The sequence below is a fragment of the Anguilla anguilla genome, chromosome 13, assembly GCF_013347855.1.
Source record: "Anguilla anguilla isolate fAngAng1 chromosome 13, fAngAng1.pri, whole genome shotgun sequence".
NCBI classification, from domain to species: Eukaryota; Metazoa; Chordata; class Actinopteri; order Anguilliformes; family Anguillidae; genus Anguilla; species Anguilla anguilla.
In genome coordinates this window covers 24,271,529-24,388,532 of record NC_049213.1, presented here as the reverse complement: position 1 = coordinate 24,388,532, position 117,004 = coordinate 24,271,529, and the positions used below count along the sequence as shown (strand labels likewise).

The 117,004-nt window shown below is 41.1% G+C and overlaps 7 protein-coding genes across 18 annotated transcripts; 3 read left to right on the top strand and 4 right to left on the bottom strand.

Annotated features, from left to right (window-relative positions):
• Positions 1-24,871: 24,871 nt before the first annotated feature.
• On the bottom strand, positions 24,872-45,061 carry gata2a (GATA binding protein 2a). 4 transcript variants are annotated; one of them, XM_035389634.1, is made up of 6 exons: positions 44,942-45,061; positions 37,875-38,317; positions 35,914-36,489; positions 30,296-30,441; positions 26,691-26,816; positions 24,872-26,019 (listed from the first exon to the last, which is right to left on the bottom strand). In XM_035389634.1, exons 2-6 carry the CDS (start codon positions 38,098-38,100, stop codon positions 25,723-25,725), a joined length of 1,371 nt encoding a protein of 456 aa, XP_035245525.1. In that variant the 5' UTR covers positions 38,101-38,317; positions 44,942-45,061; the 3' UTR covers positions 24,872-25,722. The 4 variants fall into 4 exon arrangements, with proteins under 4 accessions (XP_035245525.1, XP_035245524.1, XP_035245523.1 ...); XM_035389633.1 differs by having other exon boundaries at positions 44,798-45,055; XM_035389632.1 differs by lacking the exon at positions 44,942-45,061 and adding an exon at positions 38,583-38,847.
• Positions 45,062-57,187: 12,126 nt separating this feature from the next.
• On the bottom strand, positions 57,188-63,960 carry rpn1 (ribophorin I). Its single transcript, XM_035389176.1, has 10 exons — positions 63,577-63,960; positions 62,383-62,447; positions 61,755-62,061; positions 60,434-60,643; positions 60,109-60,301; positions 59,877-59,976; positions 59,626-59,764; positions 59,299-59,418; positions 58,663-58,908; positions 57,188-58,315 (listed from the first exon to the last, which is right to left on the bottom strand). The coding sequence occupies exons 1-10, from the start codon at positions 63,805-63,807 to the stop codon at positions 58,133-58,135; spliced, it is 1,794 nt and encodes a 597-aa protein (XP_035245067.1). The 5' UTR covers positions 63,808-63,960; the 3' UTR covers positions 57,188-58,132.
• A 1,003-nt stretch (positions 63,961-64,963) lies between these two features.
• rab7a (RAB7a, member RAS oncogene family) lies at positions 64,964-77,042 on the top strand. Of its 3 annotated transcripts, none has more exons than XM_035388127.1 (6): positions 64,966-65,359; positions 69,592-69,654; positions 71,320-71,446; positions 72,911-73,129; positions 74,684-74,812; positions 75,475-77,042. In XM_035388127.1, the coding sequence occupies exons 2-6, from the start codon at positions 69,602-69,604 to the stop codon at positions 75,568-75,570; spliced, it is 624 nt and encodes a 207-aa protein (XP_035244018.1). In that variant the 5' UTR covers positions 64,966-65,359; positions 69,592-69,601; the 3' UTR covers positions 75,571-77,042. The 3 variants fall into 3 exon arrangements, with proteins under 3 accessions (XP_035244021.1, XP_035244018.1, XP_035244020.1); XM_035388129.1 differs by lacking the exon at positions 64,966-65,359 and adding an exon at positions 65,486-65,507; XM_035388130.1 differs by lacking the exon at positions 75,475-77,042 and having other exon boundaries at positions 64,964-65,359; positions 74,684-74,895.
• Positions 77,043-79,443: 2,401 nt separating this feature from the next.
• LOC118211181 (histone H1.10) lies at positions 79,444-80,788 on the top strand. Its single transcript, XM_035388125.1, has one exon. The coding sequence runs from the start codon at positions 79,546-79,548 to the stop codon at positions 80,227-80,229; it is 684 nt and encodes a 227-aa protein (XP_035244016.1). The 5' UTR covers positions 79,444-79,545; the 3' UTR covers positions 80,230-80,788.
• A 1,086-nt stretch (positions 80,789-81,874) lies between these two features.
• hmces (5-hydroxymethylcytosine binding, ES cell specific) lies at positions 81,875-86,893 on the bottom strand. Of its 2 annotated transcripts, none has more exons than XM_035388122.1 (7): positions 86,590-86,893; positions 85,655-85,860; positions 85,287-85,430; positions 83,509-83,718; positions 83,239-83,387; positions 82,887-83,079; positions 81,875-82,262 (listed from the first exon to the last, which is right to left on the bottom strand). In XM_035388122.1, the coding sequence occupies exons 2-7, from the start codon at positions 85,841-85,843 to the stop codon at positions 82,059-82,061; spliced, it is 1,089 nt and encodes a 362-aa protein (XP_035244013.1). In that variant the 5' UTR covers positions 85,844-85,860; positions 86,590-86,893; the 3' UTR covers positions 81,875-82,058. The 2 variants fall into 2 exon arrangements, with proteins under 2 accessions (XP_035244013.1, XP_035244015.1); XM_035388124.1 differs by lacking the exon at positions 86,590-86,893 and adding an exon at positions 86,406-86,520.
• Positions 86,894-86,977: 84 nt separating this feature from the next.
• On the top strand, positions 86,978-91,216 carry LOC118211182 (actin-related protein 2/3 complex subunit 4-like). Its single transcript, XM_035388126.1, has 6 exons — positions 86,978-87,154; positions 88,599-88,717; positions 88,888-88,999; positions 89,458-89,553; positions 90,210-90,380; positions 90,651-91,216. The coding sequence occupies exons 1-6, from the start codon at positions 86,993-86,995 to the stop codon at positions 90,654-90,656; spliced, it is 666 nt and encodes a 221-aa protein (XP_035244017.1). The 5' UTR covers positions 86,978-86,992; the 3' UTR covers positions 90,657-91,216.
• Positions 91,217-93,780: 2,564 nt separating this feature from the next.
• pfkfb4a (6-phosphofructo-2-kinase/fructose-2,6-biphosphatase 4a) lies at positions 93,781-115,374 on the bottom strand. 6 transcript variants are annotated; one of them, XR_004761970.1, is made up of 15 exons: positions 107,989-108,237; positions 105,323-105,439; positions 104,848-104,944; positions 104,560-104,626; positions 104,382-104,456; positions 104,225-104,281; positions 103,779-103,900; positions 103,042-103,249; positions 102,602-102,748; positions 102,412-102,516; positions 101,427-101,556; positions 99,688-99,750; positions 98,565-98,629; positions 97,440-97,585; positions 93,781-94,718 (listed from the first exon to the last, which is right to left on the bottom strand). XR_004761970.1 is itself a non-coding variant. In XM_035388118.1 (15 exons), exons 2-15 carry the CDS (start codon positions 108,119-108,121, stop codon positions 97,526-97,528), a joined length of 1,446 nt encoding a protein of 481 aa, XP_035244009.1. In that variant the 5' UTR covers positions 108,122-108,152; positions 115,219-115,345; the 3' UTR covers positions 93,781-97,525. The 6 variants fall into 6 exon arrangements, 5 of the variants coding, with proteins under 5 accessions (XP_035244009.1, XP_035244010.1, XP_035244011.1 ...); XM_035388118.1 differs by adding an exon at positions 115,219-115,345 and having other exon boundaries at positions 93,781-97,585; positions 107,989-108,152; XM_035388119.1 differs by adding an exon at positions 108,257-108,349 and having other exon boundaries at positions 93,781-97,585; positions 107,989-108,152.
• Positions 115,375-117,004: the final 1,630 nt, after the last annotated feature.

The following is a 117,004-nucleotide window of genomic DNA, read 5'->3' as shown; positions in this document are numbered from 1 at the left end:
TTTAAACTGAAAATGATCTGATTGCAGGAGTTTATTAGCAAATGGAGAGGGCAGAAAGGTTCCCCATGTCTCTCACAACCACCCCAGCCATCCTTGTCTTTGTTTCCCTCATTCTCTCTCCGTTAACTTATTTCTTGTTCACTTTTTTCTTGTTCAAGTACCATTACTTTGTTAATGTCACACTGCTGTATTTACTTTCTACATGTGTCCTGCTGAAATCTGGGAATAGAATAAAATGTCAGGCATTACATACACAATGCAGTCTGTATTGTTGCAGTTTATAGTTACATTTTAGTTTTGGCTAGACAATTGCTGTGAGTTACAGGTCTGGCTTCCCATTGTGGTGAGGCCTTTTTTTGTTCTGTCCAGGCTAACTGTGTCCTAATGTTGAACTGTAAGTGTGGTGTTAATCTATAGTCATAACTCCTGTTCATGGAATTACCAGTGATGGTTGTGTGCCAGTGTGTGCTATTGAATGATCATAGTAACAGTGTTGCTGAAATTAAGCCGAATCAAAGATATGAAGTGATTCTAGCTTTTCCATATTTTGCAGTTGTCAATATTGTGTGTATGCTATTTATAGAACAGTTATTGCATAGAGACTCCTGTAAAATGGTAATTATGAAACAAGAAAACATATTATAGGTCATTAAAAAAAATAATTTCCATCGAAAAAAAGTTTAACCATCACACTCCAAGGTGGTTTTGGCATTACAAAATATGAAGTTATTTCAGCAAGACAGCCTCATGTCATATGTTATATTTGCAGAACATTAAGCTGTTTCTGCACTGAATCACTCGTTCACAGTTTGTTTTGGTTTCAGCATTGCTTGTGTAGGCCACTCTCATGGTAAAAAACATGCTGCCTCTAAATTGCAGTCAAGGCATACCAAAGAAGAATTGATATCATAACATTTAAAAAATAATTTCACCATGCAGGCACAGGTGTATTGCTATTTTTATGTAGTAAAATGTCTTAATTCAGTCTTGAGTAATCTCAGTATGCCAAGAACGAGACACATAATATCCTGACTAACCTGTCTAGACCTATACAAATATTGCCTTCACATAATATGTAGTGTTACCCAGTATATAGAAATACTGAGCTGTTTCTTTTGAAGGTGTTGAATTAAATGCAGAACAGGCTGGTCCGTGTCCTTTGGTGTGAGCGGTATTCCTCCCCATAGGTAGGGGAAGATCTTTGTATTGACATCCTTCTCATTGTCTTACACCACCCGTTCCCACCTCCAGACTGATGAAAGCTCACCTCATGGTTCACATTGAAAATAAGTGAATAGACACATGAATAGACACAATGGGGCATTTTGGTGCCTGGCCCTGTGGGAATGGTCTCTGCAGCGTTCCTCCCACAGTTCCCACATCAATGGTAATCCGGTATTTTTGCCCGTATAACATGCCCGTGTCTTCATGTGAAAGCAAAACCTGGCTCAGCTGAACTTGTCATATCCAAGCCAGTGTGTGTGTGTGTGTGTGTGTGTGTGCATGCTCATGCACTATGTGTGTGTGTGTGTGTGTGTGTGTGTATGCAACTGTACTAGTGCCTGTGTGAGGGTGTGCACCTGTATCTATGCCCCGTGTGTGTGTTTCTGTCTGTCTGTATCTGTCCCATGTGTGTCTGTCTGAGTGTATGTGTTTATGCATATTTGCATGGTTTTTATGTGCGTGTCTTTTGTCCAGATGAGATAATGTGTCTTTAATGTGACAGTTTCTGAACAAAAACTAGAAAATGAGTGGGTTTGAATTATTAATAATCAAGTCAGTATATCAGAACAAAAAATAAGAGACTTCTGCTTTTACACATTTTAACCATTTCATCAAAAAGAGACGGAGATAAAGCAAGAGATCTGAATGAAGGATGACCTGTAGGGTTTCCTCCAACCCTGTGTATGTGCTGCCGAGTCTTACTTGCTGTCCCTCATACCACAACCCCCCACCCCCCCCCCCCCCCCGCCCCCACCTCCATCCCCATCCCACTCCTCCCCCTATCCCCGGCGCCCCTTCGATCTTATCACCTTTCTCATTCCATTTGGGAGTCGCCAGCTAATCAAAAGTCAACATCATGGTGGTTTCCATGGTAACCATCCGATCAAATAAGCACAGGGCCTGAGGATAACAATGCGGCGAGGGGGGGGGTTAGGGTGAGCCTTGGAAAGGGAGTGGGGGGGGGCATGTGGATGAAAGTGGGGAAAAACGGATATGTTTGGCACGTGTCTCCAGAGAGGAGATGGACAGAGAGCCAGTTAATGGACAGAGTTGCAGCCAGTTTGCCTAGTCCACACAGATACATGCAGATCATAGACTGGCAGCACTAACCCCCCAGTCCTTCCCTGGTACCCTTCCCAAACCCACACACCCACGGTGTAGGGGATTATGGGGTGGGTGGCTGTGGGAAGGGTGGATTATGAGGGTGTGGAGCTGCTTTTCCTTTTGGCTGACGTCATACCTGAAAGCAGCAACTGTGAAATGGTGAAATGGAAAGAATAAAAAAATAAAACATCCTTTAAATACACACACGAACGCACACGCACACGCACACACACACATACACACACACACACACACTCACGTATGCATACACACAGGTGCATTGGTTGGATCTCTGTGTTTAGAATATGTACATAGGCTGCTGCTGGGGTTTGAAGGGAATGAGGGCTAAGGAAGATGAACTGAATTCCCCCTGGTAAATGCACAAACTGCATTTTTTGCACCAAACATTTGCACCAAAAGCATGTGTTTAAAATACAGCTGTTAGCCCATTATGAAGCTAAACTGACAGGTTTAATGGATGATGTAGCCTGTGAGCTAAAAAGCAAGATTCCGCCCCCAGGTCCACCCCTCGGCTGAATGTTTGGTGCTTCCGATGCAGATTAGGCCAATGTAAACTGCATGAGCGGCATGAAGAAATGTGCATGATGGATGGATGGATTGGCCAATGTAGAGACGGCAATCCACTTCTGTCCCCTGGGCTTTATTAAAACCAATTCATCTGATCTGTTTGGCCAACACAGACAGCAACCTGCATCTTTGGCCCACCTAGAAACAGGTCAACACCTAATTAACTATTCTAGGCAATGGGGCAAATCACCCAGGACTTAGACAATATCAGTTACCTGAAAAATGTCTGCTCTGTGGGTCCATTCTCTTACTCCTTTTCTGATTATTTATGACTGTAATGCCAGCAGTTTTTTTAATCCAAGCAGTTTTTTTGTTTGGATTCTTGATAGACATTCATGAGTATTGCTTATTTTATTGCAACCAATGTACATATATGTCCTTATGTGAAACATGATCCGTGACACTGTACATTTCACACATTATAGGGGAAAAGCCTTGCATTCTGGTATTGTTCTGTTGATATTCAGTTGAAACAGAGAGCCACCATTTTGTGTAACTACTCTGAAATGAGATTTGATGTTTTGTATGCATTAGGCTCTGCTGTGTGCTGTGTACTGTTATCTTTCCCATCACCTATATTTCCCATCATCCCTCACTCCAAGCCCAGAGCCAGAGTAATTAACTTCTCCCTCTCTCTCTCTCTCTCTCTCTCTCACTCTCTACAACAAAATGTCACTGTTGATGTTAGCTGTCCTGTGTAGCTAACCCTGTAGAAATGGCATTCATACAATTAAAATAATCATGAATTATCATTGTATGAAAAAGGGAGGTAGACAACGAGCAAGATAGAAAGAAAGAGAAAAAGAAGGTGTTAGATCAAGTCTAAATTAAGGATGACCTGTGTATGTGTTGTCCAGTCCTACTGACTTACTCTCAAGCTATAAAACTGCAAGTCAATTTAATTTCTGGAATGTGTAACCTCAAAGATGTTATTAGATACATAATTCCATTTGGTGTCCCTATGCTTTTATGTCTGTGTGCATGTCAGATTATGAAATCTCTGTAGAAGTGTGTGGTTACGAGCTCATGAGTGAATCTCTTTGAGAGTGTGTGGGATATCTGTGTGGATGTGAATATCTGGGCGTATGGGTGTATCTGCAGAAGTGTGCGATTATGTGTTTGTGTGGTGTGCGGGCTTCTCTGTGGGTGTGCTTTATCCAAGGTAGCTCTGAAGCCAATAATTGAGGGTCATTTTTTTGCCTTGATATTTAGTATTACCACCCTGTGACTGTGCCAACATAAAGATGATGGGAAGGGGAAAGGGGACATTGACTAACATTATGCAAAAAAGGCTTCTCTATAGAAATGCCTGTGAAAGGAAGAACCAAAAAGCTGTTATATCCAAGTCTGTTCAAATCCTCAGTGTCTTTATAGAAGTAAATCTTTTAATGGCAATAAATGGGGCCATCATTTATGTATGAGGGCACAGTGAAGGTTTGATCTTTCATGCTGATCTCTCTTATAATTACTGTCAAATGATAATGGAAACAAATCTCGAAAGTCCCTTTATTAAATGTCGGGAGGAGTATGGTGAGGATATTTCATTGTTATCTATCCTCTTTCTCACTCTGCCTTTCTTGTTCTTTTACTTTCCCTGCCTGTGATTCCTGACCATGTGTGTGACTGTCTGAGGTCAGTTTCAGGGTTAAATACACACTGAGGTCTGGATTTTAAAGACTTTGTACGTGTGATCTACATCAGAGCTTCAAGCAGAGCCATGAAAACACTCCTCCAGTCCATTCACTTTTATTGTCTATTTATCTGTCCACTTTTAGCTCATCTTGAGTCAATCTGGCCTTGATAAAAGTGTAATTAAAGAATTTTAATCAACTGTTCATGGGCTAACCTCAATGTGACTTTTCCCGACTTCACAAAAAAAGAAAAAAAAATCTTAGTGTTAAACATTCCCTGCCCCTTGGGCGTATTTAGGAGGACAAGCTTATGAGTAACTGCATGTGATGTCTCAGTACCTTCAATGGTTTGGTCTTCATGGTTGACTAACATATAGTTTTCAACTCCAGCCCTTATTTACCCAGCAAGCATTGTATGTAGCATTCATCAAACATTGTGAGCAAACTAGACCTTATAGCCCTTCAGGAATTTGTAGTAATTATCAATTCAGGTAAAGTGATTTGCCCACGGGGACAATGGCAACTGCACCTGTGTTTTGAACCCAGAGCCTCTGTGGTACAAGCCCATACTATACCGTAATGGTATACAACTTCCATTATGGTTTTGGCCTTTAAGTAGAGAAGAAAGAGAAAATGGAATGGGCATCTTGTTCTTAAACCCCTGTTAGACAACCTCTTAAACCCCCCTGGTCAGATGAGACTTCTAATTTGTTTATGGGCTGATGTTGGCATTCAATGATGGTTTAAGGGCAAAAGCTGAGACACATTGCATAGCTTTTCCAAATATAGGACAACTCCTGTGACTTGACTCGTTTTTGACCTGAAGGACTATCTGACTTTTACTGCTCCTGCCTGTTCGTGTATGGCAAAAAGGCCACAAAAGGGGTGGCTGCCACTATATTCTGTGATATAGGGGTTTGTGCTGAAAAAATCATGGTGGATTTTTTTTCTGAAATATGCTTCATTACATGACGTAATCGTTCAAATCAAAAGTGTATATAGCAGTCCCTTTACTGTTTTCTGGCCACGTAGTTATTGGTCTTTATGTTGTGACACAAATTTGGGCTTTTCACAGATTGGTAGAACTCTAGAGATCAAAATGAGCCAGAGCTAAGGAGTCGAAGATGACTACTGCATGCTGTTCAGTGTGCAATTAAAGAGAAACGAGAGAGAGAGAGAGAGAGAGAGAGAGAAAGGGAGCAGAATGGACACACCATGTAACCACAATGTTACCAATGATGGTGTTTGATCTGGTTGTGCCTAATTAAATATTTCAGTTAATATCCTTCCATCGTCCCCTGCTGTTTTATCACTCAGTCGATCTCTGTTCTTTCTCTTCATCGCTCATAGTGAATGCCTTTCTTCCTTTGGAGATTGCAGCCATGTGGCAATGGGAGAGACTGCATCACCCAGCCCCTCTCACTCACACCCACCACGAAGAACTCCATTTTACTGTGTGCACTGTCCCATCTGATGAAATTACATTCAGTTCAGTTCAGTTACACTCTAGTATGGTAATAACAGTGACATTTATTGCAATGGAAATTGCACAGTGAAAACTGTTCATCCACATAACTGTAAATAATACAACAATATCCTTCTTTCAGCAAAAGGAAAGTCATCACATACTAATAATAATAATAATGTTTGACAAGAAAAGGCCATGTTGACTTAGTATTTTTAACACTAAAATTAATTCACTACTGTGTTAAACCTGGTCTTGAAAAACAGCATAATTCCCTGCATCTACTATGAGGCTGGGTAAGCTCTTCCAAACATAAAAACTACTTGTTCCAAAAAAATTTTTAGAGTGTAACTATTAGGATCTCTTGTAGGATTGTATGTTGGGTTGTTTGTAGGGGTTTGCGCTTATATGTGCTGGGTTTTGTTACATTATGTCTATTTTGTTTTATTTCTATTTTATTTGATAGGGACAGATACAAATGCACCCTGGCACATTGAATTCAGAGTTCATAGATCATAGTGTTTCCAGCTTGTGCAAATTTACAACATCTGTCCTGATACAATAATTGTGTTTGAGGATTGTGTATTAAGAGCATTTTTGTGACTCTTTTTTGATTATGCTTTTTTAGGATTACGTATTGTGTGTTTTATGTGGGTATGAGTTATATTATGTATGTGAGTCATACATTGTTTGATTCCGTCGGCTCTTGTCATTGGTGTGTTTGAATGAGCGCATGAATCCACATGCAATGCAGCTCTGCCCTGGACAGATGTCAGAGCACCGTTACTGGTGAGGGCAGGGGAGAGGGGGATGGGATAGGAGGGAAGAGAGAGAAGCAGGACAGAGGGGCGGAAAGGCAGTCAGAACGAATGGAAGACTCAGCTTACCTCCAATCCAGGAATCTGCACATAACCAGGCCTAACATGTGTACACCAATGTGGAAAGGATAGATCACTTGTGCCAAGCAAGGTCTCATCTATTTTCTGGATAAATAGTCTCATAAACCCTGTCACTCCTGAGTGATGCTTCTAGAAAGAGACTGTCATTGAAAAGGGCGTAAGGATGGGGAGAGTTGTGGAGGATAGCAAAGGGACAGGGAGCAATTAGAGAATGCCATCAGGGCAGAGAACCAGCTCCCCTCTTCACTAAAGGACAGAGCCAGGCATACAGATAACCTTGGAGCCTATTGGTCCTCCTTCAGTGAAAGCACAGCCATAATTCAATATACCCTCAAACATCCAAACATCTAATCTCCCCTCGATAAATGCTACTCTTAATTAAGAGCGCAATTAAATCTCTAGCGGTCAAGTTCTGGGCTAATAGGAACTCAGTGGGAATCAGTGTGTGCATGCAATATCCCCCCAAAACCAGGCATTACCTGTGGAATCTTAGACACTGGTGAGGCAAATATGGAGACAGCTGTGATTGATGTGGGTAGATAAAGATAGTCAAAGAATTTTGGGTGTATTTGATGGTATGGGCTGAGAACGAGGAGGTGGAGAGTCTCCCTAGAAAGCAAAGCCTCTGGGGAAATGTTTTGGCTTTTTTGGGAGAAGGAATTGTAAAAGCTTGGCTTGGCTTGGCTTGGCTTTGCTTGGGGTGAAGGGGAGGGGGTGTCCCCAGGGAATGCTGGGGGATCTGATAAGGGGCTCTTCCCTGGCTTTAGCAGCATTATCAGTTTTGTGTTTGAGAATGACAGTGATGGCCTGGACATGGGTGGGGGAGGCGGGGCCAGGGGCAATTCCGACATGGGAGAATGTGGTTTGGGCAGCCATGTCCCCTCAGAGGGGTGACCCGAAACAGCCGTGATGCTCATGAATAAAGCCAATCGGCTTCTGTTGGCAGAGGAACCCAGCAGGCAGGACTGGGACAAGAAGATAGACAGAGGAAGCACACAGAGATGTGAGTCTCTCGGGTACTGGGGGAATGATAGAAAGAGTGGGAGATGCCACTGCACTCCATTCCCACGCAGTGTGCGAAGAGCAGTCTCATCATCATCATCTTCAGGAGCATTATGGGAGGCTGCGCACAGTAGCAGCCGTGTGACGCAGTCCCAGAGGAATCAGTCAGGCAGCATCGTAGCTGCCCGAGGGAGTAGAGGGGGTGGCGCCTGAGCGTGGGTCACGCATTTGCCCAACGTTTTTGCAGCCGCACGTCCGCTTGCTGCAGTGACCCCTGAGGGCTATGCACATTAAAGGGCTGCACTGTTCAGTTCTGAAAATGAAAATGCCCTTCATATATTTTTATTATTTTAATGGCGAGAAGTGATGTCACTGCACACAGTGTCTGCTTTATAGCCAGCATGCACATGACCCTTCACATTTCTCTGTGTTTTTATGAAAGAGTCTTCTCTTTGTAATGCTCACAAGACAATCTCTTACTCTCTGTTTTTCTCACTTTCTCTGTCCACATACACACACACATGCACACTCACACATTTCCTATGTTGTGCCCCACCTCCATGGCCTCCACGAAACTGCCATTCACATGGTCATACATACACACGCTAATACATGGTCATACACACACGTACACGCACACACACTTATGCATATATATAAATACATAAGCACAGAGTTTTAAACTCATGCACACTACACACAGACTGACACCAAATTGGGGGGAGACAGCCTGGCTCCCTCTTTGCCTCTCAGGCTAATTGAGTTGGGTGTGTGGCCCTGGGTGGCCGTGGAATGACCCCTCTGGAGCCCCAGCTTTGATACACTTGATATGGTTTAAGTGTGGAATGAAGACCTACGCCTGTTTGCATTTGAACTGAATTAGTGTAAGGTTAACAGTGCTGTCATGTGAGAGAGGAGAAAGTGTGAAACTGCATCACTGCTAACCGTCAAGGACCAGAATGGAAATAAGTTTATAACTTTGTGTCATCCTTGACAATGCAAGACATTGTCTTTATCAACTTCTCAAATAAAATGAACTAACTAGCTAACTAACTAACTAATCAATGTTTTTTTCTGTGTCTGTCTGTGTGTGTGTGTGTGTGTGTGTGTCTGTGTCTGAGTGTGTGTGCATACATGCACCCACACATGAGTGCCTGCTTTTGTATCCTCTCTGACCCTAATTCACTGTGCATAGTTGTTCATTATACGTATCAGTTTGCTTTTATGCATTAGTTAATTGGCTCTCGACATATTACAGTAATGGAGTGAATGTATGAAAACATGGGGGAACCTAATACCCCTCTTCCCTACCCCTGCAGTGATTTGATGTTACTAATGGTTACCTGTATACTGCAAAGCCAGAAAGTACCCAGGTTACAGGAGCATAACTGTGAGACCATGATGAGCAATGGATGGAAGGATGTGAGAGGGGAATGGAGGAGTGGAGTGGTGAAATTAATTCTACAGACGAGAAAAACAAAATAACAGGTAGCTATACTATTGAAATGGCTAATTAGTTTAGCATTTTATCCAGGTTTTAAATTATGCTTGCTAAGCATATTTGTAAGACACAGTGAGAATGTATGGAAATACATATATATATATATATATAAAAATAACAGAGTAGATTGTAGAAATTTGCTATGAAATGACAGCTAAGTCAAGTGAATTGTAGAGTCACCGTTTATATCATGGTACGCAGCTGTGTGCCCAGTTTAATTTTATTTTCCATGGTGGCAGTGAATAAGTCATGTATTGCTGGTCCTTAATAGGGTAGGTGGGATGGGCTTTCTTATTGCTTGCGTCCTGTCTTTATAATTTATGACTGTTCCCTGGAGGCTGATCATTTGGGTGTTATCTGAGTGGGGCAGGGGTCTGTCTGCATTAATTGTTGTCCCTGCAAATAGACCACAACTAGTCCTGATCGAGGAGGTGCACTGATCCCCTTGCCAAAGAATGTCATAATTTTTCTTACCTGCTTTTATTCCACAATACACCTGGTTTCATTTCATTGAGTGAGACAAAGAGATTTTGTAGATAGATCCATTAAACAGACAAACAACACCGTATGTCCAATTTGTGATACAATATTTAACATGCAACTGTCTAAGCATTAAATGGAAAAAGTAAAACAAGGTATTGAAAAACTGATATTGAAAGCAGTTTTCATATGTGTTTCATTCCATTATATGAATGTCACACTGACTACACACACTGCACCCTCCCATGTTCAGTTTTTAATTATTATACTTTATATGGTTGTATTCCTTTTAACAGTTAAAAAGTGTTGCTTACCTGAAATGTAGCTCAGAGTTTTCAATTCCTAGGGAAGACTATGGACTGTAGTCACCCCTAATGAGATAAATTACTGATTGTTCAACATTGGCAGTAACCATCAAACTTTGTCTCTATCTCTAGCCTGCCCCCCCCCCCCCCCCCCCCCTGCTTCCAGCCATGAGACCCAGGATCTGTGGGATGCAAGCTGACTCCAGCCTTACTTCCTGTGATAGAAATAGGCAGAACTGTGTCCCCTGGGTGTGTCTATAGGTGAGTGTCCATGCGTCTGGGGTTTTCTTGCTCACACAATAGGGGCCCCTGCAGGTTGACCTGGTATGACTGCAGCAGCCACAATGGAGAGCTGAACAAACACAGAGAGAAATTATGAACCCTGTGCAGGACACACAGAAATGCACACATATACATTCACAATCATGCACATTTTCACCCATATGCATTTACATGTGCATACACAGACACGCATATGTACATGTACACAGACACACACACACACACACAAACACATACATGCAAGATGAACGCTTAAATAGTTCTCTAAATGCTTGCTCTCCCCTCTGTGTTTAATTATAAAGAAGAGGTACCAGCACTACCCACAATTTTGGGTGTCCTGCCATCTCCAATATATGCTTCTGATAAATCAAATCCTGGCCGAGTGTGTGAGCCAGTGTCATTTTATTTACACAACACCCGAGTAATGGGCGGCCCCAGGGGCCCACCAGGGGCATGTGGCTGGGTGAGTCCTCACTGTGGAAATGGGGCTGACAGCATTTGTGCAGACAGGGTGCAGGACAATACAGCCAGTGTGCACAGCCAGTTGGACAACTCGCTCGGACTGGAGCGCACTGTCACCAAGCACACAGAAACATACATGCACACACGTACGCACCCACTCACACACTTTCTGTCATCCTCAAACCCAAGAGTTAACTCACCCCACACTTTTCTAAGCAGAAGCTCCGCTCTCTCTCACACACGCCTGCAGTGATTCCACAAGGAGAATCATGGTGCTTATTCCGTGGTTTATCTGAATGTAGCCCTCTGAGACTGAGCATGGCACCCATGGTATAGAAACCATTCCTCTTAATTAAACAGTAATAAAACAAACATTTCTTAACATATCTTCAGCCTGTAAAATGTGTTTAAAAGCTAAAAATTTTCATCAAGTCATCAATCACATTGCCCCATTACTCTGGTAAACAGAGGCTGGTGTATCCAGATTCAAACAAGGATTGGATTTACCAGAAATCTCCCTATGGAAACTCTAAAGTGAAAAAGAACTTCCATTCTTTGGTCGGTAACTTTGATGGACAACATCATGGGCCCAATCAGTCCCGCAGCTACACGTTTTTATTTGACCATGTTTCTAGAACAGTCGGGTATTGAGGTATTCTATTACATAAGACAGAAAACACCTCCTTCCTCTCTCTAGAGAGACAATATTGTTATGATTATGTCACTGTCATTTTTGTGACAGTTCCGGAATATAATATTTATTAATTGTTAACTCTAACGCCTGGCAGTTTGGTTTTCTGATTTGGTCTGCTTGGAATTATGTAAGTATTTTATATTTTGTGAGATGTGTGATATAGTTTTTTATTGTTTTCTCATTCTTAAGACCTTGGTGTGACAGAAACTTTAAAACAATTCTTGTTACAAATTTTGTGTTGTCTGTGTGTTAAAATTGAGTTGTTATTAGAAGAATGTTATTTGTCATGTTGAAAAATTGCAATGACACAATTCCACATTCAACAGTCAATACATTACATAGTACATAATATGACATACAATCAAGACATTTGGCATTTGGTTCTAAGAGAGGAGGAAAATGAGAGCCTGACTTTTGGCATCCTCTTAATTTAGATATTGTGATTATTTTTTGAGTTCATATTTTGCTATATTTTTACCATTGACCCGGACCAATCAAAGAGAAAGAGTGAGACAGACAGACAGAGCCCTGGAGCTCTTGTGCAGCCAGTGTGGTCTGTTACTCTAATGCCAGTGTCTGTTCATGGGGGAGCTACTTCATGCAGCCTATGGCCTCCCTCAGTCATTCAATGTGTGTGTGTGTGTGTGTATGTGTGCAGATGTACATGTGAGTGTGAGCATGTGGGCGCATGTGCGTGTATGTGTGTGTGGTATGTATATGTGTATGCCTGTGTGTGTTATGATTTCCAAGCTGTGACTGACAGCCACCCGCGATGGACTGGCTAGTTGGGAGGTGGCGTGTGGGAGTGAATTAGAGCCATATGTTTCATGGCCTCCAACAAAGAAATAGACAGACATGTGAGAGACACAGGCTGTATGAGATGCACAAAGGCCCCAACAAGTCATGAACAGGCACATAAGAACATAGGCCATCCAGCCCATCCAAAGTAGGCTCAACATTGTTGTCTACTGTCTAGAGAGTAACCTGACATTGTCTCTCTCCTGATCTTGAACAACCCAAAGGTTTCTGCTTCTACTGCATGATCTGGCAAGTTATTTCATGTATTAACAACTCCCTGTGTTGAGGGCAAATACCATCCATACCATGCTGAAGGGCAGCACACAACTGTGTACGTCAGCCACTTATGATGCATGTTCGTCTGACTCAGCAACTTTGCAGCTCAACTGGTGAACTGAGGCACTGAGGCTAGTAGGGGTATGCAGAGACAGCACTATCTGTATCTATATCTGTATCTGTTCAAATAACACAATTTTCTGTATCTGTATCTGAATCAAACAAGCTGTCGATTTCATAAGAGTACGTGGATAGTGCTGGAAGGGTACACAGAAATGGAAGTTCAAAGCAAGGTTTTTACCACACTGTGAAAGATAAGGCATCAGTGAGAGGAAATTGACTGGTGAAGAGCAGTTTTCAGATGTGAAAACTGCTTCTGACAGTCCAACTAAATTTAACCTGCCAACACTGTTAATTAATAAATGCATCTGTCATTGACTTATTTTCATTATTCCACTCACTAAGATAGACCTAGGACTCAGTTACAGAGACATGTATTTCCTCTGCAATTTTATCATAGAAAAGTGTGATTTTTTTCTTTTTATTGCTCACTTTTTGTGCAAATCACACGTTTTCCACAAAGAGAACATCTTCTGAATATCATTGGCCAAATTTTCGAAGAAAAAATATCTATTTACAAATTAGCACGCGTTTCAAATCTCCTTGATGAATGCAGAATGTCTAACTTTAAGGGTGTGTGTGTGTGTGTCTAGGTGTGAATGTGTATTTGTGCATCAAAGAGGCAAGTGGAGAAATAAAGAAGCAATAAAGGATAGAGGAAATTGGAATGTCATTCAACAAAACCGGTGATTCTATACTGTGAAATATTATTAATGGTTACATAATTGCATATTTAGAGCAAATGGTATGAATGATGTCATCTTTTTGTCAGATGGATGTTTGAGAAGAAGAGTGGCACTGTTGTGGGCTGTGGCGCTTGCTGAAGACAACTACATTTGGAGGGAATCTGAAGGAGAGAAATGGAGGAGGCTGCAACAAGAGGGCAAACAGAGAGGCCAAGGTGTTGATATAGGCGTGTAGATGTCGGCAAGACTGGTGGAGGCACTCCGGGAGCCTATGAAGAGCGAGAGAGAGAGACAGAGAGAGAGCTAGAGAGAGAGACAGAGCAAGATATGAGCAGTTGTTACTGGTTCTTATGTAGAAGCTGCGGTATTTTCTTTTTCACTCATTGCGTGTTTTGGTAGCTGTTATTGCCATGGTTTTCAGATGCCTATCTGCATAATGATTAGTCTGGCTAGATAAGGGCTACAGGATGCCAGTGTCGCAACATCTCGCAGAACAGGCAGGACTGTTTCTCATACCAGCAATATTAGTGTGATCTCTGAAAAATCTCTGTCTAAAACAGGACTGACACTGCTCAGCATCTGTAGGACTCATGCAAGCCTATTCTGTTCAGCTGGGATAGGGTAACAGGGAGGAAGTGTGTGGTGTAGGTCTTTGGGAAGGGCAAATGATTGCAGACAATGTGGCACTCAATAGGATCACCAATAAAACCCCTTTTCAGAACTCTTTTTAACACATATCTTCTTACTTTCCTCAAGTGGACAGAATGCTGCCTGTACACTGCTCAGAAAATGGACAGCAAATATCCTAATTTATTATTGTGGAAATACAAATTAAAAAGTGAAAAATACTTCGTGCTTTTTACTTTTCAATTTTGTATGTCTGATATTTGGTCTATTTTGTGCAGACAGCATTCTTTTTTCTTGAATAGTATCCAAAGCCAGCTTTGTGCACCCGTACCCATTGTTCTATGCACATCTACAGGTATAGCTTAAATACAGCAGTCTCCCACTCTTTTCTGAAGGTATATTTCTAGCCTGGCCATACTACCTTATTCATTCTCATTGGGTACTTAGTCATTCTCTTATATTGAGAAAAAGGGCTTTGAATGTGAGAAGGCATTACACATGGAGATGACAGAGCATATAGACATTTCATTTTGAAGGAAAGCATAATGATCTGGGAGACCAGGTAGTGCAGTCTGTACCCATATACCAATCCCTCCAGCGGCTTGCAGTTTGATTCCTTGCCATAGTACTTTTAGTACTGTCATTCTCTCACTATCTATTGCTGGGCTGGATTCAGTCAAAAACACTTAAACTGTATGAGGGCGTATGCAATTCAATCAAAGCCTCTGAACTAATCCAGCATTGTACTGTATCTATGCAAGGGCTACTTTGCTCACACTATCCCAAGCTCGCTGGCTCTTTGAAACAAGCTTCTGCCTTCAGCCTGGGCACCGCAGTTTTCAGGCCACATCGTCTCCTGTTTTTTGGATTTTTCTGTCTTTATCGCTAATAAAAGAAAATATTATGGTTGATTGAATCTGCAAAAAATGTATGTCTGGTTTTATTGAATTGCATATGTTTCAAACCGGCATGTGCCCTTAAAAGTGTATTTGATTGAATCAATGCTTTCAATGCTCTGCTTTTCCCCTGCCTGGATGAAGTAAAAAAAAAAAAAAGGAGTGCAGACTGTCCACTGTCCTGTAAAAATAATAAAAATAATATTAATATGTTACAGGCCTGTGAGGACAAGCCTAATTTGTGAAAATGCATGTATGATCACACTAGTTGTTGTGTAGTGTTCCTTTTAAAGAGCTGAACAGTATATGTAGCTTCCGTGCTGGTCTGTTGGATGCTGTACAGTGTTTTAGATGGTATCCTACACTGATCAATCATAAATTTTAAAATGGCATGAAATCACACTAAGTGGGTCAATTGTGCAGACACTTTATTGAAAAGAGGGTGTGGGTGTTCAGATTCCTAATTAAGACTACTGGTTTCGTCAGGGTGACACCCGACATCTGTAACCTCCTTAACCTTTCTCTGACAAACTGTACAGCTGTTCTCCGAAGGGTTGCCCATTGTAGCACTTAATCTCAAGCATGAGTTCATATGGCAGCCATTTTGGCTCCTATGTTTGTTTGTTTGCAGTTAAGAAATGCATGACACTCCTCTCTTAGCTACAACTGGAGCGCGAATGCTCCTGAAGTGGAACAGACACTGGGGAGACAGTGGAGGCCATGAGGGCAACCGGGCTCAGACACAACAAATACCAGCACAGCCTGCATACAACTGGCCCGGGGTGTCTGGGAACGCTACTGCTTGGCGACATGCTGTTCAGCTTGAGCGTCAAGCCAAAGGGAATGGTAATGAGGCCTAGCAGTCCGTCTCCTGGGCCAGGCTGACAAATCGATCACAGAGTAGCTGCAGACATGATAAGCCTTCATTGCTCTATGTCTTCAGAATTCATTCATTCCATGTTCAATGTGGGAAAACAACTACTTTGGTTTGCACAATCAGGGCATTTATTGTAAGGCTTTTCTCCCTTACACACTTTGTACCATGCCCTCTCTTTAAACTTATGGAGGCCTTCCCAGTCCATGTAGTATTTAAATGGGTACAGCAGTTCAATCACACATCTCAAATTTATCTTGATGTTTTTCACAAAGACTGTCAATCATTTTTTCACAGAGACTAGAAACAGGACTGGAAGCAGATGTAGGTTGGCAGAACAGCCTGCTATGAGAACAAATCTGGTTTTCTTATGACCTGATGCCTGCTTTCAGTTTGACTACAGTTCTGGGTGTGCTGCATTTCTGGATCTGGGGAGAAGGCAGACCATCATACTGTGCCTAGTTCAGCCAAGCTGTACAGTTGGTGCTGACTGTAGTGTAAAAGTGCTACAGAGTTTTATACGAGCCGGCCTGAGTCTGGGGTCCAGCACTATAATGTAAAGGCCATTAGGCATACATATCCAAGGCCAGTAGACATGCTGCTGGCTGGACATCTTTCCCACTGGGGTTTAATGGACCGATCCAGTGACACACACTGTAGGTGCCCGCCTCTTGGCACCTTCCTTGGCCTAGATTCACCCACTCAGGTTACCTGCCAGGGGAGAGCTGCAGACCATTGTCAGCAGCGAAACAGGATAGCAGGGCATCTCAACGCCCAGTCCCTCGAGCCCTTGAGCTCACACTGAGAGAGCGAGTCCCCTTGAGCTCACACTGAGAGAGCGAGTCCCCTTGAGCTCACACTGAGAGAGTAAGTCCCCTTGCGCTCACACTGAGAGAGTAAGTCCCCTTGCACTCACACTGAGAGAGTGAGTCCCCTTCAGCTCACACTGAGAGAGCGAGTCCCCTTCAGCTCACATTGAGAGAGTGAGTCCCCTTGAGCTCACACTGAGAGAGAGAGAGTCCCCTTGAGCTTACACTGACAGAGAGTCCCCTTGCACTCACACTGAGAGAGTAAGTCCCCTTGCACTCACACTGAGAGAGCGAGTCCCCTTGCGTTCACACTGAGAGAGCGAGTCCCCTTGCACTCACACTGAGAGAGCGAGTCCCCTTGCGTTCACACTGAGAGAGCGAGTCCCCTTCAGCTCACATTGAGAGAGTGAGTCCCCTTGAGCTCACACTGAGAGAGAGAGAGTCCCCTTGAGCTCACACTGACAGAGAGTCCCCTTGAGCTCACACTGAGAGAGTGAGTCCCCTTGCACTCACACTGAGAGAGCGAGTCCCCTTGAGCTCACACTGAACACGGCTTGTTAACTCTCACCCTACTTCATAAATAGGAGTTTTCTCTCTGCTACTGTGGATAGCATAAAAAGGGCCAGTTGGGTGGAGATGGAGGGATGAATTTGTGTGCTTCCAGCAAAAGGAAATGGAGGGCTGTACTCCATTTGAAAGTAACACCATCCTATAGTGCCTGTCTGCAATTCCTGTCCTATCACTGTGCACTTGAAAGCATTGTACACTCCTTTTTTCTTTTTGGTTTCTTCATCAAAAGCCAGTGGGTATCATTTTAAACAGCAATACTTCCTGTTTTATGTGACTGTAAACGTTCTTAAAACACAGCCTTCACATAACAACGTTACAATAAAGAACAGATCCAGAGCAGTGATAGAAGGGCACAGGCAGCAATGATAATTCATGTGTGTTCTTATATACTCAGAGCAGCATCAACACAGGTGTTTTTTTATTATTATATATATATCCCAGGCACACAGACACTAGATAAGCTGTTCTGAGGCTCTCTGGGATATAGATACTAGTTTTTGACCCTTTAGCAAAAATAGCAGTCATAAAGAAATTTCTTACTAATATGTTTCTTGATAGCTTTTTTCACCTTTTTAATTTAAGAAAGTGTCATTCCTCAGTTGTTCATTTCTTTACACTCAGTTATGTATAATACAATGGTTGTTCCTGTTGTTGTTACAGTACCTTTATGTGCATTATGACATTGGATTTAATTAAATTAATGTAACAATTACAAACGCATATGTGATCAGCTTTCATTTAAAGCCAGTTATATTCTGTTTGTTTTAGTAAAGAAAAATATTTTATGTCAGTCCCAAGCTTAACACTCCTCTACTAACGGCTGACTTAATTTAAGCTGGCAAGTTTCTGAATTGGAAAGCTGCTGTACTAGCCAGAAGAGGCTTGTAGTGTTTATGGACTAACTTGATAGTTTTTATTAATTACTTTCTGTAAGTCAACAGCTGACAGTAATGGAAACAGAGATACAATTAGACTGGAGTAGAAATCACCTGTATATGTGCTGCTGTAGTTCATTGTACTTTAGGTGCTGGGCTTTATGCTGCTGTTTTAGCAGTGCCTTGTTCTCTCCATTATGAAACCACAAAAAGAAGCAATGAATTTAGCTCTTAACCACTACCAATAATATGAAACCACCCCTTTATCTATTGCACTCTTTCTTTCTATCTTTCACTTCTCTGTGCCTTCTGAGAATATTTCACCTTAGAACTCTCTTTCTTCTATCTGCCTATCTTTTCATCACTTCCCCTTTAACATGGCCCCCCACCCCATTACTCAGAATTATTATTATTATTTATTATTTTTTTTAATTTATTTTTTTTTTGGGGGGGGGGGGGGTGGGGGGTCTCCATAAGTGTTTCCTGTAAAAGGCTTTCGCTTCCTGTTTTTTATACTTGGGAAAGTCTGGGTTCAGTGAAGCTAAAATTCAGCTGTAGTAAGGTGGAGCCTAATAGTAAGTGGGTGGCTTGTGGGATGAGACATGAAAATAGGTGTATGCTCTGGGTCAAGGGTGATCTACAGGTCAATTTGGAAAATATTTCCTTTGGTACTAACAGTGACACAGGTGTAGGGCTCTTGCCCAGAGACCCACGAGGGCATCTCCGGTACCAGTAAAGTAAACTACAGAACACTGAAACCAATCCTCTGTATAGCTGATTATTCAATTCATACTGTTTTTATGTGTTTATTGATAGATAGACAAAAACAGGTAGTGAGCAAACAAAATTGAGAAATGAATGTAATCACTTATTAGTGTGTTAGCCTAACAGCATTTTTATTTTAATTGCTCATTATTGGCCCAGATTGTTATTAGTTATTAGTATACATCTAACCAGTGGTTTAAAAGTCCATAATTTTTTTACCTAATCATGCAAAGTAATTTCTTTAGTTTTAGATTTATTTGTTTGTAATCATCTCTTGACCTATAAATATCAACAACTCTTTGTCTTGTTTCTTCTGGGAGTTCTTTGCCTTTCACAATGGTGATGGATAACACAACGTTTTTTTATTTGTTAACTATTTTTTATATCCCTGTGAAACTAGAAGCCATGGGAGGCCACAAGTTTGATATTAAGATTAAAAGGACCATGTTCATGCAGATATGTTTTGTTGCATTTTATTTAAAAGAATAAAGCGATATGAATAATTGTGACATAAATCGTAATAAATAAATAAATAAATAAATAAATAAATACTATATAATTTTCTCTTTCTTAAACACACAATACAGGTCATTGCCTACAGTATATTACAGATTCATTGCTTAGATTCTGAATTGTATGTTCAAATTATCACTAGACTGTCTCTGTTTCCTGTCAGCCTTGGTTCTTTGACATGAGTCGGGAATTTATTTGTTTCTGGATCCTTGTGCACTCAGCTGCTAGTTTTTACGAGAACTGCAACTTTCTTTTACATTAATGGGTTAGGAAATGTGTCATGCCCCTTTCCCCTGCGTTTGCATTCCTCGAAATGCTCTCCTGAAAATGCTCTACAAATGAAATTTAAAAAGTGGTTTTATAATGAGTGGCCATGGAATGAGATGACACATTGAAGGCAATGTGACCACCTGTCGCCAGAAGGACTCAGTTCATATGTTCCCACATTGTAAGTGGGTCTCTGTCATGTTCCCACACTGCTGCCCTGGCCACAGTACAGCCATTAACCAGAGGCTTGTTGGTGCAACAGCATGGCTGCAAGCTTTCTGTTTGTTTGATTGTGAATGTGTGTTGCGGTGCTTGTGGTTTGATGTGACAAATGTGTGGGCAGGCTAGACCAGGTGCTGGCAGCATATGTGTGTATGTGTGTGTGTCAGTGGTGTGCTGTGTTCTTCCCCCACCCTTCAGAACTGCTAAAACTGCACCCCTCCATTTTGATGCTGTACTCCCAAGGGACTGCATTTCTATGAATCTGGCGCCTGCTGAAAGGAGAAGTATGTCAAGACTAGCTCTACCGCTTTGACTTTGACTGTTGTTGGGGGCTCATTTCGCAAGGCATTTAAGAGCACAAGTATCCTATAGCCAGGAAGAATGGGGGCCTGCGGTTGCCATTGAACTCTGAGGAGAATCAGGCTCATTCATGACTCGAGGGGGATTGTTTATCATGAAGCTATTTTTTGAAGGTTTCGGCTTTTTTGTTGCTATTTTTGTTTTTTGTTCTTTTTCATGTTCACTGCACAACTCCAGCTAATTGAAGCAATCACCCGTAAATAACTATGCCCTTCCCTTGCTTACTCACTCCTTCACTCTGTCCATCACTCATTCACTCACTGTGCTCTCTCCCTCTTTTACAGATATATTCTCTCACTCACTAACTTGCTCACTCACTTTCTACAGCCAAATTCAGGGCTTGCAATCTTCCCTGTCATCTCAGAGTCCATAAATTGTATCCATCATCACAGGCAATCTCTGTGACTGGAGAAAATGATTCTGACCTGACATCCCCCTGCTCCTGTGAGTCGTGGCACAGTTTCGCTCTGCGGGTTGCCAGGTGTCATGTTCTCAGTCTTGCTCGTGCTGTGTAAAAGAGCATGTCAATAACATTCAAATCCCTCTGAGTAGCGTGTACCACTGTGGATTTGAGGGGCATTTCTGATTTTCTTTCCACCTCAGATGCTCAATGCCTATTTAAATGAAGCTAGTACAGCATGTGGACAGGTGACCAAATTACATGTGATCACTGAATCATCCATGGTAGATATATTACCAGTAAATAAAAAAATATGTCCTTCATTTTACAACCTTTTATATGGCTTATAAGTATAGTCAATGTTCATGTCTGCACCCCTTCTGCAAAGGATTGGGGGGGCTCATTCTGCGGAACAGTGCAGGTCTAGCCCATAAAATGGCTCCTCTCAGAGTTCTGGAGCCTGTAACCCCGCCCCCTCTCTGCCACACACATACAAACACACATACACATGCACCATCACAGAGACCTGGGGCTGAACTTCATTCTCTTTTTCTTTCATCTTTTATTATCATCTCCCCAGCTCTGCTCTGCCTGGTGAATGCTCACGTTCTGTTTGATTCCATTAATTTAATTTGCAGGAAAAACAAATGGAGAGGCGAGGAGAGGGGAGGAGAGGAGAGGAGAGGGGAGGAGGGGGGTAAGGAGGTCTGCAGGCCCTGGGCCTGTAAACCTCTCAGGAAGCTGATTAATGGGACCCCAACACAGGCTCTTTTTTAAAGATCTCACCCGTGAGTCTGCTGCTTCACCTCTCTTTATTTTCATGTGTTTTCATGATCGGAGTCTTTCTGTCCCATTGTATAAACGATACACATTGCATGCAGTCCAGTACCATGCCAATCTATGTTATGGCATGCAGCATGTGCTTCTGGGGTCACAATGGTTGGGAAGAACAGAACTCCCATAATTCTCAAGGGGTGGTGGGGGGGTGGGTTACCCATGATGTGTATGGGGTGCTTTTCTTAAACTTTTTTCTTAAAAGTGGGATCCCAAAGTTTCTACCCAGAAAGGGAACCTGTAGGGCATAGATTTATTTTGTCATCGTGACCCCAAAGTTGCATCAAGTCCCACTGGGCCCATTCTGGTCTAACTCATGACTGCATGCTGACTGAGTTTCAGCATGATGCAGGAAAGAGATTTGCATTTCATTGAGCAGAAATGATCAGTGTTTCCTGACTTCATGTGGTGGATTAAGGGAAGAAAGAAAGCAGCATGCATGAATGGTTTTATTTAGGAGCTTTCTCCTCTTTATTGTGCTCTGCAATCACTGTTGTATTGCTCTCTACTGAAGCTCCAGCCAGGGTGAAAACTCTCCAAATAAAATGTACAGAGATTAAATATATTTCATTTTTCCTCAATTTATTAATTGTTGCCCCGTAGTGTTTGAGCACGTATGTGTATGTGCTTGTTAAAATGCATTTGGTTAGGTGCCATCCTATATTCTCTTAAAATGACTAAAATTCTGTTTTAAAAATATGATTTTTAGATAACAATGAACACAGAAGCCTGCCCAGATTAACCCTCCCGTCCCCTGGGAGACACAATCGGCAGTTGGCAATTGTGCATTGCCCTATGGAGCTATGAGCCACCGTTGGCGCTGGCATGGTCTGGATTTGATCCAAGGCCATGATGCTCTTTCTTGCCCGCCAGTGTGGTTCTTTAACCGAACGAGCCATCAAGCAGTCCAAAAAAGAGATGTTTAAACGTGTTATTTTTAACATTTCAGTTAAAAGTCTTTTGGAATGTTTTGGTAATGCACAAGTGTAAGGATATACATAATAATACATGATTACTATCAACAGGAATTTGACCCTAACTAGACCACACATATACTGTCTGTATATGCTGTCTGGATATTTTATCTGATGCAGTCCAGGGTAAGCACTCCTTAAGCATACAAAAACATTGATGCATCTCCAGAAGGGATTTGAACCTGCCAGCCTCTGGTAACAGTCAACATCCCTGACTCTATCACCTCATGTAGTGAGATGCAGGTGAAGAGACACGTGTCACAGTGTAGAGATCCTCCCAGTGGCTCATGACCGGCAGACAGAGCGGCTCACACTCCTGGGGCCTTTTTTCCACACTCTCTTCCCGCCCCTATGATGTTTGTGGGGGGCTTTTTTATTTCTGTGGAAGTCTTTTTGTTCCTTGTGAAGGCTTCATTGTAGTTCGCTGCCCATTTTGTACTCTTGGGGCAAAGCCAAAAGAGCAAAAGAAAACTCCCATTGGCTCCTGTCAGCGACACGGTCGTTCCAACCTGCTAAGTCACTCTAGCCGTCTGCAGAGAGGCTGCTCCTGCCTTTTCCCTGGGCTTGTCATGCTCATACCATAATCTTCAGGGATCGACTGCAGGAAAACACTGCTCTGGTGCGGCACAGCCTGTTCTAATGGGCCCTAATGTGCTGTTCTCATTAGCTGTTGGCCCTGGCGATGATTTCCTCAGTTCCTCAATTTGTTAAACCGTTAGAAAATAAAGAGCCAAAGGCTGTTTCCTGGAGCCCTCAGCTGTGAACGCATCTGTGTGAAGCTTCCAACCTGCCCCCACACATGTTTGCTCACGGGTCGCCTGATTGCCTTTCCTTCCTGTTTCTTTCCCACTAAAGACCCAATGTCCTTCCCCTCACTCCACTTAGCATTTCTGGGCAATGGAAAGATGCATGCTGGGAAGGAGAGGGTTAAGAATGTTGAAAACAATCCAAGTACAAAAAGAGACTGTGTGTGTGTGTATCAGGTGCTTTGACTGCATCTGATACAGCCTTGGTCTAAGTCACAAGAAGGTAAACCCTGCAGTGCACCAATAATATTATGATTACAACACCAACATCACCTCAGCTGTGTCCCTGTGCCAAGAGGCAGCAGGTGTGTGAGAGAGAAGGTGACTGTGGAGGTCAGCATTGCTTCCCTCCACATATAGACACTGCTGCGAAAATCCACAAGTAAAGAAAGGACCTCACATCTGGACCCAGGTTTTAGGAGAATGGCCACCACCACAAAAGAACCCAAATTGGATGAAAGATGACTGGTAGATGAGTGGGAGGTAGTATTACCTTTTTTATGTAGCCCGACCTTAAGCCAGGGAAGCTCACACAGGTGACATTGTCTGCAGTGTTATGGATGGGTGCATGCTGCACTGCGGCACCTCTGGTTAAGTACCTCGCTTGCAGTGCAATAGCACTGTCCTGTCTTAGATTTGAAACTGCAGCCTTTTGGTCCCAAGCCCAGTTTCTTAACATGGAGCATCCCAAATTTTCTCATGTCAAACACCCCTTTGTACAGACTCCAGGAGGTTCCTGCCCCCAGTTTGGCAACCCATTTCTGTCTTAATCAAATCAAAGCTGCTACAGGGCAAATGTGCCCTTTGGAATAGACCTTTTTAAATGGCCTTTTGAGTTTGTTAATGAAGAGATTTAATGACTGGACAGATTGCAATGTAATCACAGGTACATATACAAAATGTTATGCCATGGCATAAATCCCATATCTAGTAGAGAGACATACAATGTAATGCATGGATTTTTCTCTGTGGTGAGGCAAACTGTAATTACAGACCACAGATGTGATGTGCTTGCTAAAGAAAATACACCAATTGGGCCTCTTAGCTCAAGATTTAATAATACTGAGCTATTTAATTTGCAGGCAAAATAATTGTCTCACAGACTATTTACAATCAATATAGCATGTAATGCTATTTGTATTTTGAATGAGCTTTCACCTTTGAGAGCTTTGCTGAATAGCTGTGAGTTTCAGTCCAAACAGTTTTCTGATGTATGCATATGAATGGGTTTCATGCAAATTATGTACAAGTGTACAACACAAAACCACGATATGCCGTACCACACACAGAGAACTGATTTTTAGGAAATCAGAAAGTAAAGAGGGCAGTGTATTTTAGTGCTGAGGCCACGTTTGGGTGAAGACAATGAGCTGACACCCTCCTTACAACCACACCAAAAAATCCCCATGTGGTGCGGGGAACTCTGTAATGTGTATCGAACCCTGGGAGACATCGCTGTCCCTTAAACTGCTGTGTAACCAAAAGCATCTCTGCATCGCAGTCTTTGCATTTCACAGAAACAAAATAATTCAGATTAACCTGTTTTCAAAGATTTTACAAAATCGGTCTTAAACCCAATGTCTTTATTTTATGAAAAACAAAATGACCATTCAGCTTCAGGTCATTCTTCATTCAATTCAGGAATGAAATCTTGGCCAAATCAATCAGTGTTCGATTTAATCAATAGTAATAATAAAATTAGAATAACAACACGTTTTGAGAAAGAAAATAATAAAAACTGTGAAAATAAATTATCTTAATAACAATAAGAATAATAAACATTTAAATTTAGGTTTATAAACTTTTTTGTTTCTTTTGCTTTTCATAAAGTCCTTTAAAAATATGCAATGTCCATGATCAGTAATCCAGAATATATATATATGTATATATATATATATGGACGTACTTTCCTGGTGTCAGCAATATTCACAATTTCTACAGATGTGACCCCAGCAGGTCCTGGTCCATGGAGTGAGGCAGAACACCAGTAATTTAGCAGGGACTACCACACAGAGTTCATCTTGGGCAGCAGTAGCCTCGCATCCTCCAGTTTCAGGTGATACCAATGGGGGGGGGGGGGGGTTCAGCTTCAGAACCTGATTTGCCAGAAATTATCCTTGTAGGGGGAAGGTGGGTGTAAAAAGTCCCAAATCATTTGTCTTAACACCCTCTCTGGCTTCTGTGCAAGACAGGAAAAGGGAACAGTGAAAACGGCTCTTTAGTTTCACCCTCTTCTTTGTCCACTTGATGGAGGCAGACAAGCTGCCTTTATATCTTTTTTTTAATCAAATGAGGTCAAAATAGTCCTGATGCTTTCCACATTAAAAAAGTCCGGAAAGCTAACAAATTCTGCCCACTCCCCTTCCAGCAGTTTAGAAGAGAGTGCGGAGGGAGGAGTGCGGTGGGTAGGATGTCAGTGGTGCTCTGCCCAGTGTGGTGACCTGTTTGAGTGGTGTGGGTGGGCAAACGAGGGGTGGATGGGGGTTGGGGTGGGCAACATGTGCCCAGAATGGCTGAAGGGTGGCAGGTGACCCATGTGTGGCATGTGCCCAGCCAGGGCTGCCGCACTGAAGGGTGAGGTCTTGTCATGCATGGACTTGGAAAACTCTTCAAACCCATCCCCGCCTCTCTTCATTTTCTTGGACTTGTTGGACATCTTGCGGTTGCGAGTTTGAATGCCTTCCTTTTTCATTGTCAGGGGCCGGTTCACCTGTATAGTGGACATAAGCAGAGGTTAGATGTGTCGGCAGACACACCAGCCACTTCCTCTGCCTATACAGTATTCTGTGGTACCATTAAAGCCTTTCTTTAAACTTGGGGATGGGGTCAATTTAACTGCACAGCTTTATTTATTTATTATTTTTTATTTACTTTGTTCATATCCAACTGGAATGCTTTATCTTTGGGTAAGAAAGGGAAAAGTCTCTTTTATTTTTTATCCTTAATTTATTTTGTAATTTATCTGTATTTTAAACAATCCAGTGAAAACACCATGCAAAGTAAATCTTAAATCTTTAATCCTTAAAGCAGTGAAATACAGTTAGTACTAACACTACGATGCATTTTCTGTTTATTCTTTTCTTTGGAAAAACCATTCAAACTCGAGAGTAGCCAACCAGGGGATAGAAGCCACGCTAAATGTCAAAGCGCTGCTTCCAAATAACCGTTGCTTGAATGACAGCTCCTCCCTTCAGTCTCTCTGGGGATAACGCCCCCATTGAAACAAAAAGGATGAAAGAAAAAGAAAAACGGCCACCGGGTCGTGCTTGACAGAGTAAGTAGGCTTTGCGCCCTTGACTCTCCTTCCTTGCCGTAATCAATGCAAGCTGTCCGCCCACTTGACCAAGTCAGCCACAGTTTGCCGCCAGTGGTAATACTTACGTTGTGCAGTTTGTAGTAAAGCCCGCAGGCGTTGCAGACCGGGTCGCCGTTCCCGTTGCGCCGCCAGAGAGTGGTCGTGCTTGTCTGACAGTTAGCACAGCAGGTGCCAGCCCGTCTCGCGGCAGACTGGAGAGGGAAAAAATACATTATTTGAATATATTACTGGATAAGTAATCGGCCAACTGGTAAATAACGCTGAAGATTAAGCGCCTGAACTGAACTCCACAGCACACATTCACATTAAAAACCTTGTTGTTTGAAGTGTAGACTATAGCCTATCTACATTCTTTCATTGAGCGATTCGCAAATTGGTCTTCTATGTCCACAGAACTGTTTCATTCATTTTTTTCTATTTAAGCTTCGTTTGAAATTGGCCTGAGATAGAACGATAACAAACAGGCTGTGCTCCTTCAGGCCCATGCAGAAGAAGCGAGTGTAGGCAGCATACCATCCGCCCCTTACCACCATAAAGGTATTAAACGGTACATGAATTATTTTATTTTTTTCTGCGAATGGGACCGCGAAACGCTGGTGGCGCATTTGGGATGCAGCATAGTCTCTCTGTTTCTATGTATATTTTCCAGCAGTCAGCGTATCTAATAATACCCGACTGACATGAAAGAACGCGTCTTCCTGTTGAATGCATAAATAGCTTACAGACCGAAGTCAGTGCATTGTTTTAATTAAATGTATTAGGGCCTACATTTATACAAGTTTAATTTTGCAATATGTCTCGTGTTTACAGAAACATAAGAAATACTTAACATAGCGATGTATTGTTAAAATGTTTGGTCTATTCTATACAGAGCATTGCGCCTTTATGCATTTTGCAGAGGGTGGACGCATTGAAGGTGAACTGCAGATTAAATTTTCACACTTAATAAGAAACATTAACAAGTATTCAATACAGTGTGCTAAGGCCAGATGTATTGCGTGTTGTCTCCATTTCATGACAAAAAATAATACCTATAACCCGGGCGTTAATCGTAACAAATTAAAAGCCAGCAGCATGTAGGCCTAACGCCGGTCCAATTTAAACAGAAACCAGACAAAAACACGCATTCCAATACATAAGGGCAGTACGCGCCGACCTTGACAAACAAGAGAGGCAGAACATAAATCCATTTATTTTCCAAATCCCCGAACACCTCTCACGTTCTTTCTCTACACATTACAGGGTCCCAGTGTTGTGATAATCACTTTACAGTGTATGTCAAAGTCTGGCCAACCGGGCTATAGAAAATTCAGTGCGGTTTGTTTAAGACGGAAACACGCGTGAGCCCAGTTTCCTTATCGGTCCCGGGCAGATATCCGGATAGGAAACAACTGGATGGCCTTTGAACGAGCTCTGAAAACACTTGGGCTGAAATGGTAGAATGCTGCAGCGACTGACTCCATGGAAAAACATGGACTTTTCGGAGGAATGAAGTAGGCTGGACAAAAATTGGGAAAATGGGCACATAGCCTATAATGCGTGTTTACTCCGTTTTAATGTTTTAGTTTCAAGCATTGTTTAATTGCATGGAACGGAAAATGTATTTACTTAAATATCTTTAATTAATTCATCAATTAATAATTAATCAAACAGGGTAGTGGCTATAGACTACATAGGCCTACACCTTGTGTATATGCAACGCCGAAACCACAGCGGTTTAGCAGATTAACGTTAAATTACTTTTTTGTTGTTAGTAAAGAGGCGTCATAAAGAGAAACGCATAAAATAAAAATATTGGCAAAAGGTAAGATGTAAAAACACAACAGTTTTTCGGATCTGAAGCTCTGTTAGTGTCGTACCTAAAATAATTATTAGCATTTTTGATATAAGCTTATGTCTGTCATTTGACGAAAACATTAGGCTGCCATCAGTCGATTGAACGCAACAGCTGTCAATAAGTGCATTGTCTCATTTTTACAATTGGATTGCCAGTGTTAACTCCGTGAAAATATTATATTATGTTTTTAATTTACTGAGTTCAGACACAAGGGGTTTTAGTTCGATCACATAGGCTATGGATAACCCGTTCGTGCTTTAATACAATTTTATGTATCTAAATTGACCACAATTTGGCCTTGATTTCGAAGAAGTTACCTAATATATTCATGACTTCATAATCGAGAAAATATAATTCTCCCTTTAATGGAGCCTATTAGCCTAACCTGATGTGATCATGCACTCGCAACACATTCATGCTCTCTTAGGCAATCTTATCTCCTCGTGATCTTAATCAGTGGATTTACATTGACATTAAATGAAGTTTAACAATAATAATAATAATCTCAGAATGTTCTTCTGCCATTAGTCTAAGTGCGTACAAAAGGCATGTCTTCGACTGCTCATAAAACTCTTGAAAAAGGAATACCCTAAACGTTGAGCTACTGGTGGTGCCAAAACCAATAGTATGTCAAAAAATAAAGAACTACGATTTTTAAGATTCATTCATATTACTTGTTATGTTTCGGGAACAAAGAAGAAAGTAGCTTACATGCCAAACTTTGTGCAGGTTTTTACCTGAACGTTTATGGGGCAATGTAAAAACGTAAGGGTCCATTGCAGTGGTCTATTAAAATTAATATTACACTTTTTATTTGTATAAGTGATTATTGTAAATTTTTTTAAAAAATAGTTTAATAAGTGAATGTTTTCATTCCCAAAGTGTGTAATTGATACTGTCTATAATTTAACAAAATACATGTTCTAAAATGTATTTAAAATCACTTGTACCTTTGGCTTTTAATTATACTTTGCTCTTCTAAAAAAATTGCCTGTGATATAATATAATCATTAGAGCAGGCATACAGATTTATTTTAAAACACATAACAAATTATTGATTAGGTCAGTGTTTCTCAAGAGATTGTTGACATTCTTACAGGTAGCTAGCTAATAAAACCAGTCAGATACTTTAGATCCTAAAAATTACTATACAATACTTGGACTGTAGGTCTTTAATGTATAGCACAATGACAATGAATGTACCTCTTACTTTTACTGAGCTATTTACTGATTTGTAAATTTAACGCTCTAGTCTTAAGCAGTAAGAATGAAGCAGTAGGATAACTGTGCTCATGAGATATGTCATGCAGTAGTTTGTAGCTTGCTGCAATAACAGTGTTTATTCAGCAGAAACACTGAACAACTGAAATATAATCTGTGTTTCAATCCAAGCATTTTTTTTGTTCTGCTAACAAACACCTCTGAAGTCTACAGTGTCCCTGAGGACTAAGTCATGAAGAGTTATAGAGTAATAACTGATGTATTGCTCGATGACAAAATCAGTTGTGGCCACTAAACAATTCCTGTTCACTTTTCCTTCAGTCCAGCAGTGATAATAAAACCAGTTCAATAACTCATATCAGTGACAGAATCAGAAGTAGTGGCACTACTAACCACAATATCGGCCATAACAATATCGATAGGAGCAGTATTGTAGGAGGTAGTACATGAGATCGCCGGGGATGAGGGAGGAACACAATTGCAGGAAGCTGATCGGGAAAATATCACTTTTCCTGGAATTGTGTTTACACTTGTGTTCACGTTTGTCCCTCTTCCCAAAGCCCCCCCACCCCCCAACACCCACTCCAGTATTATTTCTAGTAGCCTACTCACCAGTCTCCGTTTGGGTTTGATGAGGGGTCGGTTCTGACCGTTCATCTTGTGGTACAGGCCACAGGCATTGCAAAGGTAGTGTCCAGTCCCATCCCGTCTCCACAGTGGTGTAGACGTAGCACCACAGTTGACACACTCACGGCCCTCTGAGACATATGGGGGGGGGGGGGGCCGAGATGGTCATAAAATGAAGATGTGAACCATGCAAAGAGATACAGTGTCACACACACTAAGTATGAAGAATAGTGTGTGTTGTATAGCTATCCCTGACATCGTCATGTAATTAAACTGTTTTTGGTTGTTTTTCCTTCATTTGTTATGTTTGAGTATCGTAAATTACACCTATTTTGAAACACTTTCTAAATCATTTAAATCATTTAGACTGAGTATTCTGCACTGTCATTTGAAGAATAAAAGCATTGGCCTGGCCCACCACATGCATAAATCAGTGTAATAGAATAGGAACAGTTTTATCTTTAAATCTCTCACTACATTTGGGTTTTTAGTCTATTGAAAAGATAAACTGTGTTTTGAGTGAGCTTGTGTAGAAATGAGTGTATATAAACATGTGCGTAACTGTCTGCAAGTTCTTAGAACAGCGGTACCTAGTAGTAATCCAGGGTTTTTTTTTTCTCTTGGTTTGGGTTATGTCGCTGGGTCAGGTTCAGTGGTTTACGTGTATGTCTGTGTTTGTTTGTCCAAGAGCACTGTGTGTGTGAGACTGTGGGCAGCACACATTCTATTATATTGCTTTGACTGAGGCAGAGAGACATAGAGAGTGAGTGAGTTCTAGAAAGCTACTGACTGTGTTTGTATGATGCAGTGCCTGGTCAATAGATTCATGAGCTGACACTTCAGTCATGCAGCAGTGTGTGCTTGTATTTTCACAAGACAAGATATCAAGAAAGAGATATCATATCATATTGCAGGCCTTCCATAGCAGTACTTTTCACTAGATTTTTAAGAAATCATTTCAGTTATAGCCAATTATGAGTTCCATGTGGCCCCTTTATCAACCTGCAGCTATCCCCCTTAATGCACAATCATCCAGCCTGGTGTAATTTCTGTCAGGTTATGCACCTTCCAAAAAGGCACTTATGTTGATGAGTTCTGAATTCCAAATGGGCACACACTGGGTACAGTCTACTGTGCTCAGCTGCATTCCTTCTATAAATGTACATATTTGTGGTGTTGGCTGGGCTGGTACAGGTGGTACACATTTATGATGTTGGCTGGGGTGGTACAGGCTGTTTTGTTTGTTTAGTGGCCTGTCTCAAATCTTTGCATTCTCCCATCTTATATGTGACATTTTCTCTGGTATAGGGTTCTGCTAAAAAAACCTCTTGGTCCTCTTGGTGTGTGTGTGTGTGTGTGTGCATTGTACATTTTATTTTCCCTTGTTGTCTCCGCCATATAGTCACCCACAGCATATCTGTGCTCTTTGAAAAGGCAAAATGAGTCTTAGGAAAATGCAAATTTCTCACAAAAGATTCGCAGCATGCAATTCAGTTATTTCTGTCTCAAGCGTGTGTTCTTACTATTTCAACACCTGCCATCACCCCCCTCCCCCAAAAAAAAAAAAAATTAAAAAACCCACGTTTGTCCTTTGAACAATGAGATGGATCTTTTGAATTGTGAGCTGTTTGGAACCTGACATTTCCCTTTGTGCCACAATTCCAGGTAAATTGGTATCAATATAACCCAGCTTTCATATGCACGATTTATATTTCATTTTAGCATGCATGTATGTGCACCATAAATTTAACTCCAGTAATCCATTCATACAGCTTAATGTTTACTGAGGTTTTGAGGTTAAGTACAACCTTGGCACTGCAAACTCAGTTTAACCGCTATGCTGCACTGTCTCCCTACACAGGCCCTGGAGTTTGGTTCAAGTTTAATATTACTGGAAGCAACACTAATGTATTCATGTGCACCATAAATTAACTCCATATGTTATGCCAGTATTTTTATGAAATAACCTAAAGTGTTCATTTGACCTCAAATCTGACAGCAAAAGGAGGATGGGTGTTTTTGTTTTGTTTTCAGTCAATACCAATTTTGGGAATCCAACACCAAACTGACTGCTTTTAACTGTTATCCAGTACTTATTGTAACCACAGTGAAAGCCCGAAAATGGATATCATAGTCTGTGTAAGTAAATGTCTTTGTTTTTGTTTATATGTATTACATATTGTGTTTTACATTCCCCTTAAACTTAATTTTAAAACCTCTGTTATACTGGGCCTGTGGCCCATTGCAATTTGCTCTTAAAACCAAACAGCTGGGCCAAAAGCATTAATACTTCAGTATTAACGGTGCTGTATGTAATACTTGTATTGGTGTTCTTTTCTATCGCACTTGCAAGGAGTGTGCCCTGCTCAGTATTCCTCTCAGCTATCACCTTGCAGAAATAATTGACTCTCACTTGAACAAAGCAACTGATAAAGTTGTTAGACGACGAGCTTTGTGATGAACTGGGTGACATGCTCGCTCTCTCTCTCTCTCTCTCTCTACACACTTGCTTCCTTCTTAACACATAAATCACCTGTACCGTGAGCTTCCTGCGCTGTTATTAAGAAAAAATGTTCTTCCTTTTTAGGACTGAGTCAGATTGATAGATTAAACGCTCAACTGCATACGCTTAAATGTACTCATTAGTTTCATTATTTCCAATGAATATAACAGGCCAAATATGCTGTCCCAGTGAGCAAAAGCCAGAATCTAGACGTCTAGAGGGGTGAAAATCTAGGTTGAGAAACATTTTGACACAAAGGGAATAGGCGAACCCCAATATAGCTTGGGTTTTACCGGACATGTTGTTTACGTTCTAGTCATCTAGAAAACTTTTACTTTTCAACCACATGTAGCTGGGTTTTCACCTGAACGCGGCAATGGATTTTCACAAAAATGTTCACTTGGGTGTAGGCTACGCTATTTAAGTAACTAGGGGTGATTCGGTGTAAAATGTAATGCATCATACATGTAACAGGGTCAATAACCTTTTGTGCACTGCTGCTACAGTAGCCATTTCAAGTTTGTACATGCGCAATTCAGCCCCCTACCATGTGCTAAAAGAACGGTGCAATTCGACAACCTTCGTGGGAAATAGTTGTTTTTTTGAGTGAGGTCATTTTCAGATACAAGGCATTATTTTTATTTACAATAACTCAAATCATACATCATTTTAAGTGGCCATTTGTCCTTGAAAATTAGTGTAATTTTCTGAGTCAATTTTAGTTTGCTAGATGACCAAAAGGACATGATGTCCCCGTCTGTATAAAGATAACAGCTGTTACAATTATGCTGCCTCTGAGTTGCTATAACAAACAACATGCTTTTTTGATGTTACATGTTTACAGAATGCCATGTAAAGAGAAAACGAGAGGGTTGGTACCCAGATGATGTTGAAACCATCTACATGTACTGTCCTTCTGGGGAGACCTTATGCATTTTAAGTGGTGTTTAATATGTATTAAAGAAATTAATTCTACTCATCAACATGTTTGACTTTTTAAGATAGTTCAGTGTATAATGTTAAATGTGTTCAGCTAATTTGATTACTGCGTTGACATAGCATAATTTTCTAGATGCTCCAAATGATTAATGGAAAAGAAATAGCCACGTGGTCCCAGTCATTTATAATAAGCACACACCAGATTGGTATGTATAGTCAGCTATTTGCTTCTTAAAAATTTACTTGGGTGTTAAGAAACAAACAAAAGCAGCTTTCCTTATTGATTTGGACATTACCACTCAGCTCACTTCATCATAATTTATGAAGTTGGTTGTGCATCAATGTTTGCGCAGTCTTTTTTCACAAATGAAGCCCGTGCTTCAAAATCTGAGGTTGTGTCTGGTCTCATGTTACTATTGGAAATGTGTTTGCTTAATTAGTATGTGCAGAATAAACCTCCATACGTGCATTGTAGGGCGTTTTCATTTACTGTTACAATTATTCCGCCCCTCCGTTACAATTATACCAACTAGGTCTTATTAATGTAACATCGGACTGCTTGTACTTGGTTTAAATTCTTTCGGATGCAATTAAGTTATGGATGTGATTGAAACAGCTAATGACTATTGACAACGTCAAAGCAGTTTGAAGTAAAAATTTCATAGTGTTAGGATAAATATTTTCTGAGTAAATGAGCAAAATCCAAAAACTGTTACATTCATGCCGACCCCCCATTTGGTCGGTTTTATTTTAGGACGTTTCAAAAGTGAAAATAAGAAGAATGTAAACACAAAGCTAATCAAAATTATTTATCAAACATCCTACATATTTAGTAAAATTGTTCACATATTGGTACTAATATTAGCGATATGGTTTTCATTTTTATGAGTATGTGTAGCTGTTGTTAGTATTTGCATTACTAGCCTATTACTGTGAATATTTACAATTAAATCACAAACAGCAGGCCCCTGTCACCTACATTGGCATATCCTGCAGTTGAGGGGGGGGGGGGTGTCTAGCTCACAGGGAGGTACACAGGATATGGTATATGACGAAACTTTGTGTCTGCTGCATTATTATTAACGTGTAATGCAGTCTACATTAAAAAAGAAACAATTCAGAGCACGAAAGGGGTCACAGGCAAATAGGAGTTAGATGGAAAACGTATCATAATAACGAGTCCATACTTAGTTAAATCAGGCATTACAAAGGCAGTGAATAAGTTATGCTGAATATGTTTTGCAAGTGCAAGTGCTTATATTCCATGTAGGCTAATCCAAACTGTCGTGTGTCCGTTTAAAATTCAGACGTTTAGGCTACATAAAAACTATCCGAAAAAGTTGGATTTTAAATGTAAATGATCTGCCATATGAGAGATACATGACGCTGAGCTACTGTGGCGTGCTGTCGTTGGTTTTTTTTTTTTTTTTTTTTTTTATAGGAACGTGTTCCACTTTTTTGTTTTGGCTTTGTTTGCGTAAAACTGAGTGGCAGCTAGAATTTGACTGTGTTTACATGGGTTGACGAATTCGATAGGTTGGTGATAAGAAGCGCTGAAACAAGTTTTCTAAAATACCCATGATAAGATAACCCGGTATAGACCAGAGAACGAGCATAGCCTCCATTTTGCGTAGTTTTAAATAGCCTGATTTGTGTGTGCGCGCGCTACTGATGCAAATACTAACAACACCTACAACTACGCTTCAGTCTTACGTAAAATTAGACTATTGCCAGTTATGTTGCAAAAATATGAGCGGCGATAATGCGAACATTTAAAATCCTCTGAATTTTGAACTCCTTAAGTTTTTGTGTGTTTTTCTTACATTGTTTTGTGTTGTTCCCTTTCTCCATCGGAAAGGCAATTCACATTGTAGCAGTAGCGAACTGCATTGCTGAGCAACTTTCTACGTCAAATGTTGATATTGCCCCTAATTGAAACTAATATTTTACTGAAATCAGGAGATTTTCTGTTGAATATGAATCGGCTAGATACATTTTTATTGTATTATATATACTATCCTCTGTGCAGCCTGTATCCTTGTCTACCACACAGCTACGAGAATTAGAGCCCACTTGAATGTTGTCGTCCCTGATTAAAAAATTAAAAAACATTACCATTACTAGATATGTTTGAGGGGGGGGGGGTGGAAATGAAGCTCACCTGAGCACGACCTGGTTTTGTTTTTACACTTCGGAGTGAAGCTGGAGGACGATCCACCAAGCAGACTGCTGGGGTGAAACAGGCTGCCGCTGTAGTCGTGAGGCGCAGGGATAGAGTAGGTTGGATACGTTGGGATAGGGTGGTGAGTGGAGGGCTGGGCGCTCATTGAAGCAAGGCTGCTGCGGAGCGGACTGCAACCTTCCATCTTCATTCCGTCTGCTAGTGAAATTGGGTACTTTATGGATTCTTTTTCGTCCATTCTTGTGGAAGATGAGGACGGGGAGATGGCACCGGGGTCTGGGGACACGTCTTTGGGAGGGGTAGGCGGAAAGCTGTAGAGGTGGTGCGGACTGGAGTGGGACGATGGAGTGAGCGAAGACACAGGAGCAGTGCTGGATGTACTGCTACAGGGATAGCCTGAGCTGGCGGGGTGCAGCCCGGGCTTGCTGAAATGACTGACCGCCCATGCGTTGTGGTGGTGAGCTGCAGAGAGGGCTGCCTTCCCGCTGTCTAGCCACGGTATGCCTGGACTGTGGATAAGGTGTGGTCGACAGACCTGACTGCCAGTGAGGCGCGCTAGAAAATGACACACAAAAGAGAAAGCATTTTAAAATAAAATTCCAAATAAATATGACTCATATTTTCCACAGGCGTTGCTTCGTGACAATACTGTTACAATTCAAATGAGAATATTATTTTAATCATACCATCATTGACGAATAACAAGTAGAATGGTTTTCTCACCTGTTGATTCAGACTTTGAATAATATAACCCCGACATTGAACGGAAACGTAGTAGGCTAGTCTATATACCGAGCCGTGGAAATTCGAAATCAAATAGCGTCAAAAATAATTGCATACCAACATGCCTTTAGTTATTTCTTTTAGTTAGTTATTTTAATGTTAAAATATGTTTTTATCATCATGATAATTAATATCGACCTCTTCTGTTTTACTTGAAATTAGCGACATTATACTATGTCATTTTACAAAAACAGTCTACCCTATTTTCGTCGAGACAAAAAGATATTCAGTCGAAAAATCCCACCAGGAAAGATTCGGCCGCATGCGTAAAGACTGCAGGATTGAGGAGCATGTTGGACATTACTCCGGTTTGTTGCGCGGCTCTAGAAGAAATAGTCTAGTAACAACGCTATTCGCTTTTTTCGTTTTGATTCCATATCCGGGAAGTGTTTCTCTCTCTCACTCACTCGTTTTTTCATCTGAAAGCACCAGCCCTAAAGACAGAGGTTAAATGACTTCCTTTTCCCTGTCATTTTATTTTAGACGATTTCCCTATCCAGTAGCATTTCTTGGTGGAGGTAACCAACGGGCAAGGTTCATAATGTAATAATTTAAGTCGAGCGAAACATTACGAAAAAGAATGCCATTTAAAAAAATGAAGCAGTAGAGATTTGAAAAAAAAAAATGAAGGTATAGAAATTTCTCATTAACGTTACTCCGCGCTTGTCAGGGTGATTCCTCGAGAGTTAAGTCGAGTTTAACAAGTTTCCCTTGTGTTGCTGCATTGGGTAGCCGATGTTGTGAACTACCACGCGAGCAGTACACATGAAAATATATTTCAAAACATTTCATTTAAAACCAGGAACTTACAATACAGCCCAAACTGCCAATAGAATTTGGACATGTACGATATGGGAGATTACACCGAGCACTGACTTAACAATGTAATAGATTTTATATTAAAAATATAAAGCTGCGCTATGTATGTTCAATCTGATTCGCTGAATGTCGCGACAGTTTATTAAAATGCGCATATCTAAATAATAATACATTTAAAATTATAATAATAATAATAATAATAATAATAATAAAATTGTTTAAATACTATATTATATAATTTCCAGAGTTTCCAGACTAAATTTCAAACATATATTCGAATATGTTGGAGCAGCAGAATTGACCGTGTCAGGTTATGGGTCAATGTGTGTGTGCCTTACCGTGCGCCTGGCTGTAGGACACTCTGGCCCGGGAGTTGGGGTAATATGGATTCCCCTGCGAATCCAGGTGGTTCAAGAAAACATCAACCTCGTCCGGCGGCAGTAGCTGTGCGACGGGCTCCATGTAGTTATGTGTCAGACCAGGGTGGTGCGAATCCGGGTGCTGACCGTTCAGCACAGCGTGGTGATGTGCCATCCACCGAGACTGGTCGGCCGCCACTTCCATCTCTAAATCTTCTTAAACTTAACGCCGTGCAAAATAATTGTTCGTCCAATTAATTGTCTTGTTTCGCTGAATACTCTCCTCTTGGATGAATATAGTCACGTTTATAGTCCAGAAGTACGCTATAATTGTTAATTTATGGATTATGAAAAGCTTTTGGCGGCCCGTCACAACATAGACGTTCTCATCCAACTCTGCTTCATCGCGTCTTGGTCAGCAGCTGCAGGGAAACCATTGAAAATTAGATGTCTTATTTAAATACAAAGTTCTGGAAATGTTCTGCCTATGTTAACGATATGCTGCCCTAATATTTGCTCTTTTTGTGTGGTTTTAACTTAAGCACATAGAAGATGGAATTCATCAGAACGAGCGTCTAACTTCAAACTCAAAGCAATCAGGGCTACAGGTTAGTACAGTATATTAAAAACAGCATATTTATACTTTAAATAGCCTAACTGAATCAATTGCGCGAAGATTTGTCTTACCAGTATATAAAACAAATAAATACTCCTGGCATAGCAGCAAAATATCCTTGACTCTGTTTTGCTCTTTGTTTTTGCAAACATGGGTTTTTAGCAAAGTCCCAGTGGATGATTTTAGTCCAGTGCTGTATTTTGTTCTTCGGAGATTTTGTGTTTTTATGTGAAAAGAAATCATTCGTTATTTTCTGTGCCTGTTAAATCGCTGTACTCATAAGCGAATGTCTATTTTACCACACGCAGCTTATACTGTTAAGAGCTGGCGCCAGTAAATTCCATATCTTTCATGCAGGGGCGGGGTCCCAGGTTCGGCAATGACCTCCTGCTAGCCAATCTACACGCGCCCTTGTAGCAATTGGCTACGCCATTCTCCGATTATCCACGCTCTTCAGTTTGCACCCAAAACACTAGCTCACTGACAGGACCGCGCGTGTTCCGGCAAAAAAACTCGGGACATATTAATCAGCGAAGTAATTTATTAATATCTTTTCCAGAAGCCAGAATCTCCAGACCAATTACCCATCGGTTATAGCTTGTTTGCACACTCAGACAATGGGGAAGTGAGCATTTACTGTGAATTTGTTCGTATTCACATTTTAAAAACACTATTAGTACACCCTCTGTAGGTTACCGACGAATGCGGTAGAATTTACCCAGCCTTTTAAGTGTGCAAGACGTTTCTAGTAGTAGTAAAGTAGGCTATATCAATTATATGAAATAGCATTTACCGTTAAGAGCATCATCTGAATCTGTTTCGAACCACACAGAAACCATATAGTGTTTGGCATGCAATGAGCACAGGGGTGCATTTATCGTGTTGTTTATAGGGTTCTCTAGGCCTATATAAAATGAAATTGAGGTGACATTTCACACTGAGTAAAGATAACAAATATTTAAACAACTCTCCATTCAATGATGGTGGGAATTTTCACGGTCTCTAAAGTGAGATCTCACTGTTGTGAAGGTTTAATTGTTTTTAATTAGTGCTCACTGCATTCCTCTCCTCACAAAAGTTTTTTGTCTGTGTTTTAAAGCGTTCAAACGTCACTTTACATCTTAATAGCCCCTTTCTCTTTCTTGGCGACATAGACAGGGCGTGAGGGCTTGCCTGAAAAAGCCAGTTGGTGGCCATTAACAGGAGTTTGTTAAGTCGTGTTCACAATTATCTGGTGGAAAAATAAGTGAGATGGCTCACCCCAGGCCCAAAGACTAAGTGTCGCCAGTTGATCTGATTAGCAATCCGGTGGTGCGAGCAACTTTGCTGTGTGATGATCATTCATCATACGAAGATAATCCGAATTTGGGTTAATTAATTATAGGCATAGGTTTAACTGAAAATGGCTTCGGCGTGTTACGCGTAAGTAATTTGAGTTGCATTTGGCATATTTTCCATGCGTCTCTGTCCACAACAAACGATTTAGAATGAACTTTACAAGTTGTTGTTTCTGGACTATTTTAGTGCGTTCGATTATTCGCGAAGAGCTCCGGAACATTACATTAAGTACTCCCCAATTTTAGCGTATATAAACGGCTGTGGGACTTGGCAATGACGCCTTTTGGGTGTAAATTATTCAGTGGACCCGCTTGTCCGAATGCTACGATCTGTGGGGTTTAATGTCTGAGCAAACCGCTGTATAAACCTTCATACGCCCGATTGAGGCGTTAATTTCTGCGGAGCCACGCGGGTTAGTGGAACTCTTCGTCTACAGCCGAGCTTATTATTATTCATTTTGATTATAAAAAGGTAGGAAAAGCAACAGTGAACAAAAGTTCCAATAATCGCTGAGTTTTTCGCTGGAATTTAGGGGTTTTCACATTCGCATTATATGAATTTAATTAAAGATTATACATTTTCCACATAATTTGTGACGTTCGGACGGGCTTGCCCAGGGCAACTTAAATGGATGGCTGTAGGGTGGATAATATGTACACCCAAGATGCGAACCTGAATAGGGTACAATGCCAATTACGTAATAACCAGACTGCCTTGTCACTCAGTATCGCTAATTGTTGCCAGACTAACTAATTAGAGGAATGGTTCTCTTGACTGACACTAAAGTGAAGTACATATGATAGTAACTGTAATAATTCAGAAAAAGCAGCGAAATTTCAGGTCTTTGTCGGATTTATTTAGCTATAAGCAACTTGACCTGTACGTATGTTTGACAGTTTGGGCGGGAAACTAAAAATGATTGACAGGCAATAATTTGGGGGAGCTCAGGGCCCCGACTGGCAGCCACTCTGACGCCTTCCCTGACGTCACTGCATTTTTAGTTGGAAAAAAAAACATCAAAGACAGAACTTCTAATTATGAAAATAGGGAGAGGTGAACTTCGGGGAAGCTACAAGTAGTATATGGAGATACCTCCAATAGAAGACTTCACAGATACAATGTTAGATTCTTACAAAAAATTGTACTTTATTTGGTTTATTTTGGTTTAGGTTTAACTACTCTGCTCCAATTCTTGAATATTGGAATGTATGTCCATACATTTGACTCATTGAACTGTATTTGATTTGACCCCAAGAGAAAATGAAGAACACAGTAAACTAAAATTGGGGTAGTATGGTTTGCCAGTTGTAAAATCTGTCCTCTCTCAGGAGGAGAAACAATCTATATATTAATGTGTTATATTCTGTTCCATTCTGTCCTTTGAAATGTATGTTGGTGAAGCTCAATATCACTGAATGTCTATTAACTGAGGCAACAAACTGTCTATAAGAGTCTATATAATTAAACGTTTAACGTTGAACTTAACTCATTGTCAAAATTATTGATTAATGTCTATTTTTTATAATTGGTTGAGGAGCCTATTCAGTGATGTGCATTCTGGAGGATACAGCATAACATATGGAAATTCTACATTGCTCTCGAAGTGAAATGACAAAATCAGGCTTTGGTCTCTGTCTGAAAGCTTATAATGTATTACTGAAGTAGTCACATTAATCCACTGTGGGTGTGGGAACCCCCCTACACCCTGAGTATTCTGTTCTTGTTTGCGGATCTGGATTCAAAATGTTTTGGGTTATTTGTAGTTGTTATGTATTTATTACTGGTACTCATTTTCAAAGCGAGGCAGCCATCTTTGAGATGCATACAAAATATGACACCACAGTAATGGACATGATGTGTATAGCTGATGGGTACAGCTACCATGTGGAGCTCCATGTGGAATTTTAACCCACGCTTAACCAAGACGCACAAGATCAGCTGTCCTGGAAGATGCTACTGCATATGATATCCATATGCCTGCTTCCCTTCTGAAGAAGCATGCCTGCACAGTTGTTACGAGTTAAGCATAAAAACACCATTAAAAAGTGCTGGCTGGATTTCTCCTGTCTGACATGCCCAGCTGAGGTGTGTGCAAGGATATGAGACATGAGCAAGGTTATGACTGACTCTGGCTTAAGCATTCCTTTGCTGTGTACACTTGTTATTTTCGGGTATGGAGATATTTCACTAACAACTTCTTATGATCTTTCAGACAACCAACAAAATCCTTGCCAAGTGCTATTGAAATGTTTGCATCAGCAAAATGCAATGCAGATCGAAGCTAATTAACAAGCAGTGTGACACGGATAATCTTGTTCTGACCTGTCTACCCTACAGCACATCATCACCCCTCTCAGTCCAGGAGGAGAAGCGAGAGGAGGACCAGAGGGCTGCACGTGCAGATAAGCAAGGAAGAGGGAGAGTGACACAGACCAGCAGCAGGTATCATTGTCTTTCCCTCGTGGATAATTAGATTGTGTCTGAGCAAAGAGGACCGAAAGCAGCAGCGAACAGATACAAGTACCGTTGTCAGGGAGTAGGAATCATAGGAAGGAATGGCTCCAGGCCTTATCCTTCTCTTTTCTCTGAGCAATATTACATTCGTTCAAAGATGCACCATAGGTAAAGTGATCTGTCTGATTCACCCTGTGCTCAGGGACATATGTATACTGTTGATATTTAGCATGCTCCTTTGTGATAATGCAACTTGTTGATGATGAACTATACAGAGACTGGCTAGAATCTGGATCATACATCAGAACTGCACAGTAAATACTCGTTAGCAATGAATGGTAGGTCATTAATACTATATACTTTTCTACATAGGCAAATATAACAAATTAAACAAGAAATGTTAACAGTGCAAAGTTTCCTTGATGAGGGGAAAAAACTAGAGAATGAGCTACGTTACTCTGGCTGCCCAGATATTGTCTAGGATGAAAACAATCCAAACTGGCACTTTTAATTAGCTGTGGACCTGTGTTCTGATGTCACACAGGAGAAATAAAGTCTACTGCCTGGTTCATATTTTCCATTGCACCGGCGTAATGATTTCAATTAATTTGGTATTCGAAAAAAGAATAAAACAAGACATCCGATTAGGTATGCATGTGGAAGTATCAAATAAGAGATAAGCGATGTGGTTAATTATAATAGCCGTGTTTTGATATTCCAAGGTGAATCAAATTAATGTATGGAAGTCAACCATAACTACTTTAAACAATTACGTAAAATGTTCCTTTTCCTGCACGCTTTGTCAACCAACGGACAATAAAGGCAAAAAATGTCGGAAATGCAGTATCCAATGGGCTTTGCGTTATACGTCATGGGTTGTCTGTCTTAATTAATGTGAGAGGTTTTCGTGAGAGACTCGTTGCTGTTGTGCCAGAAACGGGAATTCCAGCGCACGACTGACCCCTTCCAGAATAAATCAGCATTCCCTCTCAGGCCTTGAATAAGCCATAAGGATGAAGAAAGTGACAACAATAACAAATAAGCGACTCTGATCCTTTCTTTTTTTCTGAGGCAGCAAGTGTGTTTTTTATTTGATGACGGATAAGGAACTTTGCCTTACAGCAGAAAGCATGCCTTTTTGAGATTATTTCGAGAGCGGGCAACATGCAAACATTTGCATTTGCAGAAAAGCTAAACATTTCAAACAAATTTCAATATTCGTTACGGGAACACCCCTGTATTCTTCTGTCATGAAGTTCAACAAAATATAATGCGATTGATTTAATTTGAAGAAAATGAGATTTTCCAGGAAATTTCCACGGATTTATATATCTAAAAAAAAGATCGAGCGGCCCCGCAGTTGACAAAGGCACAGAGTAGGGATGCAGCCGCCTTCTATTATCCATCATACGCTTGGTTTGCTGGTCAGTGAATAGAGCCTTTCCCGAGTGTGCGTTTATTAGACTGCCTACTCAAGCAGAAAAACAAAATTTTGGAATTTAAGATAAGAAAATACAGAAGTAGTCCAACAGCAATATAAAAACGTAGTTACTTATCATTTCGATTAACATTAACAGCACCAACTACGAAAATACAATAGAAAGGAGAATATCCGCGTATCCATGTAATTAAAAACCCTTAACAAATAAATGCTATAATTATAAAACATATATATGTACATTTTGCAAGCAATTATACACTCACACGGCATTGTTTTTCACCATTTAAAAGTCCAGGTTCAGATATAGACCTACATATATATATATATATAGTTTAAACTAATCACTATCACATGACTATCACGGCTTCACTGAGGCGGCCGGGCAATTAGCAATTATACCAGTCTTGGCTTGATCTTGGCTAGTGCAATTTGTGGGTGCCGTGCTTGGTAGGGTTTAGCTTGGTCCTTGCGCAGGTAAAGATTTGTGCGTTGCATTACATTTGGCAATGAAAACGATATTGTTTGTCTCTCATCCTGTTCATTGTTCGCTCCATTCCACTTTAATTCATATCAATGATGAACAATAGTTTACTTGAAATGTAATTAATTTAATTAGGCTATTATTTTGCACACGAAATTAGAATGTGAATATATTATTCACATTTAAGAAAAAGTAGGCTATTCTCTTTTCAAGGCATTACGTTATTGAATAATTATTTTGATTAGATCGTTTCAGCTATCAACTATTTTGAGTTCTGTGATAGTCGTTTTGTTGAAGTCTACGTTTCAAGTGCATTTTATGTGGCTAGCCTATATGGCCATGACGGTAAACGGTGAAACAGAAACAACTGCATCAACTCCTCTAAAAACTCACTTCTTGCACATAAGTTCACACAACGAGAAATATCGCTTAGTGTCGATCATTTTAGTACAGTAAAATATCATTAAAATAATATGTACGTTTTAAAATATATATTGTAGACGAGGTTGCCATCTGACATGAAGTTAAGAATTTCTCCTTCATTGCAATGAAAGAAAGAACAACGATCTTACCGGTGAATTTGATGGGGGTTTCATATTCCCCTTGATAACATTTCCCCCCTTTACCGACTTGTTCCTCAGCAGCAGAACTGTCCAGTCAAAACTGAGACCGAGACTCGATCAGATGTGATGAAACCGAGAAGAACGGTTACTCACATTGGTCGGATTCTGTGACTGGTTACCCGTCGGTTCACCCTTTCTCATGTACAACAAAGGCACGCTTTTGTGAAAAATACCAATGAGTCAATAGAGAAGTGCAAAGTCGTTGTTGTCCCGTCTTCACCATTCGCCAAAATAGTTCCGCCACCCCCACTCTCTCTCTCTCTCTCTCTCTCTCTCTCTCTCTCTCTCACACTCACTCTCTCCCTCCCTCCCTCTTTGTCAAATCGATGGAAACCTTCAGGTATAAAAGTATAACTTGTAATTGATTACATTTCCAGTTCACCTGACTATTGTCCTTTGGTCTGGTAGCTATCTCTTGCAATCTGAAGATGGACGGAATTGTGGATAGATGGAATGAGTGTGGTTCTGACGTTCTTCTAGAGCGGCTACAAGCCTGCCAGCGCAGGACTGGCAGTTGCTCCACTTGATACCGACTTCTGTTGCAAGGACCCAGACCTCTCAAAACTCTATAGTAAAGAAAGAGAACAAAGACGCATATCGATACTATATTCCAAGATTCGAGTCGACGCCCACGTGCACGAACGCGAACGGGACAAGGAGCTGTTTGGTTACAGTCATTTTATGTAAACCCTCTGCATTAAGCGGGCGGCGCAATTTGATTCAAGATTCTATTGACGTGTATTTTATATTCTGAGAAAATGACTTCTTGTAGCGTGTTAAAACCGCGTCCAAGTGCTGAAATTTAAAGCTTTAGTAAAGAAAATATATGCATAAATAGAGGCATCAATGATAGCCACGATGGCAGTGTAAGCTAATTCAACACAAGGCATGTTAAAAGTCCCAACAGAACAAGTTAGTTTCCCAGATCCATGTGACAGGGCGTCTACAATGAGACACGCGACACTGAACTATCATCTTTATTTTAATGGATAATAATCATTTTTGTGACATTGATGACGAAAAGGGATTACATATGGGTTATCGCTGTAATTACTAGAGTGCTATTCCCAAAGTATTTTGTTTCAATCTTTGTTAAAAGTGTAACGGCCGCGGTATTTTACGCCTAGCTTACTGCCCATGATGTAGACTAGTCTAAAATTTCAAATCGAGGTGACGCATTATTAGAATAATTTTTTAAGCGGTTAGCGATTTTCTAAACTGTTCATTGTGATATATATATATATATATATATATATATATAGCTGATGTGCATAAATTGATAAACGATGGAAATATCGCAATCAACATGTGACTCTAGCTTAACAAATTCGATTCAGCCCATTCAGCAAGGCTTTTGAGAACAAGAAGCCCCTCACCCCACCACAACAGCAGCACACCCTGCCTGCACCCTATTTTTCTCTCTCTCACACACAACTTTTTAAAACATGCAAAGCCCCACCAAATCTCCTGCACGAGACCATGGCTCGTGCGCTCCTGCAGCAGGGCAGGTGCAGGAGCGTTTGGATTACTACGTCCTGCGATCATGTCCACAATGTCCGTAAAACAGAGAAAGTAAAAGAAAAGACGTCGCGGAGAGTCACATAATTGACTGAAAACTTTCGATGTAACCATGAGCAGAAACTGTGAATCTGTGTTAAGACAATCTGTGCATCCAAATCTCAGTCTAATGGCCTACTAGAGAAAATCTGTAAACGTATGCGCGAAAATTGCAGGCTTCAGTCTTGATCATTATTTCATAATGACCTATAGGCATAGATAGCCAACCGTGAATGATTGTTATTGTTATATCGGTATGCTGAATAAAAAGAGCGTGTTTAAAAATTCAGTAGGCGTACATGATTTATTGAATTAGTCGTATTGGTTGGTTATCGTTGTCTATTAATATAAGTTTTGTTTATATAGCAGTATATTGACTTATTTATAGGTATATTGTAATTTATACTGAAGTACAAACTCAGATAAAGTATTCACATATTGTTTACGGGTTTAATGTGCCACCTAAATAAATAAATATGTCTGCGCTTGAGAGCCAGAATACTACTGCCTCCAAGCGAATATGTGGAGTTTTAAATTTATTTTTGTAGTCACTGAATTTGTGATACCAAGCATAATATTAAATAATATTAAACAATATTAAAATTCGTCACTCAAAGTTAGCCATTTTACTTCAATTGTTCGAGTGTAAAATCCAGATGTATCTCAGACCGTGAATGTAATAGAGAACGCGCAAGACGTAAAATAGTGAGCACGGGTTGCGCTGGGCAAGGGCGTCTGCAAAGCAAATAAATAATGTAATTTAATAAGGTGTCACATACTTAAGGTATTGGACATATGGACCGAATCAATTGAAGCCTCGCGGTGCATAATCAGATTGGAAAACGCGCCGAAATGTTGTGTTAGACTGGCAGAAATTCACCCAGTGTCTCGCCATCTTAAGTCCTGGATGCCCCATTTAATGGACCCAGGACCCAGTGCTGGTATTATATTTACAATTTAAAATTAACAACAATAATTCAAAAACCTTTGTCCTGTTCATTTTTGACGAGGACTATGTAGACATATTTTTGATGCAGGTTGTGTGTTGTTACATTTTATGTTTGGAGAAATTGCGTTACATCCACTCGGTCCTTCAACTGATTTGCTTAATTTTTTCTGTGTCACAAGTACATTATGTATGTTGGACTGGTTATGAGTGCCACATTTCAACCAGCGCACTACAGCACCTTAAAATGGCAATTCACCTTGCCATGCCCCATATATTGCTTTTTCACATCCTCTTTTCCTTTCGGCTTCTTTTTCTTCTTCAAGACTCCAAGGGGGATGGGAGGTCAGTCAAAGGTTGCCGCGATATTTGGTACAATATGTCTGCAATCTCTGAGGTTGTTCTTAAATGGTAAAAGGCTGCACACAGAGCACACAATGTTGCTTGGACATAATGACGCCACGTTGTACTTTCGTCTTCGTTTGCATCATTACAATATCTTTACAAGCACGTGTCATTGTGCTCCTCTTGCATCTTTTGTGCTGTCCTCCTGTCAGCTGTCTACATGGTTTGACTCTCTAGTTTCAAACGAATTTTTAAATTTGCCTTGCAAAGCCCCACATTTTTCAAACCAACTCGACGTTGCAGGATTTTTTGTTAGTACCACTATGACATAAATAGTAATATATATGAATAACTACTTAAACATCATTGTCGTTTTTACCGCGGCTTTCCATTCTTGTTTCGTCGATACAAACTCGTTGATATATTTTGCGCAGATAACTTATCCAGTTGAAGTGAATTAGAAGAAAAAGAAGCTGGAATCAGTTTTGGTGTTAGCGGTGTTCAGCCTGAAGCCGCACGATCAGGCACTGGGAAGAGAACTGGGCGCTCGTGATGTGCTCGGGATAAAGCCTTATCTGTACCGAACATCCACTTCTATCTGGAGCCCGCAGTATGAATGAAATACTTCTAATTTGTCACGTTAGCGATGTCAACTGGCCATCTTTCACTCTTCCACACACACACACACACACACACACACGCAGCATTTCCAGAAATTTTAGGTGTTTAATTCGACCACACTTTAGAACTGAGTATAGGTTATTACACATTTTAAACTTTAGAAAACGTAATGAGAGCGATCACATTCATGCAGCAGTGTGCCGAGTGAAGATCCATATCTGAAATATACGCAACTACAAACTCGGTTTAAAAAAAAAAAATTATTCCGAAAATTGTTTATTCGTTTGTTTTTTAAAACCGCGATTTAAAAAAAGGCATGTCTTTTAATGTGCCATTGTCATAATGAGAAATCATGGTAAGCTTAAGATAATTCGTCTTCGTCTAACATCCTTGCCATATTCTTCTTGATTGTAGTACGCTATAGAACTAGGCTACGCAGCAGTGGCCGAATTGGTGCATTTGTTTTGGCTCATATTGTTTAGGCTATTACAGCCTTATCTCGTGGACAAATACATTAAAACACGAAGTAAATTCCATTTTAGTGCTTACTGTGTGTGTGTGTGTGTGTGTGGGCGCGTTCGCGAATAACATTTTTTTTTAAATATGCTCATCTGAACCCAGGATCCTCCTTCCTTTGATTATTACCATCGAGGGGTAATTTTTCATCGGTGGTAGCTAATCTTTGTTCTTTGTGGAGATAATAAATAGCCTAATCGTTATCAGCGAGCTGCTGGAGGTGTCCGGAGACTGGGGCGGATCGGAGCTGGAAATAGGCTCCAAAGTGCTGCTGAATAAATGGTGTTTCTTATCTCTCACTCCCAGATTATCACCGCCTTTTCAAACTCACACAACAAATACACTGGATGCATCTAATGCATCATTTACTGGAGAAGATCTCGCAGGTTGATAGTGACAGATAGGGGATGGGACAGAGAAATATTTACACGTTTAAAGCGTGCTGTCATGTATAAGCCAGTGTGAATTACATTTACTGTGTATAATGCACATTGCCAACATGCAGACTTTAAAATGTATCTTACTGCGTGGGCCTATGCTGTACAAATTTCTATATATTTGTGAAATTGTTGTATATGGACAAGCCGTTTGTGTTGTTTCATCTGCAAAATTCATTAAAAGAAATTATTAATGTTTCTATTTAATTGCACTAAGCATTCCACCCATTGAGTCTGGAATATGCTATTTTAAGATATAAATATAAAAATATATGTAAATCATTTGATGATCCTCAAATTACTTAAGCTTCTTGTCTGTGAATGATGTTATATCATATAATGTTTTAATGCTGAAGGACAAAAACTTCCAGTTACCTGATATGTGATTCATATTTTTTCTAAAAGAGTATGAATGAAAATGTGCAAAAATCAGTACAGGAATAAAAATAGGTTACTAATAACAAAATTAGCCCAAGTAAACAAGATTGGCCACATTGCCACAGACCAACTAAACAAGTGATGTTCTACACATGGCTGAAATTATATCCTGTATGGGCACTGTGTGTACCCATTTGTGCACAATGTGGTCTTTCAAACTTTTGTCACATCAAAGTTTGTAATGCCAGAATGCTAATGCCTATGTGCAGACAATTCAAAACCACATATAACATTATATTTCCTGAAGGAACACTGGCAAACAATAAAATAATGTTTAGTCATATTCCACATTTTAAAATGCATTGTATTCCCCAACACTCTTTGGCATTAGAACTGAAGCACATGTCCCTACTTAAGAGATATTGAAAGCATTTGTTAGTACTGCATGACACTTTTGTACGCACTGCATCACCTCTCAAAAATACGTATGCCAAGGAACATAGGCTGCTATGGGTGCAATCTGCCACCTTCTTGCTAGCTGTCATATGTGAGAAAGATGCTTGAAAGTGGAATCCCGGGTAGGCCCGCTCTTTGCCTTGTTTTGGCAACCAGGAACACATGTTACTCTTGGCTGAATTAAATTAAGTTCGGGTAAATTTAAAGTAAGTGCTGCCACCACCATAATTCATGCACAGTTTACCTAGTATTTATAACCAAACACATATAAACCTCAATGTTTTGTTGATAGAATTCTGTTGCTGTTTTTATTTGTGTATTCATGATCCTAAGCAAATCATGATGTCCCAAATGTTATTTATTAGACCTATGCTTTGATTGTCCCATAGTTATTCAAAATAATTTATGATGATAAAACACATACATCAGTTTAATAAAACGCAGTCTGTAGCCATTTAAATATCTGCATGTTTATTATAACAACATTCCATAAATATAATTCAATATATAATTACATTTAAATTTATATTAAGTGTAATATTGAATATATACACAATATACAGGAAATTAACGTGAAACAAAGTAGGACCCCTGAAGTCTTGTTGAAGATGCTGTAATATCAATGCAAAAATAACCATGACAGTGTAATGGGTGTAACGCGTAGCTCTGTAACTGCAGAAGTGCTCATGCGGCCTATAATTCTGTTGCTAATTTGTAAAGAATATGATTAGCAGCTGTAATGAGCTGGCAAGGTGTGTGCAGCGAGTGGATTGGGAGTAGCGCCGGTGTCACAATTCGGTTCTTTCTCCAGACAGCGGCTGCTAAGGTGTGCTAGACGGCTAGAAATATACACGGTTCGGCAGGTCTTCTGGCTGAATCGCCAGCCTCAGTCACTTAAATCATCAACTATGAAACTGCATGTAAAATGGTTAGAATGCTCACAGAACTTCGTGATTTATCAAAATCAGCGCGTTGCCAACTTGATTTGAAATAAGATTCCTGTGACTTGTTTCTGTATAATGTATTACTGTGCGCCGATGTGTGATTATTCACAAATAATGAGATTATTATTATTATTATTATTATTATTATTATTATTATTATTATTATTAACTAACTGTGAGGCTTAAATCTCCGATATCTCATCGTCGCATTAATTTTTTGTTTGGATTTCTGAGGTGGATTAGATTTGTTACAAAAATAATGGCACATTATAATAGGCTACTCATGAATATTTTACAACATGGTTCAAACATAAACTTGAGTTGCCTGATAAAATACCATTATGCGTGCATTTTATGTAACCTACAACAGTTCATAACAATTTCTTATGGGATTTTAAATCTTTTTATTTGTTCGTTTTTTAAACGTAGGCCTAGTTTTCCTTTTATTTGGCCTATACCTTAGTGTGAAGACGAGGCTTGATGAGGCAAATAACAGCAAATGGAACAAATTGTTAATCTGAAGAACCGACTATTGGTAACCTAGGTGTAGCCTAATGAAGTTACAAAGGTAGATGGCTACAATTAAATAACATAAATAGTTTGTATTGAACTACTCAAGACTCGTTTCGACTTTCGGATTTTAAAAACGAATTCGAATATTAATGTTCGTATGCTACAATTTGAAAATAAAACAACAAGCGACATGCGTTTATAGGAATTTTTAACAATGGTATTTGCAAGTAGGCGTGTAGCCTAGTAGAAGCCGAAGTGTGTCGGCGTGTGGGTGTGCGCGTACGTAGATAGGCATACACCTTAAATTCATTAGGCTATTTGAATTCTATATTTTCATCCATGGGTTCACTCAACTCCTTTAAAGCTTTTTTAAATTATTCGTTCGTTCATTACAGTTTATTGCGCCGAGGAAACCTGCAGGCCTACCAGAGCCAAAATGTTCTACACTGGTAATTTGATCATTTCTGTTGAATCCTTATCTGATCATTGTCTTGTTTTAATGCTGGAAAAGCATACTAGCTTGTGATGTGTAATGCACTGAAGATATAAACGTAATTCGAGCCTACATGCGTCGGCCTATTCATGAAAAAGGTTTATTACAAACAGAGGCGACGAGTGTAAGCTGCTAGCAACATTTGCCTTTATACAGGAAAACTGCCTTCACACTTTGGCAGCCAGAACTAAGGAAAAGGGACAGTGTCTGAGGAGGAGAAAGCCTTTCACGTATTATCGAGAGAATAACATTATATATTAACGGCTCCGAGCGTCACTTGCGACAAAAGCTGTATTTTCCAATATACACAAACTCAACGTTTAATAACAAAGTATCTTGTACCGGCCCAGCACCCAGATGGTCTCCCAGGCAACTCAGATAACGGAGCAGCAGTTTTCCATATCTCCACCAGAGCATATTCTATTCCGAGATCAGCTCTTTTTTTCTAGAAAGGTCAAAGGCAGTAGCCTTTTAGTGAGTGTGCACGTATGTGTAAATGTGTGATTACTGCAGAAGGTCTTATTTCGTTTTATAATTTATCCAATGCTCTTTTCTTTGCAATTGGGAATATAGCAGAATCCGCGGAGAGGGCTGTAACCCGAGGGGTGAAGTATAGCCTGTAAGCAGACAGGCGCGGAATGTGGTATTATTTTTTCCATTGGCATGGATAAATGTATCACTCTCATTGACTACATACGGTCTGCTAATTCATTTGCGCAGTTATATGAACCTACAGCTGTGCTCTGCCAAGTTTTATCGGACAGGGACACCTAGTGGGAAGCCGGTGAAAATCAACTCGTGAGCGCATTAGAATTAAGACAGACGTTTATATGGGTTATAAAAAATGGGATTTACTCAATGATACGCAGTACAATTTTCGTTTTAAAAAAAACACTGATAGTGTACATCTTACTCTGGTAGAGTACATTTGATTCCTCTTTTACTAATATAAGCTTCATTGGAGTTAAATTGTCACTGAACATTTTACTGTGTTTAAATGAAGGGGATTTATAAACCCACCTTCAGTAGCTGAATGCGTGAATCTTTGAATGAGTTTGTATCATTTTTAACAGTTGCAGACTATAGCTTGTTTAGTTTGTGTGGTATTGTAGTTTTAACAAGCAGTGAGTGTGCATGTGTATGCACTGTGTTTGTGCATTTGCGCATGTGCGTATGCATGAGTGTGCATGTGTTACAAGTACTCTGAGACACAGTTGGAATGTTCCAGCCAAGACTCCCTGCAGCTGGACAGGAAGTGTGTGGAGTCCTGACAGGAAGTGTGTGCCAGCAGGGCAACTGCAGGGTGGGGAGAAATAGAGTGCCTTCCTGTCAGTGAGTGCTTCCGACTTGCCCTTGCTCTTGTTTCTCTATCCGTCCCTCTGTCCATCTCACCCCACCCGCTATCCATCCCTCCCTCTGTTTACACAGGGGAGGTGGGGAGTGTGACTGCAGATGAGGGGGCAAAGAGACATTTCACAATATGCATTACAGTACCAGTTAAGCAATAGGGGTGTAATCAATGGATTGAAGTATAGTATTGGACAGAAGAAAAATGCAGTCCAAGATTACACATGCCTGGTATAGTACTTACCGGGTAGGGCAAGGCTAAGCTTAACTAAATTGAGGTGTTCCAACATCTAAGTTCACCAGAGATGACCCATGAGGTTTTTTTCAGTGCAGGAAATAATTAGCTAGCAGTCTCATGAGATTTGCTTCATACAGCAAGTCTTTGAATATGGCCGCTGCATTGGATTTGAGGAATTCATCGTGTTCACTGAAGGGAACAGTGGCCTGGGAGGTTGTTTATTTCCTTCTCTTAGTCTACTCTCTGCAGTACTTGTCTTTTGTCTCAAAAACAGTGTGCTGTGCGTTAGGATTCATTTAAAAAATTTTCCCCAGGGGCTTGAATACTGGGCAGACACAGGAGCAAATAGTGTTGCGCAGGAAGCAGGTGTGACAAGGGAATGTTTCCTGCCTATGGGATGGCCATTAGATTTTCTACATGGCCCACAAACACAGCTGGGTTCTGACTACAGCTGGGAAATGGGGACAAGATGCCTGGAAAGAGCTAGGGAATAGCAGGGGATGCATCAAGGAGGGATGGGGGAATTAAATGAAATATGAATACACTGTCAAATTCAAGATGCTTTATTGATATTTATAGATATGTAAATATTATCAAAACATACAGCAGCACATTTAAGCTCTTATTTATGATGGAAACTTTGCTTAGAGAGTGTGAGTGTGTGGTAGAGAGCAAGGGCCTGTGTGTTTATTCAGTATTAGCAGCATTCCATATGTAAATATGAATCTCAAACATACATTGATCTGCAACTTATTTACTTTATCCCAGATGAATGCTCCAAAAATACTCTTTTTGACATCCTAAAAGCTCACGCAACTTCGTTTTTTGTGTGTGTGTGTGTGTGTGTGTGTGTGTGCGTGTGTGCATGTTGTCTGTCTGTTGCAGTGCAGGTGAGTGCACATGCCTCTCACTGAGTGTGTTATTTCTCCAACGTGAGATCGTTTGGGTGGTACCTCTGTTGTTGTGGTAATTTATGAGCTGTCCAAGGTTCATAGTGCAGGATATTGTTCACTGACAGATACTGGTCTCTCAAAATACTGTCACAGAATGGGGGGGGGGGGGGGGGTGGGGGGGGGGGGGGGTTGTGCTGTGATGAGAGGATGAAGGTTTGGGGGAGGACAGCAGGTGGGCCAGCCATAATCAATCACCGCTTGGTCAGTTTCTTCCTGGCAGAGGCTGTACCACCCTCTAACTGAAGCAAATGTATCATTACTCAGATAGTCAATGAAACAGATTTCAAAGGTGAGTTGTTTTGCCCTCAAGTGATGATGATTTTACCATATAAAAGCATACCTTTTAACAGCAGTTACTAAATATATAATTTTTAAATGGTAGTTAAGCTACTAGCTATCTACAGTATTGGCAAAAATTATGGAACAATTGTGCTTAATGAAGTTTAGTACTCTTAAAACATTTATCTGCGCCCTTTCTTGTGTTGTTATTTATTCAAGCCATTTTTGTCTGTAAAATGTATTCTGAACAATTATCTTCTTGACCATGAGTGGTAATGACATTATGTGATCATCAGTCATTTGAAATAAAATAATAAAAGCCAAAAAAATTATAATATAAATAAGACTATTACCATATTGCATGAATATTATCATTAAATATAGACAAAGAATATTGGACAAAGAAATCAATGTTCAAGCTGATTATAAAAATTCCAACAATAAATGCTCAATGATGTATGTGTAAACTAATACATATAGGAAGGTGTAATGATTATGACGTGTTTAATACAAATGCAAATTATTTATGTCAATTAGTACTGTAGATTAACTTAAAATATAGTGATGTCATGGCTGTCATGTCAGCTATACTGTTTTGCCATAATTTCTTTATTACATTTTTCTTTGCCAATATATGAATTTCCAGTACCACAACTATAAACAAATAGTATACATTTAAAAGATGGTAGCAGCTCACTGTTGTTACATAAAGACAGAGGACATTTTACCATGGTTTGGACCCCAACACACCAACAACCCCCCATCCTTCGCCAGAGGGGGGGAGTTTCAGCCCAGCCACATGGCACCCGGCACCCCCCCCCCCCCCACAGGCCCCAGCTCAGCTTACAGTCCTCGCCACATCAGGATACGCGTCTGTTCATGTATTCCGGTTTAAACGGAATTTTGCCCAGATCAGGATGACTGCAGCCCCTGGTATAATTACAGCGGTTATTTCTCATATATCATTGTACTTTAGCAGCCAGAGTGGGACACCCCCTTACTGACTGTTTGCCTCCTGGAGTGTTACCCACACCACCACCTCCCCTTCCGCTCCATCTTCCCGCTGTGTGCAGTCTTGAGTGTGCTCCAGTTGTCTTAGAAACAGCCTAGAATACCTCAGGTAATGGACGAAGGCTGGGGACGGGTAGGGCAGGGCGGGATGGCTGTTAAAGAACACACAGGTCAATGAAGGCAGAAGGCCAAATTGTGCAGTGTACAGTCACAGCAAAACCTACACAATCCCAGTGAAAAGAATTAACATATAAAACAGGTAAATATAGTCTCAAATTGTCCAAAACATTGGTTTCAGTCTCCTCCACTACTCTTGGCAGTTTCTGAAAATCATAATTTTGTTCCTTTTTTATTTATGCTTTAAAGGTTGGCACAAAAAGCACTTGAAATGTTTTTTAAGATTTGTTTTATTAACTTCAGCTCTTTTGACCATCTGATGGTTTCCCAAAGTTGGTGGACTGGCATGTCCCCCAATGCGCACCCCCCCCCCCCCTCCCCCCGCCCACAGAATCCACGTCCATGTCTATCCCGCAAGTACAAAATTCCAGATTACCTCTTCTTATCTCATGATGTTTGAATTGAAGTCATGGCTTATTGCAGGTAAAGGTGATTGGTACAGCAAATATACGACATGCTTTACTTTTCTTAATTCCACATATATTTTACTTAAAAAAAAAAACAATCTATCAAAAACATGCTTAGCTTTGACTTTATACAAGAACAATGTAGGCTATAATTAAGTCATAACTGAAACTCTATGGATACTAATATTGTGGATATTACGTATGAACGTGAAACCATAACTTAATGGTGCTTCATATTATGTATGGACGTGAAACCTTAACCTAATGCAGCTTTACATTATAAACAAAGTGGCAACCCTTGTAAGCAATCAAAACAGAACATGAGTGCCCTCTACTGGCAGTCAGTATGGTCTACATCAGGGCTGCACAACCCTGTTCCTGAAGATATGCCATCCTGCAGGTTTTTATTTCAACCCTAATTTGGCACATCTGATTCTACTAATTAGCAGTTCAACAAGACCTCTAACTGTTCGATTAAGTGTGCTTTGTTAGGGTCTGAGTAAAAACCTACAGTACAGATTTCCAGAAACAGGGTTGGACAGCCCCGGTTCACAAAGATTATTCACGCACACTTCTTTTCGTACTGGAAGCACAGAAATTGCATGAAATTATTACGAATATTTCTGAAAAAACTGATTTTGAGTTCAGAATGCATGCACCTTAACCTGAAATCCGTGTTCTCGGCCTATCTAGGTTGCATTATGACAAACCAGATACTGAGTGAGTTTATTTTTTTTATTCCAAATCAGCTCATTTCCATTTCTTTCATGCCATTGCAAGTTAACATGTCAACATAACCCAATTCCCTCCAACACCCCATTTCACACACACTGTAATCTCATGTAGGTACAATTCTCACATTACAGAAGGCTTCTAATTCACATAAAAAGAGAAAAAAAAGAATTGCAATGTCAAAGAAGTATAAACTTTACTGCAGTCGCTGACAAAAATTGTGCCAAACTGTAAGGGGACTGACTTGCATTTGCTGAAATGTTTTGGCAACGCAGATCGCACCAAATATAAGCAAGCCAATGCAGAGCAGAACCGTTTTATTTACAAATGCCTCCAAAGTACGCTGCAGTGTTTGGCTCAAGCCGTCTGAAAAGCACCCTCAGGTTTAGTGTCGTGCTTGGGGTGAGGGAAAGGAGAATACAGTTGAATTTGCACAGTAATTTAGAATAGAAAACTCACAAATCCCTATTAACCTTTCTGCTCATATTTCCTAGCACATTCAAAAAATGTTTTATTTTCAACTAAAGCAATCATCATTCAAGGAAATGTGGAAAAAATGGCCATACAAAACCGAAACCCTAAAATAAAAAAGCAGTGTTTCTGCTGGACACAGAAGGTTCTCTCACTCGTCTTCTCCCACACCTGAACACAGCAGGCCAATCGCAGAGTCAAGCATGCCTGCCTTTTTAATGAGGCGGCGATAAGGGAAGCAAACAAGCTTACAACCTGATGTGTGTAGTAACACATATGTACAGGAGAGGGAGAAGTGTATGCTTTATCACGTAAGTGCCAACTGAGCGTGTTTGTGTACGTGCGTGTTTGTGTACGTGCGTGTGCGTGTGTGTGTGTGTGTGTTTGTGTGTGTGTGTGAGGGCGGAGCTGCATGAATCACGAAAGGTATACTGCGTACATGTGTTTACATGTGTGCATGTGTTTACAGGGCGTCCAGCAGGCTGTCGATGCGGGTGACCAGCTCCTGTCTCCGGTTGGCCAGTGACTTCTCACTCTCGATGTAAGCCTCCTTCTTCACCTTTCCTGCCACCAGGCGCTCAGCCTCTTGACAGGAGCGGAACACCAGCTCCTTCACCTGGCCGTCCAACTTCTGCACCTCCCCCACCTGAAGGCAAGGAAGCAGTTACAAACACTCCACATATTCAGTAACACACAAACACATTCTTTACATACACTTTTTTCTGCTTCACACACACGGTTGTAATCGCATTAGTTCATTCATACACCTTGATAACGTGTGCATACCTTCTATTAAGGACATGCCCATTAGTGTAATCATTTACACAAGCTAATTACAATTAATCCATGGCCAATTTTATCACATACCTACCACATGCACCTTTGGTCAGAGATTGGTTTGGGTTTTTTGATGCTGTAACATTAAGTTGTGATTGGTTTGTGTGTGTGTGTGTGTGTGTGTGTGTGCGCGCGTGTGCCTACACAGCCCCCCACCTTGTCTGCAAGGTCAGAGCCCTCAGCTTTGAGGCGGGCCTGCAGGGAGGCGATGTCATTGGTCAGGGTGCGGTGCTCCGCCTCCAGGGTCTTGCGGCCGCTGTTGAGGGCGCCAGTGTCGCGAGACTGCTTGTAGCGGTTGACCACCTCGTCCAGGTGGCGGTACAGGCCCAGGCGCTTGTTGACCAAGGTCAGCACCTGCTCCGTGATGGACGCCACCTTCATGCGCACCTCCGCAGCAGGGTCCTGCGAGACGGCGATACAGACACAATTCATCTTACTGCGCATTCATTCTTACTGCATTACTTCCGCAATGCTAATTACTTCATTCTGCAATGCATTACAATGTAGGCATGCCAATAAAACATATTTAATTCTGAATAAGCAGGAGACAGTGGAATGTAAGTGCAGTTGAAGGATAGAGAAAGACGGAAAGGCTGGATTGACTGTAAGAGTAAGCAGCTGGATTAGGGAGGGAGACAGACGGACAGTGACAAATTAAGATGAGGTAAGAAGGACGGGGAAAGAGGCAGAAGAGTGATTGAGAGCCACACAAAGAGAGCAGAGACAATGAAGAGATACAGGTTTAGGGAGAGAGTGAAAGAAGATATAAAATGGGAGATTGCAAAGGCGTACCTTGGTGATGGAGAAATCCAGGCGCACGTAGATGATGACAGTGAAGAACAGGATGTAAAAGGCCCCAACCACAAGCAGGGGCTCCTGTAGCATCAGGATCTTGTTGAAGGTGTAGTGTACCTGAGGGATGGAGACACACACACCCGCACACGCACAGGATCAGGAACTTTGAAGTGTATGTGCGCACATTGGCCCGTTCAGTTCATTAAGCTTTATAGAGCAATGACACACAACATTGTCACAGCAATTCAGCAGTATTTAAAGGGTCTACAAGAGCAGTCTTGTGGCAAATTCAAATGCTCATGCCCAACCACTGCCAAAACTCACCACCACATCCTGAATGTGCTGCTCAACCAGGTTGCTCTTAGTGGCCACCAGAACGGGACGACCAAAGGTGTCCAAGTAGGTATAATGCAGCTGGTCTGGAACACGACTGATGGGGTAGGGTGTGTCCACATGGATGTTCCTTAGAGAAGAGGGCACAGAGACACGTTGGGTCATTTGTGGGGTACAGAGAGAGAACAGTCCCACACAGAGGTAAAAAAAAAAAAAAAAGCCAAGATGGAACGCAAGCTCACCTGGCCCCTTCAGGAAGAATGAGTTTGACCGTCAGGAAGTCTATCACCTGGTCATCATACACATGATCAACCAGCCGCATCTTCAGAGCATACTGGTCACCTGGGGTAGAGAGGTGGGGAGAACCAGGCAGGTGAGGATTCATTTGTTCTTTAGCACTTAGGGGCTTGCACTTAAGTAAAACCCAAAGTCTGTTCCATACTCAGAAGTGTGCCATGCAGTTGAGCCACTCACCCAGGGTATAGAGGTACTCGTAGCTGGGTAGGTTGTAGCCAATGATGTAATGAGTCTTCCACCCACCAAACAGGGGAAAGCGAGGCCGTACCTCCACCTCCACAGAATCTTCCAGAACCAGCAAGTGGGAGGTGGAGATGTTCCCAATCTCATCACGGTAGTAAACATCCTGAGCCGAGGCAGGAAGGATGGTCTGAAGGGGAAAGGAGGGCATTAAAGAGGAAAGGGCTTTAATGGAGGAGAGTTTCTCAGGGAAAAGTGAAAAGAGGTTTAGATCCACAACTAGGGAAATTAGAGTTTTTAAAAGCGGTTTTAATCAACACACCTTGAAGGATTTCACAGAGGAGATCCCACTGTCAGACTGTCTCTGGTAGTCATAGCGAGAGAAGGGCCCTTTCAGGATGGCCCCTGTATGACGCAAGTCAATGGTCTCTTCCACAGCTATGTTTCCCCAATGGGAGACCTCAATGGTGCGGGTGACGCTACTAATAGTGAGGAAGGGGTTGTTGTTTTCATAGTGGATCTTCATGGCATCCTGAGAAAGGAAAATGTAGAAAGAGCGGTCATGCACTTGACTCAGTCCTAAATGGGCATGCTCACTGCAGATCTGTAAGGAGGTCAAAGGAACCCACTCACTGTTAGAAAAACAAACCCAGTTCACAAAGACAGCAGAAATATAATTATTTATTGATGATGCCATGCTTAGGCTGACCAGTTTTTCCAACGCAGTCCTCGCATGCATTTTAGTGGTCCCTGTGCAGTATTTGGAATGATTTCCTTGCCTCTGTCCCAGCACTTCCACCAGTGCCAATACAGTGTTTTTTTTCTTGTGCAAATAATTTGTAACTGTCAAATGCGGAAAAACAGTTGTCAACTCAGTTGTCAAATCCTGGAATCCTGTGCAGAAGGTGTTTTGTCAAGTCAAATGTGTAGAATTGCTTTGAGTCAAAAACCCAAACAGCCTCAAGCAATTCATAAGCTGATCGAAAGAAACAGTTTCTTTTGGAGTGAACAGGGTTTTTTTATGTTGTCATTTTTTTGTGCAACTTCTGAATGTTTTAATGCTTTGGTTATTTACAGTTTTAACTGCACTGTACATCTGCTCAGCTTGTATTTCATCTACTAGAACAATCTTATTATACACTTCATGTATTCTGACTTCCCTCCTCTCAAACCAGCTGTTTGTTTCAATAAGGCTTTTGCCACTTTTCCAATTCACATGAGCTTTTCCCCAAAACCCTTGTCATACAATGTGTGAACCACAATGGTCAATGTCATCTTTTCACTCATCTGTGACCACTGACATACTACCAGCTGACTTGACCAGTTCCTTTTCTTTGAAGAACCCCATAGGAGCCTTCAGCCCATAGGACCTACTTCAGCCTAAGCTGTTTTGCAAAGGGGATTATCAATTGAACAATTTCTGTACATGATTTCGGCTTCTAGTGGAATGTTTGCACTCAAAATTGCATCAGTCGAATCACTGATGACATCCACCTGCTGATCGAAGCTCTTGTACCTTGCTCACTGATGATACACCCATGGTTGGTCTCTGTACCACAAACATAGATGTATTTCTTCATAAATGTTGGTCTGCTGTTGTTTTGTACAGTACAATACATTACATTTGGAGACTTGTAAGTTACCTGGCTGTAAGGGGCAACATCCCGGAAGGGCCCGTACTCAATGATCTCCTCATTCTTGCTGGGGTTGCCCAACTTGGTGTAGCTCTCCACATTCTTGGAAGCAAGGCGAACGCGGGTGGTTTGGCTTCGGGTAGGGTACGGCGAGTAGACATAATGGTTGCCCTGGAACACTACCAGCTGCCGCTCTGCCTGGGTAATGTGAGTGGGGAAGGGCCGCAGCACATGGCTCAGCACCGTCTCCACTTGGAGCCTTAGTTTACTGCCCCCTGCCAGAGAGGAGGGCAACTGCACCTGGAAAAACTTCCCACTGTAAGGTAAATGAGAGGATCCAGGTGAAAGGTGTACGCATCAAATACTTTATGAAGAACAAAAATGTTTTTTTTGTTTTGTTTTTTTTTTACTGTGATGCACTATGCCAAACTAAGACACAGATTCTCTCAAATGTGGGACTAGGAACAGAAAAGAAAGCTTTTTTTCAACACATCTCACTAGCAGATACTGGGTGCCAATAAAACTTTTCTATGTCACATTAATCAAAATGGTTATCAATGCATTGAGTACTTAGTTTCCTATTGGTCCCATCTATGAACAGGATGTTGTCTCCAATGAGGATGGTAGAAAGGCTCACCTCTGGTCTTTGATTGTAGTTTCTTTCAATTCTAAGTGGCTGTCCTCATCTTCCTCACCTTTCACCTGGGCAAAACAAACATCTACATATAGGTACATTTGTCTAACTTTACTTTGTGAAGGGATGTACTGATCAAAGTGGAGGAAATCACGCTAGATGAAGACTGTTTTGACATTACCGGTAGAAAAAGCAGCAGTCATTAAACCATGCCAATGCAGTTTTAGTTTTTGTACAATAAATAACTTTTATGTTAACGACAATGTATGTTATGTTCCTGTGTGTGTGCATATATATATATATATATATAGGAACAGAACATCTAAACATCTATTTTCATCAACATAAAATGATTTTTTTTTGTTCCTGTGTGTGTTGTGCATCCACCATGTACGTGTGTGTTGGCTGTTCCCGTCACACCCGGAACTGAGTTCGCCGCGTGTCTGTAGCAACTCCTTACAGGCGAACTAGCCACTGTGAATGCTTACGTGTCACACTCTAGCTCACTGACAGGAAGAGAACACGCGGAAGTAGCCTGCCGGTGTTGTCTTGGCCATTCATTTCCAAAGGTTTCAAGCTTCGTTTACCTTTTATTGAATGTATACAATAAATCGATGATGCCTGATATGTTATAGCCTGTTCACTTAATTTAAGCTCTCGTTTTAAACCTGTCACCATAAGCCTGCAAAAATCTCAATTGATTAATATAGCTAGTTCACAAACTACCCTGTCCACACTGACCCACTTGCTGCAGAATCAGAATTTAGTAGATGGTTAACAAGCAAATTAAGGAAGTTGTTGCCAATAATGTCAATAATAGTTTAATAGTGTATCGCTTCAAAACCAGAGAAAATAGTTGCACTTCCCTTTGGTTTCCACTGACGTTAAAAGCGATGGTAGCTAGCTAGATAGACAAGGCGGCAAAGCTGGAAACGACCTGGTGCTTTATTATGCTGCATTATTTCAGTTAGACAGTTTGCTAAATATGATTTATAAACAGAGCAGTGATATAACTAGCTAACTGTGCTAGCCACCCAATGCAATAGCTACCTAGCGAACAAAAACTCTCAGCTCTAACGTCTTTGCCAGTTAGCTGAATGAGTTACAGCTAGGTAACAAGGCAAAATGAGGCGAGTTCGAGAAGCAGCACGTAACATTAGCTAACAAACTCGGTTGCAACGATCCGCAGCTACTCACAGACACTCCAATGTAGGCGAGATGCGGGGCCAATTCGGGCTCCAGAGCTACAATGAAGCTATGCACAGCAGATTCTCCCTGGTTAGACAGCAGAACCTCCGCCGTTATTTTGGCTAGGTGCGTGCTCAAGTCCACGGCGCGCTTCACCTCCTCGTTCACCAGAGAGCTTTCAGCGTAAATTAGCCCGGTAATTAGCACCAAACAGGTGGAATAGAGCATGCTGCCGTGCATTGTTGAAGGTTAATTGTTTCTTGAAAAAACAGCGGTTTTATTTACCACCGGGAGTCAAAATAAAGCCAAATGTCTTTCAGTGAAGACAGGCCTCGCCGGCTCGACAATCCCTGCTGCAGCTAAAGCGATGACGCTTCAGTCATTGAGACGTACACTCACGTAACGTTGTAGTGCGTACGTCAAACGTCATTAAACAAATGCTACAGAGATCATCCGGATCATTCATTGTTCAAATGAACTCTATGGCTACAAATACTCTTGACACAGGTTATCACTTTAAGATATTTATTTCATTTTTTCTCTTTCTTATTGTGAACCCATGGCATCTTCTGTTGGTACTGTGTCTTTTATTGTAGTGATTTCTACGACTTTGTTTCTGTCTGTGAATATTTGTATTATCCACTGGAAATGTCAAAAAAGCTATGGAGATTCTGCTTATATATTTTAAAAATAGATTCTGCGTAGATTGCCTGTTTTCTGTAGAGGCTCAGCCCATTCACCAAACCAGAATATATAATAAATCTTCATTCTAAGCAGAAACTGTGCAGTGTTAAAGAAACCTGGCAGGAGAATTTTGTGATAATTTACTTCCAATGAAATTGGAAGTAAGACAGGTACTGAGAATTGAGGAACAGTCCAGGAAGGTCACTGGGAGGCAGGAAAGAGATGAGTATGAACTAATTATAGAGATAAAGCATGATAGAAAATATGATTCATATACCAGGTCATTAGAATGAGAATTTTCATTGCCAAGTTCTGTTAAAACAAAAAGTTGACCCTTATGATAATTTGTTACTACTCTTCCTTAGCATGCTCCACAATGTGGGACAGTTTGTGATTATTAAGTATAGATCCTTATTTAGTTAAGTCTGAAAATATTATGAGAGTGGATGAATCGTAGATAAAGCGTATAAATCAATGAGTTCTGTAATGTCAAAAGCAAATATCCAAGATTTTCAGCTGTCAATACAACAACGGGCTATTTTTTTATTACAGTGTACAACATTTATATTTTAGGCATTTAGATGACGCTCTTATCCAAAGCGACGTACAATTAGTGTACAAAGAAAGGCCTGAGAAAATTATTTTTGAGAGCCGTTCTGGCGCTTCATTGGGCAAGGTACCGAATGTGGGTATGGTTAAAGGTGTGTCCTCTCGAACGTGCGCGATGACGTCACCGTCCACTGACACCAGGGTTGTTTTGGAGGAAGTGAGAGAAGAAAAGAAAGAGAAACAGACAGTGCATAAGAAGAGCGAGCAGATAACCAACAGAAAAACCTTCATATTCACTTCCTATTTTGTAAACTCTGAACACAAGATAGTCGTGGTCGAAAAAAACAGAAGGCACGAGAAAAAGAAGTGACGAGTATCCCGCTTGCTAAGTGGCTAGCTACCGGTCCGCTGCGCAAGGCAAGACAAATTGAATTCACCATTTCATGCTAACGTTAGCTTTTCCAGAGTAACAGAAGAAAACAAAACTGTGACAACGGCTACAGATCAGACATCTATTTAATCCTAAATAAATATTTTACAAAACTGCTGGAAATACGAGGTAAGTTCTTATGACAACGTTTACGACATGTACAGTTGGCTAGCTAGTAAATGATAGCTTTTTAGCTAGCTAACGTTAGCCATCTTTCGAATCGGGGGTGGGGGCACAGTTGCAAGACGCTTGGGCGAAGCCGGTTTTGCTGTACAAGGTGAGTTCGAGGTCCAAAATTTTTCGTTGGTTTATTTGTTGCATGTTGTATGTACACATGTGCTAACCAGACCCTCCTAGTTACCCTACACATGGCGTCTAAGATGCAGGGAGGAATGTGACTGCAGTCGATGGACGCTAGCTTTCTAACTTGCATGTAAGTGTTACATTAGGCCGGTAGCCTGCGTTAGCTAGACTAGCTAAGTTACATTCCCACTTGTCAAAATGGCTAGGCCGAAGTAAGGCAAGATTTTTAGCTGTATAGCAAGGCCTATATATCATACGAGCCTTGTTTTGTTGTTATCGAGTTGACGTTACTGCTAGCTGTGATTATGGTAATTGAAGTACAAATGCCAGTTTGTTAACTTCGTGATAATTAGGTATATCATTTATGGAAGGTACGGTAGTCTTAATATTCGATTCAAATAACGTTATGTTATTGCTTCAGTCGAAAAGGACCAGTGTTCATGCATTATAAGAACAATTATAATGCTTAATCAGAAGTGAAATTTATACATACAATAAACACACACGAGCTGGCTGGCTATATGTATATCGCATACTTGTCACGTTACCGTTAGCTAGCTAATGAGATTCTGTATAAAATTGCAAGCTGCCGATATTGGCGTAAGACTGTGGTCATCGATAGCAATATAGCGTTAATTTGGTTTGCTTTTCAGGAGTGAAGTATGGCTAATTAGACTAATGTGACTTGTAATTACCATCCGCAATTGTCAATACATCGTGAAGCAGTTTTTAAATGTACCGTGCCAGCACTGTCCTCGCTAGCAAAAGATAATAGCTATCTGGCTTGGCTTTCTTTATTCTCCGTAAGAAAAAACACGTCCCATGTGATGCGATTTGCCTGAATGTCATGGGGTGCAGATTAAATATGAATACGGGCGGTAGCGCAGGAAATCGCACTAGTAGTACTGCCGGACACTTATTGGCGAGAAGAAAATTCCCCATTTAGACATGAACTTTTTTGTGTTTCGCAGACTCATCTGCCTGGAATACTTGTGTGGCTAATTAATTGTCATTGCCCAGTTCTGATAAAACAAATAAAAAGTTGCCTCTCTACCACTCTGCTTTGGCATGCTCCACAGGATACTTTGCGATTATTACTGTAACTGCAGGTTCATAATTTATTCGGTCTCTAAATATTGTGAATATTTGGATTCATAATAGATTAATAGTAGTCATAAATCCGTAAGTTCTGTAATGTCAAATCGATTGTAATGTTTTTTTGTATTTTGCTTGGCATTTTAACTTAATTTATAGTATCAGTGGTACATTAAATGTGTTGGTGTGTTGTCTTTGTAAGTTGTAAATGTGTTTTATCATCATCATATTGGCCTTGGTTTTGGCTTTGGGCTGGTGCCTGCAAGTTCATTTTAAGCTATTATCGGCCAATACAGATGCAACCTTGTTTCCTTATAGAGAACCCGTCTGTAATAGGGCCATTATCATTGGCAGTAGTTGGCATAGAAACTAAAGAGTTCTCACAACAAGTGGGGGAAAGCTTTTCCTTGAGCATCAGTAGGCAAAATAGAGATCAAGTAGAAGAAAAAAGCAAGTGAATGTTGGCCTTCAGCAATGTAATATGGCTTAAAGCAAAATAAATTTGAGAGGTTGCAGGGCACTTCACTGCTGCACATGTATCCAAGTTTTCTTTCCAGGTTGTGGCTGAATATTGAGGGTAAACGATGCACAGACATTCAAAAATGGAAAACCAGTATCAGAAATAGTGCAGAGTCATACTGCTGGTTTAGGAATGTTCCTTCCTGCAAGACTGTATTTCCCATACCTTCAGGGAAGACCTGTCAGAGGCTGCTTTAGGCCAGCACTTCCTTCTCAGACAGGCCACGGTAAATGGACTCCACCAGAGTGTACATGCACAGGCTGATGAGCAAAGTCTGCATCACGTCTGGTATAAGATATCGCAAACCTAGCTATATGTGGATTGTATTCCTAATTGAGACAAGGAAGACATGGGCTGGCTTTGCCTTTTCACCCACCTTAAAGGTTCTTAGTGTATAGAGCTGCAGTGTGACCTGTGTCTGTGAGAGAAGGGAGTAGGGGCTTGGTCCTGTACACACAGGGCACATGCTGCTAGCAGTGACGTGTGTGAGCACAGTAAAGCTGTCTTAAGCTTCAATCCTAAGTGATGCATTTGAGTGAAGATGTGTTATTGAAGGAAGACAGGTGGTTTTAAAAGTGCACGTATTGCATTTGCCTATTAAAAAGTGAATGCAGAGATGTCAGCTAGCCAGATATGAAGTTAACTGAAGTGTAATACAGTGTGGTGTGGTGGGGTGTGATCACTTCTCTGTGATCTGAGTGTTTTAAAAGTGGTGTGTGTGAAGATTTCTGGCATGCTTTACAGCCTGCTTAAAACTGCAATTAATTCAGGCTACATTGTTTCCTAGGTTGCTTCAGTACTTTTTCCGAAGGTGTTCATTCAGCCATTTGCCTCTGTTTGTAAACCGTTTAGGTAGCCTAGTTGTCAGACTCCAGAAATGAACAAGAATATTTCCATTCCTTTGACAGTTTCAATTTTACTGAATGCGCCATTAGTTGTTAACTGAACCAGGTGATAGGGCAAGCCTCTTAGCTAATTAAGAACTGATGAACTTCAAGAGCTGAGCGAACAAGAGCAACACGGAAGAGGCATCGTTATTCCATGGATGCATAAACACTCTGCCACTCTGAAAATAGGTATTATAGGTTTATTTAATGTTTATTTAGGGGGAGAGAATGCTGTGAGCTCAGGTTTGGATTCTGAAACTGCTGTTTTAGAGGAGAGGATGGACCAAGGGGGATCTTTGGGATGAAAAAAGCCAGATGTTTTTTTTCTTCACAGTGGGTTCCTTAGGAGGAAGGATCTGCAGAATGACTGCAGAATGTCTGCAGACTGTTTTCACGTCTTTATTGTGTCCATTGAATAACAGAACATTTTTGAATAGAGCACACACTTGCATTTTCACCCAAAACTACAGGGCCGTGTGATGCTGTTGCCTTCGCCTGTGTCGGCCCTCTTGGGAACAGGGATGACCCCATTTGTTCAGACTGTTGGCCAGGCTGTCAGTGATGGTGTAAAGGAGCTCTTTCATATTTTTTCCCCCTATATGAGTTAGTTGTGGCAGCGTAGCTAGAGAAGGCATATGTCTGCATTGTGCATGTTGAGAGAACACAGTTCCGTTTTAGCACTGCTGGAGAGCCACAGTTCTCATGGTTTTCGGGATGCCTTTCAGACAGTGATTAGGACCTGGAACAGCAGCTGATTAAGTGTGCAGTATGAAAACAGATAGTATGATGTTATGCAGGTGAAAAGAAGTCAGATGGTGCCGTTTATGTCTGAAGATAGAGGTTTTGGCGCTCTCCCAACCATTGATGCATTATTGCCAGTGCATTTTATGCAGCAGGTTATCGTTTCAATTATGATGAATTAGTTGCATATAATTGTTGGCATGGTCATCCAATCTTGCTCTAGGAAAGTAAGTTTATGGGACATTTGTCTCAAGTTTTTCTGGAAAAGACTCAAACTATTATTTTAAATGGACTGCATTTATATAGCGCTTTTATCCAAAGCGCTTTACAATTGATGCCTCTCATTCGCCAGAGCAGTTAGGGGTTAGGTGTCTTGCTCAAGGACACTTCGACACGCCCAGGGCGGGGTTTGAACCGGCAACCCTCCGACTGCCAGACAATCGGTCTTACCTCCTGAGCTATGTCGCCCTCATTATTTTCTCTGGTGAAATGTATTGAGCTGGACATATGAACTATCTGTTGTGTCAGTGTGGAGATCCTGATTTGTTAAAGCTTGCTACAGCACTCACCACTAGTCACTCTCCCTTAGTATCATGTTTTCACCGAGCTGCCCTGAGGTGCCTTTTTAAAGCACTCTGATACAGTCGGTAGGTCCCCCAGTACGCTGGTTCCAGCAGATCTGCCTCTCATCTCTGTGTGAGACTGTCAGATCAGCTCTGATTAATGGGCCCATTAATCTGCCGGTGTGTGTCACTGAGCTGCCCGCTGTGCTAACAGCGGCGCGTCGTCATTCGCTGTCCCTTCTCTCTCCCCAGCTGCGGCACAATGACATCCCGGAAGAAAGTGCTGCTGAAAGTCATCATTCTAGGAGATTCTGGGTAAGATGAGCTTCTTCTTTTCGGGAAGGTCAATGGCAGTCTGAACATCACAATCTGAGTGTGTGTCTGTGTGTGTGTGTGTGTGTGTTTATGTGTGTGTGTGTGTGTGTGTGTGCGTGTGCGCGCATGTGCGTATGCATGTACATATATATATATAGTCTATATGTGCATGTTTGTTTTCTCTTTCGATATTGTAAATGTTATGACTGCAGCACTCAAGAAAAGAAATATCATCATGATATAAATAGATAATTTACAGATATTGTGACTAAATGCTGTAAAATTATGTTCATATTTACAGCCCGTGGAAACATAAGGTCACTGTTCAAGCTTCTTTGGCGCAACTCGAAATGCATTTTCTTGCTATAGACCACAAAGTTGTGAATGCCCCTACACCAGCCATTATAATGCCGACAGGTCATCAGAACATCAGATGAAAGCTCTTGGGCAATGTGCAGTTGCAAGGTGAACTTATTCAGAACAGTCAGGATTCTGAGGGAAAATCAAGAGCTGTCAAATGATACTGCACACAAATACAAAAGTAAAACTAATCTTGGTGGCAAGTGCAATCTGAGAGATGCAGTTCAATTCATAGATTTAGAATTAATCAAGGCAGATTTAGAACTGCTGCAGTGGGAGAAACACTTAAAAGTTAAACCAGTTCAGCACTTTTAATATAGCTTGTTGATAGATTGAATAATCATTTTGAAACAAGAAGTCATTCTGCAGTGCATCAAAGAAATACTTTGTTCTTGGCTTGCCTAATGATTAGTGTTTGTTTTAAAGCTGTTACTTCAGGTTCTTTGTTTATTTGGTCAGACTCTGACCTTGCCCTTGTACACAGCTGCAGTGTTTGGAGGGAAGTTATACTGCAGTGTGAAGGCACACACAATGTGCTACCGTCTAATGCAGCAAAAGTCTTTAAGGTAGACATGTACCTTTAGAAAAGAAGATGCACCTGAAGATGTGCTTTGAAAGGCAGAGTAAATACTAATTAAATCTCTTCAAAATTAAGATTAATGTATCTCCTGTCAAAAAAAGTTTTTTCTTCTTTTCAATGACAATAGAAAAGCCAGACAGCCTTACAGAATTTGGCTGATCTGTTATTGAAGTTGAAAAGATCAAAGTGTGTATTAAAGCTGTCTTACTCATTACAAATATGATTACTGTCTGTTGATGTCTGGAAGATGTGTGGAAAGCCAACTGCTTTTATCACCTTCTACTGGAAACTTCTGGGGTCCTCCTGCATTAGCCTGCCCCTCTCTGTCTCTTTCTCACTCTCTCTGCATCTTTCTCCCTCCACCCCTCCCTCCTATAGTATCATTAGATACTATTCATCTTTTTCTTATCAGTGGTGTGTATACATTTGAATAAACTTTAAAAGATGCACTCAGCTTGCACAAAATTCTAAGTGCATCTTGTTGAGGACCGAAGCTCTTGTTTCATAATTTAATAATAATAAGATAAAGCCAGCATGCATACATTTGCAACAAAATTCTTATTTTTAATATTCTTAGCTCTGCAGTGTGTGAAAAGTCTGTTTCTCCATTTGCTGTGTGTGCGAATATAAAGCTGTGGAGGATATTCAGTGATGCTCGGAAAGCCAGGAAGTATTATAGCCCTCACCATTCCTCCTCCTTTTCTCTCCACTTTGCCTTTCTTCAGAGTTGGGAAGACTTCTCTGATGAACCAGTATGTGAATAAAAAGTTTAGTAATCAGTACAAAGCCACAATAGGAGCTGATTTCCTGACAAAAGAAGTGATGGTGGACGACAGACTTGTCACAATGCAGGTACTTGGGTAACTTTGGTTTGTTCCCTCCATATGTGTGTCTGTACTTTGTCCACATACTTTAACAGGTAGAATGTTCTGTCCCCTCTAACACTCAGCCATGCAGGATGCCCCACTCATGTTGTGATGTCACAGCGACAATGCTTAGCTCAGGTAACACAAAACGTTCTCACAATGTTGCTGCCATGTAGTGGCAATGTTTTAACATTAACAAAACATTTCAGTAACATTGTGAGAACATTTTGTGTTAGCTGGGAGTCTGCACAGAAACAGAACAGGCTATTTAAATAAATATTCTATTATAAACTGAAAAAATGCTTTCATAATTTAAAAAGTTGCTCATCTTCATTATGAACTGCTGTATGCTATACTACTGATATATAAAAAAACTACAGAATGTAAGGCTAACATGTTTTGTTGTTTTTTGTTTAATACTTGTTCTCCCATCTTTGTTAAAGCCCCATTTTACCTGTATGTTCGATTTGCATAAGCTTAGATAAATTTAATAGAACATCGGAAAGCTTCCCTGGGTGGAATACATCTTCAGCTATTACAGTATACTCTTACTCAAATTTCCCCAAGTTTTATTTTGTGAAGACAAGCTCCTGCCCGGCATCAGATGTATTCAGCATTACAGCATCAATTTCTTCACCAGTAACAACCTAATTTGATACAGATTATGAAATCATATAATTCAAGACTATTTTCTTGAAATAAAGTACACAACTCAATCAATTTGAGTTGCAAAACCTGCTGTGGACCTTTTTTAGATGAGTCTGAAACAAAAAGCTGAAAAAGAATTTAAACGTTGGTATTTATAAATTAAAGCGATTTTGTTCTGTAGGCCAAGTGAAAATGTATCGAGGCATACTACAGGAACACTGAGAAAAGCGTAAAAATGTGCACGACAAAAAAGGAAATTGTATGGAAAGTAGTTAAAAGAAATACAAAAAGAAAGTGCAGTGCTTTTAAAATAATTTCCCAATTGCCGAACAGCGTGCTGGAGTAGACATCGACACGTTTGCACCTGGATAAAAGCACTTGTTGTCTATTGTCGGGGGGTTGCAAAGAAAATGTTACAAAATGCCTGTATTTCTTTATTGAGTCAATTTTTTCCAAATTTTAAAAACTCCCAAATATTTAGAAAAGTCGTGGAAGGATGAGGATATAGCATGTACGGCGTTGGAGTAGGCTCATTTTAATTATAAAGTCCCCAAAGCGGGATGGCATCGCTTTGGCTTATCTAGTGTTAAAGGAAACTCACTTGCTGTCTCTGCAGATTCATGTGTGTGTGCGCCTGGTGTGCGCCTAATTGAGAAACTTGGTGCTGACTTCTGAGCATGTCGCATCAAATAGATGGGGGGAAAAGATCCCCTCAAAAAGTGTACCTTTTCCCTGTGACCCACCTACCACCCCTCTCACTTCCACATGCTCATCTCACACACACACCTTTTCGTTTTCCTAGATCTGGGACACAGCGGGACAGGAGCGATTCCAGTCCTTGGGCGTAGCATTCTACCGTGGGGCAGACTGCTGCGTGCTGGTTTTCGATGTGACCGCGCCCAACACCTTCAAGACCCTGGACAGCTGGAGGGACGAGTTCCTGATCCAGGCTAGCCCCCGCGACCCTGAGAACTTCCCCTTTGTGGTGCTAGGCAACAAGATCGACCTGGAGAACAGGCAGGTAAGTGCATCCTAATCTCAGCTGCAGCGTTCTGGTCTCACGTGATAACACTGCTGCAGTGGGCTGCAGGCGAGTGTATCAGAGCACACACTTCAGCTGCAGGGCTCCCAAGCAGGCAGGTGCCACTGCGCCAACTCCACAGGCACAGTTGGTAATTCCAAATTATGGTAGAAAAGCAATGCGTAAAATTTTTCAAGAAATAAATAATACTGTAGAGCATATGTGACATTCAAAAGCCTGAGATGTACATACTGCTTCATGAAAGGAACCGTTTTTCCTGCATTCTTATTGTTGGTGCATTTCCATTACAGAATTTCAATTCCTCAGTACTGATCAAATTAACAATCGATAGTCGTTAATGTAGGCCTAAATTCCATTAACTAACATATATCTCACCAACAAAAATTTGAGTGATGCAACAGGCAATATTTTTCTTGACTCCAGGCTTCATGAACCAGTTTCCTTTCACCCACTTTCAAAAAGCATTAGATAAATTTGAGTAAATTGCAGTGCAACTCTTCGCTGTCAGGTGAAAAGAAGCGGCTGGCGACTCCACATGTATCGGAGGCTAGCATGTGGTAGTCTACACCCTCCCCAGACCGACAGAGGATAGCGCATCGACCCGGACTGTGATGCACACGAGGAATTGGTATAACGACTAAATTGGGCAGAAAATGACAGTAAATTGTCTTCATATGTGTAATAATAAATTAAAGATGCTTTGCCAGTGACAAAATTTTATTGTAACAATCCCACTTGATTATTTCATATCCCATTATTTCAATTCACCAACAGGGCACAGGAAGGCAAATGGAACAGAGTGGTCACATCTTGCCTAGGCACTTGAAATGGATCCAACTACCAAAGGGGAAAATTTGCCTATGTGGTTAAAATGCAGATTCTCATTTTCGTTAAAGGGTATTTTTATACATTTTGGTTTCACAATGTAGAAATTACAGCACTTTTATACATAGTCCCCTCTTTTCAGGGTACCATAATGTTTGGGACAGATGGCTTCACAGGTGCTTCTGATTAGTCAGGTGTGCTTCCTTGCAGCCTGGAGTTATTTGTCAACATGAGGACCAGAGTTGTGCGAGTGAAAGTCAAGTAAGCCATCATGAGGATGGAAAACAAGAAGAAAAAAAAGAGACATAAGCCAAACCTTAGGTTTACCAAAATCAACTGTTTGGAACATTATTAAGAAGAAAGAGAGCACTGGTGAGCTCGGTAATAACAAAGGGCCTGGTAGGCCAAGGAAGACCTCTACAGTTGATGACCAAAGACTTACAATGGAAAACAACTAAGCGCCTGTTTGACAGATCAAAAACACTCTGCAGGAGGCAGGAGTGGATGGCTCAGTGACTACTGTCTGCAGAAGACTTCACGAACAGAAGGAAGAGGCTATACTGCAAGATCCAAACCAATAGTTAGCTACAAGAATAAGAGGGCCAGGTTACAGTTTGCTAAGACATACCTAAAAGAGCCTACAGAGTTGAACAGTGAATGAATGAATGAGGTAAATGGAGTGTGAGGTTACCCTGTGTGTCCTTTCAGGTGACAACCAAGCGAGCGCAAGCATGGTGTCAAAGCAAGAACAACATCCCGTACTTTGAGACCAGTGCCAAGGAGGCCATCAATGTTGAACAGGCCTTCCAGACCATCGCACGCAACGCCCTGAAGCAGGTGAGGGCACCAGGCAGAGAGGGCAGGGGACAGTCAAGGGCACAGTGCCAATACAGAGGGGAACAAGCGAGGGTGTAGCACTGATCAAATGGTAAATGGTAAATGGACTGCATTTATATAGCGCTTTTATCCAAAGCGCTTTACAATTGATGCCTCTCATTCGCCAGAGCAGTTAGGGGTTAGGGGTTAGGTGTCTTGCTCAAGGACACTTCGACATGCCCAGGGCGGGGTTTGAACCAGCAACCCTCCGACTGCCAGACAATCGGTCTTACCTCCTGAGCTATGTCGCCCCATCAGATCAGAGGAGGGTATGCGGTGAGGGTAGAGGGTATGAGGGGTTGGTATTGAGCAGACTGGGGAGAAGGGGATCACAGACTGGTGGAGGGGAGATTGTGAAGGGGGGGGGGTATAGAGTAAAGAAAATTCAAGTGTGGGCCTGATGGGAGAGGGCTGGGCTGAGGGGTGGAAGTCGCCCAGACCACTGAGAGATGGGTGCAAGTCTAAGCGGATGCCAGGTGTTTGACATTTGCAAATTGTTCGTTTTTGTCTCTTTTCTGACTTAATGACATGTGGTCTAAAACCAGGCTGACCGTTCACAAGATGTGCTGAGCCGTCGGCAGCATTCCTTTAACCAGGCTCTTTTTTTTGATTCTGGCATGCAGGAGACCGAGGTGGAGTTGTACAATGAGTTCCCAGAGCCAATCAAACTGGACCGGAACGAGCGAGCCAAGCCGTCAGCGGAGACCTGCAGCTGCTGAAGTCCCCCAGGGGCCCCCTGCTGCTCTCCGTCATCCTTTCTGGCCTTTTGAAAACTCCCCACCCCTTTTCCCCCAACATCACTGGCCTTCAAAAGTACTTCATTGTGGTAGTAGATAAGAGCAGGCTTCTCCCCGTAAAATGTACCCCACAGACACACGTGCGTTCACGCACGCACAAGCACACGTAACCCAACTGTGCATGCAGGCTCATCCTCGTATCTGAATTTAAAGCCTAAAGAGCACAGAGAATGGAATCAAAAGAATTACATTTTGATTCCCCTGCCCCCCAAAATAAAAATACACACACACACACACACACACACACAAAAACACATACACATGCCCTCATACACCCCCCCCCCATGCAGTACTTTTATCCGTTGGGGACTTGGATGGTACACTCTTAACTCACAGTTTGGAAGGGTTGGATGAGGTTGATGAATTAACAACATTGTGCAAGAAGGAGATTGTGTAGGTTACAGTTTTAAGTCATGGCAATCTACAGTTCATTTGTAAATTCAACTGATTGTTCTGGAAAAACTTTACACTTGCACTTGTTTGTTTTAGATGGCTCAAAAGTAAAATTGCAAGCCAATCAAAATGAGTATTCATGACTTTTACTTTGCACTTTGTTATCTTATAGATTTATTTATAATCCTGTAAAAAAAAAAAAAATCACTTTTGGGGAGCTAGAGCTGAACTTCGTTGGGTGGTGTTCAAAAGTTCCATTCAGTGGCGTGCCAGCTGCGCTCTGCTCAGCACTGCACTCTAGCAGCCTGTGTGAGAATCGCAGCCAAGATCGCTCTTATGGTTTCCCATTCCTACACCTTCCTCCAGCAGCAGATGGAAGCCAGTTTCCAGCACACCAAAGTGTTCTTGCCTCTTCAAGCTGTCATTGTGCTGAATAAAGCTGGAACCCAAGGGAGGGAAGCCAATCAGATGCAGATAAAATTGAGAAACGATAACCAGTAGGGTGGGGGATAAAACGGGAGAGCAATGTTGTGATTGTATGTAGAATTATTAATACTACTTACCACTACTACTATTGCTAGTACTACTTTGTTGTCTTCTGTTTGTTCGTTCTCTGCCATGTGGCACAACTGTATGATTACAGATACCTGTTTTTGTCCATCTGTCTGCGTCGAAGGCCAACTGTATGTTTGTCCATCTTTCTCTGCTCTCTGTCTCTGCCAGTAGCTCAGGTTGGCAAAGATTTTGTTAATAAGTGCTTGGTATTACTTTTAACCGATCTGATAATCTTTTGCAATCTGTTCATGTACTGTTATGTTTAGAAGTTGAATTGAATTATGGGGAAACACAAACATTCAAAATTAATGTCAAAACAAAAGATGGGGGGGATTGGTAAATCTTGTTAGGATGCATCATGGTATTAAATGCACAGCCAATTACATTGTGTAAAAATGTATTTGGGTTTCAAACGAATAATGAGAATAAAAGGTTCTTGAATAAAAGCACTGTTGTATAGTGTACTCACTGGGGGGTTATTGTAACGCTGTATAATTGCACTGTGAAGAGTTCACCAAACTTATCACAAGGCCCCTAAAATTACCACCACCCACAAATGAGGACCTTCACCTCACATGGTAAATGTTCTACTCCTTTCCTAAATCCACTACAGGCTATTGTGGCTATTTGACACCCGATTACACAAAGTGTGTCTAAATTATGACAATTTTTTCATGGGTAATAAACGATAAATATTTTATGATTCCTATATCACCAATGCTATGTAAAGCAGACATGGTTTAACTGGGCTACTGGGCCTCCATGGACCCCAGTTTGTGAACCCATAATGTAGACTAAGGTAACTGCACTGTCCACAGTGCCTCCAAACAAAGGAGGAAGTGCCAAGTGTTGACAGGAGGGCCTAAATTCAATTGTTTGCCCTTATTTTTAACATTAAAATAAATGCTTGTTTTTTCACTTCACAGTTTGTCAGGCTCAGCAGTACCAATGAATATGAATAAAAGTAATACTTGTATTTTATTATTAAATCAAAGTTAAGTTAAGGCTAAATACAGATTTTATCTCGATCAGGATCTATGGTAAGGAATAACCTGAAATTGAACAGTGTAGTACAAACATTGTGAGATGAGCCACAATTTGGGTGGAAATTAAATGACTATTTCGGGAACATTAACGTTTGATATCTACAGGGACTTACATGGTCTATTAACTTGCTTCCAAGTGTACAAGAGCAGAATTTGATTAAGGTTTAAGAAATGAGCAATCCTTGTATGCACTTAGTTATTCCATGTGAAATCCATCTTCCCTCCATGGACAGTCTTTCAGAAGATATATGTAGGCAAAGGTAACCTATGTGGATACTTCACTCTGTTTCCTACAGGCCCACTTTTTAATTATGATGACAAAGGCCATTCTGTATTATAGCCTATAAAACGTGGGAAATGAATTTGTACGTGTGTATGAACTGAAATAGGAAAGCTATCTCACTCATGCGTAGGTGGCATTTTTTGAACATCAAAAACGCGTCGCAGTAATTTCACAATCATGTGTGATGTTCTGTTGTTTTTAATAAATATAAAAAACTGGAATACATTTTTATCACTTCTGGTTTATGTAATTGTATACCTGATTTAGTTGCTGCATAAAATCAATTCGGCAGTTTCACATTAGTATAACATCCGTTGATATTCGGGAGGGCGTGACAGTAGGCTGCCATTTGATTTTATCTCTCACTCACTTTCACAATCTCTCTGAAGTCTCGCTCGCTGAAAACAACCACGCAGTTGCAGGCGAGGGAGGGACCTCTGGTGCGCTAGAATAAAGAGATCATCTTGTGAAAGCTGTATATAATAGGCCTAATGCCATTATATCGTGCATAATATATGCTATTGTGTGTGGTTCTGTATAAATCAGGAGTGTCCAGTCATACGAAAAAGGCCGATTTATGTGCACATTTGTGTTTTAGCCGAGCACTTGATTATACTTATTACAGACTTGATTTAAGTGATTAGTTATTTATCTGAATGAGGTGTCGTATGCGGGATTATAACAAAAACCTGCACCCACATCAGCCCTTTTTTGATAATATTGGCCAACCCTGGTATAAACCAGATTGGGTGATCTGGAACTGCTTCTATAAATATAGCAGTTAAGATAATGTGGTCAAACAATATTGTTGTACTTAACATATTCACAAACAACCACATATTGTGTATTTAGTGTAAGTGAGACGTTTTAAAACGAGCGTCCTCCTATTTGTCTGATCAAGGGTGGTTACATTGTTTCCCTATGGGCAATTTAGCGCATTACTTCCGACTTCCAACACACACAAAATAAGCTTCCAAATTGCATTATGAGATCCGGGGTAGACGACATTTTTTAGCCAAGGTGTGACTACCACAGAAAACATTAAAGCTGTCAATATGCAGCATGCTGCCACGCGAGGGCGTCTGTTGTGCTATTTAAAATAAATTAAACTTTAAATATCTCAAAAACATGCTTCCTTCCAGATACAATTTTTATCTCACTACATTAAGGGAACGCTCCTTTAGCAATATGTACGTTTAGTTGGACTATTTTTCGTTTGATTTCCTAAATAGACGCCCGCGAAGTGAGTGCCCCCATCCTAACCAATGTTATAAACCAGGGGTGAGCAGTTTACTTTGTCAATTTTCTTAGTCGTTGTGCTCATTGTTGATTTTTTTCTTCTGTCGTTCTAGAGGGCATAAAGATTACTGCGCAATTGGTGAATTTCACGGGCTGAAAAACGTTATATTGTGAAGGAAATTGTGTCAAATCGAATCACAAAAAGCACAACCTGGCACGCATCGTAGCAGCCTCTGTTGTTGTTCTCAAACAGGTCCGCGCATTTGTTATATAGCTGTGTTCAGCAACGAGCGCGTTCAAATTACCGCATGCCAGTCAGCGAGCAAAGAATCAAAATATTATTGTGAGCTGTTGTTGAAGATCAGGAAAACATTCCTAACCATGGCCACTGATGTCCAAGAAAATGCCCCAGTCTCTGCAACGGAGGAGGCTCCTGCTACAGCGACCAAGAAGAAAACCACGGGCAGCAAGCAAGCCAAGCCTGCCGCAACTCCAGCTGCGACCCCAGCCAAGAAGAAGAAAAACAAGAAGAAGAAGAACCAGCCTGGTAAATACAGTCAGCTGGTAATTGATACAGTCCGAAGGCTGGGGGAGAGAAACGGTTCATCTCTGGCAAAAATTTACAACGAAAGCAAGAAGGAGAGCTGGTTCGACCAGCAGCATGGGCGAACATACCTGCGCTACTCCATTAAGGCGCTCTTGCTGAACGACTCGCTGATCCAGGTGAGGGGCTCCGGAGCCAATGGCTCCTTCCGATTAAACAAAAAGAAGTTTGAAAAGCAAGCCCAGAAAAAGAGCTCCGCTAAACCTGCAAAGAGCTCAGCCACTCCGACCAAGAAGGCCAAAAAAACAGTTGTCAAAAAGGCCAAGGCGAAAGTGAGCCCGAAAAAGAAGCCTTCAAAGCCGACGGCAGCAGCATCCAAGAAGACTGCGAAGCCCAAGAAAGCAGCCAAAAAGCCATCCCCTGCGCCCAAGAAGGTGAAAAAGCCGAAAAAGGCCAACAAGCCATCTGTGCCCAAAGTACCCAAAGCCAAGAGTGCAAGAGCGACGAGGGGGGGAAAGTAGGAAGCGCTCCAAGAGGGCTAGCTACAGACTTTGCTATGAACATGAGATGCGGTTTCGTTTTGGAGCCATCGGTAGATCTCTTGTTTTTTATTATGGACATTGTTTAGCTTGGAGATGGCTAACCGCCACCTCATACTGCATTTAACATGTTGTTTCCGCCTTAAAGGTGAATATGTTTGTTTCAAACATTTCCATATTATGTTTCTAAAAAGCGGGGAGGTGGTGTGGGTTGAATTTGAAATGTTGCACAGCTAGGGTGGTTACACGGATTTTCATTTTGTACAGTTGTCCATTTTTGTCTAACTGCACTGCGTAATGTTTTTGGGGTTGTTTTGATTTGATGTATGGGCGACGCCCCCTGGTTGCGCGCCCGGTTTAACCGTTGAGCCACCCAGGTGGGAGGGACCAGAGTTCAAATTTTGTAACATTAATGTTAGCTCCCATAAGTAAAACTTTTGTACGGAACAATGAGTGACCTCTTGTACTGGCGAGGTTTTATTTCGCTTAATTTTGTTGTGCATCACGGTTCCAAAATAAAACTTGTTTAAATGTGTGTGAATTGATCTTTCCAGTATCAATTAAACTCAACACGGCGCATGGCACATCAGAATGTTCGGCGGATCTCTTTGTTCAGTGTGACATGAAAACCACTGAGGTCTAGTCCCCTACTGAAATATGTCTATATTCAAGAACTGATACTAATTTTCTGTGCCTATGCGTTTTTCCACCTTCCAAACGTTCGTTTTTTCCGTGTCGATTTCATTCAAGTCCATAATTTAAAATTTTATACAGACGTATGTTGAAACATTTTTGTCGCCAAATATACTGGCGTCTGCCAGGTGACACGACTAACTTACAATATTAGGCTATATGCCGACATTAGTCAAAATCCGGAGTTCGATTTTAAAAATGGAACAAAAGCGGAAAATGCAATAGGCTACGCATGTTAATGGGATGGGGGGGACCGAAATGATACAGTTCAAGTTGCAATTAAACATCGATGAGCCGAGGACGAAACATCAAATGGACCAATACGAAACCCAATCTTGTGTAGCGCACCTTTCTAATTACATCAAATGACCATATTTGACAGTTAAATAGTTTTATCTTTATCCCATCTGACGTTTCATCCTTTATCACGAATTACTTTCAACTACTATAAATGAACTGCACCAACAGCATTTTCTGGAAGACGGCCATTCCTGGATAAACCCAACTGCGAAGCCCGATATAAATCTATAGTCCTCTGTGCATGTGCGCGGTTTAACGGTTAAAATATAGAAATAGGCTATGTCATAACTTAAAATAATGATCTGGTAATAATAAAATGCCATGCGTTGCAAGGTGTTAACTGAAGACTAACTATTTGCCATCGCGTAAATCAGCCTTGGCTAAGACGGAAGGTAATATAAGGCTACATTATTTAATGTTTCAGATATTTATTTATTTATCAGTTTATTTGATATTCAAATAAACTCAATTTTTTAAATCAGATTGGCATAAACGTCTTTGGCAAGTCATGCCTGTACTGTATATAGTTTTGGAGATATCGGGGGTTCATTAAGACATGGAATTCTTATAAAAAAGGGAGTTAATCATAAATGTCTTCAAACACATTTGAATTAAATAATTTCAATAAACATGATTCTCGAAATTGTGTGTGCATGTGTGTGTACACATGTACATTTTTTAATTTTATGAATTGCGTAAGTAGGCCTACACTTGAGTATTTGAGTCAGGCATATGAGAAAACAAAGCCACTAACATGTAAACGTGGCAAGAACACATATATTTATAAATGAAAGCATTTAACTTTAAATCCTTCCCACTTAAGTATTCCTGGGTCTTTTGTTGGAATTTAGCAGCCATTTCTGTAGAGGTCCCACTCCCTTGGTCGACTTGCCATGCTCGTCTTTCACCTCTCCCAGGGCACCCTTGTCTTTGGCATCCTCCTCTGGCTCCTTCCTCTTACGAGGTGTGGCATTCTGCAACCAGCTCATCATCAACTTACTACTAGCTGATGGACGCAGCTCCTGGATGGGTGGGGGGTGGGGGGTGGGGGTGGCCCATCAGGCAGAATAAAGGATAGATCACAACTTTCTCTTCATTTGAGCACATAGCATAAATGTTTTTACCAAAAGGCCAATGTCAAATCTTTGCTCACCCTAGATTTACTTGACTGGTAGTCTGTACTCTGGCCGTGTACATAACTAATTTGGTATGCCTGGAGGCATTTCTTTCTACAGTCTACTGTCCATAGGGTGTCAGGGGTAGGAGGCCCTTCAATAAGATAGTAGTGATTCAGCACATTTTGCAGATTGTTCAAGGGCTCACTCCAACTATGTACTAGTTTCAGACGAACAGGATCCCAAAATTAAATGGCAGCCAACCCCTGCAAGTGTTTATATGAAACTGTGTAGGGTCTGCTGAAGAGCATGTGCACGCGTGAACATCATGATGATTCTGTGGCTGGGCTGCAGGTTAGATGACTCAGCAGTGACCATGCTAAGTGGTGTCTAGCTGACCATTAGGGTCTGACATTGTGTATAAGCTAGTAAGTATTTGTGTAGGTGGTATTAAACCAGTTATTGGACTGTGTGAAGGTACTGTGAAGCCTGTGAGTATGAAGATTGCATTGAGACTGGGAAGTCCCTTACCTTGTTATTGCCAGGTTCCAGAGGTTGAAGGCACTCGGGGGAGTTATTGCGCGAATTGTTGACAAACGATGAGACAGGGTGAAAGGTCAGGGTGTCCTTGGACTGCAGTAATTTGAGGGCATCTAATGACCGGACCTCCCCAAAATCCAGCCAACGCCTTACCTCCTCCTCACCATCTAGGACTGCTGGCATCCTGTGTACAGACAAAACTTAGCCTAATGTGTGTATAGACATACATACACACAGTCATACATTGCATTATGCCAGGAACATGGAAAGCCAGATGCCTGCGAAAACACTCTACTTTTGTGCTGTGAGTGGGTGTCTGTTTCTGCATATATGTTACATTTACCGGTCATGGATGCTTTGCAAGCTCGGAGATGAATTCACTGTAATGACAGTATAGGTGTAAAGCGCCTCTCCACCACCAGGGGGCTTCCAGCAATCAAAAAGCCCTGCAATGGTCAGTAATCTCCAGCCTGTCCATTCACTGTCCTCCTCCTACATAGAGCAGAATAAGGAAAAATGCATTGAAGAACCACTGATAGAACCACTGAGGAGACGGAAGCAGCATTTGTCCCCTCTAAAAGGTATACTATATATATCCCCCTGGCCAGCTCACCTCAGCGTGGCCTGATGCCCCTTCCTCGGACCCCTGGTTTTTTGAGTCCTGACATGATGTCCCTACCACCTGGCCCTCTGTGGTCCCAAGGGGTCCCTGGACTTGGCTCTGAGGGAAGTAGATGAAGAAGGGCTGCTTGCCATTTTCCCGCTTCCATTCATAGAATCCATCTGCCAGGATGACACAGCGCTGGCCTTTCAGCAGGGGGTCCTGAGGAGGTCATGCATACATGCATGCATGCACACAAACATGAGTACACACATGCATGCACAAACAAACACATTACTTATTTGCTTGGCAGATAAGCAGACAAACTTAGTTACATGCACTCTTAAAAATCTGTTTATGAAGCCAAATTGGTTCAGATTAAGTATCCTGCTTTCAATTATTTTATCAACCTTTATTTAACCAGGTTAGTCCCACTGAGATTAAAATCTCCTGTCCAAGCGAGACCTGGCCAAGAAGGGCCGCAGTACATTATTTTCAGACACAATAATAAAACTCACATCAAGACAACACTCAAGTCAAAAATGCTATGTACCAAAAATGTTCCTTTTGCAGGCTATTCCAGGTAGAGGGTCCAGAAAACATAAAGGCTTTCTTTACCAACTTAGTCCAAGCTTTATGCCTGTGCTACACCACTTACCTCATCTGTGCGTGTTGGCTACCTCACTGAACTGCTGCAGCTCACACGCATATGTGTGTCCACACCGCCAGCGTTGCTCCTGCACTGCGCTTACTGCCAGCCCTATCTTTCTACATTGAGTTTGCCTTTGATAATGGCCATCAATAATAGAATGTTTGATTTCATTTCATTATAAATTTAATTTATATTTAGTTTAGACAGAAAAAGGTTAAGAAGCATGTGCTCAATTGTTTAAAAAAATAATAATAATATTTATAATTTTTTCATGTCTGTGACATATTCAGATATAGCCTAGACACTGAAACTATACTGAAAGGTGTCAATGATGTAATGCTGCTGGTATGATGTCAATATGACTATCAACAGATCTTCTCGCTGTCGATTTTTGCTGAGAACTGCATGCCTCACGTGTGAAAAATAGGCTCCACGCCGAAACTCTAGATGACGCGCCGCTGCAGCGTGGCTCAAGACGCGCATCTCACGCAGGCTGTGTGGCTGCTCTAACCTGCTAACATGGGCGCCGAAATGAAAAGCAAGAGGTTCCGCGACCGTCACGCACAGGTGAGGTAAGCGGTGTGGCACGGGCTTTAGGACCAGTCATAAGCACAGTGTCCTGAGACCGTAACCCATAAGACATTTTTGGGACAAAAACAAGGATATATAACAGGGGAGACTACTTAGAATGGCCTTATAAATAAAAAACACACCAATGACTAAGTCAACGTGTGCAAAGACCAGGCAAACTTATTTTGGAGTATAATATACAGCGATGAGTGAAGGGCCTACAGTTTGATACACCAAATCCAATATATGAATAATGAAGACAATGAGCTGATGCATTCATATACAACAGATCAACATAATCAAGAACACACAGAAATGTAGCTCCAACCAGGCTTTGTCTAACATCAAGAGATTAACAAGACTTGTCGCTAAAATAAAAATTAACCAAGGAAAGCATTCCTCATTGCCACTTAATTATATGAACAGGTCACTCTTAATATAAAAAGTCTCATTCCCCCAAAAAAAACATTTACTTGTGTGTACAATGTTACATATATGAGTATGGAGGGAGGGCACATTTAAACCAACATGTGCCCTATGATCTGGTGTGACGGGTCCACACAGGCACCTTGTAGGACTTTTTCTCCAGCAGGCTCTCACTGCGGCAGTTGTTGGTGCTGTATTGCATCTTGTTTGGGTCATTCTCTCGGAACCAGTATGGCACAAGACCCCAACGCATTGCAGCTAGGACACATTCATCAACTGGAGCTTCCTGTTATGGCGAGATTATCATCTGTTTATTATGGTGGACTTAATAAAACCCCTCCCAAATGGCCACACATCCTGAGACTACCCTCAGGTAACTTTAAGACGTAATCGGCTACATAATAAACCTCTTCAACACATCAAATGTTCTTGGGAACACTAAGACTGTTCTTTGTAGGTATATTCTCTCACATTCAATCAAAAAATTCAGCTGAGAGTATGTATTCTCACCTTGTCAAAGTGCTTGCGGGACAGCAACACTGGACTGTTGGACTGGGGACTCTTGTTGTAGGATGGCCTATACTTGTCTGGGTCTCCGTCCCTCCACTGTGGCCTGTGTCTCCGGCCGGCACGGTCCTGGTACATAGAGGCCCGGCTAATCTCATCCGGCGCTAGGGTGCAAGCAGTTCGCCCACACATATCAGACCCGTACCAACCTAGTAAAAGGGAATGGGGATTCTAGTAAGATTTCAGTATTGTTCCACATATGTCTTCGATTATATGTTCATGAACCAGTGTGTAAGCGAAGTTACTGAAACTAACGACAGGTTAGTTTACTGTCTAACGTTTAGCTCCTGCGCTAATGTTACCACCACCGTCTTCCCACAAATAGAAAATGGTAAAGCAAGTCTGTGCAATCAACAATTGCCACACTGCACAGTAAACCGTTCTATAATTGTCTAGTTTTACGCGGCAGGATAAGCGCCATCGACGAGACAGCTAGTTTCGTAAATCAATGTTTTTGATTGCGTAAAGCTCGGATCACGTAGCTAGCTATCGATAACGTATTACATTATTTCATTTACAGTAACCTTAACGTCGTTAGACCTAGCCAGTATTCGCTTGCCTTTGGTAAACTACGTCAACCGTCACTAACTACGAAGGAAACTAGTCATTAGATCGCGATTAGCAACCTAAATAAATGCTTAACAATTTAATGATTTCGTTTTTTGATATATCTTGCAAGCTAACTGTACACTACCTTATTGTGGTAAACTGGTCAGCAAACGTTCGCTAGCTCAGACGGTAGCGTTCATCTAGACTGCTGCAGAAATTTACAGCAGCTCATGTGTTCGTTCGCTTTATAACTAACAGTTTTCGTCTCAATTTAAGCTATAGCTACATTTTATAAGCAAGAATAGTGGGTCAAGAGCAGCTAGTGTTACCTTTTTGAAACGAAGAGAGTAACGTATACTGTAAATTTACAGAAGTGTTCCGGCCAGCATCAAATATGCTCAACACTTCCTATCTATTCACCGTTCTGCACAGATGCACACTGAAACAGCCTCTACTGCGCATGTTGAGTGCAATTCAAAGCTCGCTGCCCGTTGAATTCAAGGTAGAGAATCAAGGCGATTGAACAACCAAAGAAAACTAATCGGTCAGTTTTTGTGATCATAATTTTAATTATGTGTCGTAGTTTCTGAAACAATGATTGTTTTTGTTCAGAAGATTGGGGAAATATTAATAAAAATATTGCATAACTTTCCCCTGTTACTGTTTGGTCTTCAAGGAAAACATGGCCACAGGTAGGCATACTGGACGTTTTTACACAAACTCTCTCCATACATGTTCCTTGGGCCAGAAGTAATAACACAGTCAGCTGCTGGGCGGTCTTTGTACTATAAAAATTGCCATTTTTGGCTTTGGTGGGAGGATCGCGGAAGAGTTGTCGTACGCAGGCGTGATGAGTGCATTTCCGTCTTCTTCCCCTGCGGATACAGAGAAATGGTAAGGTGTCTGAGTCTGTAAATTCCTGATAAATGCTGAATTTACCACCTGCTTTGTAGTACACATATTGAACTATAACCCTGTCATTGTGGTCGAATATTCTTAATATGCCAATGTTGTAATGGAGAGTATTAACGTGCAGAAAGTCTTGTTGTGGTCATAAAATCGCTTTGCGATCAGCAATCTCCACCCAAATTTCAGATTGATGGCTAACGCTAGCTATCTAGCTGACTCAAACGAGACGTTAATTTCTCTCGTTTGACCATGGTATGAGGCTAGGGATCAGGTATTCAGGAGCCGATATGTAGTTGACTAGATGTCTAACAGCAAGTTAGCCCACAATTTAACAACTCATTTTTAAATTGTAGCCATACTAGCTAATTCAATTTAGCTACGGAACCCTGGCACCTTGTTGGAGCTTGCTCTGTACTGTAGTCAGCTACTTTTACTATGAAACGGTATAACCGTTTTGGTACTAGATGTCGTAAGAGTCTATAATTTGTGAATACCTTGCTAATGTTATCTTAGTCGGAAGTTCCTTTTAGGTGTGTGGCGAAGAGCTGGGAGTTTCGTAAATAGCTAATTTAGCTGACTATTTTGCGAGGTCATTGCATTGCTCTAACGTTAGCTGGCACATTAATCGTGCAAGAAATATAAAGTCACTGCTAGCTAGAATAGGTAGCTAATTACCTAACGTGAACAGTAATTAGTGTTTCGGTCGGTAACGTTGGTCTGATAGCTAGCTAGTAATACGTCAATGATATGCTTGCTGGGTAAGTGTAGCTGCAGTTATTTCCTCATTTTGGAATGCGCTAACAGCAGCATTAGATATCTATTGTTCCCATTTTGCACACTTAACGGCTGTCCTTAAAAATCCAATTTAAATATGATTTGCTTCCCTCCTGGAGCTTGTTTAATGCATCTGCTTGGTGCAGCAGGGCATGTATTTTTCATTGACAGTGGACTTAAAAAAATAAAAATAAAAAATGCTCGAAAACTGCTGTACATCTGGCCTGACTACATTACGGCTATGAATGGTTTAAGTTGCAAGACTTTTTTTTTTGGTCTGGGTTCGGTTATATCCTATCCAGGCTATGGTGGCAGTGAAATAATTGTTGAGGAAAAAAGGAAGAGCTCTGCAGGGAACAATTGTGTAAAATGTGGCCAGTTTTTTTTTTTTTTTTTTTTAGTTGCAGGCATAAATTCTGCTGTTTCCATGAAAAAGTAACTAAAGCAGCCCAAGAATTCCATCAGCAGGTTGAGGCCTGTGAAACATCTGGCTGCTCCTTGATGGGTGGAGCATAATCTGTGCAGTTTCTGCCTTTTGCTATCAAGACCCCATGTAACTGAAGTGTTGTCATTGAGTCACATTGGCACTTTGAATCACATCTGTCCAACTGTCTCCAAAGTGGTGTATAGGAGTGTGCTCCTTTCTGTCTTGCAGACTGCTACCCTTCGCCCATACCTGAACGCTGTACGTGCCACTCTGCAGGCAGCCCTATGCCTGGAGAACTTCTCCTCTCAGGTGGTGGAGCGCCACAACAAACCAGAAGTGGAGGTCCGGTGAGTGAACATGTTTGTGCATTTGCATGTGTATGTCATTACTTCCCCTTTACTCTCTCTGTCTGTATCACTATTCTGCTTCTCTCCATCTTACATTAACAGTGGATCTAGTCTTTTCAGTTTGAGAGGCCACTGATCATGTGTAAACCCTCACTCCTCTCTCCATCCAGGAGCAGTAAGGAGCTGTTGCTGCAGCCTGTGATCATCAGCCGCAATGAGAAAGAGAAGGTTTTGATTGAAGGCTCCATCAACTCCGTTCGTGTCAGCATTGCTGTAAAGCAGGTCAGTTAGGTGGCTCTTGCTACACTGCATCTGACCCCACACCCTTGTGCAGACAGTCATCCTAGACCGTCACTAATTTCACGAAGAGCTATCAAACTGCTGATAGTCAAAACTGTCAAGGGTTCCAGTCCAGCTAAGTTTTTAGTTTTACCCTTAAAAAGATAAAGTAACTTGTACATTAACAGTGACATAAATAGACGACTGAGAAAAATACCTGACATCGTTTGAGGTGGTACCTCATGGTGGTACCACTGTTCTGTCATCTTTTTGTCATGGTTCATGTAAGGATTTGATCAGCTGCTGAAACATAACTGCTGCTTATGTCATTGTTGATATGATGAGTAATATTCAGTTTGTCAATAGTGGTTTGAGCTTTTTCTGTGTTTTATGGATGTGCTAGCCAAACATTGAGTGTTGCTTGGTCGATGTGAGGACTGTCCTTTTATTGGTCTATACAGGCAGATGAGATCGAAAAGATCCTGTGTCACAAGTTCATGCGTTTCATGATGATGAGAGCAGAGAATTTCTTCATCCTGCGGAGGAAACCTGTGGAGGTGAGAGTTGGAGATAGAGCGGGGTGGAGAGGCCAAAGAAAGCGAGGCAAGGAAGGAGACCGATGGGGGAGTAGAGAATAGCGGGAGGGACAATTCCAGTAAGAGCTTCTTTTCAGTTGCTAAACAGCAATGTTGTAAGAGCAGGAGGTATACTATGAAGGAAACTTAACATACCCAGGTTTTCTTTGAGTTGGCTGGCTTCACAAACCTAACAACCACAATCGGGCTTAACTGGTATCACGAAGGTGGTTATCAACTTTCTAAATGAAAACAGGCTTTATTAATCAACCTATGTGTGTGTTCCCATAAGTGGCAGTGTCAGTGAGCCTACAGCAGTACAACATGGGTTGTTCATGGGTTGTGTTAAGTTGGCTCTTTTTCTGACCTGTGGAGCAGAGTTCCACTTGCATTGGAATTCAGTTTTCTATTATATCAATTCAGCAGGCTAATGTGCTGAAGAGAGGAGGCGGAGAGGAAAGAACAGTACACCCTTTGCTGTTTTAGAGACAGTGGTTTTTGAACAATGAAAATCAGGAGGACGCAAAGGCGTTGAAGTGTAGGATGGGTGGAATGCGCTAATTATGAGTGTTGGGATTGGGTGGAACAATTTTGCTGACCTGATTTCTCCTTGGTCTCACTGTGCGTCTCTGTGCTAGGGTTATGACATCAGTTTCCTCATCACCAACTTCCACACGGAGCAGATGTACAAACACAAGCTGGTTGACTTTGTCATCCACTTCATGGAGGAGATTGACAAGGAGATCAGTGAGATGAAATTGTCCGTCAACGCCCGCGCTCGCATTGTTGCCGAGGAGTTCCTTAAGAACGTGAGTTCCTGTTTCCATATCCGTCTGTTTGTCTTTGTACCTGAAGGTAATTTTTTCAGCAACTAAATCAGCAACTAAACGTCTACCGCGCTGTCCGTGGTTAGAGCTGATAACTCAATGTTTAAAAGCAGTATTGCACCTCTCATAACGGAAATGTGCAGTTTGGCTTGCTGTTTGAAAGTATGCATTGCAATATCAGCCTGAATGGTCTCCTAACTTTAAGCAGTACCTAAAATAGCCATACTTTTTTCTGCATTTCTCTTTTTGCAGTTTTGAAAAAGTAACCCTTCATTCCTCATGCTGATCACTTAATATGGCTATTACCATGGTTTCCGGAGTGGGGGGGAGAAGCTTGGAGACCAGAAAAGGAAGGTGGAACTTAAGTGGACAGCCAATCAGCAAGGAGAACCACAGAAAAGAGACCAAACGCCAAGGGAGTGTGGCCCTCATTAGAGTTCCCTGTATTTATGAATAATAATGTTTGTACATAATGAATAATCTCAGCCTCATTTTCTGCCTTTCAGAACAAAACTAGTATCAGGGCTGGTCCTTATAGTTAAAAACCAAATTAATATTCATAAGAACAGGGAATAAAACATTTTTGAGAATTGTTCTAACAATTGAAAAACTTGTTCTGTTTTTGATATCTATATTATTACATTGTTTTGTTACAGTGGACTTTAAACGTCAAACTGTTCACAACATCTTGAAGAACAGTGGGTAGTGGTGCACTTGTATTTTCACGCAAAACACATAACCAACCGTATGAGTGACGAGAAACCACAATGATGAAAATGCCGACTGTGATTACAAGGACAATAAACTCCATTAGTGTCTGTTTGTATTCACGGTTATTTTTATGTATCTTGCAGAAACAAGGGTGATGTTATATACTGTACTACATATCCAGAGCAGTTAATGCGTGAGTTTGGTGCAAAGTAAGCAAGTTCATTCTATCAAATTTGCTGTGAAATCAAATGGTGCTTTTGTTGTACGTAAATGTTTACTGGCTCAATCACTGTTCTGCCGCTCGCATTTATTTGCAAACTCCACAAGGAGTATCCACCCCAAAGAGTCTTGAACCCATGGCCCTCTGACATTGCTGCCCTTATTACAGAATTCCTCCAGCACTGAAGATTGGTGGCAATACATTTACTTCTCTGCCATGGCCACCTCATTGCTTAAAGATGGCAGTGATACTAGCATTTCTGACCTCCTCAGAGAGGGAGATTGTGTATGATCGGTCCTATAATTCCATGTTAAAATCCAATCTAAATGTGACCTGGATTAGAGAAGAAAGCTGTTCTCACCAGAACACAGCACTTTCATTGTTGTCTCCATCTAGGGCTAGCCATCAGCCAAAAGAAAAAAACGATTTACACAATAGTTATTTTCACCTCTGTCTGTGCCTGTTGATTACTGGCCCGACAGGAAATTCTTTTTCCAAGGCCTGCCTTGCTCTGTAAGCCTGAAATGTGTCTGGTGGAAAGTGCTTTGCTGAGACAAGTTTGCATAGACAACCCCTAATTACAAATTGTATTGCTTGTTATGTACTTTATGAATTAAGAACTTCTCGCAGATGTTCTAATTTGGGGATTGAGTCACCTGCTGATTTTGATTACTTGGATTTTATGAATGTCTTCTCAGTGTAACAGAGAGTTATTGCAGGGTATGCATTCAGTCATCATGCATGGCCGCCAAGAAAATAGTAGGTTATGTATGTTTAAAGGTAGAGTATATGTTTACTAACAGTTGTGTCTGGATGTCTGAAATTGCCATTGGGTCCAGATACTCATTTACAATAAGAAAGAAGCCACTATAGAGCTTGAAATAATGAGACCGTGACAAAGCAAAGAGGATTTTTAACAAAATCAGCTGTTCCTAAGACCATGTGCTAATATGATCAATTAAGACTTCAGCTATTCAAAAACAAGAAAAAGGAACAAAGATGGGATAATCCTGGATGCCCAAAAATCTGACTAAAAAAGACATTGAAAAACAATGACTGATAGAAATATGTTTTTGGCTTTGTTCATTTAAAAAGAGTTACTGTATTTTAATCAGAATTCCAATGTACTAGCCTTTTTCTTCTATCCACACCACAGTCACAGGGCTGAAAGTGCTGACTAGGATAGACTTTCCTTAGGATTGCTCAACATGACATTTACCAATCCCTCCCCATCCCCAGCTGTGCAATACGGTACAGCCAAAGTGTTATTCATTAGGAGGGTGTAAAGTTGAATACAGTACTCGAGTGAGGAAAGGGAAGCAGAGGCACTTCATTATGCTGAATAGAGCTGTGCACACTCACCATGCTGATATATATATATTTTTAAACAGTGAATCATTTCCTTGCTTTGAAAGTACATTCATTACTGTCGGTGAATTTTTAAAAGGGCTTGTCAAACCACAGGAATCAATACAAGAACAGAGCTTTAAAAAAAAGTAGCTTAATGTGAATGATGATCTTATCAGGGATAAACGTCATATGTATTTTAAAACGCAAGATCACTGTTAGTACAGTCGAGTGCCCCCACTTGAATCTATTGTCTTTTCTGGCTTGAGTCTAGGCACAGCCTAGGAAGTTGCTGGTGCGATAAATACGACTACAGGAAAAAACAAGTGGCTGTCTGAAGCTAGATTATGTATGAGATTGTTTACCAATAAATCCAAGTGAAATTACAAATGATTTCTCAAAAACAGAAACCATTAACACAAGAAAGGCCATTAGCTTTCTTGACTTTATTATATGCCAGAAAATTCACAGACCACAAAAAAAAAAAAAAACTGCACTGGCAACAAATCTTTTTTTTACAACAAGAGGTTCCAACAGGTTTTAAACTGGTGTTACAACAATGGCAAATTCTTGGGGAAAATTCCAGACAACTGTACTGTAATTAACAAGTTTTTTGAAATCAAGGAGTTGATAGCTAGATGGACAGTCACAAATCATCAAATTGCTAATCAACTCATCATACCAGTCTGATGGAAATTTTTCTCTTCGTTTTTAAAAAATTTTTTATTTGTTTGTAATAAACACTCAGAATAAAAAGGAATTTCCTATTCGGATTTTCTAAAAGTACAACATTGACCAAAAATAATATGAAACCTTGTGACTGTTCCAATGATGCCGTATTTACAAATCAGTTTAACAGAATAGTGTGTGTCCACGTAGATCCTGTTTACACTCACTCTATATGACACCTTTGTCAAACCGTAGCAATTGCCCTGCCTGATGAAATCAACATCAGAGCCAGCCTGTCTTCAAGCAGCAATCTTATTTCCCCACTCTTCTCTACAACAAATGGCTTCCAACAAATAGTCATAATAATAGTATTTATCCCCAACTGAACTTAAATATCCCCTTAAATATTTAGAAATAACAGTAAGTACAGACAAATATAGCTGTAATTTTATTATTGTTTTAAATTCCACAAATCACAGAAGGAACATTTAGCAGTATGTCAAAACATTTCCTTCAGCTGTTATCAAAGATAACAAGTTTCTCACTTGTTCATAAAACTTCTGTCCCTGCTATCTCCTCCAGAAAGGATATTAAGGGCTTTTGTGAACCACAGATAATCACAGAAATCACATCAACTTAATCTTTCAGACATATATTAATGAAGTGCATCAGTTACCTTCTACAAGCCTTCTAAAAGGTACATTATACAACAGAATTACCTCACTTTTTCAGTGCAAACAGAACATGACAAGAATTCTCATAAACGCACAAGATTGTCCGTTCATGAAGGTACTGCTTATGTTTTTAGGAAGTTGCGCTCTCAGACTGACCGGAGTGCTTGGGTCCTATTTTTGTGTGAATTGAAAAACTGTTGGTCCAAAAATTGGTATTGTCACACATTCACACAAAACACAAGTGGTGTATCCCCAGAGTGGCTTCACCCCCCCTCCTCGCCCAAGATACGAGATCTCCTCCCAACATGGGTGACACTGGTACTACAATAAAGCAGCTGGTTAATGCACTTGCACTGAAATACAAACCCACTGTGCAGAGATACACTGTAGTCCAATCCAGCTTTGAGCAATAAAACAGTTTCTGTATGACAGTGTAACCTAGGCTACAGCAGGCTGCCACTCTTTGGATAGGAAAGAGTTTAGGTCCAACAAGGAAAAAGATGTGTTCCTACCCGGGATATGCCAGATCATCTGAAAGGCGTGGATGGATGGGGGAGGGGGGTGTTTTCCAATAATGGGAGTACTGACGGTCCCTGAGAGGGAGCACAAGAGCTCCAACATCTGGCAGAGGTCAAAAGGTCATTGGTGAGGTGGGACTGTCTGCAAGGCATCCTCTGTAGTGCGATGTACATTAACATTCTGGAAGACAGAGAGTTTGGAAAAGATTATGAAGAACTGTGAAAAGGCCTTCTTAAGCTAATGGCAGCAAAACAGATGTGGATTTATCGGATCCCCAGTAGACTACTCTTAGTGCCTACCTACGACAGAAATAACACACCAATAAAACACAGAACCTTTTCTTTCCTTCTCCAAGTTAAACAACAAACATATTTTTGAAGGCACTTAAGAGAAAGCATCTAAATAAATCATGGTAAATCATTCATCTAATTAAAACAAAGGAATCAAAATCAATGTGGCAAAAAACTGCAAGAATAAAACCAGTGCCTAAAAAATGTAGATTGCATCTAATTTTCTGTCAGCAGACAGAAAATGTTCAGACTGGAGACCATGGCAAAGAAAGGTCTACAGGAGGCAGTTCATGCTTCATTAGTAAATGAATAATAATTATAATTATGCTGTTCCACTGGTGAGCCTCATGTGTCTGCAGTATGGGTCTCCATAGTGATTAACTGTGGACCCAGACAATACTGTTGGGCAGAGCCATCAGACCCTCAATGGGACTTGTCAATGTTCTTTAGCTTGAAAAGAGTTGTTGAATCAATTTTCATAAGGTAATTTAGAGTTGAGTCACACTGTACATTTTATACAACTGTATATTACAAGACACGCTGTTGGCAGCCATGTCCATAGTATCGACTTAAGGTTTTTGAATGCACAAAGGACCTGGATAATATCTGCAAATGGATGTGATATAGTGCAAAAGAGAACGCCGGCTCAGTGCTAGGACTGACTTGAGATTTTCCTAACAACAGTACTGCAAGGTGCCAAAAGCTGAATTTGGTCAGCCTACAGTTTTATAGTTGAGAGAATGTTGGGATGCAAGGGTGATATATCTGGAGTACTGTCCCACAGAGAGCCATGTCTGTGATGCATGTGCCGTAACATCAGGGAAGTGTGTTGTATGGACTTACCCTTACTCCCCACCCACATTGCAATACACGTGATCTAGTTCAGAGGAGAACAGAGTCTTTTTCTTCATCTGGTCAGTTATGATCCAGAACATTATGGCCACAACCTTCCAGATTCATATCTCAGAGGGCGGCACCCACAACATTCCCAGCTCACTGCATTTTGGCACGATTCCCTGCATAACTTAAGTGACAGATGCCAGTAGAAAAACGTCTTTAAAAGATTCAATTATTCCTCATTTCACATGAACGAGTGCAAATGTAAAAGTGAAGTTAATGGCAGCCTGGGGGAGGTTGCAGTTTTAAACTTTGAAAGGTTTTCCAGAAATGATGGTGCGCAGCCACAATGCAGGAAATCAATAGCTATAAACTGTGACACAAAGAGATCACCTCTTAAGGTCAGCAAAAAAAAGAAAGAAGCTGAAGCTACCTCTGAAGACAGCAGAAGGGGGGGGGGGGGGGGGGAGGGGAAGACAACACAGGACAGCTTTTCATAGGTTTATTGTTTATCTGACCTGCACATTACATCAATTCCACCATCATGACAAATACATTCATCATTAGCACACACAACAAAAAATATATACTCACATTTTAAAAAGAAAAAAAAAAGAACCAGACAAGCCAAATTAATATTCTGATTGTTAGTAATTATGCCAGCACAGATATTACACAAGCAAAGCCTCATAAGGCATTATGGAATCCTCCCGTTGGGGGGGGTTCCAAAAAAATGAAAAATAAAAATAAATAGAAAATAAGACTGGCATGCTGTGAACAAGTTATTTAACAGGATTAAAACTGCATGGGGGCCACTGGGAGGCTTACCCTGTTAACGCACTATTGCAGTGCACAGATGAGCCCCATAGCCTGGTTTATCACCCAGATCATGCCAGTGCTGACTGCAGCTGGCAGCCCTGTCGGGTACTGCACAACTGGCGCTAGAGAAGGGAGGGTTTCAGCTAGCTGGAGTGGCAGCGCTTTATCGTGCACTAGTGAGCCCCGCTTGGGCGCACACAGTGCACCACATGCAGACTGCAGCGTGATAAGAGGCGGCTGACATCACATGCGTGAGAGAAGAACACAAGCTTGCCTGCACTCTCCTGAATCAGTAGCACAGGTTGTAGCAATGAGCTTTGCTGATGAATGATTTGACATTCCAAACAGGGGGGGGGGGGAACAAAACAAACGGCACTATGTAAAATGCAACACAATCACCAGGTTCCATTACCTAAAAAAAAAAAGCTAAAGCAAAGCACAAATATGCACAATTTTTTTCCTGGGAGTGTGGGTGGGCTGTGGAGTCCAAATAAAAAGTAAAAAATCAAAAAGGCAAGACATTAAAGTTTCCTTCAGTGCTAAAACATCTAAATCCCACCCGCCATGCCCCCCCCCCCCCCCCGCCCCCCAAAAAAAAAAAACCTCATATTTGTGTTGCTACCCTTTCCTGTAAACATTTTTGATAACCTTAAAAACATGTTATGAGGTAGACTGCACCATTTCGGTCACCCTTCACAGATACAACACACTGAACCATGAGCTATTTTGTGACTTAACATGTAGATGAAGACAGACGTTTAAAAAAAATTTCAATTGCAATTCATGCAGACTTGAGCTCTCAAGACCATCTACCACAGACTTACCCACTCAGTCTCATTGTATTTGGAATTCCCACTAAAGACAAAATATGTAACAACATATCGAGTGGTATTCATATCACCATAACAACTCTGTTCTGTCTGCAGTACAAACTTAAATCCAAAATACTAATAACCTTGGCTCTCCAGTTTTCTGAGCATCACTGGACTTTGCCATATTTATGAATGAGACGTGTAAATGACAAGAGACAGACTGCCTCCCTCACTGATGGGCTGGCACTGTCAGCAGAGCTTCCTTTGCCATGCGGGTCACATCTACATTCTGTTCAATGACAAGAACACAGGCAATCACCTCCAAGCAGGAGCAACACATCACAACTCAATGACAGCAGGGTTCATAAATACTGACACGGGGCTGGAGGAGACGGGAGTTTCAAGGGCAATTTTTAACCACCGTTCACAGTGGTTATTTCCACCCTTTGCTGGAACAGTCAAATTCCTATGAAACTGGGCTGCTTTGATCATGGAATGGTGTTTGTATGTGGAGAGGAGAGTAAAAGCCACTATGCATTACTTTTAAATATTTTACACTTGCAGACACAGACTTGCCCACTGTGGTGATTAGACATACAAAGTTAATTAATGTTGGAAACCATGTGAAAGTCCTGGGCCAGTATTCATAAAGCTTCTCAGAGTAGGAGTGCAGTTCAGTTTCTCCATAAAGGATACTGGGATGAGTCTGAGGAAAACTGATCCTAGATCAGCAGAAGATGCTTCATGAACACTGGGCCATGTTTACGGTCATTGGAACAATGCAGAAAATTTCCACGATTATAACTAAAACTAAATTAAATAAACACAATAGAGTTATATACTTCTAAACTACATCAGCCACTTGCAGTCAAGGCCAAGGAAGCAAAATGGGGTAAACCATACCTTGACCCATATTACAAAAGACACCTCAACCTATTCTCCATGAACAGCTCTGCCTCCTTCAAACAGCTGGTACACACCAACACCATCTCGCAAATATCTGAATTTCAGAATGTTGCCATGAACATAGAATGAAGTTGAGCAGCTACATGACCTCCCAGCAAGCTGCACTACATTTGCAATGCATGTCACTTTATTTTATTTTATTTAACCATTATTTAACCAGGAAAAACCAGGATTGTGGGTAATTTCCACCCTCGGAACACCCATTTCCAATCATGCAATGCACTTCAGAGTGCCTTCCTACAGGCACTGCAACCTGTAATCACCAATCAGGCCTCCATGCACGTGGACATGTCAGAACATACCTCCGGTTTTTCTCTGTGGGTGTTTACCGCTTCCACATTCAGGCAGACGGACTCAACCTTGCAGCCTGTTGACATGGGGTTAAAGGTAAAGGTCACAATGGAGTTCATGAATGCTCGTGCTGGAGCCCCCTGTGACACCAACCATACAACAATCAAGCCATGCAGGTGCGGAGCGCACAAATGTTCTTCACTGACCAACCACTACAGCGCGGCTGTGATGCTTAGAGGTGAGTGACTTACAAATATAAGCTATTTCTCCTACTCTCTTTACCTTCAGGTTGTGGTTTGTGTACCCATAGCAAAACAAAAAACAAACTTTTCAGGAATATCTAAACTTGTATGACTGGTATTCAATAGGAAGCTAGCAGTAGAAGTTCAAAAGACTCAGTAGAAAATCAGAATATTATTTTGCCACGTATTGCCAAATACTTGAGACAGGAGGTAATAAGGCAGATGCAAACAGTCCCTCCCATGACCTTGAACTTGTTCACTTAAACCACAATTCACTTCATGTATGCACAGTGGCGTGCATTATTCATATGCAAAGTTTCATATTACAACAGGAAAGCAGGAGCAGGAGAGTAAAGGATTCCCACCATTTCTAAATGTGAAGCAAAAGCAAAATATTCAAACTTTTCCTCAGCATGTCCGACAATTTTGGTTTTAAAGCTTCTCTTTACAAAGTTCAGAATGTGTTTTTCGTTCACAGATTTTGTTGTTTTAAGTTTTTTTTTAATAAGGATCCCTATATAATGCAGGAGATTGTAGTGAATGATGTACACTGACAAGAAAACAAGGCTTTGTGAAAGCTAAACTGGGTGGAGCTACTGCCTGAGTCAACCCAGAGCATGTTGATGGGTATTATTCTAATAAGCAAGCTAAGAAATAGCTACAGCACCTTTGGAGGTTATTTGAACATAATTGCACATCCGAGCAGTAACTGTTTCGATGAGTTGAATTGTAGCTCATGAGGATGGAATTAATTTTAAAATGATTTTTAATATAAATACATTTCAGTATGCTAATGTCGCTAAATTATACTGCCATACCGAATGAGATGCGGCTGTTCATAAAAAATAAACACTAAATGAACTGTCTTTTCCAAGTCAAAATCAACACTTACCGTAAGCCACTGGAGTGAGTTTTAGTACCGCGTGCAAAGGGCACTTCAAGTAAGGCAGCTCCTCTGTTGGGAAAAACAAACAAATGAACGAATAGAACAGGAAGGCAAGTAAAGTATATGACAAGGCACGTGTATTTAAGCTCATCGGGCCTCATTCACCAATATCTTCCTAAGTTTTTTCTTAAATTTTTCCGTTCTAGGAAAGGTCCTAAGAAAAATCTACGTCAGATTCACAAAGGGTTCTAAAACTGCAGAATTGTTCGCACGTGTTCTTAAAATGATGAATCCCATCGTCCTCATAAATGTAAAGCGTGTGCCAGTTGTTCCTAATTAGCATAGGTAAACGCCCCGCCAATCCCCATAAAAGGGCATGAGACTGCAGGACCATGTGCACACACAGAAATCGAAAAGGAAAGTTGAGAGCGAACGAAGTCAATAATGCCAAATCGAAAATCTAAAGAGGGTGGAGCACCAGACTCCGAACGTAAGAAAAACTTCAGTAGTTCTGAAGTGGAGGTATTGCTGCGGGTAATGAACAGCAAACGACCTGTCATATTTACTAGCGTCAGTAGTGGATATAAAATAACACAAAAAAGATGCATGGGATGCTATTACTTGTTCAGTGAACGCTGTACCCGGAGAAGGGCGCACAACTGATGAAGTAAAAAAAAAAATGGTTTGATATCAAATCTGAGGCAGATTTGCTGGTGGGAGTGGGCGCAAGGAATTGCGTGTTATGCATTCAAAAGACAAAGTGCTTCTCGTCACATTTATACCGCTAATTAAATCAACCAGCAGCAAACTGCATCGAAGTAAACCCGTCGTTGCACAAAACACTGCGCAAAAATATATTGCCAGTCATTTTGGTTTCACACCCCTAGTGACACCTCTGAATAAGTGTTCTCTTCTTCAACATGTCCATGTGTTTAAAAAGTGTTACCTTAGTTTGTATTCAAAATTTAAACATTTGCTTTTGCAGTATAGACCAAACATTGCATAATTGAACCCCCCCCCCCAAAATAAAAGGTCACTCCAATGGTTCTTTTTTATCATTCATTTACAGATGAACTCCCGCTGAGGCAACCACCCTCTGATGTGGAACCTGGCACCTTAATGCTTTGTAAAATAATGAAAATAATTATTAAAAAATATTATAAATGATAAAAAATATTATTGTAATTTAATCCTATATTATACAACTGTAGAATTGAAGAAATCGCAATAGCCAATTATTTTGCACAAACATGTCAGCACTCTTGAGTGTGCGTAGATTCTGTTCTTACCCAAGAACAAATCCCAAATAAGAAAACATTGGTGAATGCCAGAATCTTCGTGAAAACTGCGTACGTGGGTTTCAAGAAGAAAATTCTTCTTAAGAACGGTTGGTGAATGAGGCCCTATTGACTTTACCAGAATAACACATTGGACACATCACACCTAGCCAGGCTGATATGGCAGGGATACAGGACAATACAGAGGCAGTAAGAAGCTAACCCTCTCCAAGGTCAGAATGGTTTCAGGTGAGTAGCTTGTGCATTTTGTCAGGATTAAATGCAGAACTATGTAAATTTTAGGCATCCACACTGGAATCGAGTAGAGAATTAGGTACAGCTATGCACCACTGCAGTTTGGGATGGTGGGGTAGAGTGCGACTGAGACTAATCGGTTGTATAAGATGGGATGGGACAGGGGGGTGGAAAAAATTGGCAGGAGTAAGGGTGCGACACACAGGGGCTGACCTGCGGACTTGTCCAGGAAGTAGGCCAGAAGGCAGCGCATGACGGCCTGGTGACAGATGACCAGCACGTTCTCCTGCCTCTCCAGTTCCATGATGACCGGCTCCAGCCTCTGTACCAGGTCCTCATAGGACTACAGGAACACACAGACGATTATACACTACACATTCTCTCACTCACACAAACACCTGCCACAGTCCAACTTGCCTCTTCTTTCTTCTGTCACAGAGAAAGACAAGGGCCACAGGCAGCACACACTCTGCCCGCCAAAAAAGCTCATTGATCCAGTTTCCATCTGAAACGGCAGCAGGCTGTTACCCAGCACCCCCACCAGTACAGCTAGAGGCGGCCGCAACAGCCACCAAATCCTGCCACTGAAACCTCAGAGCGAGACCAGATGCTGCACTTTCACATAAAAACCCTAGAGAGCCAGTGCTGTGGCAGCCTGACTAGAGCTGCAGCTAAAGGAAGAGAGAGGAAAACTGAAATCAGAGGGCCTTCTCATGACAGGGGAGGACAATGCAGTTAATAGCCCATCCCTCGATTTATGCACCGGGTAATTGGGCCAGAAGTGCCACATTTTTACCCTGCATAGAGAACTGAGTGCATATAGAGCTGCAAACAACAAATCAACCAGGACAAAAGTTCCTGCCTCTCACGCTAAGCAAACAGAGGATCAGTCAAACACTCACACTTGCTTGAGTCATTGCTAGCAACGCCTTGCATTGCTGGAATCAGCACTGCAGGTGAAACAAAATGGTGACCCAAGATCACAGTTCAGACCTGAGAGCTTGCTAGCTTGATACAAAAACTGCACCCCTGGAAAAATAATCAGCTGCTGCTGACCTGTTGCAACAGCTGAACTCAGTCACACCAAAATAAATGTGAATAAATCGAGCTACAGTTCACACTTACAGTTTGAAACAGACACAGCGTATCTTAGACACAGCCATGACCGGGCGTGGCAGAGACGCAGCAGCGCTCTCACCTCCCCCTTGGGGTAGCGGTAGCGGTACTTGTCTTGATCCCGCAGGGCAAACTCCAGAGGGAAGTTCTCCTGAATCTCCTCGTACATCAGCTCCTCACACACACCCTGGAGGAGGAGAGTGAATGAGTCAGCACACAAAGGTACAAACGTTCACAAACAAATGAGGGCAAGAGGACAGTCAGGCTCTCACTGCGTCAATCTCGTTGAGGGCCTTCCACTGCTCGTAAGGCACCCCCAGTGCCTCGGCCGTCTGGATGGTCCTCTTCATCTGGCTGGTCCACACCTTCAGCTCTGGGATGTTCTGGTCCTGGATGAACTTCCCCAGACACTTTGCAAACTGAGAGAACAGACGGATGTATGGACAGACAGACAGAGTGTGAGAGACAGATAAGAGAGATTTTAAATTAAATTCTCTCTAGACCTGGCCATTCAACATGTTCTCTTCAACACCAAAACATCGAAGTAATCCAAATGCATATTCTACTACAATCCCAGATGTTCACACACCCATTCCAATAATGACTAGTAAAAGAATAGCATTTGTAACACCATCCATCACCAGTACATGCTCAACGCTGGTCACTGAATACTCTATAGAGGCGAAAGCCCCCTATATGGAGGGGAACACACCTCCCTGCCATGCATCGACAGCCCGGAGTCGCCGCCAATCCGGCCCCGGACATTGAGGTCACTCTCGCCGTGCCGGCACAGGTAGATGGAACGCGGCGTGATGTGGATGTTCATCAGGTAATACACGATGCGGCTCTGGATGTGGTCCAGGACCCGGTTCACCAGGTACCGCCTGCCCACGTCAATGATCTTTATGTAGGACAGCTCTCTGCAAAAGTGGAGCGCGATTGACTCAAAAGAACAAAACTACAGGGTTTCATACCTCTACACAGTACCCAGACAGCCAACTCCTTCTGTCCTCTACTTCCTTACTCTAAAAGCATCTGGACAGTAGCATGAACCAACCATTGAAGTTGTTGCTGAAGCCATTTTTCAACCACCAAAGCTGAAAAAGGTTCATTTAATGAGTATTCAAGAACAGAACAAGAAACTGCAGTTCCGCATGAAAATCGATATGCGCTTAAATGCAAGAGGCATGGTGAAGTATAGTGTCAACTTCCACCACTGGTGACAAAAGAGTACTATAAAGAAACAAGAACTTACTATCCAAACCCACAACAGTTTGAAAAGGGTAAATGGCAACTAATTCCTAAAATATAAATATATATATTTCGTCAGACCATACAAAAAAAAACATACAAAAAATTAACTTGCAAGAAACAACTGTGGCCATCTCAGAGGTGACTGACATAGCATACAGGCAGACTTTGGTTAACCAGGGAGCAAAGAGTACTCACCTATCCAAGACCTCGTCCAGTGTCTGGTATGAGTTTTCATAGCACTTTATCCTCTTCATGAAGTCTTCTACAGCCTCCTCTGTATTGCAGTCTGTGTAGTCTGGGCTCCCCAGCTTCACTTGCTGAACAAACAGGAGGAAGGACAGAAAGAAGTTCAGAGGTAAGAAGAATCTTACTTTAATAGATGCAACATCTTCCATTAGTTTAGGAAGAAACACACTAGCACATCATCCAAAGCATGCGCACACAGCAGCCACACATCCTCTCTGCATGCCACCTGCACTTCATGCACAGACTGGGGCATGCAGAAGAGACACCCAATCAACTGGCTGCCAATAAGTGATGAGGTGAGGAAGGGAAATGCACAGCCAATCAAAACCCCAGGGCAAATTCACAAACTATTATATTATTCCCTGATTTTGTGGAATAAGATTAACCTCACATACCACAATGTTCTCTGCGATGACATCAGGGTCTTCACAAACAGACTCTACAAAAAACACCTGAGAATAAAAGACAGTATCACTTTACACCTGCTCAAAGGGAGAGACAGTTCACCATTTCAGAGAAAAATGGTTGCATTACATCCACCTGTTGTCATACCTTATAGCCATTCTGTTCAGCAAACCTTAAGATGGTCTCTCTCCTCTCCCTTGTAGTGTTTGTGGCATCAAACACCTGACCCAGGAAGAGAACATGTGTTTTTACCCAAACATGGTAATACATCCACTTCAACAGGCTGCGTTCATGTAATGGCATCATGCCAATGCCCTTGACCTACCGCCACATGCCCTCCTTCTTCTCCAAGGTACTGCCGGACATCGTTCAGGGCCGCCAACGCGCACTGCCTGGCACAGACACACAACAGGATGGTTAAACATTGAAGGTCAACGTTTTACGGTACAATCACAGTATCTTGTCAGGTATGATATTGCATCTATCATGTTCTGGGTGTTTGTATTATGGTCTGCAGACAGAAAAAATATCCTGCCCTTGCTCTTTTTTGTAGGTGAATTTTTTCATTTAAGCAAAATGTAAGGCTGCGTTACAACCCACATGCTTCTCTTACTTGCGGATCTTCAGGCCTTCTTCATTGTCTGGACGGAAGAACTCAAAGGATTTGTAGATCTTGACACACTCTCGCCGGTACTGGCCCACGTTGAACTCTTGAGGGAGGAGGAGGGGAGAAAGAGTAGTGCGCAAAAAAATCACTCTCAAAGTTCTAGCAAGTTATTTCCCTGAAAAAAGCACATCGAAGCCTGGCTCAGAACCCTGTAGAGAAATGGCAGATATATAGAGATTTCATCACAGGATTTCTGTGGTCTTTCATCCGGACACTGAAGAGAGCATACAAAAATAAAATGGCAGCCTTTCTACTGACTAGTTGGAAGCACACAAGAACCGAACACTTCAATCTAAAAAGCCACAGAAGTCCTTAGGCAGAACAAAAGCAACTCCCAAGCACGTGCTGTGGTCTCCCAAGAGGTAATGCCCCATCTCACACAGCGCAACCTGCGCAAACAGCCAGGAACCCAGAACGTTACCTTTGGTGGGCACGCCAATCCAGTTCAGGTAGCGAGTCAACTTCTTGGAGATGTAGGTCTTTCCTCTGGCAGGGAGGCCCACTGTTACAATGAGGGTGGGGCAGTTGGTCATACACACTGCAAAGAGAGAAAATAACTACTGTTAGTTATAAAATGACAGATGACACTTGGACTTGCAAGAGCCTCTCTCCCCTAAGGGAGAGTGTGTGGTGGCTAAATATTGGCCTGAAACCAAATACATGCACACTGCTCCACTAACCTACCACACCTGTGGCACAACTGGTTTGTTCAACACAAGCACTTCTCCAAAAGTTTCAGTGAGTCAGTAAGTCAGTCAGGCCTCTCTGTCTCTCTCTGTGTCAGTCTCTCTCCCCAGTTGCTCTGTGAAACCTGGCAAAATTCTTTAAAAACAAAAAAAACTGGATTTTAACACAGAAATATTTTAATCCTCCATTTGGCATACCAACTTTTTTTCCACTCTTTGAGAGGAGGAAATAATTCCTCTAGATGCAATCAACTAAGGACACTAGGACAGAGGTGAATATTTCACATGCACTGCTAAGTTATGTACTACTGCAAAACAACCTGGGTACACCAGACGCATCACCTGCAGTAAAGCCACACCCATTTACTCCCCTGTTGATAATCCAGGCAAAGCAGGGCAATAACTGGGTGAAAGGACAAGCGCCTCCTGCCGGTGCAGACCGGGTCATAGGTCATTGATATTCTTCTGCTGGAAGAAGAAATTCAAATGATCCAATATAGCTCAAAGCTGCCCAAATTGAACAGGGCGTGCTTTTGCCACACCACTTCATGTAGTCACACCACTCCTTATCCCACAGATTTAAGTGCCAAAAAAGAAATTCATTTCTTCCCCTCTGACTCTCCCCTTCATCCAGTCCCCTTTAATCCACTGATGCAATGCTCTAGGCCAGAGACCAGAGACAAAACCTTAGCTGCTGTCTGCAATGGCTGAGTAGTGGCTGTTAAGAATGCGCTGAGGGACAGTGCTATGCTGTACAAGTTGTCACCTCTTCAAAGTGCTGGTTTGGCACAGAGGCATCAAACCACAGCAAGAAGCAGAAAAGGACAGTCGACTGCATGGTGCCAAATGAAGAAGGGCTCCATAATGAACAGAATGGGAGCACAGGTTGTGGCAGTGCCTGCAATATGCACAATCTAAAGTCACCCTCAGGCTCAGTAAGAGGAACTACAAGGAACAATATCCTACTTGGGGTGTATTGCTGCCGTGTACAATGTTGACATGACAAAGAATGCTTTAGAGAAGGAAGGTCTTCGTTTTGGGTGTGGTGATAATGAAAGCCCTTTTTGCTTACGGTTGTGTCCTGAACATTCTTCTCTCAAATGCTTGCAACAATCTAAAAGAAATGATAACTCCCATTCCGTGGGTATGACTACACTGTAGCCATATGAATATGCGCTACACCGTACAAGTGCATTATCAACGGCAGCAGTGCTCTATAACTGGACAGTCAACACAGAACCATTTCAGTTTATAACGAGATATAGGCTGGGGGGGGAGTAGTATATCAGGTTGTACATTAATTGAGTGTTATAAACCGCTGCAATGGGTTGTTTATAAATGTACATTCTCCCATCCAAAGATGAAACTGAAAGAAACTGAATGTTTTAATTTTATAACAGCATTTTCACACGAATGAGATCGCAAACATTCCTGAAATATCATGTCAAATGAGGTGGCAATGGCTGATCGAGTGCAGATTATAAATGGCCAGATACTCTACAAAGAAACATTTAATTCACGATTCAAATAAAGGCTTAATTTCCAAATTAAATACTTGCTCAAAACCCATCCAACTCATAGCACAGAAAGGTTGAGTAAATCTGCAGTTAGTAACACCAACGAACAGTAACGCTAGTGTTGCCTATGTACTGGAAAACAAGTGCGTCTCGGAAACATTATCCGATGGGTTTTTAGTAAAATTTACAATTCAGACTTCAGGGGAGCCAGTAACAATATACAGCATTGGTCGCCACTTCTGCAACATTACTCAATCAAAAACGCCAGCCCAGATTTCGTCCGTGACATCGTGACGGCTATGCAGCTAGGTAATGCTATATGCTGATGTCGACAATAATAAGTGGAGATCAGTTACCAATATAAAACATTAATCTGACAAATAGCCATCATTTCCAACTAGCTACACTGATGAATAAAACGGTTAGCTTCTGCTAATAAACAAAATCATTCATTGACATCGGCTCAGTGAACTCGTCTACAAATAGGCTAGTGTTCACGCGCACAGCTTGTTACAAGCTAGCCAACTAACAGCCATCTGGTTAGGCTGAAACAAGCCGCACTTCAGAAAATGCTTTCCAATCGAGAGGCGGCTACCTTAAGCACGTCTTCATACAGGACAACTATCCATCTAAATACGTCTTAACCAGCTAGCCAAGTAGTTACCCGACTAGCTATAGCAATGTAAGCCAACTGGCAAGAAAGCCACGCCACAGTTCAGAGTAATAAAACGTTAGCCAGCTTAACATTGATTGCCATGTAAAACTGTATTTGGGTAGGCAAAAACAACCAGCCAGCATTATGCAATCCCCATTATATCATCTGTGTACCCGGAGTCGGTGCAAACAATTGGTTACAAGCTTACGTGGTAGGCTACTCCACTTACCCTTTCTTTGAGAAATATTTTTTTCTGGAAGGCCATTTTTGCAAGGCATCCATATTTTCTTAAGCGGGTTTTGAGTGAGCTCCCTTGGGGCTGCCAACGTTGGACGCTTCGCGTAGTCTTCCAAAGAAGTCATCGTGGTTACCGCACCATGAGCACAAATCCCGCTTTTAATAAAGAACAGACGGCCAGTTACCACCCACCGCCCGAATATGAATACGGATCTACCGAGGAATATCACAAGTAGCTCGCCAGCTACGTAGTAACTTACCGTAATGTAGCGAAACGATGCGCCTAACCGTATGGTGCAGTAGGCCTAGCGTGCTGCTGTTCGTCTTTTCTAATTGATACCTATCGAGGGCGCCTTGCAATGTTAAGAGAAAATAAATCAACATTCATATATGGGGGTTCTATTGATTCAAAAATTAATCAATGCAACTCCACAAATAAATGTTGCTGATGCGCAAATACATGCAGCTGATCCACAAATAAATGTTACCGATCCACGAATAAATGTAGCCGATCTACAAATAAATGCAGCTGATACACACTTGTGTCGCTTGTATTTATTTGCGCATTTTGAAACAATCCTTCCGGCACGATTTGCAAAAAAACAAACTTAACAAATTAATTTTAAAATTGCCGAATACATATATTATTTTCACTGAGTCTAGTCCTGACAATAAGATTTTAAGTCATCCTTTCGCTAACGCTCGCAGTACTCCGACCAATCACAGCACGTATACACTTCAGGATTGTGTTGTGTTCCGCCAAGACAACCTCTCGGTTGGGGGGATTGCTGTAATGGCCATTTCTTCGGTCAACGAATGAAGCCTAAAACAACTTTGAACCGAAATGAAATCACAGACTTGTCCACAGACAGTGAAAAAAACCTATCGTGTCAAGAGGATTGTCTCAAAAATCCACAAATGAATTCAAGCGGCAAGCGAACAGGCCATGCACAAATGTGAACCATATGCATTTATGTGCAGGTCAGCTACATTTATTTGTGAATTGGCTATATTTATTTGTGGATCAGTTACATTTATTTATTTATTTTGACACAATAATACCCCCCACAGTCATAGGCCAGCGGGTTTAAAGGGTGAACAGTAAAAAAAATAATAAAATACTGATAAACATATACAAATACTCCTGTTTCCCGCTTGTCCGATTGTTGTTGTTTTTTTTTTTCATGTTCCCTTTGAGGGAAAACAGTGTGCAGAAAGCATGAATTTGTTGAAAGAACATGCAGGATGTTGCTTTTGTAATGCCACCAAACTGCTTTCTGATCTGTTATATCAAGATATTATTATTTTTTTTATCTAGAGGACCCATGTATTAGGCAGACATTTTAAACCCCCGCTTGTTCAAACTTAGGTCCAAATCCCTAAGGACATTAAATTTCAAGGAGGAGTAAACACTAGGCTTTAGTCTGGTGGCTTGCTTTTATTAAATCCAGCGCCATTCCACTTTTCAACACTGCGTGCCACTTTATGCCAAGTCATTATCTGATTTTGATGAGATGCAAAAACAATTTTGGAGATAGTAAATAGACTATAATTACAGTAAAGCACTCCCTGGGGTTAAAACCAAACATATAATAAATAAGATCAAATATTCCTAAATATCCAAGTATTCTTACACATTTGATGCCTGGATTTTGTTACTGATTACAAAATGCAAACTACATTGTTTGTAATAATATTTGTGTCTTGAGAAAGCAAAACAACCAACTTTTTCCCTTTTAGTTAATCATATTTTGACATTCACAAAATACATCAAAATCACTTAAAAACATTTTATGATAACCCCTCATGTTATTTAATTGAATTGGCATTCACACATATAAACAGGGTAATCATTTTCATGCATTTTTCCACAAGGCATCATCTGATGCTTTCTTTTTCATGTCAACTTCCCTCAACACAAGCACAGTCTTACAGTCTGCTTATATTTATACACACCTCTCGCATCCATTCCCTCCACATAAACAGATCCCCTACATTACCAACCCCCACTTTTCCAACTTTTCTCCGCAATTTAGAAAACACAGTCATATACAGTAGTGCTCATGCCACAAAGTCTGCCACTGATACAGGACTACAAAGACAAAAGAAAACAGTCTGTCCATAAGCCTAACTTGCCCAACCACGAGTTAGAGGACAACGCTGTGGCTGACTGACCAGTAGGGGTGACTAGAGGGCAATGAGATGTGAATACCAGCCGATTGAACCCTCCCAAACTCCGGACATGGTGACCCTCAATTGTCACCAAGTGGTGCCCGTTCATGGTCTGCCCTGGCACAGTTAGGATTTTATCCCAGACCATAGGATCCATCCACATATTTGGATGATGCCATGCCCTTTATAACCATAAGCCTTAAAAAAAAGGCGGATAATGCATGTGCAACCTGACTTGGAAAGACCGAAATCTAGAGACTTAAAGTTCTGTATTCTTGGTCAGCCAGCGGAACACTCAACCCTGCAGGTAGCCTATCCACATTAAAATACTCATTTCTAAGCACTCCAATGGGAGAAACAAATTGATAGATCCAGTCAAAGAGAACAAATGACATCACAGAGGGAAGGTTGTCTGAACTTTGTGTTCTCTTCTCATCTATCCCTTGAGATTTCTACAGAACTTGAAATCCAAAGAGACAAGCCATTGATCATTTTAATCAGCCATCAATGATTAGCATCTTACGCAACTTGCCAAATCCAGCAAATCAATACTCTCCTTGAAATTACACTTAAACATACATTTCCAAAGCTATAAGCTAAGCAAACAAATACACAAGTTACTAAGACAATTTCAGATCCTGCTTAAATATGTTATATGATTCTGAAAATGCACCCCTATGACCAGAGGCTTCACATATATATATAATATTACTGAAACACGTTTTAGTCAATATTGCTGAAAGTTGATGTTCGTGTTGAGGACTGTTTCAGTTAAAAAGCTCAACCATTACTATCACCAATTAAACAACTTAATATCTTTAGAAGCTTAAACAGAGACTTTTAAAGACCTGGGTATATCTTTGGCTAAAGTTCTGAGCCACTTAATTTGTTTTGACTAGACACTGCTTACAGGAATCTTTCTTGGGCACAGTAAACATGACAGAGCTTTGCAAAACCAAACCTTATGCAAAAGAATGCCACAGAAATGCAAGCATTTCTGTGGCATTTCACCTTTAGAAATTAGTCAGAACCTGTTTAAGTCATATCTTGCAAATATATTATCTGAAAATCCCCAAGCCAATATCAATTTAGTAATCATTCCACAAGATGGCACAATTTCGTTAGGGCCCATGGCTCAGATATTAAGGAATTTTTGGAGATCCTTTATAGGTGATTGTGCTAACCGTCTCGTTCAGCTGTACATAAACCATAATAAACACCAGAGTGAGAGATGGTGAGACTTCTTGGGTCTTCTATTTGATTTCCTCTAATAAATACTCATTTAATTTTCTTCTTCCTGGGAGAAGGAAGAAGATGGGCTTTCAGAAAGACAGAGGGCAACTGAAACAGGATTAGCGCCTCCGCTTATTACAGTAAACAAAAGTGCGTCAGCTCTCTGTACGATGATAAACTGTCTTAGCTGACTTGATGGAAAGAAACAGATGGCCACACCCACATCCCACCACTCTCCCCTAAGCTGCTGTCAATCAGCCAGTAATTATTCAGGACTATGCTCACTCTGTAATTGTGACACATCAGTATTCTAGTTTTTATTAGTTTTTTATTTCTCTTTCGTTTTTTCTTTTTTTCATCTATATAAATGCAGTCCATTTACCATTTAGTTCAGACTGATACTGTCATTGTCAACTATGAAGCAAAGCAGTGTCTCATCTGAAGACAGGTTGCAACATCAGACAAAGGTTGTGACATATCGACTTAATGGTGCCAAACATGAAGTTAACTAGTCATGTAACAGATAGCTGGTTAATTACAGTCTAGCATCAATGTTTCACCACAGTCTGAGCAATGAGGAAGTCAGATTTGGAATGTTAACCTACTTCAGACATTCAAACAAAGCCACTTGATATATCAACAAGCAACAGCATGTTTAACAGGTCAAAGGTCAAAGGTCAAAGGCAGGGAGTTGACCTCTGCTTTCCATGTAGGCTGGGGGGGCTCAAGGCATCAAACATTTGAAAAGAGGAAATACACTGAGGCAGTTTAAAACATTTCATCACGTACAGAGCCAGGACAGCCCAAACGCACACCAGAGGAACATTGTTGGCTGGACTCCTAGATCGAAAATAGACCACGTCTCTGTGTGACAAGGAACCGTGAATGGCAGAACATGAACTGACATGACAATAGAAAGCAGAATCACATAAGAACATCCAGGACTGTTTTTTCAAGTAGTGAAATGTAATATGCATACCTTCAATTACCATAATCACACTGATTAATTACAAATAAACTTAATCCACAACCTGCATTGCCAGACCTACATGCAATAAGGATTAAAGCAAAGTTTTGGAAGATAGTAACCACAGTGTCATACAGGACAGTTTTGTGTATGAGCCTACTACAAGATCAACATTGATCAATCACAGTAAAAAGGAAACAAAATTGTTTCATTTTGTACTCTACTGTACTAAATCTTCAGTATACCAACCAAGACAAGAAATACAGGTTCCTGCTTCTTCCTGGAAGGAGACATGCAACAAACTATCAATTAGAGATGTGAAATACAAAAAGGGAGGGACAACAGTGGTTGCATACACTGTGAATCTTTCCAAGGGCCTGAAGGACTGCTTAAACCAGGGTCTCCATCCTTCTCAACGCCTCTCACTGCCATGCGGGGAAACTCAATCAACACCATGGCAGTGAATAGAAAATGACCATCCCAGACCGTAACTACAAAATAAGGGAATAAACCCATAAACTCATCCCAGCAGCGTAAAGCTCTGAAATTAAATGTCCTGGCTGTGAACTTTACTTGGATGCCTACAGGGTCAAAAGGTTATCTTTGTCTGACCCACCAAAACATGTAAACTGTGAATATTAATCTCTTTATTACTCCACTCTTGACAGACACAAGTATGGAGTTTAGTATCTGCATATTAAAGCTCTTTGTATTTGTTGACATCTCTTATGGCAGTTTTCCAAAGTTACTCCTGTATTGAGTGTGACGTACAGAGAACAGCAGTTATAAGAGAAATAATAACCATTCTACAGAGGTCTCAAATGGTACGATATACAAATCAATGATATAAGCGAAAAGACAAAAACAGTTGTCAATTATTTAACAAGCAAATTTCCACTAACATCTCCATGGTGAAGGCATCTTGTTTCACAACTTAAGTGTTGTGCGGGTGTTCAAGCTACTTGTTTACACACTAGTAGTATGACTGCAGAAATAACAAAGGTGAGGTGTGAATCAAGAACACACAAGAGAGAACAGACTGAGCCTGGTGATGTGTTAGAACTATCCTAACAAGTTTATCACTGCAACATATAAAACCCTCTCCCATAGTAATTTAGCTACTGAGAGTAATCACACATTTTCACAACTATGCAACCCACTTTTCTATTTATCACCACATAGCAAGTATCCTGTAGTGAAACAGGTATCCTGTAGTGAGATCCCCCCTCACCAGATATTCAAACCCAGGATTCTAAACTTGCAAACAACCTGAGCACTTAAATGTTTACACATTTATGCTATCAATGCCCTGAAGCAGGAAACCATAATATAGGCTATTTTAATGCCCCCGTGTATCCAACCCAGATTAATAGATGACACCATTCAAGCTTCTGGCGTTCAAAATAGAGCCACCTGTCAGAAAGCTGCTACAGGGAATTGCAAGCGTGTTCCTGGTCTCAAAGTTGATATTGTAAAAGAAGCTGCATTAATATAATGAAATGTAGCCTATGTATGAAGTTGTTTGTTTATTTGTTATTTATTTATTATTTATTTAGACAGTTTATTATGTGGGACTTGCATTTAAATAGGTAACGGCGTCCAGTCCTCTCGAATAAATATGAATCCCACGGTGAACACACATTCACACCGACCCCACATTGCCGTTGGAACAGGAAACAGGTTAACGCAGGTGAATCCAAAATAGTCACATTTCCAGTCAGACACTGCACCTACAGTGTGCATACGGAGTTCCTTACATGATGTCCAAGAATGCGTAAGGATTAAACATTAATGTAGAACACGAGCAACTATATTTAGGCGGCCCGTTCAACCTTCTGACCGATTAAAAACATACAGCCCCAATTGTCATAATTAGCTAACGGGCTAAATACCCACTTGGTATTGTGAATATTACACAAAACATGTAACTGTAAAAGCAAATTCACACTGCTCTACCAGTCAATACCAACAACGTTAATGTTGATTACTTCTGCTAATCTCTATAAACTTAGCAACAAAGTGATCATTAAAATTGCATATTAAAGCTATTGTTTTTTATATATAAAGCTATTAAATATTTCAAAAACAACAGCGGCGACCCCGTATTCCCGAAACAAACTGTTCCAGTTCAATAATCACTTTACATTACATCAATAGCAATCTCTCAACAGGCTGCAGCTATCACGATGTGTAACATTAGCTTACTTGAGAAGCTAACTAGACCACCATCATATCGAAGTGATACAGATAAAACTGTACTCGAAAATATAGGCTACGCACTCAAGTCTGCCTGTCATTGGAAATGGAAAATCAAATCTAGCAAGCAAACAACGCAAAGTAATTCCCTAGCTATACAGCCAGCCATGCTAGCTACTCAATGTAAACAAGAGACTTTATGAAATACTGCTGGCCAGTCAGATAGCAGTTTATTTGCTGTCAGATCAGTTAACGATTGCGATTTGTTTACATTTGGAATGGTGTTTTTGCATGGGAAAATATTTGTCCAACAGCTGTTACACTGTCATTGTAACAGCCCAAGCTAGCTACGCTATGACACGGCCCATGAAAGAAATTCCGGTAAAATGCAAATAAAATAAACATGGCCGAAACGTATGCATACAATTTGCTTCATACTTAAGTCACATTTTCCCCCATATCGAGTATCATATTGCTTGTTGTTACCGAAATGTATCACTATGGTTGAAGACACACTGCCTACGTGCACAGTCGTGTTTACTTCTTCCGTCTTGCACATAACAGTAGCTGTGCAGCAAATCGCTTTGAACTGCGTTCAATTCTCTATCTCCAAAATTATAACTAACCAAAATAGTGAACGCTGGGGTTTCTTACCAGTCCTATCCAGGTTCTGTGTGCTTGTGGGACGACCAGAGCCCCTCATTATCCGGGTTTTCAAAGAGGCGTTCGTTGCCCGGGTCAGTAGTGGGTTGTGTGAGTGAGTGGCGCTCGCTTACAATGGAGCGTGGAGTTGCTACAGATCTTGTGCAACCGTGAAGGATTACAAAGCGCTCGTAAACCAGACACTTTCTGAGAAGCAGTAGACTAAACTCATTTTAAAAGCCAAATTACAAATTAAGGCATGCGAATACCAACAGTAAACACTTACATTAATAAATAATGGTACATTTGGATATTATTATTTATTTATTATTATTTATTTATTCAGCATATTCATCCAATTTATACCTCATGTTAGAATATGCAGTCAACTTGGCATATTTCTCATTCCAGAGCTGAAAATGTTATAATCCACTCTCCTCGCTTTGTTTATTATATCTGTAGGCTAGAAAACCTTTCAAATGTGTTTACTACCTAAAGGGAGCAGAAAGATTGAATAGGCTCAGTGAGAAAAGTAGGAAAAACCACATTTGCCTGTGAACATTGCTGTTCTCTAGTATCCCTAATTCACATCCTCATTGCCTTGTTATGAAACACATAGAATAATCTATACACCCAAACTGAATTTCTTGTGGAATAACAAAAATGTCAAATGGAAAAGGTAAAGTGATGTTTACTGCTGATAGCATTGAGAAATTAAGTTTAAAAGTAAGATGTTTAAAGAAGGGCAGTAAGTAGGGGTCAAACCAACAATTACAGTACCTCAAACAGTTACATAATCTGCTGTAGCCACCTACTGCCCCATGGGCCATGGTAATAAATTATTGCCTGTAAACAATGTTGTAATAAAGTATTAAAGATTTCATATAACCTAAGACAACACAGTGACAATAAAAGCCATGTAAGCAAACCAGAGGTTTTTTATTAGTATGGTGCATTTTAAGAGTCATAGAGACTATGGACAGACATGGGTTAATGTAACAGTAACAGACTATGCACAGTGAAAAATGAATAGGCCAGCCAGTCTGATGCTGGCCTCAACAAACTACTGACAAGAATCCTTGGGGCCTGGGAAGGTCTGTGCACTTTTTTCTGACAATATTATTCTGTTGGCAGTTGAACAATGTGATGCACAAGGGCCAAAGCTATTTCTGTTCAAGTAATGATAGCCTCTATCTGTGCTGCAAATGATAACAGTGGCGAAAGGTCAGAAAATCCTGTCACTGTCATTCCTGGTTAAGCGGTAAATGAATGCAGGGCCATGGGGAGGAGGCTGAAGATGAAAGTGAGGAAGTGAGGGCTAAAGAGGAGGTGGAGGTGAGAAAGGCAGGGTTGTGTATGTGCATCTGGGGGGGGGGGGGGGGGGTCATTAGAGTTGAATTTGGAGGTTTTATATAGATGCAGGAGGGGGACAAGGTTGTCAGTAAAGTTGGAGGGACTGGAGGCTTTCATGGGGTTGACAGAGTAAATTGATTGGCACAGTAAACATATGCACCCAGAAAAAAAAATGGCTGGGACACTATTAGAAGAACGTGCACACAGTGGTGTCCGTTACATTCCTCCTAAAGGTCAGAGGGAATGGTGCCCCTCCCTCCATCCTACACTGCACAGCTGCTCGCACAAAACAGGGTGCTGCAGCATGGGGTGACAAAATTACCACACCATACATCCCCTCGCCCACCCCCACAAAAACACACTCCCTCTTTGTGGAAAATATTATGGAAGAGAAGAAAGGTAGACTCCAAAAATAAATAAGCTTGCACTTGCTACAGTTCTAAGG

Excerpts from the sequence above, each read along its gene's own strand:
- gata2a (XM_035389634.1), bottom strand. The coding sequence starts at position 38,100 with ATGGAAGTGGCGGCCGACCAGTCTCGGTGGATGGCACATCACCACGCT. Across the intron at positions 36,490-37,874 it reads GTCCTACAGCCAGGCGCACG|CGCGCCTCACTGGCAGTCAG; the intron begins GTAAGGCACACA and ends GTCATTTTCTAG. Across the intron at positions 30,442-35,913 it reads CAAAACCAGGTCGTGCTCAG|AGGGCCGTGAGTGTGTCAAC; the intron begins GTGAGCTTCATT and ends CATATGTCTCAG.
- rpn1 (XM_035389176.1), bottom strand. The coding sequence starts at position 63,807 with ATGCACGGCAGCATGCTCTATTCCACCTGTTTGGTGCTAATTACCGGG. Across the intron at positions 62,062-62,382 it reads ACTACAATCAAAGACCAGAG|TGGGAAGTTTTTCCAGGTGC; the intron begins GTGAGCCTTTCT and ends TTTACCTTACAG. Across the intron at positions 59,765-59,876 it reads ATTCTTCCTGAAGGGGCCAG|GAACATCCATGTGGACACAC; the intron begins GTGAGCTTGCGT and ends CTCTTCTCTAAG.
- rab7a (XM_035388127.1), top strand. The coding sequence starts at position 69,602 with ATGACATCCCGGAAGAAAGTGCTGCTGAAAGTCATCATTCTAGGAGAT. Across the intron at positions 69,655-71,319 it reads ATCATTCTAGGAGATTCTGG|AGTTGGGAAGACTTCTCTGA; the intron begins GTAAGATGAGCT and ends GCCTTTCTTCAG. Across the intron at positions 71,447-72,910 it reads ACAGACTTGTCACAATGCAG|ATCTGGGACACAGCGGGACA; the intron begins GTACTTGGGTAA and ends TCGTTTTCCTAG.
- LOC118211181 (XM_035388125.1), top strand. The coding sequence starts at position 79,546 with ATGGCCACTGATGTCCAAGAAAATGCCCCAGTCTCTGCAACGGAGGAG.
- hmces (XM_035388122.1), bottom strand. The coding sequence starts at position 85,843 with ATGTGTGGGCGAACTGCTTGCACCCTAGCGCCGGATGAGATTAGCCGG. Across the intron at positions 83,080-83,238 it reads TTGCAAAGCATCCATGACCG|GATGCCAGCAGTCCTAGATG; the intron begins GTAAATGTAACA and ends GTCTGTACACAG. Across the intron at positions 82,263-82,886 it reads TGGAACCTGGCAATAACAAG|GAGCTGCGTCCATCAGCTAG; the intron begins GTAAGGGACTTC and ends CCACCCATCCAG.
- LOC118211182 (XM_035388126.1), top strand. The coding sequence starts at position 86,993 with ATGTTCCTTGGGCCAGAAGTAATAACACAGTCAGCTGCTGGGCGGTCT. Across the intron at positions 87,155-88,598 it reads CCTGCGGATACAGAGAAATG|ACTGCTACCCTTCGCCCATA; the intron begins GTAAGGTGTCTG and ends TCTGTCTTGCAG. Across the intron at positions 88,718-88,887 it reads AAACCAGAAGTGGAGGTCCG|GAGCAGTAAGGAGCTGTTGC; the intron begins GTGAGTGAACAT and ends CTCTCCATCCAG.
- pfkfb4a (XM_035388118.1), bottom strand. The coding sequence starts at position 108,121 with ATGACTTCTTTGGAAGACTACGCGAAGCGTCCAACGTTGGCAGCCCCA. Across the intron at positions 103,901-104,224 it reads TCATCGCAGAGAACATTGTG|CAAGTGAAGCTGGGGAGCCC; the intron begins GTATGTGAGGTT and ends CTGTTTGTTCAG. Across the intron at positions 101,557-102,411 it reads ACCGCTACCCCAAGGGGGAG|TCCTATGAGGACCTGGTACA; the intron begins GTGAGAGCGCTG and ends GTGTTCCTGTAG.